Source organism: Mastigoproctus giganteus, chromosome 12, assembly GCF_048544385.1.
Source record: "Mastigoproctus giganteus isolate SK-2022 chromosome 12, ASM4854438v1, whole genome shotgun sequence".
Taxonomy (NCBI): Eukaryota; Metazoa; Arthropoda; class Arachnida; order Uropygi; family Thelyphonidae; genus Mastigoproctus; species Mastigoproctus giganteus.
The window spans coordinates 139,602,411-139,731,255 of NC_143586.1; the positions used below are offsets into that span (position 1 = coordinate 139,602,411).

At 38.9% G+C, this 128,845-nt stretch overlaps 1 protein-coding gene across 1 annotated transcript; it reads left to right on the forward strand.

Annotated features, from left to right (window-relative positions):
• The first annotated feature begins 10,139 nt into the window (after positions 1-10,139).
• LOC150077460 (uncharacterized) lies at positions 10,140-102,609 on the forward strand. The gene is made up of 7 exons (XM_090385910.1): positions 10,140-10,799; positions 36,805-37,576; positions 43,915-44,465; positions 48,290-48,425; positions 75,481-75,669; positions 95,667-95,796; positions 102,354-102,609. Exons 1-7 carry the CDS (start codon positions 10,140-10,142, stop codon positions 102,604-102,606), a joined length of 2,691 nt encoding a protein of 896 aa, XP_090242036.1. The 3' UTR covers positions 102,607-102,609.
• The last annotated feature ends 26,236 nt before the right edge of the window (positions 102,610-128,845 follow it).

Genomic DNA, 128,845 nt, shown 5'->3' on the forward strand with positions numbered 1-128,845 from the left:
CTATTGCTGACTGGAGTGGTTTCCATTAACGGATCACCAATCGCAGCCTTTCTTTCTTTATTGCACGATTTAACAAAGAACTCAGAAACTTTACTAACTATTAACGCATTATACTATGCGCAGTTGTAGCTCATTAATTATTAAACTATAACGCAATTACATTGTAACGCTAAGGGTTCCCTATATGTAAACGAGTCGCGCAGTGTAAAGGAATGCGCTGTCCGCGGCTCATGTGTTTGATACCCCTATGTGTAACCTTCACAAAAATCCACTTTTATAATTAACATATTTAATTAGTGTTAGTGTCACTGTTACTTCATATTTAATTACGGGTAACCCTAAAATAATAATTTTTTTGTTACTTCATATTAATTCTTTATAAACAAAAACTTAATATCCTTTTCTCAACACATTAGTTTATTATGATTATTAATCTATACGGTTTGGTTCCATTCATTCAAATCACTATTAATCATAAATAATACAGCAAGGCGAATTTCATATTTTTATCTTCCGCATAAGGGTCATTAAGTGGCAAACAACAGATTATAATTTACTATGTCGTAAACCAAAGGTGCTCATGTGCCAAGGGTAGGATAGAAATGAAGGAAGAAAGGAGGCTTCCAATTAAAAAACTAAAATTTTCTGTTTTTTATACGACCACATAAGGTCAGAGGGGTTACAACAGTCCACGAATGCACTGAGGCAGCAGCCACAGAATACCGTGTTCGACTGCGTCCGGGTGTGCCAATCCACCATTAACTATGTTAATGCGAAAATCAAAATTCGAACATTAATACAAAAATCAATTTGTTTCTTCTGTAGGCTTTTCTAGAGAAAACAAAACAACCTAACTGTACGGGTTTTCCGGAGCGACTCGGGATGGATTGCGCAAAATGCTTGAAATGGATACGACCAGGTGAATGGCTAAGGTGGTAGCGACCGATATTACTTATTTTTACAATGCTTCTTTGTGCTGCAGTTGTTCAAATAATGTTATATTATGTTGAAGAGAGATGCAGACACAATATGTTATGTGTGAGTTAATCGGTCTCAGGCGAGAGTCACGTGATTTTATCTCCAGAAACTCGAGTTTTTCGTTTAGCGAACTCGCAATCGACTACAAATACATACAATTTACAAGTTTGGCACTTAATGTAATCACTAATCACCCAGTCATGATACCTAATACTGTACTTCACAGAAAGTTAATACGCACAGAGTCTCATTATTTGGATTGATCACAATGCTGGTATGAAAAGAATTATTAGATATGGCAATGTGATGCAAAGGAGCTAGGCAGCAAGCACTATGCAAAAAAAAAAAAAAAAAAAAAAAACTCTTTATTTTTCCCATTGCTTCCAATGATTTTCGACACCTTCCTAAAATTCATTCAAACTATCCACCTCTACAACACCAGGTGGAAGTTGTTTATTCAAAAAATTGATTACTCTGGTGAATGCAAATTTTTACACATCTAATCTGCAGACATCCTTTCCAAATTAAATTTATGCCTGTTGCGTGCTTCATGCCATGAAAAATAAAGATGCCATCGACATTCGGTTTACTTATCCCTTTTAAAGCCTTATACACTTCATTTAGGTCACCCTATAAATTCCTAGTTTCCAGAGACTGCAATTTGCAGAACCCAGTCTTTCTTGATAACAATAACTTTTTGTACCCCAATTAATCCTTTTGCTCATCTCTGCACCCTTTCCAATAGGATCGGTGCTCTTCCTAAAATGAGGTTTCTCATCCTTTATGCAGTGTTCTAGATGTGGCTTATCCCTTGCCTTATAAATGGTATAATTATATCTTTGTCCTTGCTGGAAAAATTACTGTATATCACTGACAGAACCCCCATGTGCTGTTCTAGCAGCTTGTTTGCACTGCACAGAGAGTTTCCAGGTCAGCCTGTACAATTACTCCAAGATATTTTTATACTCCACGACTTGGAATTCGGTACCACTCAAATGGTGTGTTATTCTGGGATTACTTGCTGTTTCTCTTACTGCTTTGAAATGTAGTGAATTGAATTTATCACGACTGAACCTCAACAGCAATTTTACAGCAAATTTCTTTAATTTATCTAGATCCTCATGAAGTAGGCAGAATACTCTGATTGCGATCATTAACCCCTGTGCCCAGCTTTGTATTATCAGCCAACTTAGACATCAAACTTGAAATGCTTACATCAATGTTATTACAAACATTTAAAACAGTAAGGGGCCCAACACAGGCCCTGTAGAACTCCAATCATCACATCTGTCCATGTAGAGCAGTGGCCATATACAACCACCCTTGGTCTCCTACCATGTAACCATCCCTTTATCCCGAATAAAGGGATGATTACATGGTAGGCGACAAAGTAACTTCCCCCTGTTCCATATTTCTCCAATTCATACAACAATCATCTACAGAGGATCCTCGTTATCCGAGGTTAATTGGTTTCCACTTAAAACGGGGACCAATTTTCGTAATGTTTATTATTTAAATAAAAACATAGACAACTCTTAAAGAAAAACTATGATAGAAATGTGAAAAGCATCATTTCATTTGTATCTCATATTCTACTTATCCTTCACAACGAGTTGCCCATGTATTGCACTACCTCGAATAAGTAACGCTTCACTAATAGAGAAGACTATTGTTACAATTTCTGTTTAACTTTACTCTCAGTTATTACAAAATTATCTAGCTTACTGCCAGAGTTGAATACACCTCTGGCATTCCCCTCCCCGAATAACTCCTCATGTGTGAATGTCAATGCAAAATATTCATTTAGTTTGTTAGCTACCTGAGCAGGATCATCAACAGTTGAACCATCGATATCAAGTGGACCAATCTGATTCATTCCCTTTCTTCTAGAGTTTACATAAGTAAAGAATTCTTTGATGTTTTTCTTTGCATCCTTTGCCAAAGATTTCTCGTAATATGCCTTCGCCTGCCTAACCTCCTTTGTAACTTGGTTACAGACCAGCTTATATCTATCATAGGCTACTGTGTCACATGTTAATTTATATGTATCCCATACATTTTTCTTCTCTGTCACGTGTCTAATTAGTTCATCTGACATCCATTTAGGCCTAAATCTTGAACAATATTTCTTTGTTGGTATGTAAAGCCTTGTAGCTTCCAAGATTAATTCTTTGAATGCTTCCCGTTTTGAATTTGCTGTTGGTAACATCATCAGTTGGTTCCACCGTATAGAATTTATATACTGTCTCAGACCACCGTAGTCACCTATACGAAAGCAAAAACCCTTCCCTTTACGTAACCTTGATAGTAGTTACCTCTTTGAGTAAATCCTACTTCAGCACACTGTGATCACTGCCACCTAGTGGTTCCTTTATCTGAAGATTCTTGATGCATGAAGAATCAAAACTGATAATCAGATCAAGAATATTACTCCCTCTAGTTGCCTCCCGAACATGCTGCTGTAGAAAACAATCATCCAATAAATCCACAAAAGCCTTGCTAGTATGTGTGTGACCAACCCACAAATTCCAGTCAATATCCGGGAAATTAAAATCCCCCATTATAAGACACTCTAATTTACTGGCCCCCTCTATTTCTTTGCACAATTGCTCATTATACTCATCAGATTCATTAGGCCTATAACACACACCTACTCTCATTTTTCCTTTCCCAGTGTTTATGTCACACCAAACAGACTCAACATTGCATTCTCCACCCACATCAATTGGATGCACTTCCTTAGATTTTATGTGTTTCTTAACTAACAGCATAACCCCTCCTCCCTTCCTGTCCTGTCTATCCTTTCTGTACACATTGTACTCCCCAAATTCTAGTTCTGCACTGCTTATGTCTGTGTGACACCATGTCTCTGATATCCCAACAATATTTCCCTTTGATGTCTTGACTAGCACTTCAAGCTCATCGAATTTATTAACTATACTCCTAGCATTGGTGTACATGCAAGTATACATGCACCTGTTTCTACTCTTAGTTACCCTAACACAGCCCATGTATTTACTTGTTCCACTATGACTCCCAGCAGTCCTGGAAATTCCCATTTCCTTGCTTTCTAGGCTGCTGCTCAATTGCATTTCAATAGAAGTAGTGCAAAAATCACTTTTACCTCTGCCAGTGGCTACTGTTAATCTATTAGTCTGTGTATTCCCCCAAGCTAGCAGTTTTCCGACCCACCTAACTCTGCCTCGATAGCATCAGCAAATATTCTTGCACCCTTTCTATTTAAGTGTATCCCATCCCTGTAGAAGCAGTCTCTCCTGTTAACAAGCACAGACCAGGCTGAGAAAAATTCTATCCATTGAACCTTGCACAATCTCATACCCTTGTTATACCATTCATATCCGGTGGACAATTAATCCCTTTTCCTTCTAGTGCTCTCTCTCTCTCTCTCTCTCTCTCTCTCTCTCTCTCTCTCTCTCTCTCTCTCTCTCCAAACACACGCATTCATAGCTGAGGAAAAGACACTGTGTGTGTGTCACTTTCTCAGCTATGAATATATAAATACGTTACATATGGAAATAATCAAGAATGGTACCGCATGGTCAATCTGGATAAGAAAAGCGCGTGCACAAGATTTATTTATCATGACCACGCTTAAACAGAAGCTTCTTTTTCCACAGAAAAACAAACTTCTATTACGTATATTAGTTAGTATTTGTTACGTGTTACCAAGTTTTTACGTATTACCGCATCCCTCTGCTCCCATTGGTTGAATAAATATCACTAGGAGAAAAATTATTTTAATGTGTAGAAAGAAAAGATATTAAATTATGTTCAATAAATACTTTAAGAGTCTTCTGCACTATGGTAATTGTATTGTAGGGTTTTAAATCTGATAAATAAGTAGCTCGAAGCTTAGCATATGCAGTATTTTTTGTTTTAGCTAAGAAATTTCATTTCTAGTAAGCCTATAAAAGCCTAACTATTAAAAACTCTACGAACGTAACAGCATAGCATAGTACATTTAACGTAAACTTGATAACCTAATACATTTGACAAACCCTTAATAGTATGATACATTTAACGAAAACTTAATAGTATAATACATTTAACGAAAACTTAATTGTATAATACATTTAACGTAAACTTGATAACGTAATACGTATTATGAATTTAGATATCAATCATTTTAGCGTAGTATTCTCAAATTAAATTGAATTTAAACAACGAAAATCATGCCTCAGAATACAGCAGCAAAGTAATAGGCTAAAATTAGCGGGGTGTTGTGGCTAGGGGGAAATTCAAGGGGCAGTTCTACTAGTGATCACAGTCTTATAAAATATGCTACATGTGCGATTTTTGCGGGTGAACAATCTAGAAAGAGATGTATTTATATGTGTGCAGTGCAAAAAGTGTGAGGAAATTTGGAGCGAACTCGGCGATCTGATGGGCGATTATCGGAATTATGAGAGCCTGAAAAATAGGTTAGATGTCCTTAGAATGAATTAAAATGGGGTGACCCATCAAGCTTTTAACTGCCTAACTGAAAGAATGACAGAGCTTACACTTGTGCATAAGGCAACACGGAGGCAATCCCGAAGACAGACTCCGCTGGTCCCACAGGAGGTTGTCATTGTCGGTGACCCATTGTCAGGAAAACAGGATATATATATATTGTGAAAAAAGGATGGGTGCAATATGAAAAAAGGATAGGTGCAATAGGTGTAACCAGGATATGTTTGCCAGGGACAAAAGTAAATGCAGCTATAGAGTAGATATCATATTGTAAGGGCACGAAAAGTAATACTGTTGAACATGCTCGCATTGATATTAAGAGCAGGAGTTCTCAGGACTTACTTAACAAGTAGTGGCCAATTGGGAAAAAGTCGCGAGTTTGGAATAAATTTGAAAGTGTCTGCAATTTTTCCCAAACACAACAGGACGGAGTACATGTTACGAGCTTTATCAATCAATCTGGACGTGAAGAGACTGTGGAAGGCTCATGGAGAAGAATTTCTGCCAGCGTGGTCTATTCTTAACAGAAGAGACTATTTTTACAGGGATGGGATACAATCAAGAATAAGAAGTAATGTAGGACCATCCATACAGAAATGCAATTATACTGCAGTCACAGCACGGATTTGTTAAGAGGCCTTCTTGTTTGACAAATCTGTTGGATACTATGATGCAGCAACAAAGGAACCGGATGCAAAAAATAATTTTGGTATCATACACTGTGCTGCCACTTTATTAGGTACACCCCTGCTGTGCACGCAAATGGTTTCTCCCACAACGTTGCAAGTCACATGATCACAGTTGTGGATATAAATGCAGCAGAACAACGTTTCTAGTATCAGTTAAGCGTATAACTGTATTAATAATGGGAAAAATGAGTGATCTAACGGACTGCGAACGTGGCATGGTAGTACACGCAAGACGTGCTGGACAAAGCATCTCTGAAACGGCACTTCTCCTGAACTTTTCGCGCACCACAGTTTCAAGGGTGTATCGAGAATGGTGCAACGAACAGAAAACATCCTCTAAACAGCACTCCTGTGGAAGAAAATCGCTTGTTGATGAGAAATGTCAGAGGAGGATGGCTAGAGTTGTGCAAGCAAACAGACGGGCCACAATGTCGCACATCACGTCAGAATACAACCTTGATGCGCAGAACAAAATATCGCAACGGACCATTAGTCGCAATGGGCTACAACAGCCGACGGCCACATCGCGTACATTTGTTATCAATGAAAAACAAGAGAGCACGCCTCCTGTGGGCACAGCAACACCAGCACTGGACTATCGAGGATTGGAAAACAGTAGCTTGGTCTGACGAGTCGAAGTTCCTGGTGCATCGTGCTGATGGAAGGCTCAGAATTTGGCGAAAACAACATGAATCCATGGACCCGTCATGTCTAACGACTACTGTGCAAGGCGGTGGGGCAGTGTTATGGTGTGGGAAATGTCTTCTTGTCACACGTTGGGTCCATTGATACCCAATGATTCAAGCCTGAATGCCACATCGTACCTAAACATCGTTGCCAACCAAGTGCATCCGTTCATGTTGACAGTTTATCCCAGTCAGATGATTACTTCCAGCAGGATAATGCGCCGGTGCACAAATCCCGAATCACTATGGAATGGTTCCAGGAACATGACAATTACTTTTCTTTGCTGCAGTGGCCAGCTCAATCTGCGGATCTCAATCCTATTGAACATCTTTGGGATGAGCTGGAAAAGGTTGTTCGTTGCAGGCCTACGCCTCCATCGAATCTCAAGGAACTGCGTGACACACTCATGTCTGCACGGTACTCCATTCCTGCACAACGCTTTCAGCATCTTGTTCAATCCATGCCTTGACGAATTCAGGCTGTTTTGAAGGCTAAAGGAAGCTCAACACGCTACTAGGTAGGTATAGCTAATAAAGTGGCAGCACAGTGTATACTTGAATTTCAGGAAAACATTTGATACTGCTACACATAAAAGAGTCTTATACAAATTGGAGAGGTGCGGCACTAAGGGTAAGTTACTGACATGAATAAAGGTACTGTTGAGTGGGAGAAGACAGAGAGTGGTTATTAATGAACACTGCTCTTCACGGACTAATGTTATTCCTAGAGACCTCTAGAGTTCAATGCTGAGCCCGTTGTTGTTTTCTATACTTATTAATGATATAAGGCCGCCGTAGCCTAGTGGTCAGGCGCGCGGGTGCATAAGTACACGTACCTTGAGTGACTGGGGTTCAAGCCCGTGACTGCTCAATACAGCGCTGTTTCTTGTATTCTGTCTATCTTGTAAACTCCTCTGACCGTTCGGTTGTCCCGGAGTATAAACAGATAATTGATTAATTAATTTATTTATTTATATTATTATTATTATTATTATCATCAATATGCCTTCATATTGATGAAGGCATATCAGGCGTAATGTCTACGTTTGCAAATTATACAAATGTTGCCAGGACAGCTAATGCCAGTAATCAGGATAAGCTACTGAAACAAGATCTAGAAAAATTAGGCAGATGGGCTGAGAAATGCCAGTTGAAGTTTAACAGCGACAAATGCAAGGTACTGCACATGGGTAGCAGTTGTCCCAGATTAATATACCAACTGTGTTGTTGTACACTCAGGGTAATGGAAAATGAAAATTGTGCAGTCAGATATAAAGTTCCCTGAGCAGTGTAGACACTGCTCAGAGAACTTCATAACTGTAGCTTAAGCTGCCAGTACAGCTCATGGGGTTTTGCCAATGATATACAGGAATTTTTCCAGCAGCGATAAAGAATTGATTATCTCATCATCAAGGCAATGGTTACGCCGCATCTTGAGTACTGGTACAGGTCCGGGGCCTCTTTTTTAGTAAGGATCATCTGGAACGGGTGCAGAGAACGGCAACGAAATTGGTGAGGGGAACAAAAGGCTGGTTTTACTAAGGAAGGCTTCAGTTCTGCAAATTGCAGGGTATTAACTATCTACAGATTGTGACATCATTTTGCCATGTATCCCTTGGTCGTTGTCAATTAAGAAAATCAAAAACAACAACAGTACCGATCCTTGGGGAACTGCACTTCTTATTTCGGCCCGATCTTAAGAGTAACCATTAATCACAATGCCCCCTACCCACTGGCCCCTATCCTGCACGACCCTGCGATCTATATAAGTATTGTTGTTGTGATTCCAAGGTGTTCCAGCTTATAGAGAAACCTCTCATGCGGTACCGAGTCAAATGCTTTGCTGAAATACAAGTGAACACTGTTGAAATTATTTCCTACATACAGATTCCTTCGGTCATCGATTCCCGTCGATGACTGGAAACATTTCAGAAGTCATTTTATTCGAGACTAACTACAGTACAGCCTAGAATGTTAGGTCCCTCGGAGTTATTCCAATTTTCTTAGCCCGCACAACATGAAAATCATCCCGTGAACACACACTCTCCTAATAAGCTTATGGTTATGAGCGCACACTCGGGGAGCCTTAATAACAAAATTATTATTATTATTTTAGCCATACAGTACAAAAAAAAAAAAAAAAAAACCACAGGCAAAGCTGTAGATAAATACAGGCATCATAAAAAAATATGTTTGCAGTTAAAAGAAATTTTCATATCTCAGTTACTTTTTCTCCTCTACTGACATGGAGATTAGTAATCTCCATGTCAGTAGAGGAGTTCGGTGAAATGATGCCCAATTGGATTGGTCTAGATCAGTGGTGTAGTTGGACCGGAACGACGTTCCGGTACTTTTTCCTAAATATCATAATAGAAAATCATTAAATTTATACACCTAATATTATGAAACAACGGAATAATCAAAGGGAAGGGAGAAATATCTATTTTACCCATTGCTACTAAAAATATATATTAATAGTAATCTTTAAAATTAATAGATTTCTTTAAAAATTTATTTAAAAGTAAAAATATAAATTTCGCAATGAAACTTGAACGTTTCTTACTAAAGTACAATGTGTTAGATAAAGAGATCCAACGAATGAGATATACTGTGATGCGTGCAAACGCTTCATTTTGATTCGCCATAAGCTGAACTAGAACTGGTTGTTCTATGAACCGCGAATCTGAAGTCTGATTCAGTTACTGTACAGTTGGTGTGGCGTTATCATTTAGTCTTCTGCAGAAAGAGTGTTCCGGTACTATTTTTTTTTTTTTTTAGCAATACACCTCTGGTCTGGATATATATATATATATATATATATATATAAGAAATATATATTTCTTATTTATATATATATATAAGAAAAAAATATATATATATTTTTTTTTCTTTTTTTTTTAATGAAATATCATACATAATACTTTAAAAAATCTCATTTTCTTCCGCGAGCTAATAACTGATATTGCGTAATCATCTACCGGAAAATCCAAGATGTGAACAGCACGTATTTTTCCGCTTTCGCAATATGTGACGTATATGCATTACTTTCTGCTTACAAAAGCCATAGCAGTAGGAACGCTGCTTAGCGTTGCCAGTTTTATTCCGTTGATGTTTGGATTGGAGTGACTTCGGGTATTTTACAGTGTGCGGTGTGTTTGTACAAACTGCTGTGAAAATAAATGCATATCATTCTCTCTTTGCAAGGGAAAGTGAAGCAGCTTAAAATGAACGTCAATAAACAGTTCTGAGCAATCAAGTGCTTTAAAAAGTCATGTATTTCGGTTATTTCAACTTCTTTATTGTGTTCTTAACAATGCTGTTTTCGAGCCTATCAGCTTTGGTAGCTAGAGATGAAGAAATATGTGACGTCTCCGTCTACAATACTGTGAAAGAAAATCTTTGTGAAAATCCCGAAGGCCTGAAAGGAAGCAATATCTCTCTATATGTTAACGTATGCGATGTACCAGTGCTTGAGTCCGTTTTAGATAATAAACCCCTACTTACTCTTAAACAAATTACAGAACTTCAAGGAGATCAAATATGGAATTTACAATTTACTTCAGTACTTGTTTCAAAATCTACGATCCTCAGTGATTCTTCAAACATCTATTACGACATCAGAGACATATTTATCAACAACAGCGTGATAACAAGCATTCCCGTATTTAGTTCGTACATAAAGAACTATTTACTTTACCTCTCTATCGAAAATACCGGAATTATGAATGTAACAAATGAACTGCAAAATTTTTCAAGTCTCGTTTACCTCTCTTTAAGGAATAACAGAATAGATTTCATTGACGAAAATGCATTTTTAGGATTTAAAATATTGACAGTTTTAAAACTGTCAAACAATAACATTAGAAGTTTAAATGCAAATATTTTCTCACCAATAGGTGACTTGTTTTCGCTGGAACTAGAAAATAATTCTCTAATAAAACTGGATGCAATTTTGGTCTTTTTAAACCCAAAAGTAAGTATTTATAGCAACTCCTTTCTTCTTATTTGTTTTAAGATTTTAAGAATTAAAATTACTTTTGTATGATACCAGATATATATGCATGGTTATTATCAATGAAAATAAAACCAAATTACTCTTTAGGAAAGTAACTCAATCGCGTAATTATCAACAACATACATATTTTGTGATTATTGATTCAGCTGTTAACTGTGCAATTAATATATGGTCAAGGGCTAACGTTGCAGAGAAAATCATGAATACCTTTTTACAAAGAATACCGAAATTAGTAATGGTACAGAATTTTCAATTCTGACTTTAGAAAATAGACACTATCGCAATTAGGATTTTACTTCCCACTCAAGAGGTAAAAAAACTAAATTCAATTTTAAAAATAAATTACTCTTTGATCAACTCAGACAGTTCTCTTTTGACCTTAGAACTTCAAGTTATCCCATTTTACAATATCCAAAGAGTTCTAAACAAATATGGCTAAAAGACACATTTAAGCACGAAGAACACCTTATCCACTTAAAGATTTGGAATTTAAAGACAGCTACTCAATAAGTAAATTGAAGCTCTTAATCAAAAATTTATATATTTATAATGAAACAACTGATTTATTTTCAGTGCATAATACTGAAAAAAGGCTTATCTTTCTCCCTTTATCCTTTCCTTTATTTTTCGGAAGTGGGGAAGTGAGATACTGTATTTGTAAAAGTTCATTTTCTGCCATGTTAAACTGTTAGTAAGGACATGTAGTGCTTAACAAGTTGTGTCTATAACCCATTATTTGAACTGCTAAATACTGCATTGTATTGTACTGCGTTATTTGTCTCTTAATAAAAAATGCCACAATATTTCGTTCACTTTTAATTAACAGAGTTAAAATAAAGAGATTTAGTTGGGCCAGGAAAGACTGCCTCCAAATCAAGGTCGCTAACAGTGCATTTTTACTCGTAAATTGTAGGCGATTTAATTGTAACTTTTCAATTTTACATTTGAAAATCCTGTTAAAAGGTGATGGCCCATAACGTAGGAGGCGTTTCAGTTTAATGAATTCAGGTTGCTATTTGGCTGCCGTAGCCGAGTAGTCAGCGAGAGGGTGCATAAGTACAGTACAGGTAGTTCTCGACTTTACGAGTTAATTCGTTCCTCTTCTTAACTGCTGTGGAAATAAATGCATATCATTCACTCTTTGCAAGGGAAACTGAAGCGGGCTCATAAAGCGGAAATTAAATCCCATAGACATAATATTAAAAACAGGGGTTCTCAACGTTCTCAATAATGAAATTAGTTAGCTAATTAGTTTATGTTTAAACAATGATTGATTTATGCAAAGAAATTAAAACGTAGCTTGTAAAATCAAGGGGTTCAAATATGGAATTCACAATTTACTTTAATAATTATAATAAAGTTTATAATTATATAAAGCAAATTATAATAATAAAGAAATTATTTATGACTTACAAATTTTAAAGAATGTTTATTCTTCATCATCGACTAAATGCACACTCATTGATCACTTATTACTGGCTCGGCACTCGTTGGTTTGTTGCACAAGGAGTCGTCTTCTTCAGAAATTCATCAAGAGGCGTTTGTTTCCAAGATAATCTTCTATTTTCTTTATAAATTTCAATAGGTGCATAAGCATTTTTTAACGGAACGCACAAATTGCAACTAACACGATTTGCGCGGAGTAACAAGTTTACGAAGCTTAAAAAAAAGGAATGAAGAGAACATTCTGAAAATTTATTTATGTTTTTTATACGATTGAAGATTTCAGTAAAGGGGACACATTTCACCATAATAACGCAAAAAAAAAAAAAAAAAAAAAAGACACAATTCCAGCTATCGGCATTTTCGTAAATGCAATAACATCGACTTTACTACCCGTTTATAATTTCTTGCAGTAACAGAAAAGCCCAATAAACCGGAAAGTGCAAATTGTTTTTATTGTTTTTGGTAGTGACCTCCAGAAATGTGCTTTAGAAAAATGTCACAAAGGCGTTCGAAATTGGTTCTTATAACAGAACATATGATAACGATGAAAGTGTAGTGCATTTTATTGATTTGAATTGGTAACTAATACACCCTATATATATATATATATATATATATGGTCGACTACCGTTTCGCGGACCCCCTGGAACTGGTCTATGAACCCCAGTTTGTGAAACGCTAGTCTACGCAATTCTACTTCATTCATAGCTACGTGTTTTACTTAGATCAGTGGTCGTCAACAGTTTTTTATAGTGGGTCAGTTTTTGTCAATTTGATCCTGGGGTTTCAACTGATGGGTCAGTATTCAAATTCAAACAAATTTTTATCTGCACATTTAACAATCCTTATATTATGATATTATAGAATTTGTATGAATTACATACATATGTGCACTGGTAATAATTTTATATCAACAAAAATAAAAAGCACAGATTTTTTTATTTTTGTAAAAAAAAAGTAGTAACTTTCTCAAGTGAGTCAACAAAGTGTTCTCGCGAGTCAGAGGTTGGTGACCACGATTTAGGATAATTGTCATACCAATTGTCATACCTAAATTTTACGACACACGTTTAACATTTGATAAAAAGATGAAAAAACATCTCTATAGAAATATATTAGAGGGGAACAGGTATCCTGTGTGTTATCAGACACTCAGCCTAAAACACTGATGGATCCAATATCTCTCTATTACAGAAGATTTAGGAGAAGTCCGGTTGGCCTGCCTCCCTAAAATCCACTCATGCACACCTTCTCGATGGTAAGCCCTGTTACGTCACTTAGGTGGCAACGAACGTGTAGAGTGGTTCTCTTCAAGATGCCTGGTCAGCATGAAGAGGAAAAGACCAACCCCTCCAGCAATATGAAAGCACGACGAAACAAATGGCCCTCAGTCCCCAGCAGCTTTCACTCTCCCTCTTACGGCAGCGAGAGGATTAGAGTGGAAGCAGAGGGTGCTAAGAATCTCTGGGTACGACCAGGCTGCCATGCACGGAAACTGAACTTGGCCTGTTATAACGTAAGAACCCTCATCGGTGAAGACAGGATATTAGAGCTGGAAAAGGAATTAGAAAATGTGAATTGGAATATCATCGGTTTGGCTGAAACAAGAAGAAGAAATGAATCACTTATAAGTCTATCAAGTGGAAATCTGCTGTACACCAATGGAAACAGTGAAAGGAGTGAAGGTGGAATTGGGTTTCTGGTCCATAAAGATTTTAAAAACAACATTTTGGAATTCAAAAGTACATCACCAAGAGTGTCAAGACTAATACTAAAGATTTCTAAGAGATACAAGCTAAAGATTATAATGATTTATGCACCAACATCGAGCCATGATGATGAAGAGGTTGAAGAAATGTACACTGAAATTGAGAGTCTTCTAGATGAGCAGAAAACCCACTACACTATTATTATGGGAGACTTCAATGCTAAGGTTGGAAAAAGACAAAACAGCACAGAAAGGGGAACTATAGGAAATTTTGGAATTGGTGAAAGAAATGAAAGAGGCGAAAGACTTGTGGAATTTGCAGAATCTCAAGGACTGTCAGTAATGAACACTTTTTTCAAGAAAAGGGTGAACAGAAAGTGGACATGGAAGAGTCCAAATGGATTAACTACTAATGAAATCGACTTCATCCTCACTAATAGAAGATATATTGTGAATGATGTCACCGTCCTAAATAAGGTAAATGTTGGAAGTGATCACAGAATGGTAAGATGTACACTTGATATAGATGTAGGAAAGGAAAGGAAAAAACTGACTCGAGTAAATAATACAAAGGTCTTTGAGATAACAGAAGAGGAGAAAAAGCAGTATGTACTGGAACTTAAGAACAAGTATGAGCTTCTGCAGACTGCTGAGGACCAAGATATCGACGAGGAATATTACAACTTTTTGAAAGTGATAAAGCCCAAGAAACCTATATGGAAAAAGAAATCCAAAGAAGAAAAAATTAGTCAAGAAACACTTGTCATGATGAACCGAAGACGACAAATGAAAAGCAAGAAAAACACTGACAGGGAGAAAATTGAGTATACTGAGTTATGCAAAGCCATTAGAAAGAGACTCAGAGAGGACATAAGAAGATTTAACACAAGAAAAGTAGAACAAGCATTAAGGGAAAACAAAGGATTTAAATCAGCAGCCATGAGCAGTAATACAGAAAGACAAATGATACCGAAACTGAAGAATAGCGATGGTGTACTTATAAACAGCAGAGAAGGCATAATTCAAATAGCAGAAGACTACTATAGAGAATTATACAAGGAGCAGGGGAATGATGCCAGCAGTGGGGAAGATGGATTGCAAAGTAGCAACACATACGACATACCCAATATTCTTCCTGATGAGGTAGAACATGCATTGAAGAAAATGAAGAATCAGAAAGCCCCGGGGGAAGATGAAGTTACTGTAGAGTTGTTAAAATTGGGAGGAAGAGACATAACACAAAAACTGGCAAGGCTCTTCACAAAGTGCATTAGAAAAGGTGTGACGCCTAAGCAGTGGAATAATGCAATCATAGTTTTGCTGCATAAGAAAGGAGATAAATCAGAAATTGGAAATTATAGACCAATTAGCTTGTTATCCCACATCTACAAGTTGTTCACAAGGGTCATTACTAACAGATTAGAAAGAATACTGGATGAGAATCAACCGAAAGAGCAAGCTGGCTTTAGGACAGGATTCTCAACTATGGATCACCTTCATGTAATATCACAGCTAATGGAGAAAGCAAATGAATATAAAACACCATTATGCCTGGCATTTGTGGATTATGAAAAGGCATTTGACTCCATACAGCATAAGGCAATGTTTCGGGCACTGGAAAGACAAGGCATTGATACCCCATATATTATGATTTTGAAGAAAATATACGAGAGTGCTACCTCCTTTATTAGACTAGACAAAGACAGTAGGAAATTTAAAATTGAGAAAGGAGTTCGACAAGGAGACACAATATCTCCTAAGCTGTTTACTGCTGCCCTTGACGAAGCTTTCAGAAGATTAGACTGGTCGCAGAAAGGAGTCAATGTGAACGGAGAGTACCTAAACCATTTGCGATTTGCAGATGACATTGTGGTCATAAGCCATGATCCCAAAGAATTAGAGGAAAATCTTAATCAGTTATGCACAGCTAGTAAGGATTTTGGACTAAAGATGAATATGGCTAAAACAAAAGTAATGATGAACAAGTATGCCACAGAAAGAGACATAATGATTGAAGGAGCAGTAATTGAAAAGGTGGAGTCATATACTTATCTGGGACAAGTTATTAGCTGTAATAATGATAAATGGCTGGAAGTCAAGAGAAGAATAAATTTTGGATGGATAGCATTCAGGAAATATAGTCACATACTGAAGAGCAATATCCCAGTTTGTCTGAAACGTAAAATAATGGACCAATGTATACTCCCCACCATGACTTATGGAAGTGAAACTTGGGCACTCACCAAAAGAATGGAAGAGAAGCTGAGAACCACACAGCGAAGAATGGAACGAATCATATTGGGAATAAGACTGTTAGATAAGAAGAGAAACACATGGATTAGGCAACAAACTCAAGTAAAGGACATTCTTATCAAAACTAAAGAACTAAAATGGTCTTGGGCAGGACACATAGCTCGAAGACATGATGACAGATGGACTAAGAAAATAACAGAATGGTATCCAAGAGGAGCTAGAAGAAAACCTGGAAGACAAAGGCGGAGATGGATAGATGAAATTCATGAGTTTGTGGGTAGTAAATGGATGTCCAGTGCTCAAAACAGAAGCAACTGGAAAGTTGCTGGAGAGGCCTTCATCCTGCAGTGGATTGAAAATGGCTGATGATGATGATGATGATGATAGAAATATATATTTAAATATGTCTATAAAGCGCCCTATTACTTCAAATTATTAAATATTATTCCGTATTATTTAATGTTTTGTCATATGACCTATAATATCTAGAGTTCTGAGCCCAATCCGAGACAAATTATTTATTGGCAATCTTGGGCGATCGACTTGATCCAAAGTTTAGGATCCACTTTTTCAACTTTTTATACAACGCAATCCCTTTAATGAAAGGTAGGTTTGGATTGACCGTAAAGCACAACAATCAAATACAATTTCTATACAATTTAAATTATGCCACAGAAATGAAGTGACAATTGCATGGATTTAGATATTCTGCTTACAGATGGTGATGAGAAAGTCATTTGTGTCATCGATTTAAAAGAAGAATTAAAATATTGGCGAAGCCACTTCGAAAGCAGTTGTTCTTAACCGAAAATCTTATAATTATGTGCTCAAACACATGGACGGTATCCCTGGCAAGCCTTCTCGTAGCTCTGAGAACATGTAACGTTGCCAAGTATCAGCGGCCAGCGCAGAAAGGATCTTTTTCAAAGATGATGTTAATCGAAACTTCTCTCCGTTCCAGGATGATACAAGATCGGTTGGATGGGGTGGCAAACATATCATTTGAACATGCCGCATCCACGGATAATTTCATCCATGAAATGGCCCTTGGTGACAGAAAGTTAATTGTTGAAACCGAAAATTTAACGAATATATAATAATTACTGCTCCTTGTTTATAAAATTTTGATTAAATTATATTTTTTATTTTAAGACTTTATTAAAAAGAACTGAATGAAATTCACAACAAAATTATAATAAAAAAATTATGCTTTTTATATTTCAACTGAAAAACTTTTTTCAGCTTATATGAACGGAACGAGATGCGATGCGAGGGAAAAAGCAAAGTTGGTTCAGAGCGCTACTTTCTACTTTCGTTATGGGAAATTCGTGTTGAACCAACTGTAGCTATTTTGAGGAGGTAGGAATAATTACGACATTGTTTAATTGGATTTCAGAAAGCATTCGACTCACTTTCCGCATGAGCGATTGCTGTAGAACCACGTTGAAAGCATAGGAATATAGGAATTATAAGAAAAATACTTTGATCGATAGCGGGGTAGCTGCAGGGTAGGAAGCAGACGGTTGTGATTAATGGTTGGATTAGATTCAGATTGGATTAAAATAAAAAGTGCGAATTCCTCAAGAGTCCGTGCTTGGACCAGTGTTGTTTTTGATTTTCTTAAAATGACATTGACGAAGGGGTACAGGGCATAATGTCAAAATTTGCTGATGCTGTCAAGATCGGTAGGGCAGTCAAGGAGCGCCAAGCAACGCTTCTTCAAGACAACTGAGATAGACTTCAGGAATAGTCAGGAAATAAGTTTTAAAAGACAGTGATTAAATAAACGCACATACGAGCTTTGTCTCGAAAGTTTAACCAATCAAATATATTTTGGACAATCCTAGATATGAAGACCCAATAACCTTATTGTTCTCGTCCAATAAGACAGAAACAATAAGGTTATTTGGTGTCCCACTAAGCTATTCAAAGGGTCGTTTCGAACATTTTTTTTTAGGTTCTCATCAAGGAAATGATAGGCGAAATAGAAAAACCAAATAAACATTCCTGCACATTCTTATAAATACCATAGGCGCAACAATTTCAATTCCGGGTAAACTACATACTAGAATAATATAGCGGGGGAAGAAACGAACAAGACATAACTAAAGAAATTTGCATACCAAACACCTTAACTGAGACCAAAGAAATTTGCATATCAAATAAAACAAAGCAAAATCCATTGATTAGATAACTGAACTTACTTTAGTTATATTGTGTCTTATTCGAATGAACTTTATTAAGTAGCTGTTTCCGGACATTCTCAACACTCGATAATTTGGTCTAAGAAGCGACTTATCACCTCGTAGAATTTATTTCCGTCATTCCGTACTACAACAATTATGCCCCATCGCATCAATCCAAGTAACATATGAAATTTGTTGTCTTGTTAGGACTTGGGCTTTTCTACCAAATCAAAGGCAATACGATATCGACAATGAAATTTCGAGATTTTCGTGCAGGGTGAAAACACCCACACATAACGTATTTAAATGAATTTGGTTTACTTGAAAGTAAACGATAAAATTAGGTTGCAGGCCAACGGTGATGAACAAACATTGGGCAGCATGAACATTCTTGCCAAACATGTCACTTCATTTACAAAGCTGATGATAAAAATAGGGGTTAGATTTTCATGTAAGGAATAAAACATCGTTCTTGTTTTATTCTGCTGGAATATTTTTATGATTAAATTCATATAATGTTTAATAACATTAAGAAACAATAAAAAAATAAAATGATAAAATGCACGGTGTCTGCGCCTTGAAGTTTTTTAAAAGTTTCATGCTGACCTTAAAAAAGGTGGCTCTAAACATTAATCAGTAGTTTCTGCTCTATACTGAATCCGAAAATAATGCAAGCAGTTCAAACATTCCCAAACAGAATATCAAAAAACTTCGCCTTGTGTCTGTGTGCTTCTTTCTAACGAGATTTCCTGAACTGTGCCCTTGTTTTTTCACCGAAACTAACTTGTTTGGCACCTTAGGAAAGTTGTTAAAGGGAACGGAACCGTTCGAGAGTCTCCCAGCAGATTCGTAGTCTTGCCCCTGGTCGGCGTGTGTTACCGTTGTTGTGTCAGGCGGATCAGCAACTTAACCATAAAAATTTGTAATCTGCATATGTGTGCCATTATATGTGTATTCATGGATCGATTGATATGTTGTGCAGTATGAAAAAACCGGAATAACTCGGGGGAGCTTTAATCCCTGTCTGAGATCAGCTAACAACAGCCTAGCTGATCATTAACAGAGTTAATACACTATTAACTCTGTGATCATCGAAAGGTATTATTGAAGAGATCTTTGCCAATTCCTCCAATCATCGACCGGGAATCGAACCCAGATCGCTCCAAACGAATGACAAATAGCAAAACAACTATACTATCACGGAATGTGTGTGTGTGTGTGTGTGTGTGTGTGTGTGTGTGTGTGTGTGTGTGTGTGTGTGTGTGTGTGTGTGTGTGTGTGTGTGTGTGTGTGTGTGTGTGTGTACAAAATATATATTCTTACTATTTCACGTTAGCACTGCTCTTCAAAGACGTTATATAAATCTCAGAGGTGTACGTTGGGAATAAGAGAAACCATAATATAAAACTAATCTTAACCAAAACAAAAAATATAAACTAAAACTTACAAAAGAAAAACCATACGGCATAATTATCGCATGCCTACCCTTCTCAACAAGTATACTGTGTAGCGGAGGAGGTTTGGTGATGGGAGATATTACAGATTCTCAACAGCTTCAATGCGCTCTCAATAAATTCTCTCTGTGGCTATCTCTGAATGGCTTGTCTGCTAAGCCCTCGAAGTGAAAAGTAAACTCTTTCTCATCCTGCAGATCTCCACAACTAATAAATACGGAATACACTATTAACTCTGTGATCATCGAAAGGTGTGACCAAGTTAACGACTTGGGGATTCCTTTCTCCAGCAGTGCTAAATTCGATGCCCATGCCCTTAAAATCACCAGCAAAGCATTCAAAACACTGGGATTCATCAAACGGAACACCTACAAGTTCAAAAACTACAGATATGCCGTTATCTTTTATAAAACTATTGTTCTGCCAATCCTTGAATTCAGTTCACACATCTGGAATCCTCACACAAAGACTTTAACTAACAAAATTGAAGCAGTCCAAAAAAATTTTGTCCGTTACCTTACGTTTAGTAATCCTCTATTCTATCACTCAGTGTATTATGAATCGCTGTGTGATTACTTTCATCTGAGGCCTCTATGCACTAAAAGGGTTACTGCTGACATCACCCTTCTACCCAAAGTAATCACTGTTACTTATGAAGCTTCTGATATCATTAGTAAAATCAACTTCAATGATCCTTATAGACAAGTCAGGAATCTTATATTGTTTCGCCTTGACTCTGCAACCACGGACTTTATGAAGTTCAGTCCACTAAAAAAAAAAAAAATCAGCAAATGACTCTCTCATTGACTTCTTTGACAGCTCCCAACCACTGATGAACTCCATCCACAAGTTTGCCTCTTCTCTTAAACTGCAAAGTGACTAGCTCACATCTAATTATTGTAGTTTATTATTATTTGTTTTATTATTTTTCTATTCTCTAACAAATTAATTATTATTTGTTTCACCAGTAACTTAACTTAAAGCATACCTGTTTTGTACATATGATTTCAATGTTTGAATCTATATCAATGTTTATCTTCCTATTCGATTTCATATTATTGTTATCAACTCTGTTCATTGTTCTGCTCTCAGATACACTGTTAATGGTTACCTGTTGTGTATCTTGTTATTAATAAAAAAAAATATATTCCTACCCATTAAATTATTCAAAAATATGTTATACTTATACATTATCTGTAAACAGAACAATTATTATGCTGTTATCCTTCTCTTTCCTCACACGACAAATGGGGCGCCTCCGTAGCCAGGAGCAGCAGTGCGTAGCACACGCTTCTTGATTAGACCGGGGTTCGAGTCCGTGACCACCAAACACGGAGGATGCGGAAAGGTCAGGGAATAACCACCGCATATCCCCAGAGCAATATGGCCTTAGTTGCTAATGCTCCTAAAAAAAACCAAATAACAAACAAAAAATAACAATAATGACAGATGGAACTCCCTACTTCCCCTCCAAAACATGAGGGTTGATTGTCTCGCTCTGGTTGTTATCAACTCCAAAACATAAAGGTTTCATCCACACTTTTTGAACTCCCCACCAGAATTTGACTCCACTTTTCTTATTAACAGTTATATATTTTGCATTAATGTAATATAGAAATATAATTTTTAAATGTTCGCAAGGACGCAAATTAATGTAAAATTTGATTAGTTTTGGAATTAAAGGTTCTTCTAAGCTGACTGACAAGTGTTATTTTGTAAATCACTTATATACCGTGATTTAAAGGCACATTGCCTGGCACACTTAGAGAAACAATGGTAAAACAAAGGAAACATCGCACTAACTCTAATTAAAATTTAGCATTAGCATTAGTAGAAGCATATTGTAAGATGTAAAATCTTACAAATTTAAAATAAAAATAATTGTTTTGCTAGAAGTAATGTTAGAATTTGAAAAATGCTAGATTTAGTGATGGGACAGTTTAAGCGTGAGAATTAACTATAGTAGCAAAAGGGTAAACAAGTAATTCAAGTAATACCAGAGAGCAAACAGGGACAGCAGGACTAAGTAAAGGGGTGTCATTTGAGAACGGGTGTGAAGGGGGTTGCTTAAGGAAGAATAGGACGTGAAACGGGATTATACAAAGCGCCTCCTTTGATCTGACACCGTTAGAACCAAAACAGGAAGTGAGTGGATGCCCAGTGTTCGCTTCAAAATAAAACCGGCGTCAGGCTGACTGATATTTGAGTTTTCTGATACTTTTAGAGAGAAAGGTGTGAAAGAAAATGAGTGTTTGTGGAGGTTGCCGGTGGACATGAAAGGGTCATGCTGCCTGAGAAAAAAATAAGCAAGTTCGAGAAAAGGGTTGATTTGCGCGCTAGGGAGACAGCTTGGGAGAATTGTGTTGACAAATGGAAAGGAACGTAAATTTAAACGGAGGGCGAGGATTGGTTGGAATCCTTGGGGGAGGTGTGCTAAACTTGAAGGGAAGTGTAAAGTTCGGGAACAAAAAAGAGTTTGCACGATAAAGCAGGGGAAAAAGAGTGGAGTCTATCGCAAATGTAAGGGAGAAAGAGTTGAGGTGAAATATAATGACGAGATAGAGTCGAAGAAGAGAATCGAAGCGAGTTTATCGAAAATGTAAGGGTGTGAGAAAAAGGGATGAACGTGTAAGGGGTAGTTAAAGGGAGTTCGTTAAACAGTAAGAATGAAAGAAAAAGATTTACATAGATGACTAAGTTCACCGAGGAAGGCGATAATATCCTAGAAATAGCCCTGGAAACAGAAAGTAGCAGCCCTGGGAGCAGAAAGCAGCAGTCTTGAAAAGCAGAGTAACACCCCGGAAACAGAAAGTAGTAGTCTTGAAAGGCAGAGTAGCAGCCCTGGAAACAGAAGGTAGTAGTCTTGAAAAGCAGAGTAGCAGCCCTGGATGCAGTAAGAAATAGTTTTGGATGGCGGAAGATAGCAGCCCTGAATGAGAAAGAAGTAGAAAGCCCTTACGAAAACATCCCGCCAGAATATAGAAGTAAGTGCCAAGTTATAATAAGCACACTAATGATTATTAGAAGGACTATAGGGAGATAATAAGAAAATTAAAGAGGAAGGTCATATGATTAATATACCCTAAGATATATATGTATATGTAGATGAGTTGAGTATTGTTATTAGAACGTAGTAATGAACAGAGAAATAGACGGAGATAGTCAAATTAAATATGAATGAACGGATGTAAAGTAGCTATATCAGATGGGTTAAATCAAAGAGAAAATTAAGGTGAATACTAGCATAGATGATCCAAATGTATTATGGCGACTAAGACAGAAAAGGTTTTGTGTTCAGTGCAGGTATAAAACAGATAATTGGGATAAATACTAGCACATCATGTGGTTCCAATTGTATTATAGTAACAAAGCCAGAGAAAAGGTTTCGTGTTTAGCGAGCTATAAATTAAATTGTATAAGAATGTCGAATAAGGAATTGAGCGTGATCCCTAAATGGTTATACATCAGAGAAAAAACTATAATAATGGAGATTCATGGAAAGTGTTAAGTATCCTTGTTCTAACTAAATGATATATATGAATATCAATTAATATAACGGAACAGTTCATTTAATGTATCATATATGTTGTGTTATCTTACCATATAATGTGCATAATTATCTTTAACTTCATTTCATGTATATATATATATATATATGTAATAAAGAATTGTATATAGCCTTTAATGAAGTTGCAACTAGTCAATTTGAATACACAAGCCTAGTCCGAAGGAGGAATTTTACTTAATACAACAATTCTCAAGAATCTGACAGGAAAGAATAAATATGCATACGAACCCGATTCTTCTGTGAGGTACACGAGTCAGAATGCGGAGTAAGGAAACGAGAATAAAGTAAAGGTTTAAACAGAATATAGGCATTCATACAGGTAAAAAAATCCTCCCACCACAATATGATGCAAGAGAGCAAGCTTATATAGCATCACCAAAAAAAAAAAAAAAAAACCCTTCTCATTTCACCCATCCATTCACTCTAAATGTTTGTCTAGTTCTGCCTTGAACTTACAGCAGACTCTCGATTTACCGGGATCGGTTTAACCGGGACACTTCAAGACTCCAAATAAAAAAATAAAAAATAAACAAGAAATCATAAAATTCAAGTAATAACTAGAATAGGTATAAACAGATGTTTTGCAAGTCGTAAATAAGCGACAAACAGGGCGTTATAAAGTCGTCATTGGGAGATTATTATTTTGCACCCCCCCCCCACTGTCCCCACTACTAAAAAAAACAAAAACTTGAAATTATTCAAAAGTTTGAAAACGTTGCATCCGTTAAATCGCTAATGAACCATTATAAATAACCCCAGGGGCTCACATCTGGTGAGTATGAGCTTGGCACACCCAGGGTCCTGAGCTGGATATCATCATTCTTCTTTTCTTGGTGATTCTCTCTCTCTCTCTCTCTCTCGGGGTAATTAAGATTTTTTTTTTTTTTTTTTTTTTGAATAAGCCTCAGGCTTCCTTGCACCATATGGCTAATAATAAATAATAATATCGGTGACCAAACCATACGCAACAGCGTAAACAAATAAAAGGGAAGCCATTCGATTTAAAATCGACGTCGAAAAAAATAAAGGGAAGCTCGTATTGAACACGCGAGTAGTGCGTGGTAAGTTTTTTATCTACCGCCATATTTTTTACGTAGGTTGCTGAACATTTTTGGTTATACTGTACCGTAGTAAGTCCGCGACTTACGTAACTTCGAACTTACGTTAATTTTTTTCATTCAATTTTTTTTTCTTTTTTAGGATTGTAAAATTTAAAACAGAATAATAATAGTAATAAGCAATCAATAAAGACGATCATGGCACGTACAAATTGCACAAGTGAGATATGGAGTCACAAGCTTAAAAATAGGAATGAAGAAAAGATTTTTAAAATTTATTTAGGTTTTTTTTTATATGGCTGAAGATTTTAGTGAAGGGAAACACACATTTCACCATAATAACGTAAAATTCCACAGAATTCCAGCTATCGATATTATCGCAAATGCAATACGATCGAGTTTACTACCTTTATAACGAACCGTAGTACAGTAGAAAAGCCCAATAACCCGGAATATGCAAACTGTTTTTATTGTTTTATGGTAGTGACCTCCAAAAGGTGTTTTAGTAAAATGTGAGCTCGCGTGGGGTGATAATAGTAAGTTTTCGTTAAAATTTCATTTTGACGAAAATGAAATTTTCGTCAAAATGAAATTTTATGTAATTTTATTACATAAAATTTCATTTTGACCGTTATCATGGCGCCGACTAAGAGAATAAGTGACAGCGGTACTAGTAAATCTACCAAGAAAAGGAAAGCGATCAATTTGCATCAGAAAATTAAAATAATAAGAATGTGTGAAAATTGTCAATCATTAACAAGTTCGCGCGAAATTTAGTTTTGTCAGTGTCAAAAGTGAACACAATAATAAAGGAAAAAGACAGAACACGAGAAGCGAGAAGCGGTGAAGGGATCGGCACCAATGAAACCAACTATGATAACCAAGGCTACGAAATACATATCAATTTTTACAATTTCTTCCTTTAATGCTTTCTTTTCGTATGTGTCACTCCAACAACTTCACCGCTGTCCCCAGATAAAGATTTTAATTGAACTAATTAAAAATATATAACTATTTTTCTTCATTCTTCTGAGGATAATATGTGGTTTTTGTAATTTTGGCATATCGCGGATATAGGAGCAATATTTTTTTAGTCATTCCCTAGTTACGTAAAACTCAACTTACGTAAGAAGTCCTAGAACGTATGTCGTGGACTTACTGTATTTTTGGATTAACCGGGAAATCGATTATCCGCTATTTTTATTTTACCATCTATCCCGGAAAATCGAGAGTTTACTGTATTTAAGTTGTTGACCTCCACTACAACAGATGGAAGTTTGTTCCAACTGTCAACCACCAGCTGGCTAAAGGAAAATTTCAGCACATCTATTCTACAATTGTCTTTCCTCAATGTAAATTTATGTTCCCTCAGGTGAGTAATCTGAGCAAGAAGAATCCCATCAGCACTGAGCTTGCTGAAACCATTCAAAGCCTTATACACCTCACTTAGATAACCTCGCTATTGTTATTATTTGGTTTTTAGGAGCATTAGCAACTAAGGCCATATTGCTCTGGGGATATGCGGTGGTCATTTCTTGACCTTTCCGCATCCTTTGTATTTGGTTGTCACGGGCTCGAACCCCGGTTTAATCAAGAAGCGTGTGCTACGCACTGCTGCTCCTGCCCACCTGGCTACGGAGGCGCAGATCACCTCGCAGATGCCTCGTCTCCAGAAGCTGCAATTTGCAGAACTTAAGCCTTTCTTGGTAACAGAACCCTTTGTTCCACTCACCAATCTCGTTGCCCTTCTCTGTACTCGTTCCAGCAGCTCTACATCTTTCCTAAAATGAAGCCTCCAGACCTGTATACAGTACTCAAGGTGTGGCCTACCCACTGCCTTATACAGGGGGACAATCACCTGCTTATCCATGATAGCAAAATTCCTGTATATCATTGACAAGACACCATGAACTACACTTGCAGCCTGTCTGCACTGCTCAGAAAACTTCATATCTGACTGCACAATTACCCCAGGTCCTTTTCATTCTCCACTACCCTGAGTGTAGTACCATCCAGTTGATACATTACTCTGGGATTACTACTACCCATATGCAGTACTTTATATTTGTCAATGTTAAACTTCAGTTACCACCTCTCAGCCCATCTGCTCAACTTAACCAGCTGCAGTAGCGTACTATCATTACTGTCATTAACAACCCTTCCACCTTTCGTATCGTCTGAAAAATTAGACATTAAGCCTGATATACCTCCATCAATATCATTGATAATAACAGAAAACAACAATGTGCCTAACGCCTAACCCTGGGGGTCTCCACTATTAACATTAGTCCACGAAGAGCAGTGTCTATTGATTACCATTCTCTGTCTTCTCCCACTCAACCATTCTTTTATCCATTGTAGCAACTGGCTCATAATGCCATACTGCTCCAATTTGTACAGCAGTCTTCGATGTGCCACAGTATTAAAAGCTTCCATAAAATCCAAGTACAGTATATGATATCAAAATTATTTTTTGAATCCATTTCCTTTGTGACCACATCATAGTATCCAATCAAATCAGTCAGACAAGACTTTCCCTTAACAAACCCATGCTCTCTGAACTATAACTGCAGTCTTGTCTAGATGAAGCTGCCTTGCTTCCTAGTAGTAATCGATGTAAAACCGAATGTCGGTATGGTAGGTTCGCCGCTCAGAGGGTGGGGGAGAAATCGGTTTATATTTTCTGGCAGGTGTTTTTATTTTTTCTCAATAGATGGCATTAGTTGTAATTTCAGAATTTAATTTTAAATTTATTTTTGCCTCTTGAGTCTGGGGCACAAACCGGGGTTATTATGATTGGTGAGCGTTAATCTTACCTCGCGACTGTGCGGGTTCCCCCGTTAGATTTGGGTTAGATGTAGTCTTTGAATGGATCGATTGTGACGTCATAGTGAATATTTTTGGCGTTAATTATGTTTTTTGTGGCAATGCATTGTGGGTGTTAATTGGGAAGGTGCATTTCGGGGATGTTTATGTTGTGGGGGTTGGGGCGGCGCCCACCCGCCCGCCCGTCGGGGGCGGCGGCGGGATTGTTAATTTTGATAGCCTGGAAGGTTTCTTTTAATTGATCCAGTTAGCGTCTTGTTCTTGGAAGGTTTAAGGCGCGTTAGCAACTTAGGCCGAATTGAGCCGTATATAATATGTCTGTAAATTGCATGTGTTCTGTTGTCGATTTGCTGTTTGCTGGAAGATAAACCCGAGTTCTCGGGAGGAAAAAACCATGCTATCCTTACTGACTAAGACTGACTAACCCAGCCCTGTTGTGAAATATACCCATAACAATTTCTCGTGTTATTTATGGGATTCTAACTCAGGTATTTTCCACCTAGTGTAGGAAGGACGGTGATTATACTAACTGTTCTACCCATGAGGGCCCAGTTGACATCTATTTGGAGGCTCACATCTGGTGAGTATGGGCTTGGCACACCCAGGGTCCTGAGCTGGATATCGTCATTCTTCTTTTTCTTGATGATTCCCTTCTACTTCTCTCTCTCGGGGTAATTCAGAAATTTTTTTTTGCCTGGTGCAGCATAAGCCTTGCACCATATGGCTGCTAATAATAATAATAATAATAATAATACTATTAAGGGATTTCTTATTAATAAAATTATGTAATAGTAATTAAAATAATATAAATTATTATTACTATTACTTATTATACAAGTAATATTAATAATAAGCAAATGAGTAATAAAACAGCTTTTATAATTAGAGAATAATTAAATTACTCTAATACTTCAATTACAGAATACGTTCTGTTTCAATAAAGCTAGGATGTCCATGTAAAACGACTTATAATCTAGTCTCTCTCTCTCTCTCTCTCTCTCTCTCTCTCTCTCTCTCTCTCTCCACGCACGTCTTAAACTAATTTCACTTATTTTTAAATATACGAAAAATATATGCATCCACCTTCCAACCCAATGAAATTCAACCAAGAATACGTTTATTGTGCTCAAATATTCTCACGATGAACCTTGCTGTAACTTTAAATTTTTTTTAGAAAATCTGCAAAAGTACCGATAACAATTGTCGACACTGCACTAACAAATCAACCTCCGATAAATTCAATTACCCAAGAGCCCACCGTTAAGAAATAGTAGTCATTCCCACACATTCAAAAATTACAAAACTCATGATTTTTAGTCCTCGACTTTTTACAATTGTATAAACACTGTAACGTGACTGTCAACGAATCCTGGAATCCTGGCTACAAATCAATTAAGCAGTACACATAATCTGCCGTGGATTTCCCACTTACATACGCACAGTGAAAACAAATCACTTATCATTTATCATTATGCCCCACTGAAACTTGGGGCTGTCTTAGCTATTGGCCTCATACTTCTGTCTTTCCCCCCAGTATTCAGCCCTCCTCTCTATCTTCACGCTAGCGAAGCCTCACACACCTAAATTTAAATACATCCAAAATATCTTCGCCCAAGTCCCAGCCTATCAACTCAAGCGACATCAACCCCCACGATTGAAGCTAGTATGTATGCGTATGTATATGCACGTTGTGTGTATATATGTACGCACACACACACACACACACACACATATATATATTATTTTTTATTTTTTTTTTAGGTCCTAGCCACTGAAATCTCAGGAAATTAGGTGGCAGGACCTGCCAGAGTGAAAACTAAAACTACTAGGTTCCTGGTTTGCCTCCACGGGGCGAAAGTGGGGCAACGTTGGGGCTCAGCAGGGGGTTCAGCGGCTAAACGACCAGATGAACAACTGTACACAATATTACACATATACAATATCCATACACTTTAAATCTCTGGCATTTCCAGCGAACTGGTACACCCACAATGAAAACTACGCGGAGATGGAGGAACCCCCTGGTGCCGTCTGACACTAAATACACCTTACACCTTATCATTATTTGTACCATGACTGTGCAGCGCCCCTCAAAATTTCACGCCCGTGTACATAGCACCGTCGTGATAGTTGGCCACAGACGCGCCGGTGTATCTCTACATCTCCCAGCTTGCAGGAGTTTTTATGTACGACACTTCGTCTCGGATGTGTTGAGATTGATCCAATACTAAAATGATATCCAGACAACTGCGATTCTATGTTCAAAAATAGCGTGTTGATGGGAGAGACCAACGGAGGCCGAAAAGACTGGCGTACGGGAACAGAATGTCTACCGCCAGTCAAATAGCAAATCAGTACAACCGTGGTAACCAAAGAGGTATTTCAGAAGGTACAACTCATCACCCTGTTAAGAATGGGGTTTGCAGCCGACGACAGAACCGGGTACTACTCATAACAGCCTAAAACAAGAAAGTTACAAAAACGTTGATTTTTAATCCTCAACTTTATACAGTCGTATAAAAACTAACAATACGGTGTCTGTCTTACTACATAGTAAATCCTTGCTACAAATTACAATTACGCAGTACACATAAGAGGTCGCGCGACCATCACTTAACATAAACATACCGAAACCAAATCAATCGTCATTATCTGGAACACTGACACTGGAGGATTGGAAAAACGTTGCGTGGTGACGAATTCCAGTTGCATTTGTGTCACGCTAATGAAAAGACTAGCATATAGCGAAAACAGAATGAATCTGTACGCGCCTGTTTGTTTTTATTTTATTTAATTATGGCTGTACGCCAATTGTTGTACCATCCCTGCCCAGCTCGACAATTTTAATCGTTCAGCCACGTACATTTATTTACTTATTATTTTTTTTTCTTTAAAATAAATGCCTACTGAAGTTCTGGGCGGACACAAACCGCAAGTCTGAATGCAATTTTCTGAAAATTCCAAATTCTAGGATGTGTAAAGCGGTAAGTTAGTTGAGTTAGTTGAGACGACACAAAATTTACATATAAATAACAAATTTTAATGAGCCCCATATAAAAAAAAATACGTATATACACTGCCCTACCATTAATATCGAGACACCTCTCCATGGATGAGGAAACAGATCCTATGCATACAACACAGCACAGAACCTGCTACGAGGGGTTTCCGAAATGCAAGGTAACATGTGGACATGTGTTTTTGTAAAGGGCGGCTCCTAGAACGTCAGTTCAACTCCGCCTTGTATCTCTGTGAAGAAGAGTATCACTACAAATGGGCCAGATATGTGTGTGACGGAGGTTTGTGTGTTCTGTTGTTGTGTATGGCCGCTTGGTTACCCAGAAGCATCAATCACCTGGAGAGATGATTTTGAAATAAATAAATAAAAACAAAAAGAAATAAACGTATATATATATTTTTTTCTCTCTTAATAATGGTGAAAGAGAATAAGATAAAACGCGGTAGACAGATATACCCGTTAATAACGTTCAAAAAGACCGCCAGGTGCAGTGTTGCGGTACTGTCGCCTCACAGCAGATTCCAGTTGCAAAATGGCGAATACCGTGCGAGTGTGGTCTAAAACAGGTGTTCCTGAAGTTATTCGCTTTTTGCAAGCAAAAGGGTCTTCACCGTGAACTAGTTGCTGTGTATGGCGAAAACGTTATGACAAAGAAGCAGGTGTGTTTTTGGTGCAATGAATTTAAAGCGAGCCGTGTTGATATTGAAGATCGACATCGGGTGGAGAGGCCTTCATCGAGCAAGACAGAAAACAACATTAAGGGTATCGTTCTTGAAAACAGGCGAGTGAAACTGCGTGAAATTGCACAAATAATGAAAGTGAGTAAGTCGACTGTTCACGAAATGAAATTTTTCACGATGTCCTTGGCTTTCGAAAGGTGTGCTGCCGCTAGGTGAACCGACAATTGTCAGAGGAGGACAAAGCAAAACGCATGGAGAACCTGTTGCGATACAGCGACGAAGGAGAGGATTTTCTCGCTCGCACAGTCACAGCAGACGAAACGTGGGTTCATCATTTTTCCCCATGAGAGAGCAAACAAGACTCCATGACCTGGAAACATCCACAATCTCCTGTGCGCAAAAAATTCAAAACTGTTCCCAGTGACCGAAAAGTCATGGCCACAGTGTTCTGAGATCGCCTAGGCGTTCTGTTGGTGGATTTCTTGCCGAAAGGAGGAACTGTAAGAACTATTCTTACACTTATTTTTTAGAATTTATAGATTATCAAATTTTAATAAATAACTAAGTTAAAAACAGTGAAGCACTCAGCAGAATTGTTTGTGCTGTTTACTCTTCGAAAGTGAGAGATTAGTGTAGCAGCAGGAGGGACGCTGACCAGATTATGATACAATGGGTAGGCCAGTTTGACGCAGTTCGTGCCTACAGAAAAAAATAGGGCTGTGGCTGCTGACGGTAACGGGGGACAAAAGAACGCCCACACCCCTAAAGTGGTTCCATCTCCATTCAAAAGGAAGACCCAGATCAGTAAACAAACCCAGATCAGTAAACAGACTCGAGATGTAAACAAAGTACAAACAGGCCGACATGGGAAGCACTCAATGATTTCACAGGCGATGTCTTGTAAGGAAGCGTGACAGAAGAGGTAAGTGAAATGGTCATCCCAGGATAATTTCTAGAGATTGGTTAGAGCCCGGATGTTGTGAATACAAAGAAAGGAGCTGTACCTATCAGACGCGGGTCCAGGCGAGGAGAAAAGAAAATTAAGCGAATGAAATTCAAGATGAAGAGAGAGAGAAAAATGTGATTGGATGGAAAATAAGCGAGAGTTGGAAACAAAACTCGGATGCAAGAGGGGAAAAAAAAAAAACAGAGCCCGAGAGTCAGAGTCCCGAAGCCTGGAAGGGAAAGATCCGGAGGAGAATCCCGGAGGTGCGAAAGAGTGGCGGAAAGATATTTTTGGAGTGCGGGGAAACGCGTACGGAAAGTTAGATCATGATAGTTTAGTGGGTGCAGATAATAGCGAAAGGCAGAATGACCTGGAGGAAGTCCTGAGTGTGGGAAAGTCAACGTGGAGACAGAAAAGAGCCGTAAGCCCAGCTGATCAGGGAAGAAATCGCAGGAAGGCCTGATGGATCAGAAACTTACCCAGGTGGTAGAGAAAATGATACCAAGTAAGTCAGCTTAGTGAATGTTACTAACGAGAACGGGGTTGTAAAGAAATCCATGGGAGAAAATTGGACAGGACAGTTTTAGAAGTATTGTAACGTGTAGAATACTAATTTGTAAAGATAGAAATAAGATAAAATAGAAATAGAGAGAGAGTGAGTGAATGTTACTCATCTGTGACTAGAGGTATTGATGAGAAATTTTAAAGAAATGTGTTAAAAGTAAAACAGTGGGTTTCTGGAATTGTCTAATTGCTATTAATGGAGTTAATTGTATTCGATAGAAATTTCCTCCTTAAAGTATGTAAGAAAGAATGAAACAAATTATTGGTGTTATTCAGAATATGTTGAAAGGGGATATATATATATATTTGATCATATAAAAGAGTATAGGATAGAAATTTTAGATTTTTATTGAAACATAGTGGAAGTTTATGGATCGTTTAAGAAGAGTAATTAAGGGAAGACACCTTTTCATGTATATGATAATTACTGTGTTGTAAAGTTTTGATATTATGAATAATGATGATTGTGTAAATTATCCTTGTACAAATGGTAAATAAATCTAGTTTGTTTTATCTTGAGCTTATGTGTGATATTGACACCAACTATTAACAATTAATGGTACGAACTATCCAAGCTGGGAAGCTAGAGTAAAGAGAAAAATAATAAAATAAAGTCCTTAGAACTTGGATCTTCTGATAAAATTAATGGATAATATATATTATGCAGCAGATAGCTTGTGGGCCTTGGAAGGAAATTGAGGACCCCCCTTGCTTCAAGAAAAGAAAATCAAATAAATTTCTTAAGCATCGGCCTAATGAAGGTTCCAAGGAGGGATATGAAAATATATATTGTGTGTAAATAATTACATATACAAATAGGAAAATAATTAAAATAAATATCTCCCCCCCCACAGAACAATCAATGCACAGATTTACTGTGTGTTAGAAAAACTGAAAGCCAACATTCGACGCAAACGACCAGCACTCCGGACAAGCGGCGTGATTTTGTTGCACGACAAAACAACTCAGGACACCGCCCACACCACTCGTGAGTGGTTGCGCCGTAAGTTGGGAAACTCTGTCACATCTCCCCCTACAAGCCAAGACTTAAAGCCTTCAGACTTCCATTTGTTCGGCCCTCTGAAAAAACACCTTTCAGGAAAGCATTTCACCACGGATGAGGAAGTTCATCAGGCGGTGCGATGTTGGTTACTGCGTGTGGGCACGGACTTCTTCAGTACTAGTATTGATAAACTGATCCATCGTTGGGACAAGTGCATCAATAAAACTGGAGACTTTGTGAAGAAGTATTGCATGTTCACTTATTTCTTGGTGTGTAATTTCAACTTCGTATTATTACACATCCTCGAGAGAAAAAATGTGTTACCTTACTTTTCGGAAACTCCTCGTATAAATATGCACACTGGGCTTCGAACAGACAATTGCAAAATTGGACGTGCACGATGACACGTTCAAAAGAAATACTTCAACAGTTCAACAGAACTGATCACCTCAACAACTGCTAGAAGCCAATTAACATGGTGTAAGGAGCGCGAATCCTAGACTGTACAGAAGTGGAAAAGAGTCCTCTGGAGAGACGAGTCGAGGTTCGCACTGTACCAGTCTGATGGCCGTTCTTGGGTGTGGGGAACAGTTCCTTCCTGATTATATTCTCCCAACAATGAAGTTTGGTGGAGGCAGTGTCATGGTATGAGGCTCCTTTCATGGTTTGGCTTAGGCCCATTTGTCGTTATCGACAAAACCATGAATGCTGTGCAATAGCAGGACATGTTGTTGTTGTTATTTGGTTTTTAGGAGCATTAGCAACTAAGGCCATATTGCTCCGGGGATGTGCGGTGGTCATTCCCTGACCTTTCCGCATCCTCCGTATTTGGTGGTGACGGGCTCGAACCCCGGTCTAATCACAGGACATCCTGGACAATTATGCACTCTCAACATTATGGCAATACTTGGGAGAAGGCCTATACCTGTATCAGCAAGACAACGTGCCATGCCATACTGCTTGGTCGTAACAGAGTGGTTTGAGGACATTGGTGTGGAAAAGTTGGATTGGCCAACCCAGAGTGCTGATCTGAACCCTATCAAGCATCTTTGGGATGTATTGGATCGTCGGATACGTGCACGTCGAGATCGCCCAAAGAACAAAGAAGGCCGAACCGGTGGCTGCATTAAAGGCCGAGTGGAGGAACATATCACCTGACATTTATAAAAAGCTGGTTGAGAATATGGCGCGAAGACTGAAGGCCGCCATAAAAGCTCCTTTTTTTTGTCTAAAGGCAGGTGCCCGGATATTAATGGTAGGGCAGTGTATATACTGTATTTGAAGATTAAATGCGAAAAGGCATAATATGATATGGGTTTAAATGAACTATATATTATCGATGTAAATACACCATAGTTTACCCTTAAATATAACTACATACGTAGTATAAAGGCATCGTTTAATTTTATCTCATGCTGTGCCTGTCTTCACAGCGAGATACCAGGTATTGCACTACTTCGAATAAATAACGCTCATCTAGTAGAGGGGACTACTATTATTTATTGTCAGTTGGCACCACCACCCAGACGGCACCGTCTGGGTGGTGGTGCCGTCTGGGTGGTGGTGTCTTCATCTTCGGAAGACAGCCACAATATGCGATAAAATTAAAAGATGCCTTTACATTACGTATGTAGTTATATTTATGGGTAAACTATGGTGTATCTACACCGATATTATATAGGTTATATATACTGTATACAAATACAGATTCCAAACTGAATTTACATATAGGAACCATAATACAAGAATTTTCTCTATCTCATACACATATGTATCAACTGTTCTCATAATATGTATTCCTCATATCCATATATATAATTACATTGGTTCACACATCCTTTCTTTCCTTTCGCCTTTATCTTATAGGTGTTCTCTCACACCATTACTAATTTCCAACTATTACTTAGGTAGAAAGTTCTCTTCCTCGAGCTGAACACACATAGACATGAGTATCCAGACCACTCAGTGCACAGACAGAAGAACTCGGTGTGGAGCCTGGAGTAAGACATTATATATTTTAAAGCTCAAGTTTCATTTACAGAAACTGCAGCCATTGCAAAATCTCGAAATTATTCAAACCAAAGAATAAAACTGCGAGTGGTTTCTCGATGACAGCGAAAAGGGAAAAAATTTAAAAAATGTGATGATTTTTATTTTTTTTTTAATATAACGTCTCTTTTCTCAATAAAAATATTAATATAGAGGTGAACAAACAGAACTTAAGATATAGATAATCCACACCGGTTATTCGAATACACACTGGATAAAAAACAAAAGATCTCATTAATTGTGTGGTGTTGCTTAGAAAGTCTTCAGTCCATTTTGATCTACTGATTATGCTGAACAGAGAAAATAATAAGAGATAAATTAATGCTACAGTTCAATGAACTTTGAGACAAATGTCAATGGGAATAGTTCATGCAAGATGATGCCCCGTCACGTTATTTACTGCTGGTTCTTTACTGGCTAGACAGAACACTTAAGCCTATACAGTGGCAGGAGCCCTCGTGGTAGCACGGTTAGTAGGATCGCCGTCCTCACCACACAAGGCCGAAAAGACTTGAATTCAAATCCCATCGATGACGAGAGGAATTTTCATCGTGGCAGAGTTAGTCGGTGTCAGGCGAGGGTAGAATGTTTTTTTCTCCCGGAAACTCTGGTTTTTCGTCCAGCAAATAGAAAATCGACCTCAGAACACACGCAATTCACAGACAATATACACGGCGCAACATGGTCTTAGTCGCCGATGATTACGGGTAGAGTACGAGATCGCAAGACTTTTACACAATATTGTTTTGTGTGACGCACTGTGAAAATTGATAAATAATCTCCAATTCATCAACGCAGATAGCTATATTTCTTAAATATAGGTGGTGGGCATTTTGAACACACTAAATAAATAAACAGTTTTAGCAGATACTGTATAGGTGGTGGACATTTTGAACACACTAAATAAATAAACAGTTTTAGCAGATACTGTATAGGTGGTGGACATTTTGAACACACTAAATACATAAACAGTTTTTAGCAGATACTGTATATAGGCTTAGTTCCTTGCATAATTTTGTTCCTTAGGCTTAGTTCCTTGCATAATTTTGTCAATACTAATACTAATACTAAAGCATTTTGCTACTGGTCCCTGACATTTCAAACTCTTCCCCCCTATTTTGCAATTAAAAGCTTCTCAGTTTAATTTAAAAATGATTTCATCAAAAGTATTTCATGAACTAAAAGATTTTTCATCTCTTTCAGATTTTATTCTTGGGTGGGAACAAACTGGAATCATTAGACCGAGTTTTTGATAACATGTCCCAGCTAACTACTGTCTTCCTTGATAACAATCCTCTTCGAGACATCGGACCCAATGTATTTCGAGGAACTCCCAACGTTGAAACGTTAAGCTTAATCAACTGCAGTCTGCATTACATTCATCCTGAAGCACTGTTACCCATTACTAAACTGAAAAATTTGTATATTTCTGACAACAACTTCTCTCTTCCGTTTACCGTTTCGACTACAGTAATATTAAATCAATTTGTGCTTGCCAACTCTAAAATTACATCATTGGCTGATAAATTACCTTCTTCGGAAGTCATAAATATAGCCCAGAACCAATTGTCTTCGCTAGAATTCAGACATCTTAAAGACAGCGGACTCTCCTCTCTGAATGCTAGTTATAATATCATATCATCGATAGCTCAAGACACATTCATAGAAAAACCCCTGCTGGCTTATCTCGATCTTAGTAACAATCGTTTGAAGAGTCTGAACAGTTCACTTCAGAGAGTGTGCCCATTAAAATCATTAAATCTTTCTAATAATCTCTTAGATTTTATAGAAGGAAGGGAATTTCTGTGTGGACGAAACTTAGAAGTGCTTATCCTAGCATTTAACAAACTGACTACAGTAGGCGACCTAAGGGCTTATATCCCTCAAGTAAAGACTCTGGATTTTTCGAATAATAACCTTGTTAGCCTAAGGAGGTATAGTCTGGCAGAAAATGTAACTACTTTGAAGATGGCAGGTAAGTTATATTGTTTAATATCCGAATGCATAAACTCTGAAGTTTTTTTTCGATACTGACGCCCTCACGGACAGACAGTGCATGTAAGCAGCGTCTTCCCCACACCAGGTGGAAAAGGCCCGGGTTCGAATCCCGTCAATTTCGAGGAATTTTTATGGGCTTTATCCACAAGCTAGGTGAATTAGTCGGCCTCAGGCAATGGCTGCACGGTTTTTCTCCCGAAAACGCGAGTTTTCGGGAAACAGGCAAATCAACCACAGAACATACCGCAATTTACAGAAATAATATATACGGAGTAATACGGTCTAAGTCGCTGATGCTCCTAAAACCATAACAAAACAATAACGATGACAATGATTCAAGTGAATTCTGGCATGCCTAATGTTTTCTTCGGTAAAACATTTATGCATACGGCCCTATATGGGCAAACAAAGGACTACAGTGGACAGTGAAAGATGAAATGGTATTTTGAAAGAAAAAGAAAACTTTTTTACATTTTTTATCTTTTCGATTTCAGTTTCGTTCCAAGATCTTTGTTAAAAAATATAGATAAGCAAAAAATTATTCTCATATGTAATATTTCAATCGATAACTAACGCCTTCTTCAGCACGAACCACTTAATCAATTCTTTTTATTAGGGATACAATTAGGTTTTTTATATAGTTTACTGTATAACAATATTAGGTCATTCTGAAAACAACTGAATAATACGTTCAGTTTTCGTTGATGTTGCTGTTGTGTTTTCACTTTCCGTTCAGGAAAGTCCCATATTTTTGTATAGGATTTAAATCTGGTAACTTGGCTCCTAGAATACAGGAGTATCGAAATCACGAGTGTCCCTCAGATGTTCAGCAAAAGATACAACCTGATTATCCAAAATATTTTTATAACCTGCCTGATTCATCTAAGTTTATATTTCAGGTAGGGGACCCAGTCCGTACCATAACAGTTAAAATATCTCCAAGGCATCGGTGACTCGCTATCAGCTTGTACAACACCTTGTACGCAGTCTGAACAAAATTTAACTGGGTACCTGGCATCGTTAAAGTGCATAAGAAAATTTGGATTCGTCAGACCATATCACTGCTTTCTATCGTCAATTGTTCATTTTTTAGGGCCTTTTAGCTCATATTAGCCGGGCTTTTTTTTATGCAGATCTTAACGTTGGTGTTTCGGGGAACTATACTCCAGACATTTGTTATACAATTCTCTTCGCAGCGTTCTCTCATAAGGAAATCGGCTGAAGTGGTCCTTTTTAACTGTTTGCAGCAGTTCTTGTCTTATTTGAAATCGTTTTTCTTTTACTAGACGCGATAATCCTTGGCGCATATTTTCGACTGCAGTTCTACCACTGACGTTTGGTTGATTCGACTCGACGTTCCTTAAAAACTCTTAATACTACGCATTAAGACTACTTATTAAGATTAAGACTACGCAACTCTGCCTTTATGACACGCAAGCAGATTCAGCTACTTCAGGATGTCCTTTAGACTTGCCAAATGCTATCACTCCTTTTGCCACTCACCAATACCTCTATTTCGCCCTGTCTTTCGTGGTGCTTGCTTCATCAGTCACAGCTGCTACACTTGTAAATAAGGGAAACGGATTAACCTTATGAAATCCGGATGTGCCTAAAAGCTAAACGTTGTAAGGTATGGCTTACGTATTTGATAACTAAAATCTTACAAAAGGAGGATTTTATCGCCTAAATTCCTACTGCTGTGGGATTTTAGGCGCATCAACAACTTATACCATATTGCGCCGTATATAACATGTCTGTAAACTGCGTGTGTTCTGTGGTCAATCTGTTGTTTGCTGGACGAAAAACACGAATTTCCGGGAGAAAAAAAATGCTACCCTTATAATTCCTCGCGTCATTGATGGGATTAAAACTTAGCTCTTTCCTTCCCGATGCGGAAAGAACGACGATGCTACTCATGAGTGCTGAAAGCCGGCAATTAATTTTTTTGTTATTAACTTTTAATTTTATAATTAATTCAATCAATCACATAATTAATTAATTAAATTTTATATTATAGTATTATTAACTCTACTGTCAGTGACTGAATTTTCGTATTTTCCATTGCCCTCTTTTAAAACTATTTTTCGATCAACTTCACTAGAATTAGAATAAAAGAAATCTTCAATTATTACTACTACTTTTTTTTTTTTTTTTGTACATATCACGTAGCCTATCCATGTTTGTTGCCAATCCCTGGTTGGAGGAATATGAATGGGTAATGTACAGATGCGTAGAAACAAAATTTTCTCAGTTCGACCAGTAGTTGCTTTAGTTCTTTTTTGTTGTTGTTATAAATAAATCATGAATTATTACTAATTGCTAGCGCGCCTGAAATGTAACTAATTTCATACATTAACCAACTTGTGAATATATGCTAACGTGCCTAATAATGCAACAATTGGCTTCACCATGTCCGTCCAAAATATAAAATTTTCATGAAATTTTATATTTTGGACTTTTAAAAAGATGTCTAGCCATCCCAAATTTCATTAAAATCGGACCAATATAACTCCAACAATCATTATTTCTTTGTTCGTCTGTCCGCTTATAATTACTGGACTCCCAGCGCATGTATTTTCAGAAAATTTTACATTTGCGCATTTTAGAAAGATTTGTTCAGCATTTCCAAATTTTATTAAAATGGTCTAATAGAAATCTACGATCATGATTTATTTCCCGTCTGCATAATAACTGCACTCCCAGTGGACACTAGATATTATGATCGTTGCCATGCGCTGGTTGAGTAATAAATACTCAAATGTAGAGCATGTGGAGGAAATGTTCGCACATAAAAGCCAATGCATTTTTGTTATAAGGTGAGTAGAGGTGGGTAGTTTCAGGGGAGCATTCAGGGGCGGGCAGAGAGGGTATATGCCCCCTTAACAAAAATTTGAAATTAAAGAAAAAGAACGCAACAGGCGTTCTAAAAAAAAAAACTCAAAAGCCCGGTTGCCATGCCCTCACCTTACGATGATACCTGGATACGCCACTGGGTAGTTTGAATAAATTCAAGTGAAAATTGGACAAACTGTTAGAGGAAATACGGCAAGTGTTTTTTTTTTTTTCTTCTTCTTCTTTTTGTTTTGGCTGATGCAAACAATGCAAGAAAACTTGCTTCTTGCAACAGCCATCGTTTGCCACTGTTAATACTAATACTATAAATCATGAATTGCTACTTCAAACATACATACATAAGTGATCCAATTACATGATGAAAATTAAATATTTTAAACAAAGAAATTTATATTTACTTTTACAAACTGATACAGACTTAATTGTATATTCTTTACTAAAATGTAATTAATTAAAACACAAAATATGTACAATGAAAATCAATAACAAACTCGAAGTAGCACACAATTACAGAACCCCATTCTTAACAGGAGTCCCCTCTCGAAAGCGGGCACCAATGTGCCCGCTTTCGAGAGGGGACACTATTTACATTCCAAGATAATACGGACAGCAGGCACAACATGCAGTTACATACAGTGAACAAGTAGGTGCGAAAAATAATATATATACTAATACAAACTTTATATTTTCATAGTTAAATATAATCATTATCATTAGTCATTTTCAATCCACTGCAGGGTGAAAGCCTCTCCAGCAGCTTTCCAGTTCCTACTATTTTGTGCAATGGCCATCCATTTGCCACCCACAAACTCATGAACTTCATCTGTCCACCTCCGTCGTTGTCGTCCAGCTTTTCTTCTAGCTCCTCTTGGGTACGATTCAGTTATTTTCTTAGTCCATCTGTCATCTTGTCTTCGAGCTATGTGTCCTGCCCAAGACCATTTTAGTTCTTTAGTTTTGATAAGAATGTCCTTCACTTGAGTTTGCTGCCTAATGTTGGAGCTGTTGCAACGAGTACAGAGAAGGGCAACAAGATTAGTGAATGGAACAAAGGGTTGTTCTTAAGAAGAAAGGCCGAAGTTTTGCAAATTACAGTGTCTGGAGACTAGGCACCTTCGAGGTGATCTGATTGAGGTGTATAAAGCCTTGAATGGTTTGAGCATGCTCAATGCTGATGGGATTTTTCCTCTTGTTCAGAATAATCGCCTGAGAGGGCATAAATTCAAACTGAGGAAAGACAGTTGTAGAATAGATGTGCGTAAGTTTGCCTTTAGCCAACGGGTGGTTGATTCCTGGAACAAACTTCCATCTGTCGTTGTAGAAGTTGATAGCTTAAATAGATTCAAGGCAGAACTTGACAAACATTTGGAGCGAGTGGATAGGTGAAATAAGGGTTTTTTTTTTTTTTTTTTGTTGATGCTATATAAGCTTGCTTTCTTGCATCATGTGCCTTTGCTAATGCTAATCCACGTGTTTCTCTTCTTATCTAACAGTCTGATTCCCAATATAATTCGTTCCATTCTTCGCTGTGTAGTTCTCAGCATCTCTTACATTCTTTTGGTGAGTGCCCAAGTTTCACTTCCAGAAGTCATAGTTGGGAGTATACATTGGTTCATTATTTTACATTTCAGACAAATTGGGATATTTCTACTCAGTATGTGACTATATTTCCTGAATGATATCCATCCAAAATTTATTCTTCTCTTGACTTCCAGCCATTTATCATTATTACAGCTAATGACTTGTCCAAGATAAGTGTATGACTCCGCCTTTTCAATTACTGCTCCTTCAATCATTATATCCCTTTCTGTGGCACACTTGTTCATCATTACTTTTGTTTTAGCCATATTCATCTTTAGTCCAAAATCCTTACTAACTGTGCATAACTGATTAAGATTTTCCTCTAATTCTTTGGGATCGTGGCTTATGACCACAATGTCATCAGAAAATCGTAAATGGTTTAGGTACTCTTCATTCACATTGACTCCTTTCTGGGACCAGTCTGATCTTCTGAAAGCTTCCTCAAGGGTAGAAGTAAACAACTTCAGAGATATTGTGTCTCCTTGAGCCTTAGTTGCTAATGCTCTTAAAAACCAAAAATTACAATAACAGGGTTTACCATCGAGAAGGTGTGCATGATTGGATTTTAGGAAGGCAGACCAACCGGACTTCTCCTAAATCTTCTGAAGTAGAAAGATTTTGGGTCCATCAGTTTTTTAGACTGAGTGTCTGATAACACAGAATGCCTGTTCCCCCTTAATATAAATATAAAGTTGTAGTTATAGTTAAATATAAAGTTATAGTTATATAGGATTTTCTGGCACATCAGCAACTTAGGCAATCGCGCCTTATATATTATGTCTAACATGTAGGTTAGTGCAAAAGCATCATTTTAACGTAGCTATCTACCAAAGTAGTTGGATTAATTAATTAAATTGGCATCGTTTTGGTTATATCTCATATTGTGAATACCTTCACAACGAGATGCCATGGTATTGTACTACCTCAAATAAATAACACTTCACCAGTGGAGAAGACTACTGTTATTTATTCTCAGCGGATACCACCACCCAATATTATGTCTGTAAACTGAATGTGTTCTATGATCGATCTGCCTGTTTACTGTAGGAAAAAGGACGAGGGCCGCATAATTTTTTCAGAGAGGAAAATAATAAAACACGCTACCCTCGCCCGAGACCAATTAACTTAGCCACGTTGTGAAAAAGGCAAAAGGTTCATAAAAACTCCTCGCCTTCTGACGGAGTTCAACTCAGGTCTTTTTCAGGCAAGGGAAGGGGAGTCGAATAATGGTTGGATCAACTGTAGGCTAGTGAGATATATAACTGTTAATTAATGCATAGTTACCAGTCCATTGCTTACGAACATTATTTTTCTTAAAGGGAAACTTGAAGTATGGATATCTGAAGCAGTTTTATTGTCTCAGTTCGCTTCTATTTGGAGTGTGTTCTGCAAGATAGTCTCGGCCATAGCTTGACACCTCATATCTGTTCTTAAATTTGTAAAGTTAATGGAAGAATGTAAGGACTTACTTGCCAAAAAAATTAAGTTTTCTTGGAAAAGTTGCTTTCAAATACATTACTGGTATTATCAGTAGCTCTTAATTACTCGTTAATTGGAAAATATTCTAAAAATATTGTAAAAATTTTCCAATTAACTTTGTTAACTTTGTAATTTCCATTTGAAAACATTGCTGTTTCCCTTAGAATCATGCAAATGCTGTATCGGTATGGTATTGTTAGCATATATACTTTGGTAACGCTGTAATTTCTATTTGAAAACATTGCTTTTTTCCTTAGAATATAAGTTGAATAATGTTCTAATATGCCACTGTAGTGCTGGAATGTTCTGAAAAACGCTTAGTAAATTACAGTTAAACAACGGGATGAAAACTGCTGAGAGTATATTTATTTTAAATTTAAACAATGATTTTCTTTTGTTTAGGCAATCCCTGGTCTTGCGACTGTCTCCTCGCATTCTTTGCAGAATGGTTAGAAGATCGATCCTCTCCTGTTGCCACTGACAGTGCACTGTGTGTTTCTCCTTCATGGTGGAAAGGTAGCCTTTTGACCAATCTCACAGTGAATAATTTGACGACGTGGCAGTGTCCGGGACCATGCAGCTGTAAATGCGTAGATGAAAAAGAAACACACAAATATTTAGACGTAAACTGCAGTTTCTTAAATTTGGAACAAATTCCACAAGACTTAGATTTTTACCTCCGGCAACTTATCCCAAATAACGCTTCCATTAAACCAAATATGCCTAAGCTGCGTGAGCTCAATCTTGAACATAACAGATTAAAAGTGATTGAAGACCATATGATTAATCTGAACCTAACAGTTCTGAAACTTAAATATAACTTATTAACCAGAATGCAAAAGAGTTTATTTCGTTCAAAATCTTTGCAAGTGGCAACTCTTTCTCATAATCCATGGATATGTGACTGCGAGACGATGGAATTTAAACAATGGCTGGTACTCCAAGATATTCTGGTAAGCTACATAATACTGTTAAATAGCTCATATATCCATAAAATAATTATTATACACCAATTAGCCAAAATATTATGACCACCTACTTAATATGATGTTGGTCCTCCACGTGCAGCCAAAACAGCTGGTACCCAACGAGGCATGGACACTACAAGATTTCTAAATGTGTCTTGTGGTATCTGGTACCAACACGTAACCAGCCGATCCTTTAACTCCTGTAAGATCCGTGGTTGAGACGCCGCAGATAGGAGTTGCTGTTCCAATACAAACCACAGATGCTCGATGGGATTGATGTCTGAGGAATTTGGAGGCCAGGGTAATACCTGGAAAGCTTCCTCATGTTCCGCGAACCAGTCTCGAACAATCCAGCGCCATTTTCAGTAGGGTTCGATGTACTGTGTTTAGAGACACATTACTGCCGTCACCAGCATTCCAATTACCGATGAGTTGCGCCACAGTTGCCCTTCTGTTGCCACATACCATCCGGGAGGGCCATCGCTCACCTCGAGCATCGATCAGCCGTAGTCGTCCAACACCTTCCCGGCAGTTCGTGGGTTTACCCTCCTCGGACCACTTTCGGTAGGTACTAACCACGGCTGACCGTGAGCATCCCAACAGCAGTGCCCTTTCGGATGTGCTCTGACCCAGTCGTCTGGCCATTACAATTAGGCCTTTGTCAAACTCGCTTAAGTCCGCTGCGTTTCCCATCTGAAGAACAAGAGTAACACTGATTAAAGGAGCCCAGTATCGTGTGTTTTTTTATACCGTGTCCCGACTCGCGCACCACGCCGTAGTTCACCTGCAGTTGCTTCGATTTGCATAACGACTCGCTGATCATAATGTTTTGGCTCATCGGTGTACTATATTCTTAGTAATAAGAATTATTTAAGCCTCACTAAAAAAACACAACACAGCGGTCACGATTACTGTCCTTCCACTTCGTGTAGAAGACGTGCAAGGACGAATCTTATATTCGAATCTCGTGAAGACGAGAGGAATTTTATGGGCTTTTTTCACACCGTGGCTGAATTATTCGGTCTCAGGTGTTTGATCGATAAAAACAAGCAAACTGACAATAGAATGCAACATACTATTTAAAGACAGTACACTAAAGCCTTATCACTATTATAGTTGCTCTTGCCCAAATCAAAACGACTACAGTGATATACAATCATTTTATTGCTAACTTTTTAGGCGTGTTAATATACAGAATGATTCACTACCAGTGCGACAAACTTGCAGGAGGTGTAGGGGGCACAAAGACGAATCGGAATCGCATAGCATTGAAGGGTCCGAAATGCCTTCGTCATGCGGGAGGTCGCGTGAACAAAGAAGCAAAGAAAAAGAACAGAAACAGCAACTCGTTAGTGTAACAGAAATCATTTTAATGACAAGTTTTACATTGGCAAAAAGCCATGCTACAGAAGGTGTTCGAAAGTTCGACCAGAAGCAGTCACACAGGCTTCACAGCGTCACCTCATGGAATCCCTAACGTTCTGGAAGATTCCTGGCGTGTCTCGAACCTCCCCGGCAGCTACAGAGATGCGAGCGACGAGGTTTTCAACTGAATCAACGGGGGTCTCGTACACCAATGTCTTCATTTGACCTCAGCAGAAGACGTCCAGGCATGATAGGTCCGGCGATCTAGCGGGCCAGTGAACCGGACCACCACGACCTATCCAATGCTGTCCAAATGTAACGTTTAGGTGTCGGCGGACGTCATTGGTGTAATGTGGGGGAGCCCCATCATGCTGGAACCACATTGAGCGGCGCAACGACTGAGGAACATGTGCTTCTTCAATAAGTTCGGGTAGGACTTGTTGTATAAAGATCAAGTATGCCCTACCATCCAGACGAGGGGGCAGAAGGTACGGTCTAATGAGGTGGTCTCCAACAATGCCGGCCCAAACATTGACAGAGAAACGGCGTTGAGTTGCACGTGTTCGCGTACCATGGGGATTCTCCAAAGCCCACAAATGGGCGTTATGTCGATTGAAGGTTCCCTCTCTTGTGAAACTTGCCTCATCCGTGAACAATACGGACGCAGCAAATGCGCTGTCTGCCGCACTCTGTTGAAGAAACCAAGTAGCAAAAGTCCTCCGGAGTGGATAATCCGCAGGCTCCAATGATTGGACACGTTGCAGATGGTATGAACTCATTTTGTTTGTTGACAGTGTCCTCTATACAGTGGATTGGGAAATACCCAATCGTTGGCCTATCGCTCGAGTACTGTACTCGGATTGCCTTCTGCAAGACGTAGGACATTCTCCTCATTGTCTGGCGTCCTCGTCGTTCGCTCTCGATTCATGGTACCTCTCGTGAAACAACCAGTCTCACGTCACCTTCTGTGCACACGTGCGAAAATCGTATGATGAGGAGCACGCCTGTGCGAGAAACGTTCCTGGTACAAGCGCAGAGCGGCGCACCCGTTACAGTCCGCAGCTCCATACGCGAGGTGCATGTCGGCCAGTTCAACGTTTGAATACTCGTCCATCCTACTGCCTCGAGAACTGGTTCGCAAATGCTGATTTCCAGCGGGATCGCTGTTCACGCGACCTCTCGTTCAACATCCTCTACCGCATGACGAAGGCATTTCGGACCCTGCAATGCTATATGATTCCGATTCGTCTTTGTGCCCCCTACACCTCCTGCAAGTTTGTCGCACTTGTAATGAATCACCCTGTATATGCGTAAACCGACTGTTGTCTTAACCACGTCGGTCTCTTCGTCTAGCCTTCGTGGTAAGCACAGTTGGCAGAATCACCGTCCTGCCCACAACGGGTGGATAAAACGTGAGTTCGAGTCCCGTCAATGACGACAGGAATTTTTATAGGCCTTTTTTACAACGTGGCTGAGTTAGTCGGTCTCAGGCGAGGTATCATGGTTTTTCTCCCGGAAACTCGGGTTTTTCGTCCGACACACAAAACATCGACGGTAGAACACGCAATTTACAGACAGTATACAAGGAACAATATGGCCTTAGTCGCCGATGGTCCTTAAACCCTACAAGAACACCTCTCTGTCTATCACTCCGTCTACATGTAACAACTGGGCGCCTCCGTAGCCAGGTGGGAAGGAGCAGCAGTGCGTAGCACACGCTTCTTGATTAGACCGGGGTTCGAGCCCGTCACCACCAAATACGGAGGATGCGGAAAGGTCAGGAATGACCACTGCATATTCACGGAGCAATATGGCCTTAGTTGCTAATGCTACTAAAAACCAAATAACAAATAACAACATGTAACAACTCAACTCCCATCAGACAGAATTTCATGAAATTCTCTTTGAAAGATTTTTAATCTTTCAAATAAATTACGTGACCAAATAAATTTTCAATTTATCTGGTCACGTAATGTTGTTAGTCTACGTTTCCACCTTAGTGAGATTTCACATAATTCGGAAACGGGTGCCATCGAGGGGGCGCTGCTAAATTTCTTTCAATTGGCTTAATTTTCTAAATTATTTTAGGAACGTTGCTTCAACACTACCCTCTTCTTCTTTTTCTCCCCCCCCTTATATATTTTTCTGTTATTGTTATTTTATTTGGTTGAGTTCTTTTTTCACTCTACTGGTTTGCCATGCTGCTGGCAAATATCCTATTTTAACTTATTATAAGTAACATGTAGTGGATTGTGCTTTTCTGCTGCCACTGATGTTAGCTTTTCTACTATTTTTCTTATTATTTTAATATATTTTTTTTTTCTTATTTTTAATATATTTTGATTACTTTTTATCTCTCTATTTAATTTTGGATTAATTGGATTATATATATATATATAATCAAATATATATATATATTGTTTATAATTATTTTTTTTAATCAGATACCAGATATTAACATTACAAGATGTTCTAGATATGGATATAGTAATGACAACAAAGTGATTATGCAGCTTACTGAATTCGATCTTTGTCCTGTCAATGTCTTGTTTTACACCTTGTTAACAGCAGGAATTGTTGGTGAGTAATTTTGACCAAATATGCAATTATCGTTTAAAAAATTCATTCACACAGCATAAATTTAATTCACTTTTCGTTGTATGACCTTAAACTGAATAGCGGGTTAGCACCTAGGGCCATAGGGCCATATAGCATCACAAAGAATGGCACTTAATTGCCCTGTACATCAGTGCATGATGGAACATTCATGATTCCATGCACTGCGACCAGTGGCCAAGTTCAAACCCCGAGAAACATCTCGAGATTACAATACCTCTTACTCCGTCTTCGCAGTTGGAACAACCTCTACTCCATCTTCACAGTTGTTCTAAACGAATTTCTGTGCTAACCACCGATCGCCGCTATAGCTCAAATTGCCTGCATATTTCGAAGTCACGCACACAATTAATGAGGTGTCCCATGAGTTTTGGAATAGTTTTGGCATGATATGCCAATCTTCACCTCCGTTCAATTCCTGTCAGTAACTGGAGGAATTCCTAAACTGGTTATCCAGTTTTTTCAGTCTTCAAAATATGCAAGTTGGCCGATGAAAATACACTTAGTATCACGTGTAAAGTATAGAATATTTGATGTCTAACGTCACTAGGGGTTTCCCCATCTCCGCGTTATATATTCTGTGTGACACAGTATTCTGTGAAAGCCAGAGATCTGAGGTGGTGTCGTGGTAATGTTGTCTCTCAGACCTTTTAGCCGTTCGGTCCCAAAAAAATTAGAAACCCTTTTGTAATTGGAGTTAACAGATAATTAAGCATACAGAATGAAAGCAGGACTCACCGTTGCCAACACTTTGCCACGGGGGAGGGCAGTCAAGCACCCAGTAGATTATATTTCGTACTCTGGCAGGCCTTCCGGCTAGTTTCCGAAGATTTCAGTGGCAAGGGCCTATTGATAAAAAAAGGGGGATTAACGCTAGTAGTTAAGCTTCTCAGTCGACCCACAGTACTGCTGCTGCTGTATGAAAATTTAAGGCGCATTTCATGAGGAGTTCTTTAATGATATGGAACAGAAACTTCTTGTTCGTACTCGCTACAACTTTGATCGTGCTTAAAAACTTCCATCTGTTTGTTCCACTTAAACGACTGCTTGAGGAAGAGTCAAAAGCGTGAAACCTTTATGCGATATCTAACATGGCTCCTTTTATCTCAAATTACAGACCGCACGTTGCCATGGATTCCGCTAGTGTCTGAGGGAGTTTAGCTCCGCATTTGACCATTCTTCCGTCACTATATTATTTGTGACCAGTGACGAAACATCAATTTCAAACAGCGCGATGTCAGAAAGACGCTTCCACTGAAACCTGCAAAAGATGTATCTTAACCAGTTAAAATTTGGTAGAGACGGGTCAAGTGCATAAATAATTTTACTAATATGTGTTCTGGTTTGCTTTTTTTTTTCCATATTATGTAACTTGCTGACATCCTTTCCCATGAGAGGTTCCGTATAATGCATCAGAATTAATGGTAAATCAATGGAATGTAACTTGCTGACATCCTTTCCCATGAGAGGTTCCTGTATAAGGCATCAGAATTAATGGTAAATCAAAGAGGAGAGGTGGCTTGAGTAATGCCTTGAAGGAAAAGTAGAGAGTTGGTATTAATGATTATGTTTCAGTGGACTAAGATTATAAATGGCATTAGCGTCCAAAGCTAGGGCACTTTTGTTAACTTATTCATTTCACATATTTATTCTTTTAATTCGATAAAGGATAGGATGAAAATTTGCAGGAAATATGGAAGTTGGGAGGGCGGTTAACGATAAACATCAGGATAAGATGAACCTTTCAGAATGATTTGGATAGGCGACATGGAAGGTTGGAGAAATGCAGTTCCGTCTCTCCAAAATTTTGTGCTGCAAAATACATTTGAGAAAAATATAACCCTGAGAATAATTAATATACTAAAGGGAGTGATTTATATACAATAGATCAGGATGTGATTTATACAGGGTGTTTCAAAAATGATAGTCAATAATTTAAAGGTGAAAAGTACAAACTAAAATAAGTAATTCTGGCTTATGTTACCTCCATTTATGGACAAATTCAATGGAAAACTTCGGTTAAACACAAGCAGTTGTTTTAGACATCTCAAAGGCTTTCGATCGTGTTTGGCATAAAGGTTTTCTAAATAAGCTTCCATCTTATGGTTTGCCAACTTTGTTTTGTAATTGATTATCCAGTTTTCTCTATGATCGCTCACTGAGGGTGATGGTAGATGGCTCTTTGTCTTATAACTTCTGCACTGATGCTGGTGTCCCTCAAGGTTCAGCTCTTTCCCCCACTCTTTTCCTCTTGTATATTAATGACCTTCTTTCATTGACTGGAAATCCTATCCATAGTTTTGCCGATGATAGCACATTGCATTCCACTTTCCATTTTGAGAAACCTTGCCCTGCTCAATCAGCTTCAATTTCTCGAATATCTGCTACCAATTCCTTAAATGCCGATCTCCAGGTATTCTCCAGTGGGGCAAAGACAGCTCAGTTGATTTCAATACTTCTAAAACTCAGTCTTGTCTTATATCTCGCAAAAAGGATTCTTCTGCTCCTATGCTTATCTTTAGTGACACTTCTATTTCTAGGCAAGTTGATATATCTCTTTTGGGTATTACCCTGACTTATAATCTCTTGGCACAAGCACATTACAAATATTGCTTCCTCTTCATCTAAAAAACTTTGTTTTCTCTTTCGCTCTCGGCGTTACTTTTCTTCCAAACAGCTGTTCACTCTGTACAAATCGCAAATCCGCCCTACCATGGAATATTGTTCCCACATCTGGGGCGGTGCACCCAAAACCTCTCTCAGATTTCTAGATTCCATTCAGAAGAGGGCAGTTAGGTTAATTAATGACTCATCTCTAACAGAGTCTCTCCACTCGCTGTGTCATAGACGTACTGTTCCTGCTGCATGCCTTTTCTACAGATATTTCCATGGGCACTGTTCTTCTGAATTGGCTTTATAATTCCCGCTCTCTCTTTCAAAACAGTCCGAATACGTGCGCCCACCAGCCAACATCCATTTACTGTCCAACTTCAAACTCACAGAACCAACTTTTCATCTTCCTCGTTTATTCATTCAACTGCCGTTTTCTGGTTTTCTGGAACAACCTTCCTTCATATGTCTTTCCTGAAAATTACAGTCTACAGAAGTTCAAGTCTAACGTCAACAAATTTCTCTCGTCTTCTCAACCTCCAACTCAAGCACGGTACCAAGTACTATAGGTTATAATACCTCTCGTGTGTGGGGTTTTCATAAAAAAAAAAAGAAAAAGAAAAAAGTTCCAGTGATCATCGGGCCGTAAATGAACCGTTTTCGAGATTATGCACATTTTCTGTTAAGATCCGCCACTGACTATGGGATACTAGTTTAGCAAAAAGCTGTAAATCTTTTGCTAAGGGTGTTTATTAAACATAAGCTAATACATTTTTTAATTTTTGATTTCAACACCACAGGATTTTACAGATGTTACAAAAGGTGTTCAAAATGCTGTCCTTGCATCCGTACACAGTTTTGTAGTCTTCTCTGCATCGAGTTGCAAAGTTCATTCGACTGAAAAGACAAGCATACTTTGAGGTTATTAAGGAAAAACTAAAAAAGGAAAGAGAATAGTAAGCAAGAAAAACAACAAAAAAGAAATGACGGACCAGCTTTTCAGAGAGTGGACAAAGTCACATTCGGAAAGCCTCTGAATGAAAAGCAGAAAAACTGTGGGGAAAACATCCGCGAGATGCAGAAGATGATTAAAAAACTGATGGATAGCATAACTCTAACCAAACTAGAGCTAGAAACATATTACGTGAAATTAATATCACCATGGAAAACTTAAAGGAAGCTATTAACTCGCTCCCCAGTAAAGCAACGATTGGGCCGGACTAGTTCCCGCTATTCATGGTAAAAATATGTAGCTTACATAATCGACCCGCTCCACCACCTCTGCCAACGAATACTAAGTGAGGGGGGTTATCCCGAAAGCATGGAAGATATATTATGTAACACCAGTTCCAAAAATAAATAATCCTAAAACCAGTAAAAATTTCAGGCCGATTGCAATCGGATGCTCTCTGCAAAAAATATTTGAGAAAGCAATCCTAAACACCGTCAATCAGCACTGCTTTGGGGCCAGGCCAGAATACTTGCATTCTGTGCTTCCTCGAAGGTCGACTATTACAAACTTAATGGAGACTCTACTACGGATATAGCTAGCATTAAATGATAAACAACAGTTGGACATCGTTTTCTTGGATGTAGCAGCAGCCTTCGACAATGTCTCTATCCCAGCTTTGACAGTAATCCTCAAGGAGCATTTCCTCATTACAGGAAGCACTTTAAGTGTTCTGACAAACATCCTTCAAAAAAGACATATTATCGCAATAAACGGGAAACAAACAGCAACTTACCGTATCTCCAGGGGAATACCCCAATTGGACGTATTGTCCGCCACCTTCTTCGCAATAGCACTAGCACCATTTTTAGCTCAAAACAGTGAACAATTCATTACATATGCAGACGATTTGATTTTTGTTAACTCTAAAGAACAAGAAACTGCAGTTCATCTATCCGGGACAGCAAACAAGGCAATCAGGTAGCTAGAAGAATATCTACACTACATTGGTCTGAAACTTAATGAAAAGAAGACTGCCCAAATGACCTTCACCAACAAAAAGAAGAAAAACGAAATTACGATCTTTGTGAACAATACCAGAGTCCAAAACTCCCCCACACATGTCGACCTTGGCCGTGGGATGAAGGATTAAACTTCATACCTCACTTCGAACACATTACAAAAAAAGACATACGCAGCACTCTGGAGCACTAGTCTCTGAAGCTCTCATCTTATGATTCAATACATCCTTAAATGCGTTACACCGATTCCGTTGTACGCATCGACTATCTGGTCATCGGTCCTGAGAACAACATCAAGGCTTTCTTAGGAGTAGAATACTGACCCCTGAGATGGCTAAATAGGATCGCCGGAAAACCGTTTATCATTTCAAGAGCAGTCTTGTATGCCAATCTTGACATCACACCCTGAAAGTATATTATCATAACTAGAAACATCATAACTCTGACAAAGCTACTAACGGAGAGGATAGATGCGCCGAAAGTGGGAAATGTGCCCTCGGATGACATGACCGAGAATAAACAGGGAAGAATCGAGTTTCAAGTGCGAATTGACTCAGTCAGACTCTCTGGGGAGATTCTTCCCAGCGAATACTGTTAAGTCATTTAATAATTTAAACATAGATCCAGAGAAATATGTACAGACAAAATATTTGATAATGTGTACCGGCAGGTACAAATATAATAAGAACACTAATTTAATAATTTATATAATAATATTTAGCTTTCATCAATTATTTAGTAATTAATTAAAACTACTTAATAATTAATTTATTAACCACATGCTCTGTGTTTTTTCATCTCCATATTTTGTAAATAAGTTCATGTAAATATGTTTGTAAATACTGAAATAATGTAACCACGCCCTCTAGCTACATGCTGTTTATGGGTGTCTCGAAAGAGAAATAAACAGATAATAATAAATATAAAAGAGAGGTTTAAAAAGTAAGAGTAATAGTCGCAGAGATGCTTTTACATCTGTTGCCACCGCATACATTCCCTACTATCCGGGCATTTGAACCCATTTCCAGTACCTTACGTTCGTGTTAGATACGCTGTGTGCAGCTGCCTTTATATTTTATTGTATTTTATTCTCGTTATACACTATTTATTTATTTTATTTTAATATACAGTCAGTACACATATATTTTATTATAATAAAGTCATTTTATAAATACGAGTCAGTGTTTTTTTTTTTATTAGCATTACAGATGCATCATATTCAGGTAAGTGGTGTGGAAAACGTAGTTAATATTTGGCTGCACGGTTGAACAGGGGATGCCGTTTGAGGAATATGATGTCGTAACAGATTTGACAAATGATTTGTCAAATGTTAAGATAACTGATTTTCCGGATATTCAGCCTGATAATATGGTTTCTGATATAGATAGTTTTTATTCGGAAAGCAATGACGTACAGGCACAAATGTGCGTGAGAGTGAAATAATTCTTGCTAACATACAGGACCAAAGGCAGAGGTAACCTGACGTGTCTACTATTTTTGAGCTTGTAACAAAGTTGAAGAAAAGAGTCACTGACTGCATGACTAGTGAAAATAATAAAGTGACTAAAGCTGCAACTAATTTCTTACTTGACGTAGGGATTGACATGGAGACTATATCAACAGCATTAGTCACTGACAATGAGCGTCTTAAAACAAGGGTAGGTGAGATGGAGATGCGTGCCAGTCTATTAGATGACATTGTAAGAGGGCAGCCTTTCCTATCTAATGTTGCAGAACAAAAGGGGACTTATGCACACAAGGTTAGGGCTGGATTCAGCCAGCCCCAATTAGGTGAACAGATAATATTAATTGATATCTGTATGGTTGAAGCTGAGAAAAGTGGAAAGATTAAATAATAAGGTTATTTTCAGGGCAGAGGAGTCCTCAGAACAGTATAAGTCAAGCCAGGAAGTTAAATAGGTTATTGTTAACACATTAAAGGAAACGTTTCAAGAAATAAAAATTATAAATCTAAAAGTTATACGAAATAAAGGAGTCTTAGTTGAGACTGATAAGAATTTGGATAAACTCAGTAGGGCAGAGGTATTTTTTCAAAAAGGGTATAAAGCAGGATAAAGTAAAGTTACAGAACCGCAGCCGAGTGGGCAAGAGCGAGAGTGCAGTAGCACACGCTCTTTGAGTAGACGGGGGTTCAAGCCCCTGATTGCTGAATACGGTCAATCTGCCAACCCGCACTGGACCAGCGTGGTAGATTATGGTCCATTTCCCTCAGCATGAATTGTTGAGGAGGCTTCCATTCTGCAGTGGGTTGATAATGGCTGCACTTTACTTTTATCATCTTAGTGTATGATGTACCTAAGGAATTAACTCAGGAGGATATTATTAGGGATTTATATAAGAAAAATCTTCAAGATTATGGATATGAGAAGCAAGAGGTCAGAGAGGGCAACTGTTTTTAGATTTAGCATTAGTAGAGGCATATGATGCAAGAAAGCAAGCTTATTCAGCATCAGCCAAAAAAAAAAAAAACAAAACACACCACTCCAATTTCACCCCTCCGTTCGTTCGAAATACCTGTCCAGATGAGCCTTAAATTTGTTTAGGCTATCAACTTCAACAACAAGTGATGGAAGTCGGTTCCACCAACCAACCACCCACCCGCTGGCCAAAGGCAAATTTCCGCACATCTATCCGACATCCGTCCTTCCTAAATTTGAATTTATGCCCTCTGAGGTGATTATTCTGAGCAAGAGGAAGAATCCCATTGGCATTGAGCATGTTCAAACCATTCAAAGCCTTATACACCTCTATCAGATCACCTCGCCGGTGCCTAGTCTCCAGACTCTGTAATTTGCAAAACTTAAGCCTTTCTTCGTAAGAGCAACCCTTTGTTCCATTCACTAATCTTGTTGCCCTTCTCTGTACCCGTTCCAGCAGCTCTACATCCTTCTTGAAATGAGGCCTCCAGACCTGTATACAGTACTCAAGATGTGGCCTGACCATTGCCTTATACAAGGGAATAATCACCTCCTTATCCCTGCTAGAAAAATTCCTGTATATCATTGACAAGACACCATGAGCTACTCTTGCAGCTCGTCTGCACTGCTCAGAGAACTTCATATCTGCCTGCACAATTACCCCCAGGTCCTTTTCATTCTCCACCACTGTCAGTGTAGTACCGCAGAGTTGATACGTTGCTCTGGGGTTACTGTTTCCCTTATGTAGTACTTTACATTTGTCAATGTTAAACTTCATTTGCCATCTCTCAGCCCATCTGTTCAACCTTTCCAGATCCTGTTGCAGCAGCATAGCGTCAGTAGTGTCCTTAACAACCCTGCCAACCTTTGTATCATCTGCAAACTTGGACATTAAACTTGATATACCGTCATCAATATCATTCATAAACACCGAAAACAACAACGGACCCAACACTGAACCCTGAGGAACTCCAATAATAACATTAGTCCACGTTGAGCAGTGTCCATTGATTACCACTCTCTGTCTTCTGCCACTCAACCATCCCCTTATCCATAGCAGCAATTTGCCTCCAATGCCACACTGCTCCAATTTGTGCAGCAGTCTTCCATGTGAAACAGTATCAAAAGCCTTTCTAAGATCCAAATATATGATATAAAAGTTATTCCCTGCATCCAGTTCCTTTGTGACCACATCATAGTATCCAATCAAATTGGTCAGGCAAGACTTTCCTTTAACAAAACCATGCTGCGTCTGAGCTATAACTGAATTCTTGCCTAGATGATCCTGCAGTGCTTCTTTAACCAGTGCCTCCATTAATTTTCCTGGAACAGAAGTTAAACTAACAGGTCTATAATTACTTGTGTCAGCCTTTGATCCTCCTTTGTGAATTGGGGTTACATTTGCACATCTCCAGTCTATGGGTACCTCCCCTGAGTCCAACGAAGCTCTCATAATTATGGCTAGGGGTTTGCTTACTTCCTTTGCTGCCTCCTTTAATATAACCGGATAGATCCCATCCACCCCAGGTGCCTTTTTTATGTTTATCCTCAACAATCTCTCCTCCACTTTCCTCTCAGTTATTACAAAATCATCTAGCTCACTGCCAATGTTTACTTTACCTACGTCATTTAGTAACAGTTCCAAGGCAAGGTTTAATAATTGGGTAATTGGGGTAGCTCCTCACATGTTGGAAACTTTGATGGGTAATGACAGGTTGTATTTTGGATATACGTCACAAATTCAGGCGTTTACAGTTGTGACTAAATGTTTGAAATGTTTTTAAATGTTTGGGGTATGGCCACTCTGTACAACACTGCACACACACACACACACACACACACACACACACACACACACACACACACACACACACACACACACACACACACACACAAAAGACCGTGTCGTGTGATCATTGTACTCAGGGTGGCCATCTTTCTGTTGATTGCCCAAATAAAAATAAAGATCCGTGCTGTGTGAACTGCAAACGCAGAGGTAGAGCTTATGATCATTTATTAAGGAGTAGTAGTTGTCCTGAGTATGAAAAGGTTCTAGAGTTTGCAAGTACGCGTACTTATGATAGATAACTGTAGTACTTTTAATGTGAATGGTAGATTTCAACATAAAGATGAAGGTAGTCTGCTTAAGTTGGTTCAACTGAATGCTCAAAGATATCGAGCGGTTACTGATGAAATTAGAATGGTGGCTGTGCAAGAAAGTGTTGACATTTTGTGTATGCAGGAGCCATATATTGGTTCTTTTGCACATAGGCATAAAATTGTTGGTTTTCCTGCTGATGGTAGAGTTATAAGTGTAGTTGATGTGAAACCTAAAACAGCAATTGTGGTCTTTAATAAGTTATTGCAGATAACTGTTCTCTCCAGGCTATGTAGTCAGAACTCAACATGTGTGAACATTAGTACTCCTAGGTTGTCTTTTAATTTTATATCTCTTTATTGTCCTCCAAGTCAGGAAATTGTTAACTCTATCCATTATTTGGAAACAGTTTTCAGTGAAATTGGTTGTAGTAATTTAATTATTTCATTAAGTCAAAGTCTAACTTATGGTTTAGTGGCATGACTGATCAGAGAGGTCGCTTAATGGAGGACTTTATTTTGATGAATAATTTGTGTGTAGTTAATATATCAGGATAGCCTTATACTTTTAAAAATGTTCATGGCAGGTCAAACACTGACTTGACGTTAGTTACTCAGGGGTTATCCAGACGAATTTATCATTGGCTTGTGAAAACAGACTATACGAATAGTTATCATAGATCTTTGGTTTTTCATATTAATTTGGCTGATTTAAATACTACTTTAGATTTTGATAATTTTGAATTAACTAGATTTACTTATAACGAGATTAACTGGTCTAGTTTTGCACGGTCAGTGGCTTTAGATTTTTCAGGAGACAATATGGATTTGAATTTCTTAAATGCTTGAGTATGCTGCTTTCGTTCAGTCTTCATTGCTTAGAGCCCTCACTTGTGCCTCAAGAAGACAACGAGTTAAGAGGCGAGTTGTTAATTGGTGGAATGCTGAATTATCCAGGTTAAGGAAAGAAGTATTTTTATGTAGGAAGGCATATCAGAGGTATAGGCAGTGGAGGCTGAATGAGGCTCAATTTTACCATGCATATTATAGGAATAAAAATAAAATTTAATACAGGGTTATTTATGAGAGTAAATTAAAGGCTTGGAGAAGTCTAGTTACTAGTGTGGGCAATACAGATCCTTGGGGATTAATTTATAAACAAAGTATGAATAAAGTAAGACCTGGAGAGAATACAGTAATCGTTAATGCTGTGGAAACAACTGATTGGATTACAACAGTGCAGGCAATAACATCTGAGCTGTTTCCTCATGAGGAAGGAGAAGGGAGGAGACAACAGAGCAAGAAGGTATCAGGGACTCTAATGTAACATGCCTTGGGTCAGTCGATATTGGCTTATTTACTTTAGAGGAATTTACTTTAGAGCCGTTTCTAGGCAAATTAACATTTCCAAAGCTCCGGGGATCGATTTAGTGAAAAATATCGCTGTTGTTAAAGTGATTGAACTTTATCCTAACATATTGTTAAACTTATATAATAAATGCTTATTTCAAGGTACCTTTCCTGGGATATGGAAAGTTGGTTTGATTAAGCTGTTAGTTAAGCCGGGTAAAAAATCGAATGACCCAACAGGGTATAGACCAATTTCGTTATTGGCCAATCTTGGCAAAATTTTTGAAAAATTGTTATTTTTAAGACTGAACGAAGTCATGGATAAAAATGGTCTGACCCTGCCTTACCAGTATGGTTTGAAGAGAGGGCATTCTACGGAGGATGCCATTAATGATCTCATGAATTTCACCAACCAAGCAGAGGATAAGTATGTGTTAGCCATCTGTACAGATTTTACTGGAGCTTTCGACATGGTGTGGCATGAGAGTATTCTGTCTACATTGAGGGGTATGCAATGTCCAGACTTATTGTATAGAACGAAACAGAGTTATTTGTAAGGTAGGAAAATTATACTTAAAGCTAAGCATCTACAGTTTGAATTTGAAGAAAATATATAAGAACGCTACCTCCTTTACTAGACCAGACAAAGACAGTAGCAAATTTAAAATGGAGAAAAGAGTTCGACAAGGAGACAATATCTCGGAAGTTGTTTACTGCTGCCCTTGAGGAAGCTTTCAGAAGATTAGGCTGGTCGCAGAAAGGAGTCAATGTGAATGGAGAATACCTAAACCATTTACGATTTGCAGATGACATTGTGGTCATAAGCCACGATTCCAAAGAATTAGAGGAAAATCTTAATCAGTTATGCACAGTTAGTAGGGATTTTGGACTAAAGATGAATGTGGCTAAAACAAAAGTAATGATGAACAAGTATGCCACAGAAAGGAACATAATGACTGAAAGAGCAGTAATTGAAAAGGTGGAGTCATATACTTATCTGGAACAAGTCATTAGCTGTAATAATGATAAATGGCTGGAAGTCAAGACAAGAATAAATTTTGGATGGATAGCATTCAGGAAATATAGTCATATATTGAGGAGCAATATCCCAGTTTGTTTCAAACGTAAAATAATGAACCAATGTATACTCCCCAACATGACTTATGGAAGTGTAACTTGGGCACTCACCAAAAGAATGGAAGAGAAACTGAGAACTACACGGCGAAGAATGGAACGAATTATATTGGGAATCAGACTGTTAGATAAGGAGAAATACATGGATTAGGTAGCAAACTCAAGTAAAGGACATTCTTATTAAAACTAAAGAATTAAAATGGTCTTGGGCAGGACACATAGCTCGAAGACATGATTACAGATGGACTAAGAAAATAACAGAATGGTACCCAAGAGGAGCTAGAAGAAAACCTGGAAGACAACGGCGGAGGTGGATAGATGAAATTTGAGTTTGCGGGTAGTAAATGGATGGCCATTTCACAAAACAGAAGGAACTGGAAAGTTGCTGGAGAGGCCTTCATCCTGCAGTGGATTGAAAATGGCTGATCATCTACAGTTTAATAGGAATCTTTCGAGAGGGTGTCCTCAAGGGTCTGTATTGGACCCACTTTTTTGTTTTTGGAACTTAGTTCTTAATTTATGGCTAGAACAATCAGCTGAAAATCTGCATAAGATTGCTTATGCAGATGATTTGGTTTTATGTGTTACTGGTAAATCCAGGTCTGTGCTTGAATTAAGAGTGGCCCAGGTGTTAGAAAGTCTAGTGTTATGGGCTGATCTGCATAAGCTATTGATATCTACAACTGAAACTGTTATGATGCTGCTTAGGGGGAAACTAAATTATGCGCGACCGCCAAAAGCTTTAATTAAGGAGAGGCAGATTCCCCTAGTATCTGAGGTGAAATATCCAGTATAAGAATTGATAAATTATCGTTTTATCCAAGTTTAAATTACTTACACGAAAAAGTTAAAAATTTAGTTCAGCAATAATTCAATTAACTGGGTCAGATTGGGGGTTGTTGTTGTTGTTGTTGTTTTGGTTTTTAGGAGCATTAGCAACTAAGGCCATATTGCTCCGGGAATATGCGGTGGTCATTCCCTGACCTTTCCGCATCCTCCGTATTTGGTGGTGACGGGCTCGAACCCCGGTCTAATCAAAGATTGGGGGTTGAAAAGGAGGGTTTTAAATTTATACTACAAGGCAATCTTCTTACCCATAGTTTTGTACGGAGGATCAGCATGGTACTTCAGAGTTACCAACGTTAAATTTAAACAGAAATTGTTATCGATTCTGCGCTCAATGCTTTGTTATTTCTAGTTTGTGCAGAACAGTCTCAACGAATGCTGTGCAGGTTTTGGCCGGACTTGCCTCTAGACTTGTATATTGTGTATCGGGCCTTTTGTAATTACATAAACAAGGCATAGTTGTTTCTTTCATGAATATTACATATGATATCACTTTAGAGATATCTAAAGCTAAGAAAAATGTTCTAACACATTTGATTGGTATGTGGCAACAGAGATGTGATCTTAGTTTAACTGGGGAGGTGACTAGATTGTTCGTTCCAACGGTTACATTTACTTATGATAGTAACAACAAATGGTTTTTCCTTCTATGGTAACGTCGTTTATTTTAACTGGCCATGGGTCATTGAATTTGAATATTAGTCTGGTCAGCTCTCCTTTATGTACTTGCGGTCAGCCTGACAGTTGGAGTCATTTATTATATTACTGTAGTTTGTATGTTGAACATAGAGAAAGGCTAAATGTGCAGATTGATAATTTAGTTAGAGGCTGTGGAAATTATCTTATTGCTAATCAGGCTAAATTTCAAGATGAAAAACAGTTACACTGCAAGAGTTTTGTGTAACTGTTTTTCAACGGAGAAGACACTGGAATAATTTAATGCTTACTCATTAGTGCGGAATTTTGGTGCATGGGGCACTGTTAAAATAGTAGACCAGGCTCAGTACTACCTGAAAAGGGGCGGCCATTAGGGAGAAGCTGTCCAAGTGCCAGCTGCTCCCTGGTGGTGAAGAGGCCTGCCATGCAGGCCTGTTTCGTAGAGGTTCTGAAAAAATTCAGTTTATCAGGTGGAGATAGCAAGTCTGGGTGCCACCTTAGACATAATAATAATAATGTATATTCTTTCTAACACCCTTTCCTCAACATCAGGTGTTATGCTTCTGGGCCTACCTGCTCGTACTCCATGTGCGAAGCGCCCATGTTCTATTAAGCGTTGATGTACCCTGATGAATGTGCGCCTGTTGGGCTTCGGCGGGGAAATGCTTCTTGGTACAAGCCTCGAGTGTACTGCCGTTAGCTTTACTATACATGAAGTGCATGTCCGCATACTCTTCGTTGCTGTAACCTCTTTCCATGTTGACTATCCTTTGACAAGTACTAGTATGCAGGCTGCGTCTGAGCATTGAGAGGGGGGGGAAAGAGAGAGAATGAGCATAACCTAACCTAAAAAACAAGTCAGTGGTGGATCCCAAGTCTGTACAGTTCACCTTGTCAGTAAAAAAAAAAAAGGTAAAATGCAGCCATTATCAACCCACTGCAGGATGGAAGCCTCCTCAACAATTCATGCTGAGGGAAATGGACCATAATCTGCCACGCTGGTCCAGTGCGGGTTGGCAGATCGACCGTATTCAGCAGTCAGGGGCGTGAACCCCGGTCTACTCAAAGAGCGTATGCTACTGCACTCGCGCTCCTGACCACTCGGCTACGGAGGCCAGTTAGTATCCACCTTGTGGTAGATACCAACTAGAAATGTGCAATATCTCGAAAAGGAGTCACTTGAGGACCATGTTTATTCGGTTTTTTTGCATATTGTAGCCTGTACAGTTCACCTTTAAATTATTGACCATCACTTTTGAAACACCCTGTATACTATAGGAGGATGTGAATGAAGAGAGACAGGTGTTATTATGCAATGAGACATGAAGGTTAGTTCGCAGTGCAACTAACCAGTGGCCATTTTCCTGTTTTCTGGACGAAAAACCTGAGTTCCCCGAAGATAAAATCATTCGAACCTAGCAAAAAGATCGACTAGCTAGGCAAGGTTGCGAAAAAAAAGCCAATAAAAGTACCTCCCATCGAGACGGGATTCGAACCAAGGCTTTTCCAGGCGCCTCCGTAGCCAGATGGGCAGGAGCAGCAGTGCGTAGCACACGCTTCTTGATTAGACCGGGATTCGAGCCCGTGACCACCAAATACGGAGGATGCGGAAAGGTCAGGGAATGACCACCGCATATCCCCGGAGCAATATGGCCTTAGTTGCTAATGCTCCTAAAAAACCAAATAACAACAACAACAAGGCTTTTCCACACAATAGCTGACCAATAGTGAGCTATTGTGTCACTCATCAACTGGATTTTGGGAATAATTTCGACATTATTTGGATTTCAGCAAAGCATTTGACTCAGTCCCACATGAGCAGTTACATTATAAGCTGGAACAGGTCGGAATCACAGGGAAAATCCTTAGTGGATAGCTAGATTGTTCAGGGCAGGAGGCAGAGGGTTAAGATAAATGGTTATTCCTCAGATTGGGTTGATGTAAGAAGTGGAGTTCCCCAAGGATCAGTATTAGGACCACTGTTGTTTTTGGTTTTCATAAATGGCATCGATGAAGTGATAGAAGGTATGATGTCTAAATTTGCAGATGATATAAAGATTGGTAGAGGTAGTTAATGATCACCGCCAAGCAGAGCTTCTCCAGAGTGACCTAGATTCTATTAGTATAAATAAAATAAAGTTCAGGGATGGACAAAAAAAGGCAGTTATGCTTTAATCCAGCAGAGTGTAAGGTATTACGTCTGGGGAACAGTAACCCCAAAATAACTTATAGGTGGAGTTGAACTAAAGCCAGTAGTGGAGGAAAGGGATTTGGGTGTTACGATGCAGTCAGACATGAAGTTCTCCGAGCATTGTAGTCAGGTAGCAAGAAAGGCCTATACGGTGTCCTATCGATGATTTATCGAACAATTACTAGTAGAAATAAGGACGTCATAATCCCATTATACACTGAGTGATCACTGAATTATGACCACCAACCTAATACAGGCTGGCCTCGATTAACGCGTCCCGCGAGAGCATCGCGCAAAACGGATACGCGTTAATCGAATATAATAATCAATAGGAAAAATTATAATTGGTCCTTGACCTTCTGGAATGTCCATAAAGAATTCTAAAAATACCTTTTAAATAACTTTTTAACTGTATACAATGTAAAAGATAATGAAAATAATTATGGAATTAAACGTTTATTGCATAAAACAGCGGTTCCCAAACTGCGCGCCGCGGAATATTTTAAATTTTCGAGGGAAACACAGCGATACTCGACACCTGTCGGACACCGAGCGAACTACTAGCTCGAGATAGTTCACAGTTTCAGCATTTCTTTTTAAGTTGTTTGGACCTAACTACTAAACGAAACTGTTAGGTATTTCTTTTGGTCTGGGTGCGCCTTGAAAAAATTACTGAGACACTAACGGCGCCGTGAACCGAGAAAGTTTGGGAACCTCTGACATAAAATACACAATGAAGAAATGCCTGTTGCGGAAATATTTGAAGTGTTGCCTTTCTCTTTTCATCAATCAATTTCCGACAGCCGACAACAATCTTCTCTGGGCCCTGGCGAAATAAATATCGCAGAAAACCTCAAACCTTTTGTTTGAGGTTCTCTGCGATACGAAAGATTTCATCTAAATCTCTTACCGTTATCTCCTTCGCGGTAACATTTTCATCTGGCTCATTTACAAATTTGAATTTTATGCAAGTGTGCATTGACTTTATTAGCAGGAGACAAACAAGTAACACGTCTTCTTCCGATGGTTGATGGAACGCACTGAGGCGGGCAGCAGACAAACGTTTGTTTATTGACCGTACGACTCGCGGTAAGCTTAACGCGAGATTCAAATCTTTTTCAACTATCGCATTAAAAAAAAAAAAAAAAAAGATCGCGTTAACTGGAAATTTCCATCGTGTAAAGTGCAAAGTGGTATAATTTTTCAAATAGCGTTAACTGAAAATTGCGTTAATCGAACTCGTGGTATGCGAGGCCTGCCTGTACTTCGTAGGTCCTCCTTTTGCCCTCAGCACAGTAGCTATCCGACATGGCATTGATTCAACAATGTGTGTAATGCGGTTAGCAATGCAGGTATGGAGGTGATTGGTGTATCCAGACGCCTGATATGCCTTTCCATAGTGTCCCCAAGTGCTCTATGGGATTGACATCGGGGGAGTTCGGAGGCCAATCGATATGCTCGTTCGTTGTTTGGTTTTTAGGAGCATTAGCAACTAAGGCCATATTGCTCTGGGAATATGCGGTGGTCATTCCTGACCTTTCCGCATCCTACGTATTTGGTGGTAACGGGCTCGAACCCCGGTCTAATCAAGAAGCGTGTGCTATGCACTGCTGCTCCTTCCCACCTGATCGATATGCTAGAAGTCAGAATTGTGTTCCTCGAATCATTCCTGCCCAACAAGTGCCCGATGGCTCGGCGCACTGTCATCTTGCAAGACACAATCGCCATTCGGGAAAAAGTGTAATATAGCGAGGTATATACAATCAGCAAGCAGTTGACAACAGCCGAGACCACTGATACGTTGTTCCACATGCACCAGGAGGTCCAAGTTCTTGCCAGTGAAACATGCCCCACACTATACAACTGTTTCCACCGGCTTGCACTTTTGATACCATGCATGACGGATGAAGAGCCTCATGTTGTTGACGGCAAATCCGTACACGGCCATCCGCGGTATGGAGTAAATAATGTGACTCATCCGACCAGCATAACTTCTTACAGTCTTCTAACATCCAACTTGCATGCTCTTTGCACCAGGCGAGTCTTTTACGCCGATGAACCTTGGTTAGGAGAGGATGCCGTAGGGGTCGTCTTCTGGTATAGCCCATACGTGCGAGCGTGCGACGAATGGTCAAGGCAGATATTGTTCCGGGTTGCTCCACGTTGTTTGTTGTTTGTTTGTTATTTGGTTTTTAGGAGCATTAGCAACTAAGGCCATATTGCTCCGGGAATATGCGGTGATCATTCCCTGATCTTTCCGCATCCCCGTATTTGGTGGTGACGGGATCGAACCCCGGTCTAATCAAGAGCGTGCGTTACGCACTGCTGCTCCTTCCCACCTGGCTACGGAGGCGCCCTCCACGTTGTATCGGGTAGTCAACTCTTCAACAGTGCTGCGCCTGTTCGCCTGTACGAGTCGTCGGGCCCGGCGCTCACTCTAACATCAACCTTTCGCTGACCTTTGCAATTTTGCCGGTCGTTGTTTGACCATTTCGAAGCCAGTCCTGGTACACTTTAACTATGGCGGCTCTCGAACACCCCACCAGTTCAGCCGTTTGGGAAATGAGGCACCAGCTCGTCGAGCACCCATAATTTGTCCTTTATCAAAGTTCGATAAATCCTTCCTTTTACCCATCACTCTCGGCATTTTACTACCTACTAACCACTGACACCTTATCTATGCTACGTAGGTCCACTAACTGCGCACTCTCGTACCTCACGTGGTCAACGGGTCGCGTTCAGTTTTCATAGGGGTGGTCATAATTCAGTGATCACTCAGTGTACGAGACTATTGTTAGAACTCACTTGGAATACTGTGTTCGAGTATGGAGACCGCACCTAAAGAAATTGTGCTTCTTGAAAGGGTTCAAAGACGGGTAACTCGCCTGGTGAGATCGGCAAAAGGGCGTCCATATGAAGAAAGACTTCGAATATGTGGGTTCCAGGGCTTGGAAACTAGACTTGCACATTAGAGGAGAATTGATTGAGTTGTTTAAGGCTATGAGAGGCATAAGTAAAATGAATGAGGAATAACCGTGAAAATTTCGATGAAATTTTCATTGTTATAAATTATTCTAGAACTAGGGGCCATAATTTCAAGTTACGGGGAAAGATGTTTAGACTGGATTGCAAGAAGTTTTATTTTAGCCAGCGAGTTATAAATTACTGGAATAAGTTACCTACATGGGTGGTAGCCGCTCACCTTTTTGGGGAAATTGAAAGGTCAACCTCCTTCCCCTGGGAGGAGGGGAAACGCATAGTTTGTCTATTTTGTTTTCTCTTATTAATTATTTCTTTTTTAAAAATTTTTCTTCTTATTATTATTATTTTGTTTTTATTATTATTTTTATTTATTTATTTTTATTTTATTTATTTATTTATTTATTTTTATTTTATTTATTTATTTATTTATTTATTTATTTTTGGCTGGTGCAGTATAAGCCATAAGCTTCCTTGGACCATGTGGCCATTGTTAATAAAATAAAGTGTCTCCCTGAATGTTCAAGGTTGCCATTCACAAAATTTTGTGGGGAAAAGAATTACGACAGGGCATATAACTGTAATAATATGAAAAAGTACGGAAAAGGCTTATCCTAGAGAGTGAAGTGCTTTATCACGAGCAAACCACAGTCTCTGTTTCTTTTGTTGTTCTAATACATGTCATTAGACTGTATTTTCAGTTTAATGATAGAAGTTAACTGACGGTTATGCCATGCATCAATAACATCTGACCATGTAACAGATCGGGAAGATTAAATGTAACTTCCTGAAGAACGTAATATACACATACTGTTATCTACACTGAGTGTCCACTTTATTTGGTACGCCTTCCCTTCTTCGTGAAATGGGGCGCTTTTTCAGCATCAGCATCAGCATTAAATGTTCGTCATACATCATGAAGCAAGTGAATAGAACTGCAAATTCTATAGGGAAAACATAAAGTGAAGTAATCGTAGAAACTACTAAGCCTTTTATACCAAGTAAGATATATTGTTCGAGGTTTAGACTTAAATGGATATCATATTAACTAATGAGGCTAATGGCAGAAAAGAAAAATGCAAGGCACGAATATAAATTATCAGGGAACACTAAAACATACAGCAAACAGCCAAATCGAAAAAGAACACAGGCAATTTACAGATATAATATATGCAGGGCAATATGGCCTGAGTCGCCGAAAACCTTACAATAAACCAAACCAAAACAAGACTAAAATGATTAGCTATTATGAACGCAGTGATAAAGAAATTGGGCGAAAAAATAACTTTGATATTATACATTGAGTGGACAAATTAATGGGATACCTACCTAGTAACGGGTAGACCCACCTTTTGCCCGGATAAGGGCAGTCACACGGCTAGGCATTGAGTCCACTAGTACACGAAAGCGTTCCACACTTGCTTCGCCGCTGTACATAATTTTGTCGCATTCCTAGGTGGAGGATCCAAAGCTCGAACGGACCTTTCCACAGCATCCCAAAGATGCTCCACAGGGTTCGTGTCCGGTGAACTGGGAAGCAATTCCATGGTGGTAAATTATGCGGAATGCCCTTCGACCATGTTCTAGTCACCATTGCTCTGTGGGAAGGCGCATTGTCCTGCTGTAAGAGTCCACTGTCCTGCGGGTGCACGATGACCATGAAGGGATGCAAATGGTCTGCAAGGATGGACACGTAACCTGCACCGTTCAGAGATGGGTCTAGACGTACCAAAGGTCCCAACGTGTGCCAGCTGAACACGCCCCAGATCATTACCGACTGTCCACCTGCCTGAACAGTTCCTTGTTAATATGACGGGTGCATAGCTTCGTGCGGTTTCCGCCATCCGCTCGAAATAACAGGAAATGGGACTGATCGGACCAGGAGATCCGTCTCTAATCATCCAAGATCCAGTGCCGATGTTCTTTCGCCCAGTTGAGGCATAGAGTCCTATGTCGTGGTATTAGCAATGGAACCCTGATGTCGTGGTATTAGCAATGGAACTCTGATGTCGTGGTATTAGCAATGGAATTAATGATCGCCTAATGGTCTTGGTGGAGACGTTTCTGGCACCTCCCTCGTTGAAGTCGGCGGTGATTTGTACCACTGTCGCTTTCCGGATGGCTGAAACAATGCGAGACAGACACGTTCATCAACCACCTTTCTCTGCCCACAGCGCTGGCCACGATGAGGTGTTATTCGGGAAATGGCGTATTCCCGATACACTCTTGTTACTGTCTAACAGGATAGTGCAATTTCTGTACCACTCTGCGACAGAGTGACCCGTGCGTCGGGCACCCGCTATCATCCCTCTTTCAAAGTCGGTTAACTCACGAAGTTTATCCATACTGACATCGAATTACCGTCTTCATGAATTCAGTGATGCAGTGTACCTACATACCTGCCAAGCGGTGGGTTCGTTCACTAGCGAGAGAGACGATAGCGTTGCGTTGCCCAGAAATCCCAAGAATTCTGTCCTTTGAGTGTAGTATAGTGTATGTGTCTGATGAATGGCGGCACCCGGAACATCAGTTCAACTCCGCTGTGTTGCTAAAGGAGATGCCTGTAGGTATAATAACACAATAAATATGAAGGAAACCATTTCAGGTTACGTTAGGAATTCAAATTAAAGGAAATTTTGTTTAGAGTTAGACTTTCTTTAACAATTGGGGAACCAATTAGAGAGAGATAACCTGAAATAGTTAACTACTGTTTGCAAGAGAAGAAATTATACGGAAAGTTATACATTTTTAAACAAATAGTTATACAAACTGTTTGAGACAAGAAATTATACAGAAAATTTGCATAGTTATACAAGTGCAGAATATGCAAAATTATAAAGATACAAAATATACAATGATGTAGAGAATTAAATAAATAATTATACAAAAAGGGGTGGGAGGTAACCTTACCACCCACCCCTTATTGTATAATTTCCACCAGTTGGTGGGAATTATACAAAACCCACCTCCCACCACTTGATGAATGTCCTAGTCCAGCAATTAATGTCCAATCAATTCAAACGTAAACAGATATTCAGCACAATAAATTTTTCAAGATAATGACATAAATTATATTGTTATACTTTACCACAAAATATAAGGAAACAAGCTGATACTTAAACATAAACTTAATCACTATTTACACAATATGAACGTATTTACGAAACGTTATATTTTAGCACAGGTTGTTGTTTGGTTTTAAGGAGCATTGGCTAAGACCATATTGCTCCGGGGATATGCGGTGGTCATTCCCTGACCTTTCCGCATCCGGTGGTCACGGGCTCGAACACAGGTAAAAAAATTGCGCAAACAGTTGAGATGATGATGTTGTGTTATTTGGTTTTTAAGAGCATTAGCAACTAATGCCATATTGCTCCGGGATATGCGGTGGTCACTCCATGACCTTTCCGCATCCTCCCTATTTGGTGGTGATGAGGTCGAACCCCGGTCTAATCCAGAAGCGTATGCTACGCACTGCTGCTCCTGCCCACCTGGCTACGGAGACGCCTCTGTTGAGATGAATGTGACAGCTTATAAAATTTGTGCTACCAGAATAGCAAAAATAAAATTATTATTATTATTATTATTATTATTATTATTATTATTATTAACAGCTACAAAACAGCAAACAACGTGCCTGAGGGTGCAGCTACAAAGAATTATTATATAGCTTCAAAAAGCTTGGAGTATACATTTCCCAAAGTAAAGAAAAAAGTATATGTACAGATAAAATAAAACTAAATAAATAAAAGGACTCATCCGTCCTATTTAAGTGAACAGGCAGAGCACTGGTATTTCTTCACACACAATCAGAGTCTTAGAACTTAAAAGAAGAGTCTATTTTAAGTCAGGTACCGGATGAGGTTAGCAATTTCAGTTGCCTCTTGAAGTGTCCGGGGGTATCAAATATCTCAATATTTGCTTTGTTCATTGATCTTGCAGTCCTGTTGTAGAAGCTGTAGTATCCATAATTTGTTCTCGCATAGGATGGTTTCAGCAGTGGATGGTTTCTTAGCGCTCTTGTCGGAGCGTTGAAATTTATTTGTGAGACGAGATGAGGGCAATTCAGGGTACCATTTAATAGTTGGTTAAGAAGGAGTAAGTCGGCTTTATCTCTTCTTTTTTCCAGCGTTTCGAGTCCAAAGAATACACACCACTCTTGGTAGGATTTCTCATAGTATTCAAGGCCACTTTTAAAGCAAACGTACTGGATTGCTCTCTTTTGAATATTTTCAATTTCTAATTTTTGGTACGCAACATGTGGGGACCAGACCTGTGAGGCAAATTCTAGGGCTGGCCTAACATAGATTTTGTAAAGAAAGATGAAAAGTGCCAACTGATTGAAGTCTCGGTTAATTCTTTTCAGGAAACCTAGTTTTTTGCTAGCTGCCTTTACAATGTTAGAGACATGGACATCAAAGGAAAATGATTCTTTAATAAAGACACCTAAATTTTTGGCTGTACTAACTTTTTTGATTGCCTTGTTGTTGATACAATAAGAAAAATTAAGTTTGTTTTTCTTGTGTGCATTAGCAAAGCTCATCAGCTCACACTTGTTTTCATTGACTGCCATTTTGTTCTCCTTCAGCCACTGAATAAAAATGTTTCAATACGTTTCTTAAAATTTACAATTTAACAAATTTAGAGGAGAAGCTTCTGAAGTTCTGAAAGAATTTGGGAATTATGAATGAATTGAAGTTAAATTTATGTATTGATCGATGTATTGGGAATTATGAATGAATTGAAGTTAAGTATATGTATTGATCGATAATATAAAATAGGTTTATAATTCAGGCAATAACTGTCATCTTTTAAGAAAGACAGAGCGTGAGAAATTCTGAAAGTGCTGAAAGAAAGTAGGAAAGGAAATGAAGACAGATTCCTGACCAGGAGTTACAGGACCAGTGACAGACAGTAACTGTGCACAGGATTCATTGTAAATAGGGCAACAGAAAAGAACGTGGGTAGAATCCTCGACAGAACCGAAAAGACAAAGTTCGGAGTTGGAAAGGTGGAAATAGGTAGGTTTAAAATTTAAGGAACCGTGTCCTGTTAAAAGAAAGCTAAAAAACATGCTGGGAAAAAAACATTTACGAGTGTTTTTATTAACAAATGTAACTTCTGGAATAAATAATTTTGTAATTATGCCTTTTTGGGAATCAGAGCAGGGAAGTTGCCAACGGTCACGAAGAATATTTAAAATTCGTTGTTTTTCTTGTTTAGGATTGGAGGACAAATCAATTTGTATGCCATTAAATTCTGCAGAGAGGCCCTGACGAATGAAGTAAGAAAGTCCACGGTAAATTAGATATGTCTAAAGGTAGTGAACCAGATAGAACTTGTAACGTAGAGGTAGAGACGGTTCTCCATGCCCTACCTAGTACTAGGCGGAAACTGCGTTGGATCGAACCAAGCGTGGACTGAACTGTAAGCAATTTAGTGCGTCAAAACCAGGCTGCAGCAGCATAAGTGGTCACCCCCCACGGAGTGAAAAAAAACAGTCCATAAAAGTTCCTCTAGATTGATTAGTGTCACAGTGGAATTTTGTGCTTCTCATTTAATAATATTTATCCAAATTAATACACCCTGGTTAATCCAGGGATAACCCACCGTTTTGATTTTTCGAAGCCCTTTTTTAAATAAAGTATGCGTAGGAGCTTGGGTACTGCAAAATCCCACTGTAACGGAGCTATAGCAACAGTTGTAGAGACCACTCGTAATCAGAGAACTGCGAGTTCTGCTCGCAAGTTAGCAAAAGTCAATAAAAGCACATACGTGGGTAGAATTTATTTTGTGCATTGGGAGAAGCAGCGCAGAAGACACCAGCTCTCTCATTTGAGATGTTTTCGGCCTAAGAAAGTAGTGACTTCATACATATGCGCTATAGCGTTGCAATTTCCATAAAAGGATAAAGTGGACCACTGGGTGTTCAATTCAGACAATCCATTTATAGAACAGTATAGGTGGATTTCGGAAATAAAAAGGTTTGTTTAATGGTTGTTGCTGTTCAGTGCGAGACAGTGGGAGTCAGTCAACGAGGTGAGGAGAGTCCCATAGTCAGCCAGAGGACAGGACAACACCATGACGGTTCAGCTGTCCAAGAGAATCGAGTCGGCCACCGCCCTTCTGAACAAAAGGAAGTTTGAGGACTGATTTTGATGAAGCAGCAGATCATAGGCTGGTAAGTGATCTCGTATATATTATAAGAATGGAAGTTCTTGTATGCTAGGTCGTTATTAAATTAGGCAGAAAATGGTTTCGCCCTAGTTAATCTAAATGTGTGTACATTATTTCTTGTTAAATGTTAACATGATTAAATGTGTAAAAGGATTTCCTGTTTAAGTATGTTAAATGCTAAATTGTCTTAATACTTAAAGTTTGCACAGTTCATATTTCAGTTTGGGAGATTTATGTATAAAAGTTGCAATAAAGCTAATATCATAAAAAATGGATTACACTTTCAATGTCTTATACTCTAATTAATATATATTGGAAAGCTAATGTACATTGGGTTTCTCATTTTGGTATACGTATAACCTAATAAATGGGTCCAGGAATATAGGGTTACAAGAGTTTAAGTTGTAATAATGTTGTTTACTGAAAAGGGGATACTTTCCCCAGAGTTAAGTGTTCCCTAATATTTCTGAACTTAGTGTATATTGTTGGTCACATGCTTAAATATCCTTATGCTAAATAATGTCAGGGAATGGATGTTATATCAAATATATGGTAATAATATTAATAATAATGTGTGTGTAGTGTCAATGTAGTGTATGTATATTTGTCCTGTTAATAAATAATGTTGAGTTTTTTTAGAAAGTTTCTTTCCACTTTCTGCCAAAATTCTTAGTCACCAGAAAGTAATGTAATGATAAGTAGTATGATATAGTAATATGTAATGATAAGCAGTAATTTTAAAAGGGTTATTGCGACATCAACGGGGTCTATAGTTCCGATTTATAGATTTTGTTGATGTTTATACACAACGCTCGGTTCCAAACTGCAGGTTTTTCATCCCTAAAAACCCGAGAGTATACGAGATTCGGTCCTACTAATCACTAGGCGGAATAGGTTAACCAACGAGGCCAAAAACGTCATAACTGCTCTGAGGGGGAAAAAGTATTGGGAGCTCCTTAGTTAAGCAGGGGCCAAACCCATAAGCACAGTGTTGGGCCTTCCTCCCCAGAGGGGCACAGTACAACAAGGGTCCCCCTAACATTAGAAACCGGCCCTTTTCCATTCGATATTGGGAGGACGGCGATTGTATCCGCTGTGCTACCCAGGCGGACCTACTAATGCTAATACTAATTCAGTGCGACAAGGAGCAAGACAAATGATTTAAGTAACTCGACCGTGCCATGGTAGTTGACGCCACACGCGCCGATATAAGTATCACAGAAACTGCAACCCTGATGAATTTGTACGTGAATGTGACTGTGTTTCGAGTATACTGATATTGATCCAATAACCAAGTGACGTTCAGCCAAAAGCGATCCTGCAAGCAGAAATATCACTTAGACGAGTGGCGAACGGAGGCTAAAAATGTTTGTGCAGGATAACAGAACAGCCAAAGACCGAACCGTGTTCCACTCCTCTCATAAAAAAAACAAAAGGTAGGGTTTACGGTGGGCTCATGAACATCAACACTGTCCAGTGTTGGTGTCCCTTAACTTTGGAAAACGTTGCCAGCATGACCCATTCCAGTTCCTGCTATTTCAAGCTGTTGAGAGGATATATACATAGCAAAAACTATGAGTACGAGGATTAATCCTGAATCAATAAAGCTGAGTCAATAAATCGGGCTAGTGGTGGCAGTGTAATAGGTTTTTCCAACAGGAGAACTCGTGCGTGGGCAGCACAGTTGGAAGAATCGCCGTTCTCTTCACACTGGGCGGAAAAGACTTGATTTTGAGTCCCGTCGATGACGTGAAGAATATCGCGGCCTTTTCACAACGCAGCTGAGTTAGTCGGTCTCAGGCGAGGGCCAAACCCAAAAAAAAAACGAAGTTTTAGGGGAAACTTGGGTTTTTCGTCCCGCAAGCAGAAGATCGACAACAGAAGACATTCAATTAACAGACAGTATATACGGAGCAATATGACCTTAGCTGCTGATGTTCCCAAAACCCTACTACAGCAGCAACGACGACGACAACAACAACTTTCAACAGGATAATTTGCCATGTCACAAAGCCAGAATTGTACACAAGAAAGATTTTTGCCTACTGCAGTGACCTACCCAGTCACCAGATCTTAATACAACTGAATAGTTGTAGGAAGAGGTGGAACGAACTCTTCGAAGTGGTGAACCGCAACCATTTAATTTAAAAACTGTGGAACAACCGAGTCAACATAAACCATCATCCTGTGACACCCTTTCTACACCTCACTGAATCCATGGGAAGACTCATCCATACTGTTCTACGGGATAAAGAGGGACCTCATCGGTCTCAGATAAGTGTCCCTAATAAAGTGGCCTCTTACTGTACACAAAGAAAGATAACTGCTGAAAGCTATTCTCTCTCTCTCTCTCTCTCTCTCTCACACACACACACACACACACACACACACACACACACACACACACACACACACACACACACACACACACACACACACACACACACACACACACACACACACACAAACTTCCTCACAGGTAAGTGACAATTAGAATTCATAAATATATAACTGCTGAAAGATTCTTCTTCATCAAAGTAATCTTTTTATTTCTTTTTTTTCCCCCTAGTTGCATTAATCGCTATAACTGTGGTCTATACTCTGTATAAACGCTATCTCCTAAACATCAAAATATGGTTATATGCCTATGGATTCACATTTGTGAAAGAGGAAGATCTGGACAAAAACAAAATGTTTGATGCTTTTGTGTGCTACAGTAACGAAGATGAGTCCTTTGTGATATCCCAGATTGTGCCAGGTGATTTATATATCAAACAAACATGTAATTCTATCTTTTTACCTATTCATTTTAAAATTATACAGAAAAATATTAAATAAGATTCCTATAGCTTAGTATTTCTACATTCAACTGAGTGTAGATTACCATGGTTATAAGCAGCAAAAGCTTGCCTCCAATGATGAGGATTTTAGATTATATAATTACTGTACGTAATTCTGTGATCCATAGTTACTAGTCTGACAGTACAAACCATAGAACTTTAGGATGTGAATTAGGGAACAGAGAGAGATCTGAGTTCCCATGATCTTGGGGGCCTACCCAATGAACCCAAATTTGGGTTAGTTGTGGCGATTCATTCGCCATTTTGTCGAAAAACTGTTTTTTTACCCTTTTTTAAATAGGAAAAATTATAGGCAACAGACATTGAAGAACTTTTTTTATTTTATTTGATGCACTTGGATATACAAACTTTTATATACAGTTATAATGAAAAAAGGTTTTGTATACATAACAAACACCAAACATAAGTAAAAAATAAAATGTATTAGATATTACTTTTAGTAACAAAAAAAAAACGAAACAACAAATTCTCAGATCAAGAATAAAGACTAAGAAAAAAATAATAATAATACTTATTCTTAAAAATAAAATAAATAAAACATTCTAGAAGTTATATAATGTAAGTATTTTTAATACATTAAAGACATTTAAGGAGTAACTCTTCTGCATTTTTTCGCTGCAAATTCTTTTATTTTATCATCACATTGAAATTCTTTGGTTAAATCACAGTTTATGGAAAGAATTGATAAATAATTTAATCTTTCATTCGTCATTGTTGTCCTATATTTGTTTTCTATATAGGACATCCTGGAGAAGGATCGCTCCGTCTCACAGCTGGTGATTGGCAACGCCAAAAAATTTTTTAAGATTGTATAGCAATTCGGAAAAACATCGACAAGTTTCTTTTCATAAATTAGCTCGAATATATCACCGCATGAGTCGTATGAGTCTGGCCTAGTCTGTAAGTAGGATTTTAACTGAATGTTCGTCTATGTCATCCGAATAATAATCAGCAACATTAAGTGCACTTTCCAAGTCAATATTTTCGATATTAATGTCTTGCAAATCCATTAAAAATTTGAATCTTTTGCTAAATTCCCCATAGACCCCTCTTCTGAATAAATCCATAATCAACTTATCTAATGCAACGTTTAGCGTATCCCGTTTAAATTTTTCTGCTCCATTTAGCGAAACTTTCTCTGTAGATTTATCCGAAAATTTTGAAGTAATACGTCTCTTTTTTAAATCACTGTATTCTTTTTGCACACTAGTACTTAATTTTTTGGCTGTCTCCTCGTATTCGTTTAGTTTCTGATCTGATTGTTCTCGTATGTTGCTCACGAACGCTTCTAATGACGTAATTAATTTCTCACCTTCACATATGTCTAAGCCTGGGGTCTGCACTTTTTTTGTTAACTAAATTGAATGTCTCTAAAATTTCTTCACAAAAAACAATTAAAATTGCAGTTTAAAGTTTCGCCAAATTATTATATAAATTCTGTGCCTCTCTTTGAAAATCAAGTTTCTCATCCATATTGTCACTAAACGTTTCTAATATATTCATGATATCGCCGTAACTATTTTTTAAAGCTCTAACAGCATCATAGTGACAAGACCAGCTAGTCTGGCTTAAACTTTTTATCGAAAATTTTAGTTTTCTTTCACGATTTAGAAGCTCCCACCTATGGGTAGTTGCAGAAAAGAAAATATATATTTGTTGCACTACTCCAAAAAAGTTCATAATTTGAGTTGCAACTTTAACCGCTTCTCCACCAACTAGATTTAGGGAATGCGCAGCACACGGAACATAATCGGCGGATTTATTTTTTTGTTTGAGATGTGCTTGCACACCTTTGTATCGGCCGGACATATTTGCAGCGTTGTCAAAAGACTGTCCTCTACAATTATCCAGTGGCAGTCCATTTTTTTTTCTAGAAATTCTTGTAAGGAATTGAATAACGATAAGCCACTGTGACTACTAATTTTGATGAAAGATTGCACATCTTTCATACACTTTTCCCTCAAAACAATATCGTACTATAATAGCTAGTTGGTCATTGTGGGACAAATCTGGTGTCAAGTACATCACAATTGAGTAGTACTTTGCATCGTCGCTATTTATTTCAGCTATAATTCTTTTTATTACTTGTTTTCCCATAATCTCTATTATTTGTTCATAAACTGTTTTTGATAAGTACGAAGTGAAAGGCTTTGGTCGCAGTTCTCGTTGTTGGATATGTTCGCGCATGAATGGATCGAACTCTGCTAGTAATTCCAGAGCGCCCATAAAATTACCATTGTGCGGAGAGCCAAATATTTCCTCGTGATCTCTGAATGCTAAGCCCCTTACACTTAAATATTTCACCACTGCAATAACACGTTTTAGGACATTGTGGTAATATTCCGTATCTTTTCTTAGTTGCTCCTGCAACTAAGAAAATAGCTAGTGCAACTGCTTATCAATAACAGACTTATTTTCTTTACGTGTTAACCATACTAACAATGATTTCTTATGTTCATGAGAATTTTCGTGATTTTCTAAACAAGGTCCTATGTGTTTCCAGTCAGAGAATCCGGTTGTGTATTGAGAAGGGACTTTAGAGAAAAGTTGGCAGACTAGACAAAAAACACTTCCCATACTGGTAGAATAGCACAACCAAGATCATTCCAGTAATTGACCATTTTTTAATTTTTTTTCGTAAAGTACTTATTTGAAAATGATCTGTTTTGTTCTTTGTAATTCCTTATTGAAACTAGATATATATTTTTTTACATCTTTATTTTGGAAATAAGTCATTTCATGTGAGAGACAGTGATTAATAAAATTATCATTTAACTGTGTAGGTCACAAACCTACGTCAACATATTTAGCAAGCAACTCTGCATTTTCTAAAGCCTCTTCTGCATCTTTATCACTATCTTCTTGAAAAACAGCAACAGAGACTTCAGAGAACTGATAGTCGTCTAGGTCTTGTATATTTTTGTCTGGTACTGAATATCCGTCAACGTCAACATTGTTTTTAGAGGTTCTCGGTTGTGATTCTACTTCTAGTAATTCTTCGTTATTGTTATATACATTTTGTTGTTTTACTGTTTCTCTTCGGTTAAGTTATTCTCTCTTTCGCTTATTACTGCACCTATATCGTTTAGATTCTCATTTTTATTTTCCAGTACAAAAAATTTTGAAATTTTGGCACATTTACTTCTTTCTTTTTCTCTATTTAATTGTATTTTTCGTTTTTCAGCTCCGCTTTTATATTTTCTACCAGACATTTTTTTAGGTATTTATTTAATCTGAAAAGAAATTTAAAAAAACTAAAAATTTGCAATTCGCTGAACACCCTATTGACCTCTTTATCACCCCCACCTACGCAAATCTCACTACAATTTTCAGAAAATTCCAATTTCTAGGGTGTGTAAAGCGGTTGTTAGCAGAACATTAAAGCCACATATTTTGTTTACAAAATTTAACAAACTGTTAATGAGCATACAACATTTACATAAATACAGCATTTACATAAAAAAACAAATAATTACATACAAGCTTCCTAATTTCATATACATATGTAAACCATGCTACAATACACTGCTCTCTCTCTCTCTCTCTCAGTTATTCTCAATATGAGAATTATTATATATCAGTTGTATTTTACATAAAATTGACTCCACAATGATTACTCAATCATTCTCTTACCTTACCAATTTTTTTTCTTTCTATCTGTTACATCAATAATATTTACTTCAGCTCTTATTACTCCTTTAGAATCTTTGTTTTAGCCTCTCACACATAAAACGTATTACGTCTGGTACCTTCTTATCTCAATAACATTCCTTATAGGTCACCCATTCTGCCTTAATTAATATCCTAGCCACCCTTGTTATCACCTTAGTCATCCCTCTTTACTCATGAGGTTTATCTATTAATAAAATTTATTTATCTTTGCACCTCATCTGATATTGTGGGGGGAAAATATGTTGGGTCATTTATACATATGTTTTTACTCTTCTTTAATTTTATTTGAATAATAATAATAATAATAATAATAATGTTATTAAATATTCCTTATTTTGTTTTGTTCCCTTACAACTATATAGACCTCTTTATCTTACACCCCCACTTACACATCCGACTTTGCTTCACAGGAGAATTCCAGATTCAAGGGAACTTCTCAATTATGTATAATTCCCTTCGGAATGGCTGAGTGTTCGAGAAGAACAAACTAACTAATTAATAAACAACAAAGTTTATTTACATATATATATATATATATATACAACATGAGGTACAACTGAACTAGATAGCATGTAATATGACATACAAATTTAAATCAAAGATACCTTGCATATATTATTCTTATTCCTGTTTCCCTTCACTAGCTAATCTGAGTTGACCATTATATGAAAACACTTGATTCATTCTTCTTGCCCTAACTAACGACTAACACTTATACATTCACTATACCTATTTCACTTACTCCTGGATACAATTCTGTTTCATATACAATCAAATATGCTACTTTCATCATTATTCTCTGTGTTCTCACCACTCTGTTACAATATACTTGTAGACCAATCTTAACCTTCCTAAAGTCTCTATTTGTTATTAGTCTTTCTGATAAACCAACAAATCTTAATCAATAAAAACACTACACTCAGAGTTGCTCATATAACTCAATTATCTATCGTTAAAACATATTCAGAATCCCTCTTTATAAACGTTACTACTCTTCTATCACATTATAGCTATTTATACATCAATTTAATCTATTACTCATTCCTTCGTTTCCCTTGCATTATACATTAACCCTTTTTTAACATAATAACTCTGTTAGTATATCTACTTCAGAGATAACTTATCTTTCATTTTACTTTCTAGTGCTACCCCATTTTAATTAATTATTATACTATTTCACTAACAGTCCTTCTTGTTAACTTAGTGTACTTAATATATCGCTCACCTACTTCTATCTTGTTCCTTTCTTTCCCAGGGAGGTTTCAAGCTTCCATCTTAGGCTCTCCAGGCTGTCTTCTAAGGATTTCCTTCATCTTATTTCTCCTGAATCTGCTACAGATAATTTTCCGGAACTCTTGGCTGCATGGGTCTGGAGTCCTTTCTTCATCCTGATCGGGCCACTAATTTTTTGGCTTCGCTCCGTCTAATAGGGCTGGCACTTTGCCCTCACCACCTGTTAGTTTCGATACAGGGGCTGCTTCCTACCGTCTGGGATATCGGAACTCGATGTCTTAATCAAAAGGGGCTTTTTCTTTTTCCAGGCACCTTTGCTTTCGCTTATTTCTAACATTCCACTCCTTTACTTTCTCTGTTGCTTTCGTCTCTCCACCTTTTTTAAAAAAAAACACATTCACAAGGAGAAAGCTCACAGGGCGCTACCCTCGCTTCTCCGCCCCACCTTTTAATTAACTCGTTCACCAAAAAATATTTCACAGCGCTCGTTTGCATACGGGCCACTACCCTTGCCTTCCTCCATGACGGATTAGACTTTCTGCATACGGCCACTGCCCTTGCCTTCCAATGACGGACAGGCTTATTCTCGTTACACTCCATATATTCTAACACGTCAAATCTCAACTGTCAATGTTACTAACACATTTTCTACCACGACAAAACCCTCAACTGTCATCTCCTAACTCATTTCCATAAACCCACACATGAAACTGAACTCTGTGACTATTTTAACCCATTTCCACAAACACCGACAAAATCTCAACTGTCCTGTCTCTTAACTCACTTTTTGTTCATCTAAATTACGTACCGCCCTTTTGTGTTGGCCCACCTTCGCTCAGAAATTTAACCACTCATACTTCAATATTTAAATTTACATCCCGACTATTCGCTAGTGTGGGTTTCCCATGCTATCTCCATCCCTGCATATAAGCCACATATAAGCCTACGCTTAGGAGGTGGACTTGCTGAAGGTGAGTTGAATGAATACCTAAGTACTCTACCTTTGTCTTGTTTTTTTATAGCGTTACATCAGAAATTTTAAAGATGACCTGTAAATTAACATATATGCTTACATTTTTTTTAATAATGAAAACTTTAATCATGAAAGGTATTGGGACCTATAGTATTTAGTACCATGCGTGGGATGAAGGTTGAGAAGACTGAAGGTGCTAGTTGATATTACACTTGAATTCCTGTAGATCATAATTTTCAAGAAATATCTCCAACCCCGCTAGTTTCAACCTCCCATTTTTAATATCACTATCCCTTTCCCAGGCCGTCTGTTGCTTTTAAATTGACCGACAAAATGGTGTTACTAGATTCACACCTACCCTAAATTTCTGCGGGTCAAGCTGTTGCAGACTACCAGTCGCTAGCCCTATTGTCTTGGAAACAGTATTAGTCGTGTACTCACTTCCTGTTTGTCTCCTGGGGTCTCTGATCAAAGGGATGTTCCGACAAATTCGGCTCAACTTTCTATTCTTTTCGTGCGACCTTACCCTTTGTCGCCTATTCACCGATAGCTCTGCTACCTAAACAAATCTTCAGATTTGTTTACGGTACTTATAGCTGAGTGTTTATCCATCTGTTGGTAGAAATTTCGTGCAGTAATTCTCACGACTCTCCCTTCCCTCCGATTAGCCCCTTCCTTAATTTAATCTCCCCCATATTTTTAACGATCCAGTTTGTTCAATTTATTTGATTTCTTATATTTTACTTTACAATATAACTATTCCTAATGTATCCTTTCTTATTAAATTCTCAGTTTGGGAACGACGATCTTTATATCTTTATCTTTATATACAATTGTTATCTTGTTCTCTTGTATTGATAATATATCAATATCATCTGTAATATTGTTATCTTTATATACAATTTACTTGTAACATTTTACATCTTACAATATGTTACCTTGTTTGGCACTTGGCTTAATTTAATGACACAGGTTAACCTATCCTTACAGTACTACCCTTATAAATATAATTTCTTTACTAATTCCTTTACATTATTATTTTGATTTTGCTACTCCTGAACCACCCTTACATTTTTTCATAATCATTAATAACAGGAATGTTCCTTTCTTTTACAAGGACTATCACTCAATGGCTTACAGAGCTAGGTTATGCGAGTCCTTGAGTTCAGGATTCAATAAAGAAACAAGGAACAGACTTACTTTCCGACTTCGCCGCTACTTCCAATGTCCTAGCGTTCAGGTTTCCCACGCGGCTGACAGGCGTACTTCAGTTTCTTGGGCTCTCCGGTTTTCCTTCGAGGCAGACAGGCTTACTTTCACTTCTGTGGCACTCTTGACATGATGCAGCTTCTTGTGTAGACGATATATTCACATGTGTACATACCTGGCTCATTGTCTTTACAAGGGCCTACATTACCAAACTCACCTACCTCCACTTCAACCCGCACTCATGACCTTCTTTCTCCCCTTTGACCACACCACACAAAAGTCAAACACAGAATGCTCTTTTCTCTCAATTTTTCTTTCCCTGAACTTCACTCTTCCCCTCAAGTTTGGCACGCCTCCCCCAACCAATCCTTCCCCTCTGTTTAAATTTACGTTCCTTTCCATTTGCCAACACAATTCTCCCAAGCTGTCTCCCTAGCGCGCAAACCAACCCTTTTCGCGAACTTTCTTATTTTTTTTTCACAGGCAGTATGACCCTTTCATGTCCACCGGCAACCTCCAAAAACACTCATTTTCGTTTCACACCTTTCTCTCTAAAAGTATCCCAACACCCAAAAATCAGTCAGCCTGACACCGTTTTTAATTTGACGCGAACACTGGACGTCCACTCATTTCCTGTTTTGGCTCCAACGGTGTCATAGATCAAAGGAGACGCCTCGCATAATTCCGCTTCACGTTTTATTGTTCTTCCTTAAGGAACCCCTTCACGCCCGTTCTCAAATGGCACCCCTTTACGTAGTCCTGCTGTCCCTGTTTGCTCTCTCATATTATTTGAATTACTTGTTTACCACTTTGCTACTATTCTCAGTTCTCACGCTTAAACTATCCCATCACTAAATCTAGGGTTCTTAAACTTTAACATTACTTCTAGCAAAACAATTATTTTTATTTTAAATTTGTAGTATTTTACATCTTACACTGTCAAGCAGGCAAGCTTATAGCTTACGCCGCTTACTAGTGCCTACCGCTTACTTCAAATAAACGGTGTCCAGTTATTTTTATTATGGCTCATTTCGGGGAAATGCAAAAAACGATTGAATTTACGTGCCGACAAAAGATTTCCAGAGAGTAATTTAACTTATATTTATTTAGTATTTATTAAACTTTGCCGATACTTACCAGTGAAGAAACGAAGCACATGAACAGTACACTTCACCGAACGAATGACTATTTAATATTCAACTATACTGTACTATACATAACTTCAAATGTCAAACGGTGAGAGTTACAGTAAGCTAGCACGCTTTAGAGGGGCTAGACTTGCACTCCCATTCCGACGTTGCCACATTATTTGCATAATTGATAAAGTATATTTTGATTTTACCGACCACCGACAGAGGCGTATTTACTATTTACTGTCATTTAAAACATTGATATTTGATATTTTATTCAAATCCAATAGTGTTGCAAACCAACGATTTAAACTTTATCTAGGTACGAAAACATTTTGTATAATTTATTTTTTCTTAAATTTTTTATTTAAATTGTTTTGCTTTTTTTTTTTTTTTTTGATCGCCAAGGGGCCCTTTGATTGAACGGGACCCTGGGCTGCAGCCCATAAAGACCATGCCTAAATCCGCCCCTGCTGGGAGTTGTATACTTTATTAAATTCGTTTGTTCCTTTTTTTTTTTTTTTTTTTTTTTTTTGGCACTACTTTTTGTTGTATTTAATTTCGGAATTTATTTATGGAACTAATTTTAATTTATCGCGGGTACTGACGATCACGTGGGTCCAATGGCCTCATGTTACCTTTTTCAAATGAGAACACATCCTTCAGATACCATGTGGGGCAACCTTTTGCACATAATACATCCTGTGGAGCTCTCGGCATGGAATCCACAAGGTGTCGCAGGATGACCCATGGTATGTGTCCAATAATGCCAGCACATTTTTCGGTGGATGGTCGTAGCACCGAATGCCCTTTTCCAGTAAGTCCCAAACATAGATTGAGATCGGATGGATTGAACAGCTTAGGAGGACGGAGAATTGTCATGGCTTATATCTTATATAAGCCCTTCCCAACAAATTAATAACCTTACAGGACTTGTGGCGTGGTGCGTTGTTTTGGTGATAGATGCCGGAATTGTCTGGTTCGTCATGAAGAAGTATATTTGGTCGGGGACGATAGAAAGGTAGGCATTCCCATTGAGCTGCTAATTAACAGTGATCTGAGGAGCCAAGGCATGCCACGAAAACAGTCCCCAAACAATAACTCCACCACTTCCATCCTGCCGAACACCAAGTGCATCTTGGTCCAATGGCCTCATGTTACCTTTTTCAAATGAGAACACATCCTTCAGACTAGGCGACAGATTTCCACACGTAGGTGGTCCAGTGTTGGTGCTGATGTGCCCATGCAAAGCGCAGTTTCTTGTGTCTTGCAGTGGGCATGAGTACCCAGGACAGCCTTCGAATGCCGTAGCCTATACGAGCCAATTTCTGGAACATAGTCCATGATACCCCTTAGCAGTTAAGTTGCCAAAAACAACACAACAAGACACGCACACTTCGCAGGCTGAACACCATACTCATTTCTGGTCATTTTAGAGTTCTATGTTCATCACAGAGTACTGGTTTTGCTGTTTCTACGTGGATACTGGTTTTTATGTTTCTACGTAGTACTGGGTGGTTAGATCCGACCACTATGCAGCGTTCGTGCTGTACTATATTACGAGACGAGTCACACGATGCTCACCACAGGTGTCGACAACACGTGGCTCTCCCACGAGTGAATTTTGGCTATTTATTCGATCGCTGTTGAGTCAGCTATGGTAGAACGGGAGCACTTAAATATGTTGCTTATTCTCGAGATACTGGCAACTGTACGTCTTTTCCCCCAAATCATTCCACGTTCGAAGTTCGAAATGTCTCAACGCCAACCCATTCTTTCTAGCAGACACTAAAAAAAACTGTTTGCCACGCGTGCAAACTCATTTATATTTTATATCAGCCGTTCCTGACTTTGAGCCTTCTCCACCTTCACAAACCAGTCCATTCCTACACAAGCGGTTGTTACTAATGCTAAGCCAACTCAGCATATTTTATCCTTAATTAATAGGAATAAGTCAATTCTCATGCTAAGCACAAGAGTTAGTTAGTTTGTTTGTTATTTGGTTTTCAGGAGCATTAGCAACTCAGGCCATATTGCTCCGGGATATGCGGTGGTCATTCCCTGACCTTTCCGCATCCTCCGTATTTGGTAGTGACGGGCTCGAACCCTGGTCTAATCAAGAAGCGTGTGCTATGCACTGCTGCTCCTTCCCACCTGGCTACGGAGGCGCCTAAGCACAAGAGGATCGGCATCCAAAATTTCTCTCAACACCGACAAAACACTGTTCTTTATCCGAAAGATATCTCTTATTCAGCTCTGGTGATTTTTCATGCTGAGAATTTACACAACAATATCAGCTGGTTTTTTTTTTTTTTTTTTTTAATAATAACAAACAGGCCAGTTGGTAAGTAAAATATGATTCCTTGCACGTTGGGACTACCACTCAATTCTCAGTAAGCGGCGACTATACACGATTTAAAAATTCCACGATTAGAATTATCACTATATTTATTCATCTGGCTAATTTTCTTTAGGAGCCAAATATGTGCTTGGGCAAGAGCATACAACTGTCTCTAGTATTCGTAGCTGTTTGTTATAGGGTTTTAGGCGCATCAGCGATTTTAATCATATTGCGTCGTATATAATGTCTATAAACTGCGTGCGTTTTGTGGTCGATCTGCTGTTTGATGCACAAAAAACTCGTTTCTGGAGGGAAAAACCATACTGGGTAGTCTTTTCCACCCGGTATGGGGAGGACAGCGAGGGCGGGCGCGCGTGTGCGTGTGTATGTGTGTGTAAAACACCAAAGCAATGGCTAGTAAAATAACAAATCAGTATAACGGTGGTGATCAAAGAGGCATTTCAGAAAACACAACTCATCGTACCTTGGCCAGATGGAGTATTCCAGCCGACAAAACCGGGTTCCATTGCTCTCAGTAAAAACAAGGAAGTTCGGTTATGGCCTCAGAAACGTCAACACGGGACAGAGGGAGTTCTGAAAAATGTTGCTTGGACTAAAGAATCCCGGTTCCTGCTGCTTCAACACTGGTGGGAGTACCAGACTATAACAAAATATATATATATATATATATATATGAGTCCATATACCCATCAATGCACAGTACGAGGAGTGTTTTTTTTTTTTTTTTTTCGTAGTGCACATTAGTTCCCTTAATACCAATGGAATAACATTTGGTTGCTCCAGCTTTTCTGGAAATTTGTTTCCAAACAGGCGCGTACCTTCATAGTTGCAGTGTATTCATTTGCGAATGGATTCTCCAAAAGGGATAATGCGCCATGTCACAAGGCAAGAACCGTAAAGAAGTAGTTCAAGGAACATAAAAACGAACCTAGCATACTGCGGTCAAGTCCCAGTCACCAGATCTCAATGTAGGATGAGGTGGAACGGGTTTTCCAGAACAGAGGTCCACATTCACTATCTGGTTCCTTCCCAGTCAATGGTGACCGGGAAGAAACCAGAAAGCTGTTGGAATAAACTGGATCACCATCGACCAACGTCCCCAAGCAACTACGAATACAGGCCTGCTCTAAAGAGAGCTGAAAAGTGACACTCGCTATTGGGTTTGTTTGTTTGTTATTTGGTTTTTACGAGCATTAGCAACTAAGGCCATATTGCTCCGGGAATATGCGGTGGTCATTCCCTGACCTTTCCGCATCCTCCGTATTTGGTGGTGACGGGCTCGAACCCCGGTCTAATCAAGAAGCGTGTGCTACGCACTGCTGCTCCTTCCCACCTGGCTACGGAGGCGCCTTCGCCATTGGGTGGGCATAAGTAATAAAGTAGTCATTTAGTGTATATAATGCGGTGTGTGCGGAACTCATGGAATTGCCTGATGAATCTAACTATTCATCTAAAATGATCTTTAATTTTTAAGAGTAGAGTATAAAAGAAAGTTAAACTTTCCTGATCTTACTGGAAAAGAAATTAAATCATATTAGTCTGAGATAAAGAAATTAACGGTAACAGAAAATTATAATTAGGTATCATTAAACAAGCGTTTGCCACCAAAATAAATCTTTACAACTTTAATCCGAAATAAACAAGGTAAGTGACCAAAACTCAGATAAAAAAAAAATGACTATTGACAGATGGCATGACATTTGTCATGCCATCCAGGACTGGGGATCAATGGAAATCAGTAGTGTAGAGCGACGAATCACGCTACGTGCTCTTCAAGTCTGGTGGATGCATTCGGGTATGGAAGTCGACGTCTGTCTCGCATTGTTTCGGCCAACTGCAGAGCGATAGTGGCACAAATTACCACCGACTTTAACGAGGGAGCTGCCAGAAATGTCTCCATCAAAACCATCAGACGATCATTAGCTACAGACCCACCAAAGTCCCACTGCTAACACACGACCCTACGCCTCAACTGAGAGAAGCAACATTGGCACTGTACCTTGTATGATTGGATACGGGTCTCCTGGTCCGATGAGTCCCGTTTCCAGTTATTTCGAGCGGACGGGAGGGTACATATCTGGCGGAAACCGTACTAAGCTATGCACCCGTCAAGTCAACAAGGAACTGTTCAGGCAGGTGGGCAACTGACACTCGTTAAGACCTCTTGTATGGTCCAAGTTAGTGTGCAGCCGTGCAGACCATCTGCATCCCTTCATGGTCATCATGCACCTACAGGGCAATGGACTATTCCAGCAAGACAATGCGCCTCCCCACAGAGTCGTGGTGACTAGAACATGGTCCAAAGAGCATTCTGCAGATTTTACCACCATGGCCTCTCCGTTCACAGGATATGAACCCTGTGGAACATCTTTGGGATGCTGTTAAAAGATCCGTTCAAGCTTTGGATCCTCCACCCAGAAATGCGACGGAATTATGGACAGCGTGCAGCAAACATGGATGGAAATACCTGTGGAACGCTTTCATGAACTAATGGACTCAATGCCTCGCCATGTGACTGCCTTTATCAGGGCGAAAGGTGACCCTAACTGTTACTAGGTAAGTGTGGCATGATTTCTGTCCACTCAGTGTACGCAGGACTTTACATTTCAGGCACGTAGGAAACAGTAATAATTCATGATTTATAACAAAAAAGAGAAAAATCATCGCCTTTTATGCGAGAACATTTCATTTCTATGCTTCCGTCGCATTGCCCATCATTCCTCCTACCAGCACATGACAACAAACATAACATCCAATGTGGAAGTACAATGTACAATATACAGTACATGGTTAGCTTGTGTGATACGGATGAAAAATAAAATAAATAATAATTTCCGGATTTCTATTGTTCCGATTTTAATTAAAATTGTAGAGGCTTGACAAATCGATCTAAAAGAGCGAAATATAAAATTTCATGAAAATCTATCCACTGGAAGTCAAGTTATTTCATTGCGGACGGGCAAATAAATGATAAATTAAAAAGCTGTCGGATTTCTATTTTAATAAAATTCAGGACTTTAATGCAACTGTTAATGATGACTCAAGATATCTGCAAAAACCACAAATATGATTCATGAAAGTTCATCCAATAGGAGCTGAGTTATTACAGTCGGACGGACAGACAGACTGACGGACGGACATAGTGAACGTGCACATTATGCATGTACACTAACGCATTTAAAAAAAAAAAAAACCGTGGAAACATCGCTCGAAACCGATTACATTGGTCACTTGTAGAAAAAGTTCATAAAAATTCCTCCTCTCTTGATAGGATTCGAACCATTTTATACTCATTGTGGAAGTACAAAATACTCACAGTGCTGTCACGAGGATTTTTATATCAAGTTCCGCCACTTTATTAGGTTGGCCTACCTACTACGACTGAAATGGCCCTGGGAATTCCCAGGCTGCCCTCTCTCATTGAAGAAAGAAGACCGATAATCATGGTAAAGATGCTGGCCGGTCTCATCACATCTCCTTCATTCTGGGATCTCTGTGGCTGGAGGATTCCACCTGCCCAGCTCAGAGCCACCCCAACAATTTGCCCTCTTCACTCACCGCTCAGATCGCTTCCTACTCTACCAGATGCTCGAACGAATCCAGGACATCGATTCCGACCTAGAGAAATTTGCTGTTAACCGATACTATAGACAAGGGATTCTGGGCCCCAACACGTCCCATGGCTTCAGTCATTCAGTGTAGACAGAGTGCGTCGTCGAAACCATCTAGTCACATGCAAATTCACCCCAGGTGCCCTCCAGTAGGGAATAGTCAACGAAGGTCCGTATCGGCTGCAAAATGAAAAACCTTCTCTTTATCGCATCTAAGCCAGCATGCCTTTAAATCACCACTTTAATGCAACTGTTAATTATTGAGCGAACCGGGGGTACGTGCATTGACTGCATCATACTGTTCATCATACATCATACTTCATACTGTTCTCTGACACGAACTGCAAAGACAAAAATCGGGGCTTTCAAGTGTGTCAAGTGTCATTTTGTTTATTTAATAATGTTAGGTTACGCCAGTTTTTATTTAATGTAATTTTGTTTAATGTCATCTCATGTCATTATAATGTTTTATGTAACTTAATGCCATTATGTACGTCATTCTATCATCTTATTTCATTTAATGTCTTATGTCATTTTATGTTATTTTATTTAATTGTTTAATGTCCTATATCATATAAAGTATTTAGGGGCAAAGGCCTCATGCTACGAAGTAGAATGACTAACATGTAGGTTAGTGCAAATGCATCATTTTAACATAGCTATCTACCAAAGTAGTTGAATAAATTAATTAATTAAATTGGCATTGTTTTGGTTATATCTCAAACTGTGAGGCGCCTCCGTAGCCAGGTGGGAAGGAGCAGCAGTGTGCAGCACACGCTTCTTGATTAGACCGGGGTTCGAGCCCGTCACCACCAAATACGGAGGATGCGGAAAGGTCAAGGAATGACCACCGCATATCCCGGAGCAATATGGCCTTAGTTGCTAATGCTCCTAAAAACCAACCAAACAAACAATCATATTGTGACTGCCTTCACAACGAGTTGCCATGGTATTGTACTACCTCGAATAAATAACACTTCACCAGTGGAGAAGACTATTGTTATTTATTCTCGGCGGATACCACCACCCAGACGGCACCGTTTCAAAGCATTTTGGCTTCTCTTCGGGGTGGGCAGGTACCCTGGTGTTGCAATAGTGACAACCCAGTTATGAAGTATACTGCAACACCAGGGTACCTGCCCATCCACCGAACAGAAGCCAACAAGCTTTGAAACGGTGCCGTCTGGGTGGTGGTATCCGCCGAAAATAAATAACAATAGTCTTCTCCACTGGTGAAGTGTTATTTATTCGAGGTAGTACAATACCATGGCAACTCGTTGTGAAAGCAGTCACAATATGAGATATAACCAAAACGATGGCAATTTAATTAATTAATTCAATTAATTCAACTACTTTGGTAGATAGCTATGTTAAAATGATGCATTTGCACTAACCTACATGTCCTATATCACTGAATGTCAATTTATTTATTTCTGTAATATATTTGGTTGTCATCATCTCTGTTAAGTGTCAACCCCTGGCCTTTTGGCTGTGAAGGGACATTGCAACACTGCCCAAGCTTGTAACTGTTAGAATTGAAGGTGATGCAATAAAAGACTCCCTCTAATACCAAGTAGGACCCTCCCTTAGCACCCCAACCAGATTCATCATGACATGGACTCAACTGCGTCCCACAGTTGTAAGAGCTTGTTCCATCTCGTCCTACTGCATTGTGATCTAGTGTCTGGGGAAACAACTGTAGTTGTCTAAATTCATTCTCTTGTTCCTGGAATCAGTTTTGTACAATTCTAGCCTTATATGTTGTATTAAGCTATTGGAAGAACTCATTCGAAGATGAACACATTATAGCCATGAAGAGAAGTGCCCGGTCGAAAACAAATTCCAGATGTGTGTCATATAAATTTTGCTCCACTGGTATTAAGGGGCCCACTGTGCAGCACAAAACCATTTCCCTCACCATTACAGTGCCACTGCCAGTCTGCATTGTTGACACCCCTGATTGGTCATTTGTGTTAACCCTTATCCTATGCTTCATGGGCTCTCGCCCATATGCGCAACTACTGTAGTTCTCAGCTGTGAATTGTATCATAACCTTTCCAAAGTTAGCATTAGTCATATTATACAAAATATAAACACAACACAGGTCAACTCAGTAACTAAATAATTAGCAATAAAACAGGAGTGACCATTTGGCCTCGCGGCAGGTAAGGCGTCATAATCCCCACCACGAGTTACCGTTCCTACCACAAGGAAGTAGGTCTCCCTATCTAGCGAGCTATACCTGGCGTCGAAAGACACCTTTAACATAATCGACAAATCTGCCGAACACATTTATGTCAAAAACAATGCCACCAAAGTGGACTAAGAAAGAGCGAGCGTCCATCCCTCCAGCCTCGCTCGAGGGTCTGAGTAATAGGGACAATCGAGCACAATGTGAAAACCGGTTTCCGGCTCTCCACAAGGGTATAGATCTTAGGACACGAGCCCCAAATGGAGCAACCTCGACCTCAAGCCATGTCCGGTCAGGACACAGCAGACGGCCAAGCCAAACCGAAACCAAGGCCTTGGTCGGCTCACGGTATGAACAGAGCAAATAAAGGCGTATAAGTGACGACCGTTCTCAGAATCGGTCCACTGATTTTGCCATATGGCCTTCAATTCATCATTAATTCTCCTCCGCTCAGATGATAATGCCTTGAACTTAACATAAAGCTAGAATTGTACAAAACTGATTCCAGGAACGAATCCATGGACCATTGAATGAATAAATGGTCCATGGATAATGGACCATTTATTCATTCAATGGTCCATGGATTCGTTCCTGGAATCAGTTTTGTACAATTCTAGCTTTATGATATGGCTACTGGAAGAACTCATTCACAGATGAACACACTACAGCCATGAATCGAAATACAGTGCCTGATCGAAAACAAATTCTGAAACTAAACGAATCCATGGGCCATTGACTGGTTCATGGTTTCGTGCAGTTTTTACCATATTCTGGTTTTCCTATCAGTATGAGACAGCACGAACTGGTGGTAGTCGGCATGTCCGGCGCCGACCACCGTGCAAGCTCGAAGTCAGTTAAATCTTTCTTCTTGTTCATTCTCGTACTGAATTGCCCACATACAGCATCTCTATGTGCCTGCCCACCTATATTATATCGCACGGGATGCCGCTAATGAAGTAACTATTTCATGAAACTAGTACTTATACCTAATAAAGTAACAAGTAACATTACCATGCTTGTAGCGTATATAATAAAGTAGTCATTCACTTTACAGTAGAAAGTTTTTTCTTTTCTTATGAAGTTTCGATGAGTGGGTATGCCGTTTCCAGGTTCATCCTACTTGAGTTATGTTTAAAATTTCTGGGGTTTTTTTTTTTTTCATATTTTTAATATGTGAATAACACTCTCATAATACTAGAGAACTTATCCTCGAAGGCCTAATTAATAATAAATCGGTCAACTACTGAGTGCCAGGCACTCAAGATGAAGGATCCGTAGTCACGAATGGTCGTTAGTGTAGAATCTCAAATAGAGAGCTTTATGGTAACTGAAAAAATTTCTAGTAACCCGGCTTGGTCTAAAACTAAGGAACTAACGAAAACGTTGTTTGAGTCTTTCCAGTTGTGAATGACAAGGGTGGGAAAAGCGACTCCGACTTCTTCCTGGAGAAGCAATTAAAGTCTTGGGAGAGAAGCTACTGGAAGGTGAGGGCGTGCAAGACTCCGCGTAGGCGCCTCCCCACCACCGCCGCTTCAACACTGGCTCTCTGAGTACCTCCTTGCTGGGACAACTCCAGCTCTGAAAATTGTTAAAAAATACTTCTCCTTGAAAAATTTATAAATGACCTTTATAGAATTACTAACTAACTATTTAGCAAACTTTCTGTCACCAAAAGGAGAGTTACTTAGCACAAAGAAGCGCGCTATCGAAGTGCAATAAAAAATTGATTTTTTTATTTTAACACAAAAAGTAAATGATAGATTTCAATCGGAATAGTTTTCCCTTGACAAGCATCGAATAACGCATAGCTAATAGGTATAGGTACAGGTATGTTGAGGGTCTGACGGCTCCGGGGATTTCTCCCATCTCCGCGTATGTTCTTTGTATCGAGTGACAGTACCCTGTCTATGCCAGAGGTTTAAAAATAATGTATGGGTCATGGGGTATGTAGTTTGTTGTGCCCATTGTTCATCCGGCCTGTTGGCCGCCGGGCCCCCAGTGGGACCCGGCGTTACCATACCTAGCGACGGGGACGCCGGCCGGGTGTACCAAGAGACTAATTATACTGTGGCAGGTCCTGCCACTTACTTTCCTGGGATTTCGGTGACTAGGACCTAAAATAAAGGTTGGAGTTATCGCTAAGTTGGAGTTATCAGTTTAAGTAAAATTGCATTTAGAAAGCGCTGCGTGGGATTTTACGCTGAAAGAACTATTTCTAGAGAGCCTAAAAGGTCGGGCAAAATTTGATGTGATTTAAATTTGGACATGTGGGGCAGTCGCTGTACAAGAGAAAGTGTTGGGAGGGGAGGGTGAAGACTGGGGGGATGAAATAGGAAGAGGGGTCGGATAGAGAGGTGACCCCCCCATTATCAGTGGGGCATGCCCATGCCCCACCAGAGTGAAAATATGGGGAGGCGAGGAGAGGAGAAGAGCAAATACCCCCTCCCCGAAAAAAAAAAAAAAAAAAAAAACCGCACAAGGGAGTGCAGGTTTGGGTCGACAGTAGGCCATTCAAATCATCCTAAAGTCTTGTCGTTCTGTGGTATGGTGAGTTTTTTGCTTGTGTTTTTTTTTTTTTTTTTTTACCTGTTTGACCTCCTGCATTCTTTCTAGTTGGGTTGCCTTTGGTATATTTCTATCATTGTTTTCCTTCTAGAAAATAGATCCTGGGCATATTGACTGAGTGCCTTGTAGTCCTCTTGAGTGTCTAGCAGTCTGGGTTCTTGGTTGTCTGGGATATATTGGATTGACGTTATTAGCTGTAGTCGCAGGTCGTCATACAAATCGCACTCACACATTAAGTGTCTCCAGGACTCCGGGTTGCCACAGGGACAGTCCGCGTTATTTATGATACCAAGTTGGTGTAGTTTAGCTTTAAACGGGCCGTGTCCTGTAAGGAGGAAGGTGGTCTAATGTGATTTTTAAATTTTTTGCTCCATTAGTGACGGAAATAGAGGGAGGGAGACACGAAAATTACTTCCATTTTCTGTCTGGCGTCGCCATTTCTAATTTTAAAAATATTTTAAAATTATATTTTAAACCTACTCGTTGTTGTGCTCTTTCCAACGGTGTATAATAAGCTTTAGGTTGTAGACAACATTTTTGTTCCCCTCACATTTTACCTCCCCCCATTTCTCAGACCAATTTTTGTCAACAACGATCAATATGGCGTTATGTTGGTCCACATGATGTACAAACCAATGCAAAATTTCAAGTCAATAGGTTGAGTGGTTCCAGAGATACAATGCTGTGACGGACAGACAGACAGACAACCGAGTGACATTATAAGGGTCCTTCGTTAGACTACGGACCCTAATAAAATGAAACAGGAAAGACACTTCTTTACAATCCGTAAAAGTGTGTTTCATAAAAAAAACAAAATGAATCAGTAATCGGTTTTATTATAAGGCTATGTAAAAAGCGCTTTAAAAAAAAGAAAGAAAAAGAAGTTACTTTTCTAAGTGGAATCTATTTTTTAATTCACAAATCTCCTCTTCCTCCTTTCTTTTGCAGTGTTGGAGAACAGCAATCCCAGCTACTCCTTGTGTCTACATTATCGTCATTTTTTACCGGGTGTTTTAATCCAAGAAAACATCACTGGGGCCGTGCAGAGCAGCCGACGAACGATTATTGTGTTGTCTAAGTAAGTACTGTCATCGAAGTTCTTTCATTATCATCATGAAGCATAGTTTAGTTGTGTGCGAATGTGTGTGTGTGAGAGAGCTTTTTTTTTTTTTTTTGTTAGTTGTTGGCGCATCAGCTTCTGTGGCTATAATGCACCTCCCAAAGTTTTTGTATTTTACTGTGATCCAAGCCCGAGGCGGGATTCGAACCCAAGATCTAAAAACGACTAAAATAAAGTCAGTCCGCAAAACGCGTAACATAGGTGTGATAATTGAGACACAGACAGCAGAGGATGCTAAAAAGATAATTACAAATCCAAAGATTCAAACCCTTGGCCTGGAAGCAGCGCCACCAAAAAGAAGAGGACCGAGTATTGTAATCTACGACACCGACAAGGATCTGACCCCAGAAATGTTGCAGGATGAACTCTATACAAGAAACCTCCAGCGAGATCACCCAGACATGGAACCCACAAGCCTAATAACACCAAAACATCAAACGAGATCCAGATCAGGGATGGTCACATATTGGGTCGTGGAACTATCGCCAGCTGCGTGGAAAACCATCAGCCAGCAAAACAGAGTATTTATAAACTGGGGCAGCCACCGCTACAGGGAGCATGTGTCTGTACCCAAATGCTTTAGATGTGGCCGCTTTGGGCACACAACACATACCTGTGCCCAAACCCAGCCTACATGTGGCCACTGCGCTGAACGAGGCCACGAATTTAAATCATGCCCAAAAAAGGACAAACCACCTATGTGTGCAAACTGCAAGTCACAAAAGCTGCAGGCGGATCACTCTATCAGGGACAATAAGTGCCCTATATACCAAAAAGCAAGGAGTACATACCAATTGAGACTCGATTATGGGTACACATCTTAGACCATATAATAACAACAGGGTACTATTTGCACAATTAAACGCCCAGAGGTCCAAGGCAGTTGCCGCGCAGCTGACCAGGACAGCAAACGAGGAAAACCTGGATATCTTGCTCATCCAGGAACCATATACGCACAGTAAGAAGGTCAAGGGATATCCCCTGAAGTATAAAATCGTGCAAACTGATGATGAAACGCCATGGGCCGCCATTCTAATCAGAAATCCAGACTACACAGTCACCAAAATCACAAATTACTGTCTCTCATGAGCTGTATATGCCCACGTCATCACTGCACTGGGCGAATTTTATGCAGTATCGCTTTACTGTCGGCCAGGAGAAGATATCCTCCCAGCTATAACTTACCTGCAAAACGTTCTGGAGGAATTCCCGAACGCTAAAATCGTAGTGGGCGCTGATGCAAACTGGCGTTCGCCGGCGTGGTTTAGTGAAACCCCGGAGCGACGTGGCGCGGTAAATGGACAACACCTGGAGGAGTATCTGGCAAACAGTTGCTATATGATCCTTAACAAACCAAACAACCTACCAACATTTTCAAACACGATGTGGGAGGCCACGATTGATGTTACTTTGGCTACCAGATCTCTAGCGGACCACATTGCATTCTGGACTGTCAGAGAAGACTGGACCTCATCTGATCACCGAACAATAACCTTTCAACTAAACCAGAAACTAAATAGACAAATGGTACATAGACAAATGCAACACAGATATGCTGTTGAGAAGGCAGACTGGCCTCTCTTCCAGGAGTCATTACGTACAGCTGCTCAAGCACTTGACACAGAAGGACTAGACCCAGATAGACACCAAGCTAAAATTGTCAAGCTTATCACAGATGCAGCAAACAATTCCATAAAGCGGAAAAAACCTACTCCGGGAGCTGTTCCCTGGTGGTCCCCAGAATTACAACAACTCAGACGTGTGGTAAACACCTGCCGAAAACATTTTCAACGTGCCAGGCGTAGCTGGCCTGCAGTAGAGGTGGAAGCACTACGACAACAGTACCGAACGGCCAGGAATCAATATACAGCAAAGATCCGTGAACGAAAACAACGCTCCTGGGAGCACCTAGTATCCACAGTTGGAAACGACAACCCCTGGGGAGTGGTCTACAGAGTGACCACAAATAAACTCCCCAGAGGCGAAGTCATCCCCACAACCAAGAAGCCACAAGGAGAGTACACCAAAACGTGGCAGGAATCCATCAATAATATCCTAGATGCCATGTTCCAGAAACACCTGGATCCAACCACCCCAGAACAAACATCGCTCTGCCTAAGAAATAGTACCTACACAAAAATCGAAGAGGAGGAGCCCTTTACTAGGATCGAACTGGACATTGCAGCCGCCAAACTAAGAAACAGGAAATCACCAGGTGCAGACTTATTAGAGCCAGAAATCGTAAAAAAGGCAGTTGAGACTATCCCAGAAAAAATACTAAATTTATTTAACCAGTGCCTAAAAGAAGGCTATTTCCCACACACCTGGAAAACGGCAACGCTTCGGCTCATCCTCAAAAATCCAACAAAGCAGCAGGATCTCCCAGGGTCCTACAGACCCATAGCCTTACTGTCTGTACTGAGCAAACTGATGGAACACCTTATACGAAATCGGATAGAAACTCATTACTCAAACGCAGGCCTTCAATCCCGAAATCAGTTCGGGTTCAGAAAAGGACACTCCACCGTAGATGCATTGGAAAATATTGTTAACGCCGCAACCACAACCAACCGAAAGTACTTCCTCGTCATCGCAATAGATTTTGCTGGGGCGTTTGACTCTCTGGTGGCCAAGTGTCCTCGGCAGGCTCCGGGAGGCTAACCTGCCAGCAAATCTATACAAATGCATCAGTACATACCTCTCAGACAGATCAGTCACAGTCACTACTCCGTATTGCTCCGTATCACGGTTGATACACAGAGGATGCCCACAGGGTTCCGTTCTGGGCCCTCTTCTTTGGAATGTCGTCCTAGACGGCTTCCTAAATCTCAACCTTGGAAAAGTCACATCCCAGGCTTATGCAGACGATCTTATTCTGATGCTTGCTGAGGACTCCAGAGCACAATTAGAGAACTCCGCAAATAGAGCAGTCACTGTCCTGCAAGACTGGGCTGACAACAACAAACTCACAATTTCTCCAACCAAGACATGTTCAGTCCTACTCAGGGGGAACCTAGATATTAGGAGGCCTCCCCAAATCAAAGTCCAGGGGAAAACCGTCAAACTCGCAACGGAATTAAAACATTTGGGAGTCATGCTCGATAGGAATCTATCCTTCACACCACATCTGACATACATCAGGAATAAAATCAGAAACTATTCTGCACTCTTTGCAAGAGTCACCCGTAAGGACTGGGGCTTGAGGAAAAAGACCCTCGCCCTCTTCTATACGACAGTATTCCTGCCAGCCATTTCATATGCCTCCGGAGTCTGGTACCACAAGGCGACCACCGCGGTCAACAGGAGAAAACTCGAGACGATACAAAGATATACCCTGCTAACGATCTCCAGAGCCTGCAGGACGGTGAGTACTCACGCGCTGCAGGTCCTTATGGGTGCACTCCCCCTGGACCTGGAGATCGTTCGTCGCGGAATCCTACACCATCTCAGCAAAGGAAAAACGTCCACCTGCCTGAACTACACGATTGACTTAACCAATGACCCTAAAATGGAAAAGAAGCGACTCACACTGCATCTCCAACAGACCTGGCAAACCCGCTGGGAAAATTCAATCAAAGGTGAAATCGCCCGGAAATTCGTGCCGACAATTCAGACGGTATATCCAAAATATCCCCACTGGCTGTCTCCAGGACTCCTGGTCACATACCTACTCACCGGACACGGTGCATTCAGACACAAGTTGTCAGGCTTCCGACTCAGTAACACTCCTCTCTGCCACTGTAGCCAAACAGAAACATGGGAACACCACATGTATCACTGTCACGTGTATCAAGATCTACGCTGCCGGCTCATCACTGAAATTCGATTCACACTGCAAAACCAGGAACACCTCATCCTAGAAGAAGAAGACAGCTACAAAGCGCTAACAAAATTCGCTCAGGGCCTCTTCAGCAGAAGACGGACCTTCCCCCAGCCGCAACCACTGCAATGAAGAGAATGCAAGTACCTATCAAAGCTGCCCATAATTTGAAAACAATTCGACACCACAAAGGACCACCAGAACAAATCAAACCCGCAGGGATCTGACTTCATAACAGAAGGAACAAAATGAAATCGCAAATGCACATCCAAGCTGACTGGACTAAATAACCTCGGATGGGATCTTAACCAATGAATGGCTACAAAATAAACTGGACTTTGTAAACCTTGGATGGGACAATGTCCCAAAAATGACATTCCACCGACTGAAGAAACTGCAGAGCCTCTCTGCACACTAGCCTTATTGGCGATCTGACCTGGCGCCCTTGCCTGGTCCACTTTTCTTCCCTTTCCCTGGCCGGGGGGGGAGGTGATGGTCCCTCTGTCTCCTTCCCTCCTTGCCACCCACACTTTCCCTTCTGGTGGGGTATGGGCATGCCCCACCAAATCTTGGAGTCACCTTCTCTATCGACTCCATTCTTCTGTCTGTCGCCCCCCCCAGCCTTCAGTCTCCCTCCCACTCTAACTGCACGCAAGCGAATGCCCCACACATCCAAACTTAATTACAGCCAAATTAGATTCGCCCACAATTTTCGGCCTCACAATTCTAGCACAACTACCACGCGATAACATCTCAATTTTTTTTTTTTTTTTTTTTTTTTACTTAGTTATTTTTATTTTTAATTTTTATTTTATTTATTTATTTTTTTTTTATTATTTTTTATTTTTTTTAGGTCCTAGCCACTGAAATCTCAGGAAACTAGGTGGCAGGACCTGCCAGAGTACTTATTTAAAATATTGGTGTACCTGGTCTGCCTCCACGGGGCGAAGTGTGGGTAACGTCTGGCCTCAGCAGAGGCCTGGCGGCTAAATGGCCAGAAGAACAACGGTACACAACATTACTCATGTACAATATCCATACACTTTTAAATCTCTGGCCTTTACAGTGTACTGTATCACACGACAATGTAAACTACGCGGAGATGGGGGAAACCCCTGGTGCCGTTTGACCCCAAACACACTTTACCTTTGGGTTGCCAGGCAGGCACTTTATCCACCTGGCTAGCCCGGTCGGCTGTGAGAGAACTACGAATTCTTGTAGATAATTCATCTATGGAATTCATGAGATTTTCTTCGGATACTGAATTATGTACAATTTTACAACCGACTTCAGTATACAACTGTTTAGAAAGCCCAATATGAAGTACTCAGTAATTTTTACTGAGTACTTCGTATTATTATTATGCATATCTCGTCATAACATTTAATAAATAAGGTACACGTCGATTCATTTACTGAGAGAATTTTTTTTTATATTCTTCCTGTTCGTTTCCTTCATGAGATATGAACCTTCTTCTCAAACTTGAACCGATATATCAAGTGGGCCAGATCTCAATTCTGAGCCCACTAAGCGGTGATCGCCATTAAAAAAAAAAAAAAAAAAAGGTTTAGTCACTGTTCCTACAGTAGATATATGCATGGATAATAACTGAGAAGAAACGAATCAAGAGATTATAGCCAGCACCACCCTCTCAGACTCAGGATGCCTTTGGTGGGTGGGGGGAGACTTTTTTTTCATTCAAGCGAATCTGTTGGTGTTTCTTACATGGTTTAGAGAACTGCATAGCATGACTTTTCAAGGAAGAATTACAGCCCAGAAGTATATGATAACAAAAAAACAAATGCATACCGTCAATTGGTATGGTGCATGGTACACAAACCTGGTCTGTAGAATCAACAGAAATCAGTACTATGGGACGACGAAATTATCATACGCTCCTCTAGTCTGATTAATGTATTTGGTTACGGAGGATAACGCTTACTACTTGAGGGTGTTGTCTTAACCCTGATGACAATTTTACGAAAGCATACCTTACACATTCCAACACAGCAATGCCCCATGCTACAAAAGAAGGGTTGCAAACGCGTGCTTTTGCAAACACCTGGAAAAGACACGAGTTCGGATCTCGTCAATGATGCGAGGAATTTTTATTGTTCTTTTTCACAACTTGGCTGAATTAGTCGGTCTCAGGCGGGGATTGTTTTTTCTTCCAGAACACGAGTTTTTTCCAGCAAACAGCAAATTGACCACGAAACACACGCAATTTACAGAAATATTATATATGGCGCAATAATGTCTAAGTTGCTGACACGCCTAAAAAAACCAACAAATGAAATCCAGATTTAGGGAAATCCAGATGGAGCATCAAGACGGTCCTCTTCTTTGGCACAAAAACAGACAGACAAAAAAACAAAAATGCCACTACGGAAGTGGACATAGTCCACTTCCGTAGTGGACTATGTCCACTTGTGGCACTTGTTTTTTTTTTCTGTCTGTTTTTGTGCCAACACAATTAAGGCTATGATATGTTTGTGCACAGTAACTGTCGTATGACGGCATGGTAGTCAGCTTGACGATTATGCCGGATAAAAAACTCTAAATGCAAGAGGAGGAAACCCTACAACCCTAGCCGGAAACCTTATATAGATGCAATATACTTTTTATAATCACATAAATATTTTGACCTACCTAATTTAGTAATATAAATTTTAATAACACTGAATTTTGCTTCTAGAAATTTCCTGCAGAGTGAATGGTGTCAGGTGGAGTTCCGCACAGCTCATATGCAAGCACTAAAGGACAGAATAGGAAGACTAATAATTATCAAATATGGTGAACTTCCCCCTTCACGAAAAATGGACCATGAGATGAAGGCTTACATAGACACAGCAACATTTCTGGATTGGAATGACAGACGCTTCTGGGAAAAATTGAAGTTCGTTCTACCAAAGAACAGGGTATCAGAAAGTAGATCCACTCCTCTATAACATTTTTTTAACACACACACGGGTTTCTCATGACACTTTGCAAATCAATCATTTCTGCTAATTGTACGCACAGTACTAACTGAACACAAAGGTTTCAAATAAATGAAATACCTAATGAAGTTTTTATTTAATTCACTTTCGACATATTTTAACTTAACTGCTTCCTCAATTTTTTGCTTTATAATTTTTATTTTATCTGATGGATAATTCCGCCATCCTTCACAGCGAAACGTGAAATAAAATAGTGAAGGAGAGTATTTTTGGGGTTAAAAATATTTAAACGTTATTTAAAAAAGTGTTTCAACGTTGATAATAACTGACCTCACATAATCAATCAAGTAATCATTTGAAAAATGATTATTTGATTGATTGTGCTAGGACACTAATACCAGACAAATCTTGAGCTAGGATTAAATTCGTCTGTCTCCATTACAACTGAAAATTACGAATACTCCCATATTCTGCTTTTTGCTATACTCTGTGCAGCAAATATAACAGAAACCTCAATCTGTTAAATGCTTGCATTTCCCTTCCTTTACTGTGCATTTCCGCCTTGGAGAAACTCTTGAGTTCAAAATAAATGAATTTTTTGTTTGTACTCTGGGACCGCCACATACGGTCAGAAGAAAGTTTACAAGATAACGATAACAGAACAGTATCACCGTATTTAGCAGTAGTCCCATGTGCTCGAACCACGGACAACTCAAAGGTGTATACTACTATAACCCCTAGCTTCGCCAGTTGGCTAAATGCATTCCTGTAGCAACGAATGCTGTATTACACTGATATTCTGGGCAATTCCGCTCTTTCAACAGTGTGGGCGGGGCGCTTTTCTATATCAGCATGCCAATGCACCACCTGTCCAGGCTGTAGAGACTTGAAGCGGTCTAAAGCCATGGTCGTGTAAAAGCTTCACCGGTCTGCTTAGAGTTCCTTAAACCCACTGAACTGGAAATTGTGCTTTGGGATAGGCCAACAACACACCGGTATTCGAAAACTGAATTCCCTGCTGAGTGTCTGGTGCGAAAAGGCCAAACACAATGCCACACGTCCACTAAAAAGCAGTGTCAAATTCGAGTACTGTATTCACTGCATTTTATAGGGAAATCAGTGATATTCTAACTAACAGCAAATTCTTTATACACCGAGTAAGGATGACCCTTATCGACGCATAAGATTCTGTGAATGAGCATTTTACGCAAGTTACTGGTTCAAAAGTAACCATAATTGAATTAGCCTGTCTAAAGAGAAAATTGGTAGCCGTGTTATCGTGTGCTATGTCTGTGGAAGGGCAGAATAACTGGCCCAATATTCTCCTAAAGACTGGGCCAGTTATTCTGCATTTCTATAACGTATCTGTTTGATACGTTATAGAAATGCCAAACAACGCTTTTCCAAGCGAACAACCGTAATGGCGCCAGCAAGGCGACGTCTCTGAAGAAGTTCCCTACGTTTATAGCCTCATGCTTAGACATTGAATGTGTCTTTCAATTAAAGACATTTCAATGCACAAAGGTCAAGAATTACTACTCTTCAGCTGAACTAAAATCACGGACTAAAGAAATAGACGTACTATTGGCACGAGAGCTTTATGAAGATGAGGTTAAAAGAAGCCCTAAAGAATATAAGGCTATAGGGCAGGCAATAGATAATTGCTATTCAGTTATTATTGTACGAAACCCAGAACTGAACGTAAACATTTTGAAATATTATAGTTATTCTCACGGTGTCCGTGCAGTGATAAGTTTTATAAATATATACTTTGTCTTTATTTTGAAAGACCACATTATCAGAGTAATCAAACGTGAGGGTTCAACCGGTTGAAGTCTACTGACTATTAAATACAGGAACGTTTTCGTATTTTCTCTATTTTGTGAACTCTTGTGATGACCTTATATGGTCGTCCCGGAAAAAATCAAGCCCCATTAAGCCTTATTTGGATTATTAAGAGAGCATTTTATAGATGCCTTAAATAGTTAAAGCAATGTTCAATATTTATGTACGACCAACTTTATGATGTCGCGATGAAACACAAGAAAGGAAACTCTAGAATACATTGTAAATTCATCATTTAATTCTAATCTACTGAATGTTGTGAAACAGTTTTGGGTGGCCTGCTCTACATTCACACATTCAGCTCTACACAAGAACTGATATAACCGAATCAAACACTGATATAAACGTGATCTCATCAAACTTGCTAAATATGGTAGAGAACTTCTCTATCACATTTAGGTTTCCTTCAAGTATTGGATAAACACAATACTGATTTTACACTTAACCATCTACGTAAAAGAGATTGCTCTTTACTCTGTTTTGTTAATCCAAATTTTAAATATATTTTAATACCAGTGACTGTTTTGCATTGATTCTCTGTAATTCTCTGCGTTCTCACCATTATCTAGGGTCTACGTGCCTTGTGGGTGAGAAGTCTGTAAATAAATAAATAAACTGGAAAGTATAGGAGTAGTTGATTACGAGTGATCATAGAAACATTGCCTTAGAAACAAGAGACTCGAGTTATAATAATTATAATTATCAGTGAAAGATTTTCTGTTTGCTAAGTAAAAACAACAGATTTTAATTTTTTTTATTTATTTTTTTTTTAATTTTTAAATGTATACAAGAGATTTTTACAGAGTAAAAATACTGTTCAATGAGTTTAATAACAGAACTACAAGTTGTACTTATAGAAGACCCTCAAGTGCATCACACTCGGCATAACAAATCGATCCCAATGGAAAAGACCAAGAAACTGCTCGAACTGCTTCATGGCGGATAAAAAAAAAATAATTTAAAAATCTAAGAAATCAAGTGAATAGAAGTGTTGGAGAACACCAAATTGACCAAATGCAAAATAGTAGATTTTTGGAAGGATTTTATGAAAGAAACTGGAAATAGGGACCTTTGGGATACAGTTTATACATCAACGCTAATAAAGTTAAAAATGGACCAGATTTCCTTTACAAAAACATAAACAAATGGCACAGTCAATCGGTAAGACTCGATTTCCCGAATATTCGATAAAAGGAGAAAATACACCATTTTTGAGAAACAAGAACCGAACTTTACCATCACAGAGTTAAAGACATCAATAAAGTAAAGTAGCTGGAATAGACGCATTACAAACTGAACTAGTTAAGATTTTTTTCAGCTCAAACACAGAATTATATTAATGATGCTTTGGTTTAAGCGCAAAAACAAGCAGGGAAGATGAGTATAGTGTCCCGAAATTACGTGTATTTCACACTTTTCTGGAAGAAAAACCCGAGTTTACGGGATAAAAAGCTATGCAACTGTATCCTGAGACCGACTAAGACACGTGTGAAAAAAGCCCATAAAATTTCCTCAAGTCATTAACTGGGATTGGAACTAGTTCACTTCCGCCGTGAACATACGGGCGGAAGTGAACATACGGGCGGAATACACATGTGCAGACATAATACACAACTGAGCAATATTCTTTAAGTCGTTTTTGTTCCTAAAACACACTAATAACAACTGTTGTATATGTTTAACTTTATTTCTGATTTTTCAAACCAGTTATATATTTTTTTACAAGAGCAGGTTGGCCACCCCTGCATGATATTCTCAGGGAGGATTACTATATTAAATAATCAAATACTTATAAAAAAATATATAATGATATCATCTATAAATGGTTAAGCGAAGAAACTGATTGAAGGAAAAGGTAAAAACTGCACTTCTTAAAATTTTTATCAACGGAATATGAAAAAAGAAGAGCGGGAAAAATATACTGAAATTAACATCATTAGTTATTTCATTACAGCAGTTATGTGAAGATATCAAATATTACGAGATCAGATCCAAATACGGTGACCTGTACTGTTATAACATTGTGAGAGATGAGTTGGGATTTACTCTGGCGCCTACCCCACAGTTTGAGATTTTTCCCCATAAGTATCCCCGTAGGTATCATGTTTCTGGATTTTTAAGGAAGGGCACAGAAGGACTAAGTATAAAACTGCTTGAGTGGTAAACCTACAGAAGTTTTTGAACCTCTCGTTCTTTGTGTAAGTAAACGTTGGAGTAAAATTTGAAGTGCACTCGTACAATAAAAATAATTTTCTTACTTTAGGATGATCACTTTTCAATACCATTCTACACACTCGCTGGCAGGGCCGGCCCCAATATTTGCGGAACCCTGCTCTATAATTACTTGCGGGGCCCTGTTCGTTATTTTCTTACCTCCAGAAGTTAAAAACAATACAGATATTATTGAATGTGAGTAACTTAAAAATTACATTTTTAAATAATCCTATGTTCGATATCAAACGAAACATACACATTGAGAATGAAGTATACTCTCCACCTTTAGCAATTTTCAAGTCTGGTGTAAATAACACTATGGTGTATTTACACCGATATTTTATAGTTATTTCATGCTCATATCGTATTATGGCTTGTGCATTTATATTTTATTACAGTATTATTCTGTGCACCTTTTGGCATCTCTCATATTGTGGAATTGACTTCGCAACTGTGTTGGCATGACTGCAACACCAAGATACCTGCACACCCACCAACGATAGGCCAACAAGCCTTGAAACGGTGCCGCCTGGGGGAAAGCGGTCTTGATGCGGTTTCCTTTCCGCGAATAGGCAACAACAGTCTTCCCTAATGGGGAAGCGTTGCCTATTCGGGGGATTCACGAATGGTTTTGTTCAGTGAGTGAGTGTGAGGAGTAAGGGCGGAAACACACTATTATCACTTCACTGGACTCAAGTCGTTTCACTGTCTAGTGTGAACTGTGAAGTCGATCGAGGAGCCACATTACTACCACGTCACTTTATATGTGTTGTTCTCTTTGGGGAAAGCTGAAGCGAAATGAAGTGCTACAATTCATCTTCTTTAGATTTTGAAGAAGATTTAGAAAATGCATGTGCTTTTCTCATAGCTGAGAAAACAAGTGAGAGTAAGCAATGGATACGTTAGTGCGTGCCGTGTTCGTCGTTATTGATTGCTTATCTTTCTTACTGTTTTAAATTTTACAATAGAAAAAAAAAAAAAAAGATTCAGTGAACATAAATATCAATTAGTTAGTATGTATGTATTGCTGTATTAATTAAGCCATGTACGTAAGCGTAAATTTATTTTTATTTTGCTTACCTGCGGAAAATATTCTTCCGATTTTCACGTATCGTTTAATTTTTAATTGGTAAGGTAATAAACTGTAAATCTGTGCTTTAAATCTTTACTTTTAGAGCCTGTGGAAAATTGCTACTATTTTTCCTTATTAGAATCGCCGTTAATAGAATTAAAATTCAATTCGCAAACGCGATCACAATGACCGGCGCTTTCTATATATCGTATAGTACACGGTATCGGAGGTTGAGCACACAGAACTTCTTTCTCCAAGTCAAAAAAAAAAAAGAAAAAAAAGAAAAAAAAGAAAAAAAGAAGAGAGACCTGTAACTCCAATTTGGTCTTTTTTTTTTAAGTCGTTGCTGTTTTCCTAAAATTATTACACTTTTCATACGTAAAAAGAAAACAGTATTGGTTATACTAATATCTCAACTTATTTCGCAATTATGATCATAATACTTCAGGAAGAGTTAAAATGCACAGAGTTTCATTACACTGAAGGGTCAGAATCACAAAGATCTCTGCATATTAATGTGTGTAAGTGTATGCCTACTTTTTTTTTTTTCTATTTTTCTCCGGCACGATAACCAGATCAGTTGAGTTTACAATAAATCGTCAATACAAATCTTTATCGTATTTAGTAGTCACGGGCTTGAACCCCAGTCCACTCAAGAAACGAGTGCTATGCACTCTCGCTCCTGACCACTTAGCTACGTCAAGCCTTGCTCATAAATAGATTTTGTTGGAAAACATATCACAAAACTTTCCAGCAACGACCGAAAAACTGACTTAAAATAAATTCATTAAAATAAATAAATAATATCTACATAAAATACTAAAACAAATATAAAATTAAATAATAGCAACTTATTGTATTTTAACGTTTTTATTTTATATCTCTGTTTTAGTATTTTACGTAGATATTCTTGATTTATTTTAAGTCAGTTTGTCGGTAGTCGCTAGAAAGTTTTGTGATAAGATTTTGTCCCACACAGTATCAAGCAATTAATACTCCAAAATATCCCTATCAAAGGTGGGGGGCCCGAACCTAAGAAACAGATCTGGAATCAACTAAAAAAAATCACAAGTTCTGCCACTGCGGAACACCCCCCCCCCCCCCGCTTTGATCGAGAACCCCAAAAAGAGGATAAAAAATAAAACTACACAAAATTAATCACTGTTTCTTAATCAGGTTTCCCGACTTTAAAACAGGTTTAAAATGGCTGGTGCTTCTATTCATGTTGATTGTATTAGTGAACATCTTAAAAATCTAGAAAAAAAAATAATAATAAATAAAATAATAAGTTTCCTGTTTACCAGATAATCTATCATAAACAGAATTCTTGTTTAAAGTCTAAAATCTTTAAGCTAACGTGGCTACTGCAATTAAAACTATATTTTCCTTATTGCTAAAACTTTGAACATTTTTAATAAAACCAGTAATTCCTAAATTAAATCAAATTTCTCTCAAAAAAATACCAAGTCGCCTCTTTCTAATATGATTTTGGACGATAAACAGTACAAGGTTTACAATGGGCTGCCTTGAAAAATATATCGTTGTTTACTTTAACAAAAATGACACGTAAAAAGCACAGTATACTCTCCACTTCTATATGCTGCAGAAGTATGGACATCTGCTGCCCCTAGCACAATCTGACCACTCTTTTCTACTGAGTTTTGGCTCTTAAAATGGGCCATAAACAAACAAACTTCCTCCACAGTTAAGGACAACTGAAATGGCCAGTTTGATAAAAATTCACAGGCTTCCTACGCTGATTAGGGTGAAGTGCCTTACCACAACTGTAAAAATGATCACTGGCAAGATCTCGGCACCATCATTCTGGGACCTGTGCTCTTGGAGACTCCCTCAGCCTTCCCTCAGAGCGACTCCAACTCCATGCCCACATCTCAGCCATCTCCACCTATCTGATAGGTTTCTGCCATATCAGCTACTTTCATGTGCCCAGTCTTTTGGATGCTGACCTTAATAAGTTTTCTTGTGATAAGGAATACAGACGCCACATCCTTAAATTGTACTTCCCTGATCCTTTTCCTTGAAGCTCGCCTTAATGCTGCAATCCAGCAATATGACATGAAGATGGCTTACCAACCAACCTTGCAGTTTTCCATCTATATATTCTTTGTACATTGTGATGTTTATAATTGCATTATACTTTATGAGTGTTGAGCTGTATTTACTTTTATTCGTTCACATATGCATTTTTATATTTAATTTATTATTTTCTTTTTCTTATATATTGTAATATTACTGTTAACCCCTGGCCTTGTGGCCGTGAAGGGCTTATTGCAATATATCCGTTGTATTACTATTATTATTATTGCAATAAAGATTTCTAAAATGACTTAGCTTAAAAACTTTACATTCAACAACTTGTCACTTTTAAAAATGTGATAAAAATGTCATCGAAAGGCAAATATTCATGCAGAGCACCATTCATGATTTTGGTATGTACAAGAATTAAACTGAGGTCCATTATAATATGAGATGGTTCAAATACGTAAGAATTTTTTTTATAAAATTTTATTGGCACAAAAGTATCGATAACACAAACATGATTATTTCCAGTTAGTTCTGTCACATTTCCGTAGATCCTGTATATAGTACATTTCCGATTATCCCAGCCTGTTGAGAAATAAATTTTCCGAGTAATTCACAAAATGAAAGAAAAGCTGGTTACTGTTTGTGCAAACACGTAAATTTATATAAACATTCATAAAGGTACACAATATACATTATACGTGGTGTTTCAAAAATGATTGTCAATAATTTAAAGGTGAAAAGTACAAACTAAAATAAGTAAAAACGTCCGAGTGAACGTCGGGGTGCAAATGAACCGTTTTAGAGATAATGCACATTTTCTGTAAAGATCTGCCACTGACTTTGGGAGCATTAGTTTAGCAAAAGGCTGTGAATCCTTTGTTAAGGGTGGTTTTATTAAACATAAGATAATACATTTTTAATTTTTGGTTTAAACATCACAGGATTTTACAGATGTTACATGAGGTGTTCAAAATGCTGTCCTTGCATCCGTATGCAGCTTTGTAGTCTTCTCTGCATTGAGTTGCGAATCCCCTCAGACATTCCTGGATCATTTCTGATTTGCTGAAAGGCCCCTTCAACCAGAAGTTGCAATTCTTCAACTGTGTTAATGTCAGAAGTATACACCAAGCTTTTTACATGATCCCAGATGCAAAAATCCATAGGATTTAAGTCTGGTGATCTAGGAGGCCACATTACAGGCCCAGCTCTACCTGTTCACCCTTGACCATACATACCTTCTAGTTAGATACCGACTCACAACTGGAGCAAAATGTGCCGGTGCACCATCATGCATAAACCACATGTTCTGGCATTGCTGAAGTGGAACAATATCATCATCAATGAGGTCTGGAAGAACATTCTAAAGGAACTGAAGGTAGAGCTCTACTGTTAGCCTGTTTGGCAGAAAGCGCGGTCCAATTAGACGGTCTACTAGTAGTCCTGGCCAGACATTCAACGAGAAACGTTGCTGATGTAGTGACTCGTGAATTCCATTAGTTTTCTTGTCGGACCAAACGTGACAGTTATGAAAATTAAAAATACCATCACGAGTAAACCCAGCTTCGTCAGTGAACAAAATGTTGTTTAAAAATTGGGGGTTCAGAACACACTGTTGTTGCATCCACTGGCAGAAGTTCACTCCGGGAAGGTAATCTGTATTGCTGAGACCTTGTACACGCTGGATATCATAGGGGTACAGTAACTGGTGATGTAAAATTCACCACACACACTGCTATGACTCAGTACACGCCTTTGCAGAGCAACCCTCCTTGTCGAAATTCCTGGATTTTGTTCTATTCTTTCTAACACCCTTTCCTCAACATCAGGTGTTATGCTTCTGGGCCTACCTGCTCGTATTCCATGTGCGAATACGATGTACTCTGATGAATGTGCGCCTGTTGGGCTGCCTTCGGCGGGGAAATGCTTCTTGGTGAAAACGTGCAGCCTCGAGTGCACTGCCGTTGGCTTTACCATACATGAAGTGCATGTCCGTATACACTCTTTGTTGCTGTAACCTTTTTCCATGTTGACTATCCTTTGACAAGTACTAGTATGCCTGCTACGTCTCAGAGCATTGAGAGAGGGGAAAGGGAGAGAATGAGCATAACCTAACCTAAACAACCAAACAAGTCAGTGGTGGATCCCAACTCTGTACAATTCACCTTGTCAGTGGTGGATCCCAACTAGAAATGTGCAATATCTCGAAAACGATTCGCTTAAGGACCCATGTTTACTAGCTTTTTTTTGCATATTGTAGTCTGTATAATTCACCTTTAAATTATTGACCATCACTTTTGAAACACCCTGTATATAGTATTTCGGAAATCTGATGGACACAATTAATTTATCCTCTTTATGAAAACATCACATAGAGTTTGTTCACCAATACTACTTAATCATTAAATTTGATACTTTAAATATTTTCATGTTCAGAGATGATGAAAATTTATGTTCAATAGAAAGAATAACCCTTTCCGCTATACTTTACCCCATATGGACGCAAACTAAAAAATCTCCGATTATTAAAACAAACCGTACAATAGTAAAACTGATGAAGGATTATTGAAATACGACTAGAGTAAGCTAGCAGGCAGGCAACAAAAGTGGAAATGAGGTTTCTAAAAATGAAAGGATGCCTAGAGGAATATTACAAAAATGTAAACAAACGACCACTAAATAACATGTAACGGATTCAACGTAGTAGTAGTAGTAGTAGTAGTAGTAGTAGTAGTAGTAGTAGTAGTAGTAGTAGTGGCACTTGATGCAAGAAAGCAAGTGTAGGAGCTTATGCAGCATCAGCCAAAAAAAAAAAAAAAAAAAAAATCACACCATTCCCTCCAATTGCCTGTCCAGTTCCTCCTTAAATTTATTTAACCTATCAACTTCCACAACGACAGATGGAAGTTTGTTCCAGCAATTAACCACCCGCTGGCTAAAGGCAAATTTCCGCACATCTATTCTACATCTATCCTTTCTTAATTTGAACTTATGTCCCCGTAGGTTCGTATTCTGAACAAGTGGGAGGATCCCATCAGAATTCAGCGTGCTCAACCCATTCAAGGCCTTATAGACCTCAATCAGATCACCGCGCAGGTGCCTAGTCTCCAGCCACTGCAATTTGCAGAACTTAAGCCTCTCTTGGTAAGAGGATCCCTTCATTCCCCTCACCAATCGTGTTGCTCTTCTCTGTACACGCTCAAGCAAATCTACATCCTTCCTAAAATGAGGCCTCCAGACCTGTACGCAGTACTCAAGGCGTGGCCTGACCATTGCCTTATACAGAGGGACAATCACCTCCTTTTCCCTGCTAGCAAAATTCCTATATATCATTGACAAAACCACATGACCTGCCCTAGCAGCCTGTCTACATTGCTCAGAAAACTTCATATCTGACTGCACAATTACTCCCAGGTCTTTTTCATTTTCTACCACCTTAAGTGTAGTACCACACAGTTGGTACGTTTCTCTGGGGTTACTTCTACCCATATGCAGTACTTTGCATTTGTCAAGGTTAAACTTCAGTTGCCACTTCTTAGCCCATCTGCCCAAATTATCTAGATCCTGTTGCAGTAGCACACTGCCATTACTGTCATTAACAACCCTGCCAACCTTCGTGTCATCTGCAAACTTCGACATTAAGCCTGATATACCTTCATCAATATCATTGATAAATATACAAAACAACAGTGGACCCAACACCGAACCCTGTGGGACTCCACTAATAACATTAGTCCACGAAGAGCAGCACCCATTGATTACCACCCTCTGTCTTCTCCCACTTAACCATCCTTTTATCCATTGTAGCAACTTACCCTTAATACCATTCTGCTCCAATTTGTACAGTAGTCTTCCATGCGCAACAGTGTCAAAAGCTTTCCTGAAATCCAAGTATATGATATCAAAATTATTTTTTGCATCCAGTTCCTTTGTGACCACATCATAATAACCAATGAAATTTGTCAGACAAGACTTTCCCTTAACAAACCCATGCTGTGTCTGAATTATTGCTGCAGTGTTGTCTAGATGATCCTGCAATGCATCTTTAACCAGTGACTCCATTATTTTACCCGGAACAGAAGTTAAACTAACTGGTCTGTAATTATTCTTGTCACCCTTCGAACCTCCTTTGTGAATTGGGGATACATTTGCACTCTCCAGTCCGTGGGAACCTCCCCTGAATCCAAGGATGCTCTCATAATTATGGCTAAGGGTTTGCTTAGTTGCTTTGCCGCCTCCTTTAATATAACTGGATAGATCCCATCCGCCCCAGGTGCCTTTCTTATGTTTAACTTCAACAATTTCTCCTCCACTTTGCTCTCAGTTATTACAAAATCATTAAGCACACTGCTACAATTTGATAACCTTCTTCCATTTTCAAACTGTAATGATTCCTCACGTGTGAATGTAGATGCAAAATACTCATTCAGTTTGTTTGCTATCTGAGCAGGATCATCAACAGTCGAACCATCGATGTCAAGTGGACCAATCATATTCAGCCCCTTCCTTTTAGAGTTTATATAAGAAAAGAAATCCTTGCTGTTTTTCTTAGCATCTTTTGCCAAAGATTTCTCGTAACCCGCCTTTGCCTGCCGAACCTCCTTTGTGACCTGATTACAGACTAGCTTATATCTGCTACAGGCTTCTGCGTCGCCTGATAATTTATATACATCCCATGCATTTTTCTTCTCTGTCACGAGTCTCATTAGTTCATTTGATAACCATTTAGGCCTAAACCTTGAACAATATTTCTTCATCGGTATGAAAAGTCTAGTAGCTTCCACGATTAATTCCTTGAATGCTTCCCACTTAGAATTTACTGTTTGTAACATCGTCAGTCGATCCCACTGTACAGAATTTAAAAACTGTCTGAGACCACTGTACTCCCCTTTACGGAAGCAAAAACCCTTTCCTTTACCCCTGACGGTAGTTACCTCTTTGAGTAAATCCCACTTCAGCACACTGTGATCACTGCCACCTAGTGGTTCCTTTATCTGCAAATTCTTAATACACGAATGATCACTGCTGATAACCAGATCAAGAGTATTACTTTCTCTGGTTGCCTCTCGAACATGCTGCTGCAGAAAACACTCATCCAGTAAATCCACAAAAGTCTGACTAGTGTGTGAGTGACCAACCCACAAGTTCCAGTCAATATCTGGGAAGTTAAAATCCCCCATTATAAGACATTCTGATTTACTGGCCCACTCTATTTCTCTGTACAATTGTTCATTGTACTCATTCGAGTCATTAGGCCTATAACACACTCCTACTCTTATTTTTGCTTTTGCAGTGCTTATGTCACACCAAACTGACTCAACAGTGCACTGTCCATCTATATCAACTGGATGCACTTCTTTTGATTTTATGTTTTTCTTAATTAACAGCATAACACCTCCTCCCTTTCTGTCCTGTCTATCCTTTCTGTACACATTGTACTCCCCAAATTCCAGTTCTGCATTCCTTATATCTTTGTGACACCACGTCTCTGCTATCCCAACAATATCCGCCTTTGATGTCTTGACCAACACTTCAAATTCATCAAATTTATTTACTATACTTCTAGCATTGGTATACATGCAAGCATACATGCTCCTATGCCTATTCCTTGTTACCCTAACACATCCCATATACCCAACTATTCCAGGATGACTGCCATCCGTCCCTGAAACCCCCAACACCCCTCGCTCCAGGTCGCTTCTTATTCTAATAGAAGTTGTGCAAGAATCACCTTCACCTCTGCCAGCGGTTACTGTTAAACTATTAGTCTTTGTATCCCCCCAAGCTAGCAGTTTTCCGACCCACCTAACACTGCCTCGATAGCATCAGCAAATATTCTTGCACCCTTTCTATTTAAGTGTATCCCATCCCTGTAGAAGCAATCTCTCCTGTTAACAAGTACAGTCCAGGCTGAAAAAAATTCTACCCCTTGAGCCTTGCACAATCTTTCCAGGGCCGAATTGATCGACAAGGCTCTCATCATATACTCCCTCCTATCGTGTCTGGGCAGAATTGCAGACACTTTTAAATTCAACCCTAATTCTCGGCTTTTTTTCAACAGTGACCTGTACTTGTTGAGTAATTCTGCCGGTCTCCTACTCTTAATATCATTAGTGCCAACGTGTACAACTATATCACCTTTTGTGCCCTTGAAAGATGATATCCGCTCTACAACGTCATCAACCTTTGCCCCTGGCAGACATACCCTGGTCCTGTTCCACCTATCCTTTTTACATAGCATGTTCCCCGTTTCCCTGACAATAGAGTCACCAACAACTAATAGTTCCTGTGGGACCAGCGCATTCTGCCTTGGGGGTTGCCGCTGTGTTGCCTGATGACCAAGTGCAAGCTCTGGCGTTGATGTGGGCAGCTGAGAGCTTGATGGGCCCCTCAATTTATTTCCTTCGAGGGCATCCACCCTACGTATTTCTCTTGATTTCCAACTTAACGCATACCACTTAATTTCGATTATCCTGGGACCCCAGGATAATCGAAAGTCTTTTATATACATTTATCAGGGAGCTCTATCCTGTTATATATGCCATTTATTTAATAAATAACCACTGTAATAACTGAAAAAAAGTAAGCCAAAAGACACTTACCGACACAAAGAACATGAATAAGGTTGCTATTTTTTTATGAGCTGTCGAAGCCTGCACCACTAGAATAGTGCAGGTGGTGACCTCGTTTCATCTTTGTGACAAAAACACTAGATGAAAAAAAAAAAAAATTAAGACGATTATTGTTCTTTTTTTTTTTTTTAATGGAAGGCTGTTAATGGCACGCCAATACGATGGATGAGCTGAAAGTTCACTTCGTTAACATGAAGACGAGATAAAAAGGACCTAAATAAAAATAAAAAAAAAAATTATAAAACACAAACATTCTTCGTTTACTATATTTACAATCTTCATATCAGCATGTTTTTTTTTTTTTTTTTTTTTTTTCTTGTCAATCTCTCCATGGTAACAACATGCCATTAGCTTTAACAGCTTTCCTCAAAAAGTATAATGCAACCTAACATTTCTCTTCATTATTTTCGCCCTACTTCCGATCCTTGAAACAACGTTCCACTGGAAGTGTTTTACAACTAACAAAGTTATACACGAGCTGGTTGCTATATATGCATTCTCCTACTATCAATATATGGATACCGTTATACCTACAAATAACATTTATTTACAGGAAACTAAAAACATGTGCCGAACCCTTTGGCCCTTATGACAGCCTTTCGTCTCCCTGGAATACTCAAATAATTTTTTGTATATGTCGTTCGATATTTTCGCCACTCGGCTTTCAAAGCGGCGACCAGTTCAGCTGTCTCTCTCTCCTCACGCACCCAACATCCATATCATCCCAGACGTTCTCTATAGGGATGAGGTCATACTCCATGTGCGAAGCGCGAAAAGTTGGACTGGGTTAACCAGTCCAACTTTTCGGCATTCATGTTCAGAAACCAGCTGGAAACCAGCCATCACAACGCGAGCAGAATGACACGGAGCATTGTCCTGTTGATACAAATATGAGTACAGCACGACACGCTGCTACAACGTGGGTAATGCATTATTGTCCACGACGTCTTGATAGACTTCAGCATTCATGGCTTTGTCCTGGAGCCATTGATTGTTTTTTGGCCTGGGACCCTAGCTACGCTACTGACCAAAGTTTGGCCAGTAGTGTAGCTAGGGTCTTCGACAACCAGGAGCAACATGTCTTCCTGGAGACCCTGAGCGTGATAATTAATGTTAATGCGATAGACTTGTCCTTCAGTTTGCGCCCCTGAAGCTCGGTGCCCGGGAACAACTGTCTCCCTCTGCATCCTCCGGGCCAAACCATGAAAAACAGTCGCAGACAATCATGCGGCCTCTGCCAATCTTCATTGTCCGGTCAATGCAGTCTTGCAGAGAGCTGTCTCCGGACATGCAGAATGGAATTTTGCATGTCTGAATTTTAGAAAATCCACTGGTCAAAAAAATAATTAAAATAAACAAGAATAAGTAGACTTACCTAATAAAACGTTTACTCATAACAGGTGCATATCTACCTATTCTTATTTTTTATTTTTTAAAATTAATTTGTTAAATAAATTAAATTAAAAAAAGAAGAAACGGTATATACTAATAAAATGTTCATTCCTATGAGGTGCGCGTTCCCTTATTCTTATTTATTTTTGAATTAATAAAGTTACTAAAATTAATAAGTAGATAAATGTTATTAATTTTAATAATAAATCAAAATAATTATACTTAGTAAAATGTTTATTCATACTAAGCGCGCGTTTGCTTAATTCTTATTCTTTTTTTTTTAATTCTTTGAACTATTTAAATCTCAATAGCCATTTTTTTAAAATTCAAACGCCCATAGTAGCGTAAGCGTTCAGAATCAGACACATGTTCGCATTAAATTTTTTCAGTTTCCAGGTCCTGAATCGATGATAAAAGTGCGGCCCACATGTTATGAAATATCCTGCATGTAATAAATACACTGGAGTATCGCATACAGGATTAAGTGTCAAACCCACATGAAAATTATGACAAATTTTCATAAATTATACGAACCTTAATGAGGTTGCATATTTTTATACAGGGAGAAATACATAAAAGTATTTATTTTATTTTATTTTATTTATTTATTTTTATAATAACACACCGACGTGATTTACGCATATTAAGTATGCCCCGCGAGCTGTTTGTGCAGCGCGTAAAATTTTCTGAGTTTGACAGATCTAACCCTTAGCCGTAGCCGAGTGGGCAGGAGCGGGAGTGCAGTAGCACACGCTCTTTGAGTAGACCGGGGTTCAAGCCCCTGACTGCTGAATACGGTCGATCTGCCAACCCGCACTGGACCAGCGTGGCAGATTATGGTCCATTTCCTTCAACATGAATTGTTGAGGAGGCTTCCATCCTGCAGTGGGTCGATAATGGCTGCACTTTACTTTACTTTTTACCCTGAACTATTCACACATCTCGCACAAAGATTTTCAATAAGCTTCCTCCCCCCCCCCGGGAGGAACACTCCATACTTACGGACATACCATCCGCCATTGAAGAGACAGTTCACATAAAAGGCCAATTACGATTTTTAATCCCAATCAGTCCTAGTAGACGGATTTTTCACGAAATTTCATACGAACTTGCCATATTGAGGCTGCGTTTAAGACTTGACACTGGAGGAAGATGCTATTGGAGGACTGTTAACCCTGGAGTCCCACAGGCGGGGAGAGTATCCTCTCTGGATTGTTGTTCACAGCAGTTATTGCCCCACTGATGCGTAATAGCCAAAAAATCATCTACGCTGATGACCTTAAAATTCTTACCCCAACTGGACTTCATCACGACCATTAACCATATTAATAAGTCTTTTGAAAATTGCATCCTTTCTACAGCACTTTGGCCTGACGATCAACCAGGGAAGACCAAGATGACGGTGTTCTCCCTGAAGACCAATACTTCTGTGATTGCTCCCACTTTTGGGAGCAATCACAGATTCCCTGTTATTACTTCACATTCTGACTTTAAGTGTTCCACCTTAAACTCCGTTTTAATACACAGCTGTATAAACTCGCCTACGGGCCTCGAGTCTTCATTGGACAGCAAAACAAAATCTATTGCATATTAAAGATCCCGAAATCATTAGGAAATACATCAGAACGATTATCTACCCACAATCACTGTACGCGTAGGAAGTCGGGGCTTCAGAAACCCAAATGACTAAAAAGCCTCTCATTTCATCTGAATATTGGCTACTCAAATGGGCCAATTGGAAATCCCCCGTCTCTCCGAGCTTATTGAATCCCTGCGGTTGGTCATCACGGTGAAAATGGTTGCGGGACTTATCTCCGAGTTATCCATATGGGATACATGCTACTGGAGAATCCCTATCTCTGCCTCCTTGCGGACTACTCCATGACTGGTCGCCCAGAATTCGAGGCTTTTCCTGACAGATCGTTTCCTCTCTTTTCAAATGCTCTCCCAGGTCAACAAACTTGCTGCCGACATTCACAAATTCGCATGTGATAAAAGACATAGAAAGCAAGTGCTTTCCATGCAATGACATTAGTTACACTGAGCTTTTTTTTTTTGTTTGTTTTTTAGTTTTTTTTTCACTTTGGGTGTCATGGCTTAACCCCTGGCCTGGTGCCGTGACGGATCGGTTGCAACAAAGAGTTTCTCTCTCTCTCTTAGACTTGGATCTTTTTGAAAGATTGATCAAGGCCCGACAGACTTTTCTTTTTTTTTTTTTTTTTTTTGATTTCGAGTTCTCTGTACATAAATGGAAGCGCGTTTTGAATTTTCAAGAAGGAAAAGTCGTTCAATATCGAATTTTCGGCCAATGTTTCGTTGTTGTTGTTCTCTGGGAAAAACACTGAGATAAATTTTATAAGTGTAGCGCTGATCTTTTCCAAAATTTGATTTATTTTAGAATATTCTTCTAGACTATACAATAGCCCCAGGATTCTATCAGTTCCACATGTTGCAATTTAAACGTCCTATCCGCAGTTAGTCCATTTTTTTCTGAACTGTTTCAGGTCCTTTTTTTCCCACTGAAGCAACAGCAGTTTCATTAGTCACATCTTATCAGTCAACCCTTAGCATCTCAATATATTTAACAGTTTAGTTGGGGGGGGGGAGTCTATTCTGTGAATAGACGTCGTTTTATGTCCCTCTCTCTCATGATGCATCTTTGCTCAGCATATTTAGCCCGCGAACGGCCAAGCGCATCCTGTGATAAAGTATATTATTTTATTACTTAAAAATCGGCAAAAAAAATAATTCAAGGCTGTTGATTTTTTGATGCTACCTTTATAATAGAACTATAGTGGGAACAGATATGAACAAGGCATTTTTCACATATCTTTTGAAGTGAAACTTCTTTAGGCGCTCCCCAGGCAGTTTTCGCATGGGAGTAACTTACTTCCTTAGAATTACAAAAAATCGCCACGAAACGATTCGTCGTCATCCCTCCCACCATTGTACCACTCCGTACCAGCACGAGCGACGCCGCGCTTCGCCAACGTAATAATTAGTATTACGGTGGCGACGGTCCAACCAGCCTCTGTATTTTCATTTGAAAGTGCAAAGTCAACGTGCTTGTGGGCCGCCTACGCGATGTTGAGCGCTGAATATCTGAGGAAAAAGAAACCCAAATGTAAAAGCCGGTATTCGATAGTGTCCTCACCCTTTTTCTGTTTTTGTCCCTAGCAGAAAGTCAACTCTTCCCATACACGGTTAAACACAAAACTGAAGGGAAGAATAGCCTACTGGAACTCGTCCAAGGAACTCGTGCAAGTTAGCGAGAGTGCACGAGCCGAACTTAGCCGAGTCGAGCTTTGAGCAACCCACATGTTGCACGTGACTCGCCGAATCACCCTCATGATTCGGCGAGTCACGCGCCGTGGGAAGCCAGATGTTTACGTGAAATCGGCTTCACGGCCACAAGTGCATCGTTTTTATTATTATTATTAGCTATAGGGTGCATGGAAAGCTTACGCTGCTCCCACCAAAAAAAAAAAAAAAAAAATCCCCGAGTTACCTTGAGAGAGAGAGAGAGTGGGAGATTCAAAAGTAGAAGGGAATCACCAAAAAAAGAGAAGAATGATGATATCCAGTTCAGGACCCTGGGTGTGCCAAGACCGTACTCGCCAGATGTGAGCCCTGAAGTTATAAAACATATGCCAAAATTAAATTAAACTTACTATTTAACTTTTTTTTTTCTGATAAAACTAATTCAATTCCAACACAATTAATGATCCAGATCGGCTGGAATCTAAAAAAATCTGTCAATCTGCTAGATTTTAATGGCTCTGATATACTTTTTTTTTTTTTTATACACGGTAGTAGTAGTAGTAGTAGTGGCACTTGATGCAAGAAAGCAAGTGTAGGAGCTTATGCAGCATCAGCCAAAAAAAAAAAAAAAAAAAAATCACACCATTCCCTCCAATTGCCTGTCCAGTTCCTCCTTAAATTTATTTAACCTATCAACTTCCACAACGACAGATGGAAGTTTGTTCCAGCAATTAACCACCCGCTGGCTAAAGGCAAATTTCCGCACATCTATTCTACATCTATCCTTTCTTAATTTGAACTTATGTCCCCGTAGGTTCGTATTCTGAACAAGTGGGAGGATCCCATCAGAATTCAGCGTGCTCAACCCATTCAAGGCCTTATAGACCTCAATCAGATCACCGCGCAGGTGCCTAGTCTCCAGCCACTGCAATTTGCAGAACTTAAGCCTCTCTTGGTAAGAGGATCCCTTCATTCCCCTCACCAATCGTGTTGCTCTTCTCTGTACACGCTCAAGCAAATCTACATCCTTCCTAAAATGAGGCCTCCAGACCTGTACGCAGTACTCAAGGCGTGGCCTGACCATTGCCTTATACAGAGGGACAATCACCTCCTTTTCTCTGCTAGCAAATTCCTATATATCATTGACAAAACCCCATGACCTGCCCTAGCAGCCTGTCTACATTGCTCAGAAAACTTCATATCTGACTGCACAATTACTCCCAGGTCTTTTTCATTTTCTACCACCTTAAGTGTAGTACCACACAGTTGGTACGTTTCTCTGGGGTTACTTCTACCCATATGCAGTACTTTGCATTTGTCAAGGTTAAACTTCAGTTGCCACTTCTTAGCCCATCTGCCCAAATTATCTAGATCCTGTTGCAGTAGCACACTGCCATTACTGTCATTAACAACCCTGCCAACCTTCGTGTCATCTGCAAACTTCGACATTAAGCCTGATATACCTTCATCAATATCATTGATAAATATACAAAACAACAGTGGACCCAACACCGAACCCTGTGGGACTGCACTAATAACATTAGTCCACGAAGAGCAGCACCCATTGATTACCACCCTCTGTCTTCTCCCACTTAACCATCCTTTTATCCATTGTAGCAACTTACCCTTAATACCATTCTGCTCCAATTTGTACAGTAGTCTTCCATGCGCAACAGTGTCAAAAGCTTTCCTGAAATCCAAGTATATGATATCAAAATTATTTTTTGCATCCAGTTCCTTCGTGACCACATCATAATAACCAATCAAATTTGTCAGACAAGACTTTCCCTTAACAAACCCATGCTGTGTCTGAATTATTGCTGCAGTCTTGTCTAGATGATCCTGCAATGCATCTTTAACCAGTGACTCCATTATTTTACCCGGAACAGAAGTTAAACTAACTGGTCTGTAATTATTCGTGTCACCCTTCGAACCTCCTTTGTGAATTGGGGATACATTTGCACATCTCCAGTCCGTGGGAACCTCCCCTGAATCCAAGGATGCTCTCATAATTATGGCTAAGGGTTTGCTTAGTTGCTTTGCCGCCTCCTTTAATATAACTGGATAGATCCCATCCGCCCCAGGTGCCTTTCTTATGTTTAACTTCAACAATTTCTCCTCCACTTTGCTCTCAGTTATTACAAAATCATTAAGCACACTGCTACAATTTGATAACCTTCTTCCATTTTCAAACTGTAATGATTCTTCACGTGTGAATGTAGATGCAAAATACTCATTCAGTTTGTTTGCTATCTGAGCAGGATCATCAACAGTCGAACCATCGATGTCAAGTGGACCAATCATATTCAGCCCCTTCCTTTTAGAGTTTATATAAGTAAAGAAATCCTTGCTGTTTTTCTTAGCATCTTTTGCCAAAGATTTCTCGTAATCCGCCTTTGCCTGCCGAACCTCCTTTGTGACCTGATTACAGACTAGCTTATATCTGCTACAGGCTTCTGCGTCGCCTGATAATTTATATGCATCCCATGCATTTTTCTTCTCTGTCACGAGTCTCATTAGTTCATTTGATAACCATTTAGGCCTAAACCTTGAACAATATTTCTTCATCGGTATGAAAAGTCTAGTAGCTTCCACGATTAATTCCTTGAATGCTTCCCACTTAGAATTTACTGTTTGTAACATCGTCAGTCGATCCCACTGTACAGAATTTAAAAACTGTCTGAGACCACTGTACTCCCCTTTACGGAAGCAAAAACCCTTTCCTTTACCCCTGACGGTAGTTACCTCTTTGAGTAAATCCCACTTCAGCACACTGTGATCACTGCCACCTAGTGGTTCCTTTATCTGCAAATTCTTAATACACGAATGATCACTGCTGATAACCAGATCAAGAGTATTACTTTCTCTGGTTGCCTCTCGAACATGCTGCTGCAGAAAACACTCATCCAGTAAATCCACAAAAGTCTGACTAGTGTGTGAGTGACCAACCCACAAGTTCCAGTCAATATCTGGGAAGTTAAAATCCCCCATTATAAGACATTCTGATTTACTGGCCCACTCTATTTCTCTGTACAATTGTTCATTGTACTCATTCGAGTCATTAGGCCTATAACACACTCCTACTCTTATTTTTGCTTTTGCAGTGCTTATGTCACACCAAACTGACTCAACAGTGCACTGTCCATCTATATCAACTGGATGCACTTCTTTTGATTTTATGTTTTTCTTAATTAACAGCATAACACCTCCTCCCTTTCTGTCCTGTCTGTCCTTTCTGTACACATTGTACTCCCCAAATTCCAGTTCTGCATTCCTTATATCTTTGTGGCGCCCGTCGGTTGGGTTACGGAAGATTGAAAAGCTTATGGGCATTGATGTACGAAAAACTTATGCATTAAATAAAACAAATACGCAAATCTATGTTAAAAACAATAAAAGCAACAAAATCCAATGTCAAGATAATAAAGTGTGACATGGGTTTCCACATGCAAACCGTGTCCATTATCAAGTGAGACTTAACAGTATTAGCACCCTTACGGCTCTGAGAAAAATTTTGTTTCATTAGATTAGGGCCATAGTGGGTTAAAAAAGATAGGGCAATTTTTGCCAAATATTTTTAAGCGTTATTCGCTTTCAGCTTATTTGTATGACAAAATATATTACGAACTATTATATTTATCCAAATATTTTATAACTTTATAAAGGAAAACAGAATTTTAAGTTCACCAATTTTGCCTGTCTTGTATAAGTATAATAGTTTCTTGTGGGTTAAAAGACAATGAACTTTATTAAAGATTATTTATAATTCCAAATAATTATATAAATTTCAGAAAAAACATCATAAGAGAAGTTCGGGAAAAAAATATATAAATGCCTTTCCAGAACAACACATATTCCACAAAATATGTACAATTTAAGATCATTTTTTTCAATCCTTCATTAAATGATTAATAGTTTTCCTCAGCAAAATTATTAGAAATCGCTGTTAAATACAATTTTTACACATTTCTACAATACAGTTATCTAAAGTTTTCTGTAAGTCCGCTGTTGCTTCTTTTGGCCCAATCTGTAATTAACTAAAAATGTGAGCTACGCGCCATTTTGAAAATTTCAACATCTTAATTATTTATTCTAACCTGAAGCTTCAAATACATTGAACAAGACTGACAACATTTCCATTGTCTTATAATTCAAACTGAATTGCGAGACATTTTTATATGTAGCCATATTTAAGTTTAAGTCCAAAACTTACGGGATTTTTTTTTTTTTTTTTAAGCAAAAAATTACACGTAACACAAGCATATATCAGCCATTAACTGCTTTAAGAAGAACATCTGAAATCCCCCTATTCGCCAAAGATGGCAAAATATTTTCGTAAAAATAATAATATTAATATTTTATGATTTATTTTCTTATTTTTTATATTATAGGGAGCCGTCTTGCTAGACCCACTTTGACCCTATTTGTAATTCTTTAAATTTTCGGACTTCATATTTTAATTTTTGGATTTATCAGTTGCTAAACATAACAAATTGCATATCACATTGTACTACAGCGATCGAATAAGCAAAATGCAGCAAAGAAATCAAAATAAGAATAACAATGAGTAAAAAAGCTTTTGACATTAAATAGGAGATTAGAAATTGGTTTCAGGAAATGATTGGTACGGGGTTTCGTACGGAGTGTAGTACTTTATAGAGCAGAAATATAGACATTGAGCATGGAAGATATAATTAAGCATTATTATTAGTTAAGCTAATAATAATAATAATAATAATCTAATAACTGAGCATTATTAGAAGAATAGAAAATTAGAGAAATAAGAATGTTTTGAGAAGGGGGATGAGAAGAGCTGTTTGGAATAATCAGAGGACGAAAAAGTAAATTAGATTAGACATGGGACATGTGTTGCAATGTGAGGGATTGATGTAGAATGTGGTGGAGGGAAAAGTTCAGGGGAGGAGACCCAGAGGGAAATTGAGGAAAACAAGATGAATTGAGAGGGAATGGTGGATACAGGGAACTGAGGAGTATAGAGAAATATAAAGAAATAGTAGAATGTATGCGTGAACCTTCCCTTGGCATAATAAATAATAATAATTACTACACAAGAGCAGATTTTACTGTGTATTGTTTATTTTCAATTTTATATATATATATATATATATAATTCTACTTAATTGTTATTTTTTCTAATATAATTTTTTCAGCATATGTAAGTAACTGTAATATAATTAAATTTTGGTAAAGGTCTTTCTTACACCTCGCTTCCACAAGTTCATTGATACGAATGTTTCTTTTGATTATTCCCTGTTGATTAATAGGTTCTGTTAAGGAACAAGCCATTTAGTTGATGCTTCATTCTCTTGTCTGGCCAGTGCCTTGCCTCTTCGTACATCGTAATAAATATTACGGCAACGACAATGTGGGCTCACGACAACCCACACGGTGTGCGCCCCCCATGCGGCACAACATCGCTTCGCAATAAATGTGTAGGCAGGTATGGTCGGTGACTGCTTAGTCGGCCCATACCTGCTACCATCCCGCATGAACTCCGCTAAATATCGGAACTTTCTTGAACAAGTTCTAGCAAATGTGAGACGCATTTGGTTTCAGCATGACGGGGCACCTGCCCATTATGGAAGGTGTTCGTGACCGTTTGAACAGGCGTTTTGGGCATCGATGGATTGGCCGTGGTGGACCCGTTGCCTGGCCCCCACGCTCACCTGATTTATAGAGCCTTGATTTCTTTCTTTGGGGCCCTCAAATCTATCGTGTATGAATCACCTGTGGAGACGGAAATGGATCTCGTGGCGAGACTCGTCTGCGCTGTTACTACTGTGTTCGACCGTGTCCGCCAATCCACGCTGCGTCGGTGTCACGCATGCATCGCGTCTCATGGAGGAACCTTCGAGCATCTGTTGTAACATCATGAAATGCATCCATCTTGTACTCCATTGTTAATATTATGTCAAATAAATGTTTGCCACTAATTACTGTCTTGTGTCATTTCTGCTTCTTGTGCCTCTGCTACTACTTTCCCGTGAAGTTTCCGGTTATGGGTTCCTAAGCGATTCACATTCCTTTAGATGTTACCTACCTCCCCTAAACGTTGGTAACAATAATTTTGAAACACCCTGTATATGTATAATCTAAATACCCAAAATGACAGTTGCCTTGTCTATAGGAAGCAACTCTCATTTCAGTAAAAGCCTGAAACATGAACATAAATTGGGAACAGTCCCTTCATATACATAAAAAGATCACTTTGTCTGCTCATGCAGCTTTTCAATGCACCCACCTGAAGTGTTTATCTAGTATGAGTTCACTGATGCAAAAATGATCACAAGAACATACATGTTTTAATTTATTTGGCATAATAGATTTTTAAAAAAAGTTAGTGTTTTCCATTATATGTCAAAATAAGGTTATATTTAAAACTAAGAAAACAACGATAATAATAATAATTATCAGATATAATATCGGGTTATCATATGCACCAGTTTGAAAAATGTGGATGATAAAAAGCTAGAAAAGTATTATATTTAAAGACACATGTCAACTGGAAAAAAAAAAAAAAATTTGTTGTCAGAATCAATAATTCAAAAATATCAAGTCGGTATTACTACTTGCAAAATAATGCAAGGAAGCAAGCTTATATAGCATCAGCCACAAAATAAAAATTACCCGTTTCATTTGGCTATCTCATTCAATACACAAACATTTATACTTCCCACTTACAGAATACTGAGCAAGTTTATATCAACAATCACCCACTCTGTAACTGAAGAAAAACTTCCACACTTCTAATTTGAAACATCCTTTTTAAATTTGGGTGTGCGTGTGTGCGTACTGCCTGAGGTGTAAAGACGCCATCAGCATTTAGTTTACTCAATCCTTTTAAACAATTTATAGAACCCAAATCTTTCTCAGTAAGAATGCTTTTCTGTCGCTAACTAATCTTGTCTCTCTCATGAAATAAGGTTTCCAAGCGTATGCAATATTTGAGATGTGACGTATTCATTTCTTGGATATCACTATCAGAATGCAATATCTAGCAACCTGCTACACTGTTAAGAAAACTTCATGTCAGACTACAATTTCCTCCAAGTTCTTTTCATAATTAACTACAGGAACTCCCCGACTTACGTAAGGGTTGCGTTCCGTAGAAAGCTACGCAAGTTGAATTTTACGTGTCGGAATTTCTCCCATTCTTCTGCAGCACTAGCAACTGTGCTCACTGAATTGATTGAATCAAAAAAGAAATGTTCAACAAACATGTAAATAGAATTATTTATTGTATTTATTCAATTTTTTATCTCATGCACAGGAATTTTTTATCTCATGCACAGGAAAAATTACAAAAGCATACAATTTAAAAAAAGTTAGCAAGCATATCATTCACCCCTCTGTTAACTTTTAATTGTTCGCTGTCAGGATCATCTTCTCAAACCTCACCATTGCCGATGTAATTTTACGAAATGCCCATTGCCATCCCTCTGGTGATGAAGCGTCTCGGCTCCTCATTTGGTTCATCTTGAGCTTCATCATAATTTTCTTCTTTCACTATCGCTGCCTGCAAGTCAATGTTCTTCGTTAGATAATTCCTTCTCTTCCTCTATTAACTCCTCCATGGAGCCTTTTACGTGTGGCGCCTCCGGAGCCAGGAGCAGCAGTGCGTAGCACACACTTCTTGATTAGACCAGGGTTCGAGCCCGTGACCACCAAATACGAAGGATGCGGAAAGGTCAGGGAATGACCACTATATGGCCTTAGTTGCTAATGCTTCTAAAAATCAAACAATGGTTTTTAGGAGTATTTTCTTCCA

Excerpts from the sequence above, each read along its gene's own strand:
- LOC150077460 (XM_090385910.1), top strand. The coding sequence starts at position 10,140 with ATGCTGTTTTCGAGCCTATCAGCTTTGGTAGCTAGAGATGAAGAAATA. Across the intron at positions 37,577-43,914 it reads AACTACTTTGAAGATGGCAG|GCAATCCCTGGTCTTGCGAC; the intron begins GTAAGTTATATT and ends TCTTTTGTTTAG. Across the intron at positions 95,797-102,353 it reads ACGATTATTGTGTTGTCTAA|AAATTTCCTGCAGAGTGAAT; the intron begins GTAAGTACTGTC and ends TTTTGCTTCTAG.